This window comes from Carettochelys insculpta, chromosome 1 (genome assembly GCF_033958435.1).
Source record: "Carettochelys insculpta isolate YL-2023 chromosome 1, ASM3395843v1, whole genome shotgun sequence".
Taxonomy (NCBI): Eukaryota; Metazoa; Chordata; order Testudines; family Carettochelyidae; genus Carettochelys; species Carettochelys insculpta.
This window is the reverse complement of record NC_134137.1, coordinates 218,630,961-218,737,776: the sequence shown is the minus strand read 5'-3', so window position 1 is coordinate 218,737,776 and position 106,816 is coordinate 218,630,961. Positions and strand designations below refer to the sequence as shown.

General features: G+C 43.7%; 3 protein-coding genes across 3 annotated transcripts; 2 read left to right on the top strand and 1 right to left on the bottom strand.

The window, feature by feature from the left end:
* Positions 1-4,610: 4,610 nt before the first annotated feature.
* NIT2 (nitrilase family member 2) lies at positions 4,611-27,603 on the top strand. The gene is made up of 10 exons (XM_074999461.1): positions 4,611-4,679; positions 9,638-9,756; positions 12,698-12,818; positions 12,959-13,047; positions 15,186-15,279; positions 18,149-18,223; positions 20,116-20,194; positions 21,290-21,388; positions 23,463-23,518; positions 26,367-27,603. The coding sequence occupies exons 1-10, from the start codon at positions 4,652-4,654 to the stop codon at positions 26,456-26,458; spliced, it is 852 nt and encodes a 283-aa protein (XP_074855562.1). The 5' UTR covers positions 4,611-4,651; the 3' UTR covers positions 26,459-27,603.
* A 1,554-nt stretch (positions 27,604-29,157) lies between these two features.
* On the bottom strand, positions 29,158-64,078 carry TOMM70 (translocase of outer mitochondrial membrane 70). The gene is made up of 12 exons (XM_074999449.1): positions 63,741-64,078; positions 48,796-48,969; positions 47,725-47,851; positions 45,222-45,331; positions 42,616-42,764; positions 41,037-41,244; positions 39,057-39,191; positions 38,087-38,194; positions 37,150-37,266; positions 36,204-36,301; positions 35,483-35,605; positions 29,158-32,499 (listed from the first exon to the last, which is right to left on the bottom strand). Exons 1-12 carry the CDS (start codon positions 64,005-64,007, stop codon positions 32,346-32,348), a joined length of 1,770 nt encoding a protein of 589 aa, XP_074855550.1. The 5' UTR covers positions 64,008-64,078; the 3' UTR covers positions 29,158-32,345.
* Positions 64,079-80,880: 16,802 nt separating this feature from the next.
* On the top strand, positions 80,881-101,977 carry LNP1 (leukemia NUP98 fusion partner 1). The gene is made up of 4 exons (XM_074983538.1): positions 80,881-81,030; positions 87,683-87,928; positions 101,208-101,300; positions 101,879-101,977. Exons 1-4 carry the CDS (start codon positions 80,881-80,883, stop codon positions 101,975-101,977), a joined length of 588 nt encoding a protein of 195 aa, XP_074839639.1.
* The last annotated feature ends 4,839 nt before the right edge of the window (positions 101,978-106,816 follow it).

Below are 106,816 nucleotides of genomic sequence, written 5' to 3'. Positions count from 1 at the left end.
CCACATCGGCACCACTCCAGGGGGAGCCACACTGACCCTATGGCTACCGGTTAGGGCAAAAAACTTCCAGCAACTGGGCATGCACCTGCACACACCCACCCAACTTGGAATGGACATGAGCAACACACCTCAGAGAACCCATTACAGAACAGGCAACTGTCTTTTTTTGAGGGTTTATTGTACAGAGAGTCTATTAAATTGCATAGAGAATTTGCTCTTTGGAAATATAACTGCGGTGTAGTAGCTTGTGCTGCTGGGGAAAAAGTATCCGAAAACCAGTCTTCAGGTCTTGTGATTTCAACTTTTTAAAGACTGTTTTTCCAGGCATTGCAATATTACAAAATTACAAATTACAAAACTTGTATTGAATTTTGGATCTGTCAATGTGACCATTTTTAGTGTTTTTGTAGCAGTCTTCCTATTGGGCTTGTTTATCCTATTACCAAGCTTCCCACTTCTGTCTGCAAAGGCTGTCTCTCCAATATTTCTACCTTGTCTGAGCAGTAACATCAAACTGGGTTGCCAGCTGCCCTAAATTATGGGATGCTTTTATGGGTTGAATAAATGTCACTAGGATGAGACTTACACTATCTCTAAGTTAATAGGGCTTAAAGCCATATTGTACTTTAATATACTGCATGATACACATACCCCTATTCAAATGCATTTTTAGAAGAGGTTTGTAGTTTTTAGAGAAAGTGATAATTATGAGAGTTGAGAAGAGCACTATCCATGCAGAATAAATTTCTTAATATCTACTTGTACACTGCTGGCAATGCTCAATGTATCCTCCAGCCCCCATTTCACCTGTCTAATAGTTGGTTCATGAGAGAAATGTTAGGTAACAGCCACCATTTGAATTGTTTACCATAACTGTAACTTTAACAGCAGTTATCCAGATGGAAGCAAGACTTCTGAAAAACATAGTATTAAGAATGGGAAGTATGGGGTGCAATGGCAGGAATTCTGGAAAATAGTGTTCTGCATGTTAATATTGGCCAAAAATAACATAGTTGGTGGTCTGTACTACAGAACGTTAGAAAACTATGGTAAGGGGAATTCCTCTTCTGCAAAGGAGGAAAAGGTTATGTTTATGGACAACCTGGTCACTAGAATTATGTTGTGTGTATGTGATCACCAAAGAATAGGCTTTAAGCATTCCAGTGCTGTTGACGAGTTGCTGCAAACCTCAAGTCATACTACACTTACTATAAAAGAGCTAAGAGGTCCAAATTCATGGCTACCATGTATGAGGTGACTTTACTAAGTTGTTTTTTTCAGACTGTCGTGCTACATTGTTTATTTTAATAGTAACACAGAGGGAGCCATGCTAGTCTATATACTATCAAAAAAACCCAGTCAAGTAGCACTTTAAAGACTAGCAAAATAATTTATTAGGTGAGCTTTCGTGGGACAGACCCACTTCTTCAGACCACAGCCAGACCAGAACAGACTCAATATTTAAGACACAGAACCAAAAACAGTAATCGAGGACAAATCAGAAAAAAATGATCAAGGTGAGCAAATCAGAGAGTGGAGGGTTGGGGGGCGGGGGGAAGTTCAAGAATTAGATTGAGCCAAGTATGCAGATGAGCCCCTATAGTGACTCAGAAAATTCCCATACCGGTTCAAACCACGTGTTAATCTGCCGAATTTGAATATAAAAGACAGCTCTGCTGCTTTCCTTTGAATAGCAGTGCGAAAATATTTTTTCAGTAACATGCATACTCTTAAGTCATTAACAGAATGTCCCATTCTATTAAAATGTTGACCAACTGGTTTGTGGATCTGGAGTGTTTTGATGTCTGTTTTGTGCCCATTAACCCTTTGTCTAAGGGAGTTAGAAGTCTGTCCAATATACAAAGCATCTGGGCATTGTTGGCACATGATGGCATATATGATGTTAGTAGAGGAACATGAGAAAGTGCCTGTGATTCTGTGAGTAACCTGCTTAGGTCCAGTGATGGTATTTCCAGAGAAGATATGTGGACAAAGCTGGCAGCGGGCTTCGTTGCAAGGAAAGGTTCCAGGACTGGTATTCCTGAGGTATAGACTGTGGCTGTTTGTGAGGATCCTCATAAGGTCGGGAGGTTGTCTGTAGGAGAGAACAGGCATGTCACCCAGGGCCTTCTGGAGTGTGGCATCCTGATTAAGGATAGGTTGTAGGTCTTTAATAATTTGTTGCAGTGGTCTGAGTTGGGGGCTGTAAGTGTTGACCAGTGGTGTTCTGTTCTTGGCTTTTTTGGGCCGATCTTGGAGTAGCTGGTCTCTGGGTATTCATCTGGCCCTGTCGATTTGTTTTTTTACTTCTCCTGGTGGGTAATTCAAGTTTATGAATATTTGGGAAAGATCTTGTAGTTTTTGGTCTCTGTCAGTTGGATCAGAGCAAATGCGATTGTATCTAAGAGCTTGACTGTAAACAATAGATCTAGTTATGTGTGCAGGATGGAAGCTAGAAGGGTGTAGGTAAGTATAGCGATCAGTAGGTTTTCAGTACAGTGTGGTACTGATCAGGCCATCCTGTAGTGTCCAGGAAATGTATCTCTTGCGTGGAGTAATCGAGGCATAAGTTGATGGTGGGGTGTAGATTTGTTAAAGTCTCTGTGGAATTCTTCTAGAGTCTCTATACCATGGGTCCAAATCATAAAGATGTCACCAATGTATCGTAAGTAGAGGAGTGGTAATAGGGGACGAGAGCTGAGGAATCGTTGTTCCAGGTCAGCCATAAATATATTAGCATATTGTGGGACCATGCGGGTGCCCATAGCAGTTGCACTAATCTGGAGGTATAAATTGTCCCCAAATGGGAAATAATAGTGTTTGAGAACAAAGTTACAGAGGTCAGACACCAGACTGGCTGTGGTGACATCAGGGATGGTATTCCTGATTGCTTGTAATCTGTCTTTATGTGGAATATTAGTGTACAGAGCCTCGACATCCATTGTGGCAAGGATGGCGTTATCAGGAACTTTTCCGATGTTTTGTAATTTCCTCAGGAAGTCGGTGGTATCTCAGAGATAGCTGGGAGTGTTGGTGGTATAGGGTTTGAGGAGGGAGTCCACGCAACTGGATAGTCCGGTGGTAAGTGTGCCAATACTCGAAATGATAGGGCATCCAGGGTTTCCAGGTTTGTGGATTTTGGGAAGTAAATAAAATAATCCAGGCTGGGGCTCAGATGGTGTGTCTGAGTGAATGAGGTCCTGAGTAGCAGCAAGGAGTTCCTTAAGTAGTTGTAATTTCCTTTGGAATTCCAAAGGGGGATTAGCGGAGAGAGGTCAGTAAAATGTGGTGGTGGAGAGTTGTCTGGCTGCCTCCTGGTCGTACTCTGACTTATTCATGATGACAACAGCACCCCCTTTGTCAGCTGGTTTGATGATGATGTCTGGGTTATTTTTGAGACTGTGGACAGCATGGCATTCATCATAGTTGAGATTGTGTCTCATTTGGCATTGTTTGTGTATAATGTCAGCCTGAGCACAATTGCGGAAGCATTGTATGTAGAAATCCAGACTTTCACTATGACCCTCAGGGGAGTCAACGTACAGTTCTTCTTTTGTTGTTGGTAGGGGGGGTCAAGGGAGTCAGACTGTTATTTATAGGTGTGCTGGAAAAATTCTTTTAGATGGAGGCAGCGAAAGAAAGCTTCAAGGTCACCACAGGATTGTATTAAGTTCATGGAGGAAGTAGGGCAGAAGGAACGACCCCGGGATAAGCATACTCCTCTGCTGGGCTGAGTTGGTAGCTGGAAAGGTTAACAATATTGTTAGTTGAGCTGCTGTTATTGTGGTTGAAGTATCCTGAGGAATGAAGTAATGTAGAAAATTTATTCTCTTCTCTCTTTTGTAGACAGTGGAAGTGGGTTTTATAAATTTCTTGTCTAGCACTGGTATAGCCTCGTACTATGGGGTCTTGCATGGATGCCTGTTTGCTGTTGATAATTTTGAGTTCAGAGAGTTCATTTTTGATCATCTTTTGTTTATTGTAAAGGATTTTGTTCAAGTGGTTCCTCAGTTTTTTAGAGAGCGTGTTGCATAGATGCTCACTGTAGTCAGTGTAGTACGTTGATTGCAATGGGTTTTTCACTGTCAGTCGCTTGGGTACAATGTCCATTTTCTTGCATGTTGTTTCTCTAGTTGTTCTCTGGTATTTGATTCTGTCCCAACAATGGCATAAGGATTTGAGCTAACAGCCTCAGTGTCTTAAAGTCCCACTGCTCCCACCCAGTCCCTTTCTGTAAAGCCTGGGAGGGCTTTCTGCAATCTAGCTGAAAGATTTCGAATAGGTTGTTACTCCACAGTCAGTGCCTCTTCTATGGTTACTTCCCCTGTGGTCGATTTCATATTTCAAGGTGGAAGTGGGCAGATCCAGACTGGGGATGTGAAACCTCCAGGCGATCAGGGAGGAATGGGCCTGCACTCAGCAGCGTCCTGCCCTGCATTAATTCCCTAGCCCCATGAGACGCACAGCGTATGGCAACTTCACCCTTCGCACCCCTTGCCAGCAATTCATCCCCACTCCGGGGTACATGAAGGCCCCTGTCTTCAACAGAACTACAACTCCCAGCAGCCCTGTGTGGTGTTGCCCCGAGTGCGCATGCGCCGCGCCTACCACCTGGGTCTGTCAGCTGAGGACAGGGTGGCCTAGGGCTGAGATGCTGCCGGCGCGAGGAGCTATGGCCAGTGAGTCGCTTAGTCCCGGGGCAGATCGCGCCGCACCTGAGTGCGCGTGCGCGTGCGCGTGCGCGGGGAGAGGGTCTCCAAGCGCAACTCTCCGCCTGGGGTGCACGGGGTAGGAGGGGCTTCTAGTGTGTGTCTCTAATATCTACTCCCGGAGGCTTGGCTGCCCCTGGGAGGGGAACCCCTGTACGTCTGTCTGCAGCGCCCCCAACCTCCTTCCTCATGGGGCGCTGGCCTGGATTGCTGCCGCCTCTGTCTGCAGCCCCCCAATCTCCTCTCTCCTCCATGGAGCCCCTGCTTCCTTCCCCCCGCCGCCATAGCACCTCCCTCCTCTGTCTTCTGCTCCTCAATCTCCTCCCTCTCCATGGGGCCCCTGCTCCATTCCTCCCGTAGCAGGTCTCCCCTGCCATCCTGCTCCCCAAAGCACCTCCCCTCTCTGCTGCTCCCACCAGGCTCCTGCCCCCCTTGGAGCTCCTGGCTTCCTCCCTCCTATAGCATCTCCCCCCTCTGTCTGGTGTCCTACCATCCATACCCAAATAGCAACTCCTGACTGCCTGCTGTCCCCTCCTGCACCTCCACACCATAAACTGCCTGATTTCCTGCTCCAGTAGGCCTGCCAGCAGGGTAGTGCAAAGGGGGCAATTGCCCCTGGGCCCAGCTTTTCAAAGGGGCCTGGAGCTCCAGTTGCCACTGCTGCTACTTTGGCCTCTTGGATTTGCCACGGCAGTGCTGTTCCAGTTGTGTGAGGTGGTGAAAGAGTGGGTGGGGGGCCCAGTAGTGAAGACTGCCCTTGGCCTCCCCGCTTCCTTTCTCAGCTAGTTCTTACTTTTTGCTTATGTTGTATGGGATGTTGTATGCTGTCAGCTGCAGGATCCCAAACTCCATCATGTGAAAAACTTATCATGAGTGTTAAATCTTGATCAGGTGTGTTATATTTCAAGCCTTCAAACAATTTCACATGCTGTTCCTTCAAGGAATGTTATTAAAGGCACACTGGATTAAGTAGGCTTGTGCATTCTGCTCTTCGCATCAGAGCAATAGAAAGTTATAGTGCTGTATATTATTAGTTCTGAACATTATAGTGTTTTTTCCAAAAACTTGGTCTCAAGTTTGTTTAGCTTCTTGTCTTTCATAAAGCAGGAGGATGCTTTGTAATACAAACATAAAAGCACTGTTTGTATGTTTGCATTTGCTGTCAGATGAGCAGTCTGCATGCCTGGAGACCTGACTTGCTCCCTAATAATTTCTTGCAGTGTATTTTCTGTAGCTGCCAGGACATACTAGTAGCAGACCTAGAAAATTAACATAATTGTCTCTACTCTTATTATTCTTCTTGCTAAAGATCTCAGTGTACTGAAGTAGATTAATTTAGGAAGGCTCATAAAACCTGTGAGTGATGTGGATAATCTTTTTTATCCCCCTTTCACAAACTGAAGGCACTGAGAGGTTAAGACAAGTGACATGCATTTCACAGTTTGGCATGCCAGCCTGTTCCGTTTCTGCACTGTGCACTTGCGTTGTTCTGTCTGAATAATGGAGGTTATGTTGAGATAAAAGTTTGGTTTTTGTTTCAGTGAGCAAATTTTCTAAAACAGTTCTCTGAATTTTTAGGGGAAGAGAGAGGACTTTAGAACACTACACATTCTTGCCAGTTGTTAGTTGCTGAAGTCAGAAGCTTTCTTGTCTGTTTAAAATTTCACTGAGGTTTTATTTACGCAGTAAACCAAATATTAAAACAATAAGGAGTGTGAACTGTGGCACAGTGAGGACTGAGGATTGTGTCGTTTGCTTGACCTTTAGCATTTATGATCTTGGTCACTTAATTAGTAACTAAAAGTAGTAGAAGGTCTTTGCAGTTATGTTACATTAGAAGCAGCACAGCTGCAGCGATGCTTTGTTAGTGTAAATGCTTGCTGCAGTGTCAGGGTTTTTCTGTCACTGTAGTAAACCCACCCCTTCAAGAAGTGATAGCAAGGTCAATGGAAGAATTCTTTCGTTGGTCTAAATGTGGGTATGTGTGTATTACAAGTGCTTCAGCAGCAGCACTGTGGTACAGACGCTCACTGTAGAAACCAAAACAGGCTTTTCCATTGCTGTAACAAACCCACCTTTGCAGCAGACAGGTCAATGGAAGAATTCTTTCATCAACATAGCTGTGTCTTAGTTTGACCTAAGGCCATGTCTTCACTTACAATCTTATAGGGGTACCAATACAGCTGTGCTGCTGTAAGAGCACTTGTGTAGGTGTGTTATCCTGACCTGTGAGAGTGCTCCCATTGACATAGTAATACCAGCTCAAGTAGAGTGTCTCCCACCACCAGTGTAATGCCAAAGGGCAGAACTGAACGTGGGACCTTAGTGCTTGAGCCTTTACCGCTTGGGTTTAGAGCCAGCTGGCTCTCAGCCTAGGCTGTAGAGCAGAGACTTAACTCTCCCTTCTCAGTGGTCTCAGTTATGTACTTCCCTCAGCTGGGGAAGTCCATCCCAAGCTACTGAAACCTTCCAACTGTTCATCCCAGATGAGCCCCCACTTTTAGCTGTGGACAGGCAAACTTCAGCCTGGGACCTCTGGAGCTTAGTGCGTGAGCCTCTACAGTCTGAGCTAGAAGCCAGCTATATCAGCTAAGGGGGAGACTCAGTCTTTCTCTCTGTAACTGGTCCAGGTGCCACTCCATGGGACAGTGAACCACACCCCATAGGGGTGTGGGTTAAAATAGCATGGTGCAGGTGAGCACTTACGCTGACAAAACTTATGTCACTCACAGGAGTATTATTCACGAGCAACAAAAGTTTTGCCAATATGCGCCATGTCTGCATGAATGCTTTTGTGGTCCAGGGACCTGAGCGCTGTAGCTAGGTCAACCTGAGTTTTAGATATAGAACAGGCCACTATCTCTACCAGGGCATAGGTCAGCTTACGTGTGTCTTTCAGGGGTCTAAATTTTTTGCATCTCTGAGCAATATAGCTAGGGTGACCTAAGTTAGACCAAGCCTGACTCTTCTTGGCCCGGTCCTCTCTCCTCTGGGACCAGTTCTCTCTCTCTCTCTCTCTCCCCGCCCTCTCCTCTTTGTGAAGTGAGGTTAATCGTTGCTCTTTCCTGGCCCTGCTGTTATCTTCGACTGTGCAGGGTGGGTTCTTTGGGGTACTTTTCATCGCTTTGTTTTGCTCTTTTGGATTCTGCTTTGTCACCTTGCAGCGTTCGGGAGCATTTTTATTGACGGTAGGCTGTTTTAAAATTACTTGGGCAAATGTGTTCCTGAATTGTCCTGAGACTCAAGCTACTGGGGGAACGAGTTCTAAAGGAAGCTAATGGACCATGTGTGACACGTGATTAAGGGCTGGCTAGTACACTAGAAAAAAGCAGAAGTCTGATAGCTCAGCAGCTCTCAGCCAAGAATCTGAGGACCCCTGTGTGGCCACAAACGTGTTTCAGTGGCGCCACCAAGAAGGGGTGCTATTAGACTCAGTGGTGCCCATGGCAGAAAGTTGAAATCCATCCACTCCAAGCTCCATCACCTGGGGCTTTGTTTTTGGGGCCCCCAGTGGCATGGGACTCTGGGCAACTGCCCTTTTTGCTACCCACTAACACTGGCCCTGGTTTTTATATGCAGAAAAACAATTGCGGTGGTGGACTTTGGAATTTTTATAACATATTCAGAGGGTCTCAGAAAAAAAAAGTTGAAGAACCCCTGTCTCACCACCATAACTCAGAGGACCCTGCCACAGTTTCATCTAGTAGAGTTCATATAAGTACAGTTCTGCTTGCCCACGCTACACAAAGTAACATTGCTGTGTACCTCCTGGGTCAATCTTTTGTCCTCATAGGGGATAACTGAACTGTAAATGTGTTATCTTTAACATGGAGACACATTTAACAGTACTTTTGCTAGGTCTATTATGGATGAGAGGAGGAAAGAAAGCCATTGATTTTATATAAGACTGTGGTTAGCCCAAAATATGGGCTCAGTGTCGCTGTCTTATGATATGCAATGCAAGTTCAGCTGACATGTTCCAAAAAGGTAATTCTTAAGAAGAAAAGGTAGGAGGTAGTGAGAGGAAAGAACAGATTCAGATGAGACCAGTGGTGGTGAAATGGATAGAAAAGATGAGAACAGCACCCTGATTGGCATCTGACCACCATTAAACTGAAGGATACAAGCTGCGTGAGGTAATATCTTCTATTGGACCAACTTCTGTTGGGGAGAGAGGCAACATCAGGCTATCAGGGTCCTGATTTCTTCAGGTCTAGGAAAGGTACTCAAGCTTGTCACGACTAAAGCCAATATGGAACAGGTTGTTATGCAAAAAGGCATTACACATGTTGCAAGAAGCAATTGCCCATTTCATTTTTTGAATGCTTTCTTGCAGGATGAGTAACTTGCCTATCTGTTAGTCTGTAAGGTACCACAGAACTTCTTGTTGTTGCCTATAAAAAGAGCTCCATTGAGTTTGAAAGCTTGTCTCTTCCACCAGCAGAAGTTGGTCCAACAAAAGGTATTACCTCAGCCACTTGGCCCCTCTCATCCTAGGACAAGCATGGCCACAGGAACACTGCAAACACTGTTAAACTGTCAGTTTTGGGCTTGTACATTTAAAAGTTCCCCATTCCTTATGCAGAGTTTTGCATGAGTGCCAGTGTTTAGTGGATTTCTTTCCTATAGATCTGTCCGTTTTGAATTAGCATTTGAGTTTATGGGTGTTAAACTCCAGAAGACTTCTGCTGTCCTACCTAGTGGAAGGACTGGCTATCACCCCACACATGTACTTCTCTGGTAGAGTGGTAGCTCCAGAGATGACTTTAGGACCCTCCTGGCACTTATTGGCAGTGGTTTGCAAACTAATTAAGGACAGCAGGCTAGTTGCAAATGTTAATATTTGTTCAATTCCTTTTAAAAAGCTCTAATTTAGAAGTGTTTTAGCAAAACTGTGTTGACTAATTATCTGTCTTCTCTGTCTTTAGACTTCCGTCTGGCCCTAATCCAACTTCATGTATCTGCTGTCAAATCAGATAATCTGAACAAAGCTTGTGAACTGGTAAGAAAAGCAGCAACACAAGGAGCAAAAATTGTGGCTTTACCTGTAAGTATTGGCCAAATCACTTCAGCTTACTTAGTCACAGACACCTGCAGAAAATTGTTTCTTCTTGGGCCAAGTCTGCCTTACAAAGTTAGGCCAACAGCTACATTGGTTTGGGGTGTGCCATATCCACCCCCTTGAACAATATAGTTAAGGTGATGTGACCCCCCCCCCCAGCATAAACAGAAGAATTCTTCCGTCGATGTAGCTATAGCTTCAGGGAGATGGATTGACTTCAGCAATAGGAGAACCTCTGCTGTCTCTGTACTGTCCATGCTTAAGTGCTATAGTGGTGCAGCTGCAGCAGCTTAAGTATAAACATAGGCATGTATTGGTCAAGTACTAATTTCTATCTCATTCCTGGTGTGCTAAAGTACTCTGAAGTTACCGAGTTAAATAAAGAGGCACATTAGGTGTTAGTGTCACATCTAAGAAACTTAAGCATACAATGAGAATTTGCTGGAGCTAGCAGGTCTTGTTTCCACGGGTCCAGGTTCTGATTCTCCCTGAAACTGATTTAAATCCAGAGTGATTCCGTTAACCTGAATCAGCTTACTGTGGTTTGATCATGGTGTAATCAGGATCAGGGCCTGGAGATTTTAGTCCTGTTTTTATTGCTGTGGTACTATTTCTGATGGTGATGAACCCACTATGTGCTTCAGCAGCAGCAGAGAATATTTCTGCAAAGGTGGGAGAAAAGGGGGTTCTCATGATTCTGTGCCATGTTCCCTTTTTCCTCCAAAGGCATGCGCAGAATGAAGAAGTGAAACAAAACGAATTCAGATCTTTCCGGTGGCTCCTTAGTTGCAGAATTGTCTGGTCCTGAGATTTGTATAAAAATGCCTTTATAAATGTGAGAGCTGGGTTTGATCTCAGAAGAATATAAAGTTGAAAATAGGTTTAGAGAGTTGCATCCCGCTAGTGAAGTGTGTTCTGGTCCAGATGTTTCACCTTACCATCCTTGAACTCTTCTTTCTTACTGATCTCCGTGAGGAGGGGTGACGATTTCCTCAAAACTTGCTAATGGCTGCAGCTCTTTCTAACTTTTATCCTCCTACCCATTCTTTTGTCTCTGTCTGAGGCCATGTCTATATATAGAGCACTGCAGCAGCAAAGTGTACCAATATAGCTGCATTTCTGTAACATGTCTGGTAAAGATGCTCTATGCCAGGGGATCTGCAACCTGTGGCTCTGGAGCCACATGTGGCTTGTTAAGGACGACTTTGTGGTTCCTGATGCTATCATGGCAAAGTTTACAAAAAAAATCCTGATTACTTTTAATAAACAGTGAACGTGTAAAAGCCCCAAAGTGAACAACTCGTGTCTAAATAGGAAATTATACGAAATCACAAAACGTTGAATAACTCCCCTAGCATCCTCCAGAGAGAGAGAAGGATCAGCATTTAATGTAATAATGGGCCACATCCTCTGTGGCTGAACAGATCTTGTCAACTCTGGCTCTCCCCTTGACTGAGACCCCACTCTTTAAACCTTCCTCCTGGAACCCCCCATTCATGCATCTGACGAAGCGGGTCTTTGCCTGAGAAAGCTCCAAAATATGTTAGTCTATAAGGTGCCACAGGACTTCTTTAGTTTTGTGGATACAGGCCAATTCAGCTACCCCTCTGATACTTGTCAACAATACAAAGTCCTTGGAAGAGTGAACTCTAAATCTAGCTCTTTAATTGGAAAACTCTGGCTCTTTGACAATTGGGAGAGGAAGTGTTATAGGCAAATCTCCTACTCAGTTCTGCCAATGCAGCTCTCCCATAACAAATATGACCTTTGATTTTGCTGCGTTTGGTCTCCTTCACTGAGATTCCCAATTGTTTGCTAGTTCTGTGTGTGAACGAATGTGGAGCCCATCCGACAAATTTCTTTAAAATGAAATTAGAGAGCGCAGTTCCCTACAGCGCTATATGTAAAGATGCTGCTACGTGGCAGGGAGAGCTGCTGTCAACATACTTAATCCAGCTTCCCAAGAGACCGTAGCTATGCTGATGGGAGGTGCTGCCTGCAGAGGGTGTTATGTCAGTATAACTGTGTTGCTGAGGAGTATGGATTTTTCACCTGGCCTTATTGCTCCTCATGCGCATATGACACGCTTAAAGTACTATACAAACGTCCTTGAATGAAGCCTCACAGCAACACTGGAAAATAGGCAAAAAGTATTATTCCCTCACCATTAAAAAAAAAAAAAAAAAAAAAAAAGGCAGGGCAGGCGGGGGAGAAGTTCATACACAGAGAACTGAAGGGACAGTCTCAGGTTCACACAAGTCCTGAGGCAAAGCCAGGCCCGGAACTGATGGCTGACTCCCAGTCCCATGGTTACACTGCCAGACGGTGTTCAGCAGTCCTACACCCTTCTGAGAACCTTACTGCTGTATTGGGCTGTTTGCCACATAACATACAGTGTTTGACTTTGTGAGGAGAAAAGCACTGTTCTTGTTCGATATTTACTGCTTGTTAACGTTCTTTTCCTTTCAGCCCTGAACAAAGGAATGTCAAGGCCAAAATGAAGTAGTAATGCTAGTAAATAAACATTAACACTTCATTTTTGTCAGGGATAAGGGGCTGTCGACAAGGAGGGGTTTTGGTGAACAGACCCTTATCTATATGGCTTGTTTTTTGGCAACTGAAGCCTCTGCCGGGACAGCAATCACAGGAGTATGCAAATAAGGTGTGCAAATGAGCACTTCATATGTGCTGTCAGCCACCCTCATTGCATGACCCTGCCAGCAGCAGCACTCTGTATAAATGTAGCCTAGCAGAGTTGGTACCAATTGCTAGTCTTTCTCTGGCCTGTCTGTTAGCCTTTGAGTAACTTCACAGGTGTTTAGGTACTACAGTGCTGAGGGCTATTTAAGTACCTAGATAGAGGTTTCAGAGGCCCCACCAGTGATGATTTCAGATTTTAATTTGTCTCTGTGTTTTCTGCTTCCAGGAATGCTTTAACTCTCCCTATGGTGCTAGATATTTTCGTGAGTATGCAGAGAAAATCCCTGGAGAATCCACGCAGAAGCTCTCAGAAGTTGCTAAGGAGTGTGGCATCTATCTCATTGGAGGTAGAAACTTCTCCTTAGTGTGTGTCTTCCAAGTTTAAATTTGGTTCTTTGGTAGAAGTGCAAGTATTGTTGGCTAATTTGTGTAGCTGGATTGTCACTATGTGTAATAGTCAGAAATCCGTTTTCTCTTTTTAATAAAGGATCCATTCCAGAGGAGGATGCTGGGAAATTATATAACACATGTGCTGTTTTTGGACCTGATGGTGCTATGGTGGCCAAGCACAGAAAGGTGAGAAAAGAGAAACATTTTGCTATCATTCACTTTCTCTTGATGTGGCTGTGTCTGATAGATAGCTGTCTTGTAAGGCAGTGACAGAGTGCATGCTTTTTAAGTCTACATCTTGATTTCTAATAGGAACCTAACATCCACAGACTTCACAAATGAATGAGGAACAAAGGAGGGAGTAGTTATGAGACTATGTTGTGCTATAGTTTTGTTATTGTATGTAGTGTATTTTTCATCTGAGGATCCAAATGAACTTTTAAAAGGGAGCAATATATTTATTTTATAGCTGATGTAGCTTAGGTATAAAGAGGTTAATTAGTTTTCCCATTATGACATGGCAAATCAGCAACAGAACTGGTAAAAGTACCAGGGATTCACACTCAAGTCGTGGCATAATTTCTGTTGATTTCAGTGATTTTTATCTCATGTCGTCTGTCTCTCGTTCCCTTGATCTGTTTACAAGCCCATGCTGTCACGATTTTTGCTGTTACCTTATTTATTTGTTGTAAATAAAGTTTTGGATTACTTTAGCCTTGTTTGTGTTTGTAGAAGTTCTGATTTTCGTATTCACTCTTTGGTGAATAATTACAAGGAGTTTGTCAATAAATGTAATCTGCTGTGTTGTTTATAAGAAGTTTACGTCTTCTTACCTGTTTGTGGTGAGCTATTGGCCGCCCAAGTCATGTTTAAGTATTGTGTCTGCTCCCTGATTGGAGGGTAGACACTTGCTATACAGAACAGTAGCAAACAACAGATCAACACAGGGTCACGTAAGAATGCACACGTGTGTTTGTACATCTGTTGATCAAACACTTGGCTGTAGAATACCTCTTTCTTATACATAGAGAATAATAAAGAGGCACACAGACATTGTGAGATTGAACAATAATTCAGAACTTGATTGAATTAGGCACTGTTCAGCTAGGTTTAGTATTCGGCTGCTCACCCAGTGTGACATAATGATGCAGCTGGGCTACCCCCTTGAACAATGCCTTAAAATTATTTTCTTTTTTTTCACCGTGGGTGTTGGGAATGTTTATACAGTTGAACCTAGGCTGTCAGGAAGGAACTCTGGTACTGGTCCATCATATTTGTATTTTTTCATAATTGTAGACAGTAGCACAAAGAGACCCATGTCAAGGTTGAACCCTTACCCCCTGGCCCCACTCTCACCCCCCACTAACTGCAGGAAAAGATGATGTAGGTTGTAAGCTCTTTGGAGCAAAAGCCCCAGTCCTGCTATTGCTTGTACATGCAATTAGTTAGATTGAAGTCAGTGGAACTCTGTGACTGGAAGGTAACTTGCCTGGTTAAGTTTTGCAGACCTAGCACTGAAACCATGTTATCAGAAAGATAATTGTCTTTATCTTGTCATAAGTTCTCATATTTTACTTCAAATGTCAGGATAATTTAAGTGTCTTTTAATATGAAAGGTAGCTCATCTAGTTTGGTACATGTAAATGAGGACAAAAACAAGTAAGAATAGTTAAATAGTCAAATAGTTTGCTTAGAGGAATCAAAGAATCCCCATCTTTGAAGATTTTTGAAGAGCAAGTTAAAGAAACACCTTTTAGGGAAGGTCTAGGCATACGCAATTGTGTCTCAGCATGGAAGGGGGGACTAGATGGCCTCTTGAAGGCCCTTCTAGTACTCCATTTCTGTGATGACCAGAGTGTAAAAAATTCTGCTGCTATTTCTGAATGGCTCATTTCATGAAGTTTGAAAAACCCAACAGTAGTTCTTTATTATTCATTAGGTTTTTAGGTAGTTTGACATCATTTCTATTACTTCCTCACACTAAAGACTTCTTATTTTATCTACTAGCACTATAAAACATTGTCATATGGATTAACTGATATCGGTTGTATAAAAGGAACAGATATTTTCTCAAATAGTTTAGTAAATTGTAAAGCAAAGCCAGGACAGGTTTTTGTGCTAAAAAAGTTTGTCATCCTAAAATATTAATTTAAATCTAAAAAATTATTAGGTTGAGATTCTGATAAAACACTTATCTAGGATTATACAATAGGCTAGAGGATCCCTAAGTTTAATATAGCTTCATGCACAGTAGGGAGAAATCCTCATTAAGATTATTGTGCTGAATAATTTGTAAGGAACATCTTGGGTTATTTTTGAAACAGATTCATTTGTTTGACATTAACGTTCCCGGGAAAATCCGGTTCCAAGAGTCAGAAACTCTGAGCCCAGGAGACAGTTTCTCGGTGTTTGATACTCGTGAGTATGAGAGAACCAATTATCTTTTTAAGGGACCCTAGTAAAATGACAACAACCACCACCATCTTGACATTGTGTTTTCCCACCACAGTAATAGTTTTTATGTTAGTTTGCTAGGCATTTGACAGCTGCATAGGAAGATAAATCACATCTTTCTCAAAAGCATCTAAATCCTGTTGTCAAGTGAATTAGATGCTTACGAGTCTATTTTATTGGGAGTCACTGGGACTTAGGTTCCTAAGTCTTGCAGATATTTTTTGAAAAGTTTACCCATTGTCCAAGCTGTGATTTAAAGAGAGAGAGACAAGAGGTGTCGGAAATTAATGCAACTTCCAAAAATAATCTGAGCAATGCCAGACATGTCATGTTGGTTCCATTCACTAATGGTGATGGTTGTAATTGTATAACTAGAAGTCTTACAAGATACTCTTTTGTTTGGCTATATTACATTTTTGTAGGGCTGGTTTGGAGTGTTACACACACCATGCTGTGCATGCATAAATAATAGCAATATCTCATAGGAGGGATGTTGGTTTTGTCCAGTTCTGGCTTTGCTCTTGTGGTTTGGACTTACGTTTCCATAATTCCCAGGTGCCTGTTTACAGATATTGTCTGGACTAGGGTAAGATTTCCTCTCCAACTAGAATTGAAAAAATGGGAAAAGCAGTTATTGAAGTGGCTTTCTCATGAGGGTTCAATATTCCCATAGTACATAATAGGCCGGGGTCTGCCATCTGCAGTATGGAGCCACATGCAGCTCTTTAAGGACTTTCTTTGTGGCTCCTGAGGCTATAATTGTAAAGTTAAAAACCAAACCAAAACAAACAAACAAAAAAAAAACCCCAAACCTCCTGATTACATTTGATAAATAGTGAACGTATAGCAGTCCAACAATTACCTCATATCTAGATAGCAAACAATATGTGATCTTGGATAACTCCCCCTTGCATTGTGCAGTGCATTGTGCGATAGCATATTGTATCTGTGTTTTAATAAAGTCTAGATTTTGAAAAGGAAGCTCGCAGCATTCTTGCTGTGAAGGGGAACACACATTATAAGAAAGAAAACTGAAATTAAACATGAAGTAAAATTGGCACCATTAAAGTGGGTTTGGAATGGCTTCAAAAAAAGAGGGAAATCAAAGATGAAAACAGAGAATTTCAAACTGAATGGATCCAATCCTTCGCATTTATAGCATGTTCAGCTGGGCTGCCTTTATATCTCGTTTGTAATGAGAAATTCACCAACAACACAAAATGCAACCTCGAGAGTCATTTTCTCTAAAAATACACTTCTTCTGCTGAACACTGTCCAGCTGGAGGAGAAGCCAGAAAAGAAGCCCTGGAGCTGCTGCTACACAAAGCAGAGCAAAGTAAAAATACATTCACTAAATGGGTGACATCACCAAGTAACATAACTGTGGCTAGTTTTGTGGCAACTCGAGACTGTGAAACGAGGAAAACCATTCACAGTTGGCGACAATATAAAAGAGCGCTTTATCAAAGTATCAGAGCAGCAGTACAGTGACTTCGAAAACAAAAATGAAATTGTTCAGACTCTAGCATCCTCCAGAGAGAGAGAGAGAGAGGGTTCGGGAGTGTAAGTCAGGAAGACAGTGATACAAACACACATGTATAGTGTATGGAAATAGAATATGTAAAATGTTTGTGACCGTCCTGTATCATGTATTACATGTATCCTGTAACATGTATCACATTACAAATGATTGCGTGTGCTCTGTTCTTAAAATAGGGTTTCAAAAAGTATGATTTGACATTATTTGTTAAGGACTGACTTGTATTCACGTGCATTGTGCCTCTTGGGCTTTGTCTACACTACAAAAATAACTTCGAAGTAAGCAACTTCAAAGTTGAGCATCTACGCACACCCTACTTCGTAGTTAACTTCAAAGTAAGGGGAAAAGTGTGTAGATGCTCTGCTGGCTACTTCAAAGTAGTGTCTAACTTCAAAGTTAGTTCCTAGTGTAGACATAGCCTTGAATCAGTTTTTTTTACCAAATTCAAAAAAGTGGCTCTTCTTGCTATTTTGGGTGCTGACCCCTGTATTAGGTGTTCACAGAATTAGTCTGAAAAACAGTAATTTGAATTAGGTCATTTATATAGACTTCATTACACCTGAAAGTTGGCTTGGAAAACAATAAACAAGTGTTGGACTAGACCTGGCAAATTCCATCCTATGAGGATGGCATGATAGTGGAGATTTGAAATTTTCAACTAATATAACAGAATCCTCCATGTAATTTGTTTTATATCCACTCCCAAGGCAATTTGCTTCCTTAGGTAATATAGGTGACTTTTGCCCTTGCTATAATCCTCACCAAAATTACACTGTCCCGTTATCTGAGCTCTGTCCAGATTCTCAAATATCCCTAGGACTGTGGTCCTCTGCATCTTGCAGCACATTTTGAATGGCCATGTATGGGAGAAATCTCTTAGCAACAATTGTGTTATTATCTTGGAGCATATACTTTATGGTTTTTCTTTCCTGGATGTATGCTTCATTGAGAAGTTGGTCGACACTTTTTGAAAAGATACATATAAAACCAGACAAAGACCTAACATGACTAATTTTGAGTGTGTATAGCTGTTTGATAAAATAACTAACAACATCTAATTTTTGAAAAAGAAAATTCTCAGCCTGGTGCACTTTTTGTTAGCAGGTGCTGAAATTCACTGCAGGTACAATGATTGTGGAAAACAAAGCACAAATCTAAAATCGGAGCTTGTTTCTTGTAGTGGAAAGTATCATATGGGAGCTTTCCTGATAGCTGGATGGAAACTTGAAATTGCTTTTCTGCATTCAGCATGACAGTGGTTTCTCCTTTGTGTCTCTTTTATTTTTGGAACAGCATATTGTAAAGTGGGACTGGGGATCTGCTATGACATGCGATTTGCTGAGCTTGCTCAGATCTACACACAGAAAGGTGAGGATGTGTTGCTAATTTCACTTGTCTAGTCTGTACAAGGGTGACTTGCCCTTAATTAAGAGGTGACAGGGTTGCTTCAAAAAAAGTGCTTCTTGCTGATCAAGCCACAACAGCATACTAGGATCAGACCATATGATTATCCGCAATAAGGAACAGAGCTTGTGAGCTTCTGGTCCAAAAATACATATTCTAAGCGGTTATGAAGGCTGAAGTCTTTGAGTAAATACACTCAAAAGGAAAATAACTTTCTCTCCTCACCTTTAATCTCAGTCACCCAGGGTTTTTTGTTTTTTGTTTTTCCCCCCCACCACCCTGCAATGATTGCCAGGCATGCAACACCTGGGGAGGATGGAGAGTTCCTGGCTGAGGGGGAAGCAGGGCAAGTCAGGACTCAGAGGAGGAGCTGGTCCTGTTTTGCCTCCCCCACGCTGCATACCACCCTCCAAAAGCCAGATTGAGAGAGGGGACTGAAAGAAGGGCACGACTCATCACACAAAAGGGGTGATGCAGATAATGGTCTCTCTTCCCTTTTCTCTATGCTTTGAGGGGCAGCGAAATAGACAATAACATTGTCATTTTAAACAATCAGTATTGGATATCAGAATCATCGACCCTGTTGCAACAGATCAGGCAGTTCATGTCGATGGTCTGCCTCTGCACACTGTCGGCAGAGTCCAAGCATCTGATGATAGTTGCTGTGCAGTATTTTTGTTCACAGCCAGAAGGGGAAGAGTCTTGCTTCTTTTTGAGGGAGAGCTTGGATTCTGGAGCTCAAGATGGCAGCTGCGGCAGAAAAATACCAATTCACTCTTCCCTGGCCTGGGTTTTGAAAGCGACAGGGAGGAGACAGGTCATATTAAGAGGTGATGATCAAGAGGAATAGTCTAGAGGTTGCCAGAGATGGGAGGCGCTGAGGTTAGCTGAGAGGGCTCTGTACAGGAGATCTGAAGATGATCATGTCCTGTCCTGGAAGGAAGGCACATCTATTCTAACATCTGGGGATTGTTTCCAATACTATGAAGAGTGAATATGCTTGATGCTTCCTAATTCTCATGTGACTTTTTTTTTTTTTAAAGCTATATGACTTGGCCTGTCCTTAATTAGACTCACGCAACTTACAAACTTCATATAGTGTAGAAGTGAAGGGCCAGTGGCTAACAATACATCACTGCATGATTGCTGCAGGCAATGGAAGAATGTTGGGCCCCATGTTACAGACAGGAGAAACTGGGTCTGTCAACAGATCATGAGAGTGGGATCAGACCTTGTAGTCCACTCTTCTCTGGCACCTGCCCTCAGAGGGTCTCCAAATACTTTCAAAATGTTGATTCGATTTAGCCACACTACATCCCTAAAAGATGTATTGTCTGCAGATGGGTTAACTAAGGGACGCAGATGTTAACTCATCCAGGGTCACACAGGAAGCCTTTAGCTAAGCTACGACTACAGCCCAGATATCTGTCTGTGCAACACTTGTGCAAAATTTATACCCATATCCACAAAAATGGACCATGGATATACACATCTCCATGATATACAGCAGCTAGCTACGGATTTGCCGGGCCTCACAGATTGTGTCACTCGGACCGTCCACCCCTGCCTTTTACTTGACAATAAATATAGCACTGAGCCAGCCACACTGATTCTAAGGGTCTGACACCAGCTGCTGTCTTTTATCCCAGCGTGGGCCGGGTTGTAACTAAGTCTTCGTAAGCTTTGTGGTGTTCAGGCAGTCTGTGCCAGCTGATTCCTAAAGCCGCTGTGCTGTTTGACGCAATTCACCTGACTGACTGTGTGTGTTTCAGCAGTGCAGGCAAACTGCAGCCTTGCTTCCCCAGGACAACTCCCTTGTTATCTTACTACCCTGAGGCATTCTTTTTTTAACCAAGGTTGCCAGCTGTTAGTGTATCCAGGGGCTTTTAATATGACAACTGGACCAGCCCACTGGGAACTGCTGCAAAGAGGACGGTAAGATCTAACAGTCTTTCCTTTCTCCTTAAATGGATTTTACCTTCTTGAGCTGAATTTGTTCGACTGGGGGCTTTAGTGTTACATGAATCTTTCTAGTCCGACGTCCTTATATTATATAAGCCATACACAGCACCAAATAATTCCCACCATCAATAGGGAAACTTATGACTTTAGTCATGATATGAACACCTTTGTGCCAATCTCTCACATGCCAATCTCTGAGAAGCGCTTTTCATCAATAGACCTGGGTGTGCTTTACACAGAGAGGTGACATAGATGGGTAAGCTCAAGGCTCTGAGCCAGAGAAAGGGGTGAAAGCTAAGAGCTGCTCGCTGTGATTTAACCCAAGACCATACTGTGACTCAGTGAAAATTAGAAACTGAACCAGTATCTCCTGATGCCATGTCTAAGCTTCGGGGAAGAGCGACCTGGTCGGGGTCAGTCTTCCAGAGTTGGATTTTCTGCATCTGGTGGAGACAAGTGAAATTGATCTGTCTGGGCTCGGCAGTCGACCCCTGTAGTCCTTGCTAGCACTAGAAGTAAGGGAGGTCGATGAGAGAGACTCTTCTGTCCACCTCACTTAGTGAGGACAGACCTTAGTCGATTGCAGAAACATCGAATCAATTGCCATAGCTAGAATTGTGTATCTGCAGTCCACTTTCAGGCCTAGTGGCTCTAACCCAGCACAGCTTCGTCACTTAGTTGGCATGTTAGCTTCTGTGTGGTATGTTACTGTCTACATCCTGGAATGTTTGCAGTGCTTGGGATTCTAAGTGCAATTCAACCAGCCAGCCCTATTGAGCAAAGGACTTAAACTGGTATTAAAGGGAGCTTAAATGCTTCGGGCTATTAAATCAGGTCCACTGGGCATATGGTGATTTCTCCCCTCCTGATTCTCTGGATTTTTGCCTTGCTGACCTTGATGTTATGTATGGTTTTGGCTGTTCTCCATCTCCTAAAATGCAGTAAGAGGGAAAATCCAGATAATCTCATTGGCTTAATTTTTCCTTCACTTCTGTTTCTCAAACAGAGCTAATCCGCAGTGCATAAAGATGTGAACGGTAAATTTTTTTTGTCCTTCTTTGAATGCAGAGCCGTTGATAACCAAGTCTACGTGGCTACTGCATCTCCTGCTAGGGATGAGAAGGCATCATACGTTGCCTGGGGACACAGCACTGTAGTAAACCCTTGGTAAGTGCAGAATAATAACAGAATTTTTCTAACCAAACATTAAAAAAATGTTACACTTCTGTCTGAAAATGTTTCTACCTTTTCTTAAAAGTATCACCTAAGATCCATTTAGTTACAAATGACACACGCTTCTCTATTTTTACAATTAACTTAAATTTGCATCGGACAACACCATGGCTATGTCTACACTAGCTCCCACCTTTTGAAAGGGGGATGCTAATGAGGTGCTGCAGTGAATATGCAGCACCTCATTAGCATAATAGCAACCGCAGCACTTTGACAGTGCCACTTTCAATCGCATGGAGCTCATCTACACACTTTGAAATCCCCTTATTCCTATAAATGTATTTCAAAGTGTGCAGGGTCCTTTCAAAAATGACCCCATGTAGGTGAGCCACGTGCGATCAAAAGAGGTACTTTCAAAGTGCCATGGCCACCATTATGCTAATGAGGTGCTGCATATTCATTGCAGTGCCTCATTAGTATCCCCCTTTTGAAAGAGGGAGGCTAGTGTAGACATAGCCCTTATGTGTAGTCACTTTGCTGTTTGTGTGGGTTTTTCGTGTAGAATACATAGAATGGAATACAAAGCTTCAAGGAAGTGTGCTTATAAAAACAAAAAATAAAACCAAGGTGATCTTTGAGACAGAATTAGCAGGGTACAGACCAGATAGGTCAGACTGTATTCAATGAGCAGCAGTAATTTTCATCTGTGATCCTGCGTAGATTTGGGTAAATCGGGATAAATGTGTAACCAAGAACCTTCCTAAGCAATAATTACCATTTTTACTTCCTAATAATTAACTCCATTCGTGTTACTCATCTGCCAGAAAACTGCCATCTTGTGTAAAATTGAAACCTTCTTATCTGATGGTGCCTCACCACTTTCACTTGGCTGCAGTGGCATTACCTTTTCTTTTTTTTTTTTAGCCAACAGCAGAGATGGTGGAAAAACTGCCAAGAATGTATCATGTTTGGTTGTTTGTCAGTCCTGATTTTAACAAAGACCCTTCTGTGCCTGCCCAGTTCCTTGAATTTGAACCTTTTGAAATGTGAATTCTTTGTCTTCAGATGAAGCGGGGCAATGTGCCATGCTAGCCATCCTCGTTCAGTGCAGTACTTGCACGCATCCATCCACGTTACTGTTGCCATTGTGCGTTCTTCTAAGTAACCTGCAGCTCCTTAAAGCGGTGGTTTGTGGTATGCTTGAAATGTTGTGCCCCATGTCCAGGAGGCTTCTGGGAGAGGGAGATCAAAACCCTGCCATCTGTTGTTCTGTCCCATTACAGTGTTAGAGCAAGGTGAGGAACGCAGCAGGGTGAGACCTACTCATTGCGCGTGTCATCATCACAATCCTGTTACAGGGAACTCTGAGGGGTAATCATAAAGCAGTGCAATTCTGGGCTGACTTACATCATTTGTACAGGTTGGACCCCTCTCATCCAGCAGTATCTGTCATCTGGTGTGATTTTAGATAGCTGGCAACCACTTTACATGGATGTGGCCAAATTTCCCGGGGGGTCCCATAAAGTTTGTTTCCAGCCACCAGTCCTGGCAATCAGTGTTCTGTGCTGTTATTTAGCAGTAATTTACCCCTAAATGTCTCCTAAGAGCCCAGTAAGCAGTGGAAATATTGGTAATGTGCTAGACAATATTGACCTCCTGCAGTCCAGCAAGTTCTCTTTTTCTGCACCGGTTAGGGTGCTGGACTAGCAAGATTCAACCGGTGTTATGCTTGCTGATATTTTTTTTCAGATTCTTCTTACTCAAGTTTTCAATCTTACAACACACATATAAAATGTGTCTCGGTTAAAACCAAGCACCTGTGATATGCTGGACTCTGAAAGTGCTGCACATTGTGACAAACATTCTACTTTTTCACACTCCATCAGTCCCAAGAGAACTTGTGGATGTGACCATAACCTTGTGCATACGTTAGCTTAGATTGAATACTCGCCAGGACAGGGACCATCTTTTTGTTCTGTGGTGTACACCATCCACCACAACTGGGTTTGGTTCCCTGAGGGGCTCGTAGGTGCTATTGCCATAGAATAAATGTTGTTTGATTTTTTAGGGGGGAAGTCATCGCTAAAGCTGGCACTGAAGAAACAGTTGTCTACACAGATATTGGTAAGCCACGAGTTTTTGTTCTCTCTTCTCCCACCATAAACCTGTAAATAAATGGGAAAGATAAACTGAAGTCAGTGAGGCTAAGCCAGAGCTCTCAAACTGTGGGGTGTCTCCCTTCAGGGGGTGCAGATGGAACCTGGGGCAGCTGCCACAGAGGGCAGAGTGGAAGTGTCCCTGGCTGGTGGCCCTGCACCCACAGTGCCAGTTGCTGCCCCCAGCCTTGGCCCCCTTACTTCAATTCACCTCCCACCTTACCCTGAAAGTAGGGGTGTGTGTGGACATGGTAAAGGGGGACAAGAGGTAAAAAGTTTGGGGACCACTGGCCTAAGCAGACCAGGACCCTCTGTAAACTGAACATCCTTGGGCTCATCTGACCACTTGCACTTAGCTGGGTTATGTTTGTTTTATTTGCCTGTTTTTAAAGACATTCTGGTGAAAGGTGACAGCCTGGTGGGCAGCCCTCACCTTCAAAAACTGAAGGCTTCTAGCCATTCACAGAAACTGGTATAACACACTTGGCAGCAATGCCAGAGCCTCCTAATCTGCCTCAACAGGGACCTGGGACGCTCTCCTCAAGGGGCACAAAGAGTTCAGTCTCCAAGGGCCATTCAGTCCACAACTTGACAGGCTGAGCACACCTAACCAGGCCCCACTGTCTATCTGCAAGTTGTGGACAGCCCCCCCCGGCTCTCCAGTTGTCTCCTTGTAGCATGCAGCCATGTTCCATTGAACACTCACTTCCAAAGAAGCAGGGCAGCCCAACTTACCAGTTACACCTCGTGTCGCTGCTCCCCTTAGCACTTGGCACTTCCGATTATACTGAAAACAAGTCACAAGCTTATTTAACAAAGTATAGCGCTGAGCACAACGATTCAAGTGGTAGAAAGTAGAAGGATTGAAACAAACAGTTTTGTAGAAAATCACAACAGATTCTAGATCCTAGACTTACTTAACTCAAGACATTCCTGTTGAAGAGAGAGCACAGCTCAGCCAAAGTCCTTCCTGCATGCTACAGGATGAGTGGGTTCTGATCTTACGTTCATGGTACAAATCAGACCGACATCTTGGGGAAAGATCCAGCGTGTCTGTCTGAACTCCAGACAGATCAGAACAATTTACTGCCCTTACTGGAAAATAGGATCTCCACACACTCCGCACCCCCACAACATATTTTGTCGATTTCTTTCCTTGAAGATTTCATGATCTCTTGATTAGCCTTTGGCTCAGTGTGCAAACAGGCATCCAGCGTGAGATGTGGTACTCAATACATATTTGATCAACAGGAGGGACTAGCGCTAATTTTCCCTGCTTGAAAGGAACCTGTGCTAGATATGCCACTGCTTATCTGCCTTACAATCATCATCATTATCTGTACGTGCATTCTGCAGTGATCAATGGCTACTGGTTCTGAGTGGAAACCTCACAGAGCATCCTTTATATATTGCATATATTTGACCCCAGGGATTCCTGTGAAACATCAGCCCATGTCTGCTGCCAGATTGCACTGCAGGATTTTTGGGTCACAGTGCCAAATGTGGCAATTGCTTTTTGCGACTTGGCCATTGACCAGCCACAGAAATGCACAGGCCCAGATTTGTCAAATCCATTCAGATAAGTTCCCCTTCACTTGGCATAACAAGCAGGGTTCCGCAGGGATCTGTTTTGGGACCAGTTCTATTAAATATCTTCATCAACGATTTAGCTATTGGCATAGAGAGTAAGCTCATTAAGTTTGCAGACCAAACCAAACTGGGAGGGGTCGCAACTGCTTTGGAGGATAGGTTCATAATTCAAAATGATCTGGACAAACTGGAGAAATGGTCTGAGGTAAACAAGATGAAGTTTAATAAGGACAAGTGCAAAGTACTCCACTTAGGAAGAAACAATCCTCTTCATGCATATAGAATGGAAAGCGACTGTCTAGGAAGGAGTACTGCGGAAAGGGACTTAGGGGTCATAATGGAACACAAGCTAAACAGGAATCAACAGTCTGATGCTGTTGCAAAAAAAGCAAATATGATTTTGGGATGCATGAACAGGACTGTTGAGAGTAAGACACAGGAAGTCATTCTTCCTCTCTACTCAATGCTTATTAGGCCTCAGTTGGAGTATTGTGTCCAGTTCTGGGTGCGACATTTCAAGAACGATGTGGAGAAATTGGAGAGGGTCCAAAGAAGAGCAACAAGAATGATTAAAGGGCTGGAGAACATGAGCTGTGAGGGAAGACTGAAATAACTGGGCTTGTTTAATTTAGAAAAGAGAAGACTTAGAGGGGACATGATAGCGATTTTCAAGTGCCTGAAAGAAGGTTACAAGGAAGAGGGAGAAAAATTGTTCTCCTTGGCCTCTGAGGATAGGACAGGGAGCAATGGGCTTAAACCGCAGCAAAGGAGGCTTAGGTAGGAAGTTTTTCCTAATGTCCAAACTGACAGAGTGGTTAAACATTGGAATAAACTAATTAGGGAGGCTGTGGAATCTCCATCACTGGAAATATTTAAGAGCAGGTTTGATAGATACCTATCGGGGATGATCTAGACGGTGTTTGTTCCTGTCAAGAGGGCAGGAAACTGGACTCAATGGCCTCTTGAGGTCCCCTCCGGTTCTATTGTTCTATGATTCTGTACAAGTCAGATCCCAGACACATCTCTTGCCTTAATAAGCATCAGGCTCTGTGTTCATGGATGCAAGTCAGGTACACACGTGTGCAAGTCTGAAAATCTAATCTTTTTTCCATTTCTCCAGCTTTGTAAAGACTGTCATAAATCTCTGCATACAAAGTGGTGCACGTGCTTTTTCCTAAATAGCAGCCGGAGTCTGTCTAATCTGTTTAACTTTTCATTTTTCACAGACCTGAAGAAACTTGCAGAAGTCCGCCAGCAAATCCCGCTTCATACTCAGAAGCGCACAGATCTTTACAGCATAGAAGCAAAGAGAGACTGAGGCTCCAATGCGTCTCCATGCCCTTCAAAACGCAGCTTGAGAGGAGCTCTTTTGATCTTTTAGATCTTCAGACAGAAGGAGCCAGTAGAGCAATCATTTTCACAAATGACAGCTGATCTTGCAACCAGCACCGTGCAATTAAACAAAAAAAAAGCACATGCTGGTGTATTTTTTAAATGAACTCTGTAAGTGAAGTAGAATATACGTGCCTTATGCTCTTTTCATAGATTGGATATTTCATGACACTTTACAGAACAATGAGTTACATGCTAGAGCAGGGACTGGTGACAGACTAGGCTACCATTTTGAACACTGAAGCTTGTCTGACTGAGAAGGAATGCTGGCCAGGGCCCTGTGCTTTCTGAAAAGTGCCATGAGACTTTTAGTTTCTCCCCAAATAATTATTGACATTTAGATTTTGTTGGACAGGAGTGATTCCTGCTGCATGGCTTGACCCCACTGCTTTGTGGTCTAGAGGTGAGGTCCGGCTAGCACTGCCAGTCTGAGACATACCAGTTACGTTTTCTATATGTACGATGAAAGGTGCTTCTACTGTGCCTCCTGTCGTCATATCTAGGCATCAAATTAATGACTGATCACTTCTGCCTTGTGCAGAGACTGTATTCCTGCTCCCATTCGCTGCTCCTTGCAGTTCTCTAGCACCTACAGCTGTTTTTCTGCCTCAGATTCCCACAGCAGCCCATTGCTACCAGCCCTTTACACACCTGCACAGAAGTAGAAGTTGGTTAACAGCATTTTATGTTCAGCATCACTGTCTTCCCAGTTAATTTTTTGTACTGATCTTTGTGTTAAACACCCTCTTATTCTTAATATGGTGCTTATGTTTAATACAACAAGAGGAACTGGTCTGGATTCTTTTGCTAGCTATTATCTGGTTGTGTAGCATCCTTGTAAGAAAATCCAGCCACCCAGAACTGTTACTCGAGAGAGCTCATGAAAAATGTGACTACCTTACAATGTAGGTGTGATACATAGATGTGATCTTGACATCTCTGCACATGTGGAAATCCCCCTTTGGGGTGGGGGAAGGAGAGTCGCATGATTGAGCTTGTTTTAAACTGCACCTAATTAAAGCAAAACTAATAGGTGACCAAGTGTCCGGGTCGTAATTCTGGTAAATAGGACCAGCAGAAAATAACTCCCCTCAAGAATGTGAGCCACAGCTTCCCCCTTATACTTGCCTTATTATCCTAACCTTCTGAAGTTCTCCAGGCAGTCTAGACCTATTCCCTTGTTACTTTTTAATAGCTCCAGCTTAAAATTTTGGAAGCAAGTTTCCATGCCTCCTTTTAGTTAAGCTTTTTAAAATGTTGTACATCAGTCTGTCACCAGGTGCTCACTTAACAACCAGCTCCTCTTCCTCTTAACTTGCTCTTGGCATTTACACAAGTCATTCAGTTCACCTTCTAAAGGAGACCTGAGTTAGTTTTGTAAGTAAAGCTAAAGTCCATACCGAGTAAAGATAAGAAAGGCAAGGGGCCAAATTCTGCCCTGTGATGCAAAGGAACGGGCATTACAAAGAAGACCTGCAATGGAACGATTCCCGATTTGGAGGAAGTTCAAGGCAGGTTTTACGCCACTCTGTCTTGCATGTGTGGTGTACTGATGGTGCAGTTCCTGGCTCTGACAGGTGGTGGTGCAAATGTAATGATGTGAAATACCTTTCCTTTGTGTCCCACGATGCAATGTGCACAGACTTCAAACTAGGATACTAGAAGTGCCTTTTTTCCCCCAATTTTTCACTTCTCTCTTTTTTTTTTTTTTTTTTTTTTAAACTGAGTAACTCCCAAGTGGCAGAAGTGGTTAGAAAGGTATCTTCTGCTGAGGAGCTTTTGAAAACAGGCCTGTTATTCACTGTTCCTCTTATTGAACTGAGATGACAAATTACAGCAACATGCTCCATTACGACAAACTGGCACTTGAAGTAGTTCAAGTATCTTTGTAGTAAAACAATATTTCTACTATCAGAGCTGAGACTAAGACGGAGCGTCTTCTGACTGCCATGGATTACAATACCTGCTCTGTCAATATAGCACCCTAACAGTGGCTATGCTTTACAGGACCTGTCTCCTACCAATCACAGCAGCTTGCATATCAAATATAAAGTAGCTACACCTTGTTTTCATTAGTATACATAAGAATTTTCAAAAACCACTAAGGTGAAATGGAGATTTATTAGTTGAAAAATATAAAAGATTTTGCAAACAATGTACCATTTTGAGTCTAGTTTCATATAAATTTCTCCAAGGAGCCATGCGCTGATCCTTTCCTTAAATTGCTGTTTGCCACCCTCAGTATGAGCCCCAGTCAAAATCTATCCCTTAACCACATCAGCTATTTGTTACATTAAGCTACTGTCTGATAGTAGGATGGATACTTTTTGTTTTTCATGCAGCAAAACAAACTAAAGTTTATTTTTCACCTTTGGTAGGTTATACAAGCAAGCCTCCGTAAAGTGCAATCTACAGCTGGTGGTAGAAAGAAAATTCACAATCTTTTTTCTTCTCATGCCTAATTGACATACCATTTCTCAGTTTGATTGGTCACAAAATGGTCATAGCAGAGGCTCAACTACAGCCCTGCTAGCACAATAGCAACCTTCTTTCATCTGCTTTTTTTAATGAGGCTCAGTGCAGCCGCCCCCCCCCGCCCCAAAAAGAGCTCAGTGTAATGTAGTGTTGTTTTTTTTTGGTTTATTCATGTACAATCAACAACAACTTTACACAAATTCTTATGCTACTTACTAGTTAAGGCGCGCATTAATGGTTCCTGTGCTGATGGAAGACAGGCACTTTATTAAACAGCTATTTACATATGCATCAGACTCCTATAAATATAGAAAAGCACCAGTCACCACCAGCACTATACTAGCAACAGCATATCCCCCAAAGTTCAGGTGCAAGGAAAAAGTAGTTTTAAGAATGACAGAAAACAGGGCCATATCTTGCATTTATAAAGAATGCAGAAGGGCTGGTATGAGCACTGTTGAAAAGTCTGGGCAGAGCTATCTCTACTGATTCAGCTGTGCTCACTCAATAGTCAATATAAGATGTAGACCAGTTACTGAATAATTACATTTTAGTTTCAGGCAGCTAGTTTCTGCCCTAATTATTCACCCTTTGAACCTGGGTTCAAATCATGTTGGCTTAAGTCACGAAGCATGAGCTCATCCTCATCTATTTGACATGCTTTTCTAAGACACTTTGTGCATGAACTAGACTAGTGGGGATTTTACAAGATCAGGATTAAGCTGTATGGCAGAAACCCAGGAATCCAGCTTCTCCCAGTACCATGTGTACCAAGCCTGTATCAAGATCTGCAGTATCTGTTCACTTTTCCTAGATTATTTTAAACCAGCTATGGACAACATAGGAATTAAAAGCTGCATTACACTTGTGGCTTTAAAGGCCATCCTTGGAAGCCAAGGCATTGGCTCAAGAGTCATTCCTACAGCAGGCTAATCCTGGGATGCTGAGCAGCAACTGCACCGTAGAGGGGTATAACTGCATCCACGTAAATGGAATGCAAACTGCTCAGTTTCCTCTCTAGGGATATGCTGGTGGAGGGCTTTTCCCTCGGGTTAAGTTCTTAACATCGCGCTTAGCAAACAACAGGAAGCACACTTTGTGTTCTTTACTCCCTACTTCACTCTACCCCTTTTTTGGAGGAGAAATGGAGAGAGAACAAAAAGGAGTTCTGACTATTCATTACTTAGAATCTGTTCCTCCTAGGTCACAGAAACCTCATTCAGACAGACTAGGATTATAGCTTTGCAGTTTCCACTTAGCAGGAAAGTAATTTTCCACCAAAACCTCGCCTTATGTAAAAGAGAGAGATTTGAAAGTAGTATTTATTTGGTGACTTTACAGGTGATAAGTCATTTACAAAAAAAATTACAGACAAATGCATCTTTCAGTGCAGATTCAGCTATCTGAAAAACAGGCAACAGTCCGTGATGTGGAATGGTAGTAATTACGCAGCACATGCTTTTTTTTCCTTAATCTTTTGGAGGAGGAGGAGGAGTTAAAACAAACGTCAGCTGTAGATAAGGCCATGCAAATAAAAACCCTGCTGGAAAACAGGATACAGTCAACTTTAGGAGTAGTTTCAGAGAATTTGAGCATCTTGTTATTCTCAATAGAAGTACAGATTGAAAATGTCATAAGCAGCCCACTGCTTTTCTTTCATACAGTTTCCTTTAAGACTGCTTGCATCTTCAAAATCTCTTTCATTCCATACCACCATCTCTGGTTCAGGAGTAAATAACTTCTTGACTCATACGTAAATGGGAGGATTAAGCCGCTCTGTCTACTAGCCGTCCTCCACCTCATTGTTCAGAGCAACTGTTGGGCAGGGGTAAGGGGTAGAGGGAAGCTGAGGTTAAAATACAACTTGATCTATTAGATGGTAGAAGTAGCAGCTACTGCCTGATACCTGCTTAGCTCATTCCTTTAAGTGACACAATAGATTGGAACTTCAGTACAGTTCTGCACATATTTCAGTGAAGGTAAGACCCAAAATTAAGGAGTTGAAGTTTGAAGAGAGGCAAAATAAACATCTGCGAGATACTAAGAGCCCCTCATACCCCAAAAAGCTAGTGGGAGGCTGCCATGGACTCACTTTGGTTCCAAAGAATAATGAGCAGTATCTAAAATCCCCTTTAGATACCTAACCATAGAAACACTTTGTTTATACTATACTAGTGTTTTAAGAAAAAGTCAAATCAGAAGAAATGTGCTGTTCACTGAACAACTGTGTTCTTAATATAGAATATTTGTAGTTTTAACAAAAATGGGCTCTGAGTACTAAGAAAAGAGTCCAAATCCATTATCGGGCTATCGGATTCAGTTTTATTCATGTTCTCATCCAATCCTGTAATGGGTATTTACAAGGACTTGGTTAGAACAAGGATGTAGCCACTTCCTGAGTTGAAATTTAAACACTGCATTATCTGTTACATCCAGGCCAAAAGTCTGAACTGTCCCAAGTTTGAACTCAGTCACAACCATACCTGGGCAGTTCCATGCCAAGTCTCAGCAGTATATTCAGTTTCTTGAAAAATTCTCACAAGCATGGGAAACTTGTGAACAATTTCCATTAGCATTAGAGTGAGAACAACTGTAGAAGGAAACATATTTTCCTTTTCAGTTTAACTTCTGCTTTACCCAGAAAACTTTTAATATTGTTCTTGTTACAGTACACAAGTGCTTTTTGGGGAGAGGGAAAGGACACCAAATAACTTCTTTATAGCTGCCACAGGACCATTTCTAAATAGTTATGCAGAGGCTGGAAGAGGTCATAAGGGAATATTGTGCATGCCTGGATGTATTTACAGGGTTTGTCTTCACATCTGTTGGCTTTTAAAAATATCCCAACTATTAAATACTTTTGTATATTAACCCTTGTTTTTGCAAAACTAAAATCAACCCATAGAAATTAATCGCATATAAAAGAAAACTATTTTACAGCACTATTATTAACTATAAAATCAACAGGAAAACATGCTGTAAAATTCTGAATATGCTGATAAAGCAAAATTCACCCATAACAACATCACCCAAGTATTAAAGTTTTTATTTGCATGGCCAAAATATCCTTTGTTCCCTTGAAATTTTGTTTTATTTCCCTTAACAGGTGGCAAGGTTTCCACTGCATCGGGAACAAGGGCAGCACAGCTTACTTCCCTGAACAAGCACTCTCACAACGCCTAAACATTTAACAGAGGCAACAAATGACAACACCACAAACAGGAAAAAACTAAGTTCCACCATTCAGCATGGTTTGCAACAGTGTCTTCAAGGCTAGGTTGAAGTGGGCAACTTTACTTTTGAAAGATCACTCTCTCTCCCCCTCCCCCCTTTCTTTTTTACAATGTTGGTGGCTTCAGTCCGTATTTCTTTGCAACTTCTGTCTGGGCATAGGCAGCATCACAGAGTGAGTAGAGGTGGGCCATCTCCATTTCAGATTTGGCCAGGTTAATAGCTTTGTTGAACATTTCAATGGCTTTGTCCAGATTGCCTCTGAAATAAACCAGATTATCAAAATAAGACAAAATAATACCTTACATTTCTATAGCACCTTTATTCCCAGAGAGTTTACCGGTATTGCCCCAGTGAAACACAGCAGTAAGTTTGCACCAAAGGCACCACGAGAAAGGAATGGTCTTACAGGTCATATTTTGATGTTTTCAGGTAAGAACTTTCCACAACTGATGCAAAATAGCACAGCTGTAACTAGCTTTGTTATTACTCAACTACATCAGCTGGAGGAACAGCTTTCAGTGGACTCTGACATTCCAAAAGGGAAAGTTTTGAGGTTACACAGACAAAATGGGGAGCCACAGAGCTTTCAACGTATATTTTTCAGGAAACATGCCCTGGCTCCCATAAAAGCACGTATGCTGATTTTGTAATGATGTAGTTTAGTAGTGACCTCCCAGTCAAGAAGATAGCTTGACTAATGCAAGTTTATTATTCTGACAAGCTGCCTGCAAATTCTTCCTTAAAAAAAGTACAACTGTCTGCTTTTCCAAAGCCTAAGTATATTATGGACTTGATTGGAATCTACACTGAACAAAACATGCCAACCAGTTACTCTTTTGTCTTTTTCAAGCCAGGTTTTCAAGCCTGTAAGAATTGCAAGGGGAAAACAAACTCACATAGTTGGAAGAGCAACGAAGGGTCCTGTGGCACCTTATAGACTAACAGAAAAGTTTTGAGCATGAGCTTTCGTGAGCACAGACTCACTTCATCAGATCATAGTTGGAAGAAGGGGTACCAGGTAAATTACTGCAAGAGGCCTGAGCCAGTTGCCAGTTCACTGTCCTAGTCCACAACAACAGCAAAAAACTGTTTCACATTGGCTGTGGCCATGCTAATGGCCATTCTGAAGATTACTAATGAGGCGCTAAAGTGAATATTCAGCACCTTATTAGCATTAGGACGCTTCCGGCTGCTGCACTTCAAGAGCCCCGCTTTCAAATGCCCGTGGCTTGGCGTGGCTACACAGGGGTCCTTTCGAAAGGACCCCTCACACTTTGAAATCCCCCTGTTCCCTTCAGCTGACAGGAATAAGGGGATTTTGAAATGTGCAGGGTCCTTTCAAAAAAGACCCACATGTAGCCTCGCTGAGCCGTGGGCGTTCGAAAGCGGTGCTTTCGAAGCGCCACAGCCAGAAGCGTGCTAATGCTAATAAGGCGCTGAATATTCAGTTCAGCGCCTCATTAGTAATTTTTGAAATGGCCATTAGCATGGCTATTTCGAAGATTTGTACCAGTGTAGACATGGCCATTGTGTTAAATGTTTTCCAGCATAACACATTTTCAGTTGTAGTAATAGTTCTTGAACAACACTTTCTATCAGCAGATATCAAAGTACTTTACAAAGGAGGTTAATATAATTATTCCCATTTTACATATGGGGAAACTGAGGCACAGAGCCAGCAGAACTTGCCCATGATCACCCAACAGATCAACAGGGACTAGAACGCAGACCTCCTGACTCTCAGTACAGAGCTCTTACAACTAAGACACACTGATTCTTAGACAAGACTTAAAAGTGAAGACAAGGCGGAGGGAAAAAAATGGGCAGAGGATGAGACTGGTATGTGTGGTGAGAGGGAAGAAAAGGACTCTTCACTGAAACTAAATCAAACAGATCCCATGAGTATCTGGCTTAGCTGCCAAGGTTATGACTAGATATTCCACAAGTGGTTTCAACCTGATTGCTCAGTATTGTTGACTACTTTGAAATTTCATGCAAATAGTCCCAGAGAAGAGAAACAACACTATCTCTAAGAGTAAGTTTAGGCTAGGGTGGCTGGAGCCTAGTCTGCTCAAGCTTCTTGGGATAAAGGGACAGGATCAAGGAGCCCTCTCTCATCAAGAGATATTACTTGCACAACTGTGGTTTAAACAGATACACAAGAAATGCCAGTTTGTCATAGATGTGAAATGCGTTTAAAGAGCAAGAAGGGACATACAGAAAAGTATTTAGTCTACCCTAGAAGTGTTTTTGGTTTTTTTTTTTCTTTTTATAGTTAGGTGTGGATAGTTTGAAGGTCACACCAAGGGTATTTGGATAGTTTATTTTTAAGCAACAACTTTCATCAAATAAATACTCACCTAATTGACAAAACCCTGTCACCTGAATCTGATCTAGCAGCCCTTCAAATACTGTATAAAAAGGCCCCATATATTTAACCTGCTTCTCCTGCACTTAGCATGGAAGCGTTAAAGGCTGAATCATGACGTGAAAGCAATTTCTTGAACAAAGGTGAAATGTGCATGATACCAATTACAGAAAAAGGGGTTATTCTGCAAACTCCTGGCAACTTGGGGAATTTATGGGGTCACTAGAACTTTACAGTAAGGCTGCCACTACACAGAGCAGTGCTGCCTGAAGCATTATGCAAAGGAGAGCTTGTAAATGCAATGTCATTTGCATATTCATGTGACTAATTGAGATTGCCCTGCTGGCAGAAAACAAAACATGGTTCTGCCAGCAAAACCCCACTTTGCTGGCAGCCCCTTATGCCTGATTTTTTTTCCCCAGCATAAAGAGCTGCAAGATATTAAGAGCCCCTTATGCCCCAAAAAGCTTGTAGGAGGCTGCCATGGACTCACTTTGGTTCCAAAGAATAATGACCAGCATCTACAATCCCCTTTAAGATACCTAAACATAGAAAAAGAGTGTTTTCACCAGCAGAAGCCTCTGCCAGCAGGACAGTCTCATGTGACTATGCAAATGAACTACATGACTATACAAATGAGCACATATTTGCATTTTCAAGACCCCTCCTTTGCATCATGTTGCCAGCAGCTCGGCTCCGTGAAGACGCAGCCTAAGCAAGTCAGGACTCTTGAGTCCTGCCCTACAGCTTCCATTGTTGAGACTTCTCTCCAGTACAAAGTAGTGAGTGATGAAGAAACCTACTGGACTGCTGTTAATTCCAAAGGTAACTTAACGTCATTTGTCTCCATAAATGAAAATTGGAAAATGTTACCTTTGCACTTCAATGGTTCCCATTGTTTCATATGCAAAATCACATTTGTTATCAATTTCAATGGCCTTGCTTATGAGCTCCAAGCCTTTGTCTAGATCCTGCTTCCACTGAAGCTGAAGTAAACTGCAAAAAGACATATTGGTTAGAAGACCAGGCTTAGTTCTGTATATTCCACACATAGTCCTGTCTAAGTTAGACAAAGTGAATATCCCCTATAAAAACATAGTTAAGTTCCTTATGCAGGGTGGGTAATAATTTTTAGTTTATATCTGAAAAGAAGATAATGTCAAATATAATTTAAACACGCTGTCAGCAGTTACAGAATAACAAAGACAAATTACATCCTCCTTCAAGTGTAACTGTTTCCATTAGGAGGATCAATGCCAAATTGTTTTTGTAAGTGTTAAAACTGAGAGCATAAAGCTGTATTCTAGAGTGGTTATCTATTACATAGAGAAATTTTAAGGTTCTTACAGTGATATCCAGTAGCTATGCCTTTTGGAATGCATGCCAATGAAAACATACTGAAATTTCAGTCTGATTTACATTTTAGTTGGAAAAAAAAAAAGCAATTATAATACTATTTTTACAACTGTAAAGTACTAGAGCTATTAGTCTTGGGTTGACCTTTTCAGACAAATATACGTAATCAGGTGATGACACCTGAAAATCAGCAACTTATTAAGAAATGCAGAAACATTAGTGATTCAATAACACATACCCTTTATGCACATAAGTAGTAGCATTGTCTGGCTCAAGGTCAATACATTTATCATACATTTCATCAGCCTTCCCAAATTGCTGCTGATCTGTTAATGCCTGCATGAGAAGAATCAGAGGGGTAACCATGTTAGTCTGTATCCACCAAAAACACGGGAAGCCCTGTGGCGCCTTATAGACTAACAGATATTTTGAAGCATAAGCTTTTGGGGGAAAGACGAATTCACACTACATTGCATCTGATGAAGCACGCCTTTGCCCACGAAAGCTTATGCTTCAAAAATATCTATTAGTCTGTAAGGTGCCACAGGACTTCTTGTTGTTTTTGCATGAGAAGAGGCACTCTTAAAATACGAAAAACCAACACACTGAGTAAATCTAGAACTACTCAAAACTGTATCAGTGCCACTCTCTCCCAACTTGGCTCTCTCCTGACACACACGGGCAGGCACATGCACAAGTTAATCACCATAGTTAATTTTTAAAAAAAAATCAGAATTTTTGAACGTTTGGTTCATCAACCCTTTTAGAAACATGCTGTGGATTACATAGATCAGTGTTCATAATACGCATAATGGCAGGATCACAACTGACTTTTGGTAATTATACTGCATGTGAGGAACCATAAACTAGTGCGCACAACTCCCAAGTTGTTAGCTATACTGTATCCTTAAGAATTCTTGTCTTCAGCAACTTCTGCTGCTGAACACACATACACATGGGACTCTATACTGGTCCCTATTGCATTACCCATCTGAAGTCAGAACACTAACAAATGCATTCAGATAAATTAAAGCCGACTGACTGTTCACTCCATTCATCCTTTCTTACAATGGAAACTATATAAATAAGTGTAGTTCATACAGCTATGCCAAAATCTACCTGCTTAGACTTAGTTGTTTATATGTGAATAAAACAATTTGTAACACAGATAAGATCAAACACACCTGAGCATAGAGTGCATAGCCTTCAGCACACCTTGGAAATGCTTTAATGACATCCTCAAAGCCTTTCATGGCTGCCTGAACTTGTGAAGGATTATTTCCAGTATAGGCTTGGCGATACTATTAAAGAACAGAGCGTAAACATAAGAAACCAAAATGAGTAAATAAGGCAGGAAATCAGCCTCCCGAGAGAGAGAGTTAAATGAAAATTAATACCCTCGCCAAAAAACTAGACAAAGTGGCATGTGTGCCTACATTCTGCTAAGTCAGTGTCTGCAGCAGTTGGCCACACTTCCAACCATCCACTAGCATGGAGTTTGGCCAAGACAGGGAGGCCTGGTAGTTACCAGCAGCTGGCCTCCCTCTCTCCAGAAGGTTTGGATCTCTGACTGCTCCTATTATGGCAGCTCTCCCTTGCAAAGTCTCCAATACTGGTGGAGTAGTGTAGCCAGGCCGTGGGTGAGAGTGCTAGGAGCTGTCTGCTCTAACAGTAAAAAAACTGGGTTGTTTAGAACCCAGGGGAGTACCTCACCACACATTACCTGGCCACCGGCTAACAAGTAGTCACTTGCTTAAAATAGATACTTCTAGAAGACATCTTAGTTTTTCCAGTTGCATTAGTAAAGTACTGCTGCATTTGCTATGATGAAGAAAAAACAGTATATTGCTTTGTTACAGGATGTTAATAAATAGCTACTTTTAAAAGTATCAATACAAAGTATTTGTCTAAACACATAAAAGTGGTAAGAATTTGCCAAATGAACAAAAGGCTAAATAAATTTTCCTTCATTATTTCTTGAATTTGATATGAAAGGATTACAAAATATACTGATGCATGATTTTTCTGTTAATTTAAGATGAAAATGGAAAAACAAACATCAAAATAAAGCTGGATACATTCAGTGGAAAAAAAAAAAAAGAAAAACGATACATCACTTACCAATGCAAAACATTTCTGTGCTTGTGCCAAGGCAGAATCCGGTCGTAATCGAATACATTCATCAAAATCTTCCACAGCTTCTTCAACATGGTCAAGTAGGATTTTTAGCTAAGGAAAGAAAATAAATCCTAATTCTGCATTTAATCTGTGTTTTTAAATGCTTAAGCAGGACCTCTATGTTATAATAGTTAGTTATGTGAAGAGATTGTTTTTCAGTCTTACAACTGTAGCATAAACCCTTCAGAGAAATCTCTGCCACTGAGTATACAAAACTGCTGTTAAAGAAATTGAATTTTGGTTTCATTCACAGCTGGTAGTGTTCAAATATAAGCACATAGCTTATAGGTCTGCACCTCCTTTTTCTTATTTCTGGTGCTGGTTGTCTGCTTTAATTCTTTTGCACAGATTTTGTGGATTTTCACATTGCACATTCTCTGTGCTTTGTTTTCCAAAGCCACTTGACTTCATTTGATGCAAATGGATTATCTGGAGGTTAACAATATAATCTTAAATTCTCTAGAATTTGTGTTTTAAAATATCTTCTAATATAAACTTAACAAAGTTCATATTCTTCCTTTTCATTTGACAGGCGTTTATTTTATGTTTTCCAAGGCAAGATGTACAGAAGTTTTATTCTTCTCTTAAGTAATTAACAGCTGGGTTATTTGTTTAGTATAATCTTATTTCCACATTCCGTATTAAACAAACAAAAAGTTATTTAATTTGTGAACTGAACCATTTATTTAGTCTCAGTCAGTTTTGCCTATGCATTTAACTACTACCATATAGTCTACTCGACTTAATGTTATGGTCGTCAGATTACTACTGGTAGAATTTGCAATTTTTGCAATGCACTATATCAAGCATGTATAGCAATTTACTGATCTTTTCTCTGTATTCGTCCCTTAGTTCTAGCTAACCCAATATTTAAACTTAAAAGAATTAGAACTCTGTGCAATGCAGCTCTTACCTGTCCTCTATGGTGGTAAACATCTGCATTCTGAGGATCAATATCAGCAGCCATGTTAAAATCCTGAGTAGACAGCATAGGCTGTTGCTGCTGCATATACATACTGCCTCGTTTGATCAGGGCATTAGCACGGAGCTATAAAAAAAAAAAAAGTCCAAACATTTTTATTTTTAAATTACTTTTATAAATAATTTAATTTTTATTTTTAAATAATTTCTGTTGCTACTTCTCTCACTGGTCTTAAGACCACTCACAGTCAATCTTGCAGGGTTTGATTTTGTGTGCACGTGAAACCAAGCTCTCAGGGGGTCAAAGTTGACCCCTGTGATCCTCATGAGACGCCAGGAATAAGGAAGGTCGAAGAGAGAAACGCTCCTGTCGACCTTCCCCTGTTAAGACATACAAGTTGGCCAAGTGCAGATACGTTGATTTTAGCTATGCAATTGGCATAGCTAAAATTGTGTATCTGCATTCGACTTCCATGTCTAATAGAGACATATCCTTAGTTGCTGTAATGTAACAGACAACTTTTCATTTAATTGGTTTCTCCCATGACAAAAGTTTGACATTCATTTTAAGTAGCAACAGTAAAAAGGTAGTAAAATGTGTTACATAAAGTTTAAAAGCATTAATACAATTATGTACAAGGGTCATTTTATACCATGTCAACCCATGCTTCTGCTTTTACTTAAGTTTAATTGTTTTTTGGGATGTCTTGTAAGGGACATATCTACCAAAACCAGAAGCTATTTTCTTAGCAATTTAGTGTGCAAAGAAAAAAAAAAAAAAAATCAAACCGAGCATTTGTCTTACTTATGAATTAAGTTGTTCGCAACTAACAGGCACCTTAACTTACTGACTTCAAATCCTATCTGCTCTCTAAGTTTTATCATTAAGCTGAGGCAAACCTGTCTTGTTTCTTCTTTATTTTCTAAATGGATATTCTCTCTATTAGTCATTCTCCATACGATATTAGAGATTCACCAATCTGAGCTTCCTATTCTATGACCACTTTTTTCTTCTCACTTGTAAAGGGTCAGCAATTAGGAAGTGATTTAACAATCATGTCAATTATTTGCTATATTTATATTATAATATCACCTATTGTTTACAAACAAATTAAGATAAGCACAAATACACATAAGATGAGGCAGTGAACACTTTTGGACCCATACCAGAGAACCATGATTTGCTTTTATTTAGAGGCAGCCCAACAGGACCATTTCATAAGTTACTCGCCCCGTGGATAACACACGTGAAGAAAAAGGCCTTTCCAATATAACTGCTACTTAGCTTTCTCAGGCAATGTTTGCATGGCCATACTGGTCTACACACCACACTGCTGGCAATAGCACAAAGTGTACCTGGAACTGCAGCCACACTGCAGTGCATAATTACACGTTAGTGAAAGGTTCTGACAGAGGGGGAGGCAACAGGGAAAGGCTTCAGCAGCTCTCCACTGCCAGAGCCTTTCACCACTGTAGGGAAGAGCAGCAACAAGTAGCATGCAGAGCCCAGCCTCGCTGGTCAGTCTCTTTACCTGCAGTGGTGAAGGGCTTCAACAGTGAGAAAATACACTGCTAAAAATAGCAGTGTAGATGTGGAGGCATAGCTTCTGTGAGTGGAGAGCTGTGTCAGGGTACATCCTGTGGTATATACGCTCTCCTCCAGTCATGTCTCTACTTTTCTCATCATGTACGCTGCTGTTTATACCTGTACTTTGGAAGCTACCTGAATATGTACCGTACAAGCCACCAAAAAAAACTTTGCCATACAGTTGTACCTCTAAGCCTGCCAGTCACACTGAGATGAAAATATCCACTCAGTGATGATTAGCACAAACCAGGAATAATGAGACAAAGTAGTGAAAAAAGAGCTAACTGCCAGGGAATTTGAAAATAGCAAACTGTTTTGCAAGCATTAACATTTTTTCAGTAGAATCAGTGCAAAGTAAACTCTGGCTATTTTAAGATTTCTTACCTTTACATTAGCATCTTCCATACTGATGACCTGATCTAAATCAGGTTTGGCAGCATTTGCATTGCCAATAAGCAGATAGAAAGTGGCTCGCAGCAGCAAAGCCTCTGCCATATATTTGCCTTTAACGTCAATTTCTTTTGTGCTCTCACTGATAATTTTGTCATAGTTTTCTTCTTCCATATACTGCTTTGCTTTTAAATACCCAGAGCTGCAAATTAAGTACAGAACAGTTAAATATGTATAAAACAAATGCACTGTGAATGTTTTACTAGGAATTCATATTTCTCAATCATAACAAATAGCAAGTTTGCTACACTGTTACTTCTAACACTTAAAGTAACACCATGAGTAAAATTACAAACATCCTTAAAATATTCCCTTGATCAGGGACTCTGTAAGTAAAGTAGTTTGGAAAAAAGTGCACAGGTTGTGGAGTGAAAGAATCCACTCCAGCCCTAAAACTTCACTTCTTTAGAAATGATAGGTTAGTCACAAGGGTATGACCTTTGATCAAGGAACAGCAGTCTCTACATTAGGACTCCAGCCATGGTGCTATTCTGAAGTCTTTGCTTATGTCCTCGGGGCAATAATAACCTCTTCCAGAACTCTGGGGGAGTAGGCCAGGTTTATCAATCACAGAATAAAATATTAAAAGTAGGGCTTTATAACTAATGTTTTTAAAACCTCAGTAAAATTAACACATCAGTTTTTACATTCTGAATAGGACTTGAGGGAAAGAATCGTACTTTAAACAGCAATGTGTGCACAACTGTGTGCCTCTGAATCAGAATATTTTCACACAGGTAAAAAAAAAATCTATTGATTGGTTTGCCCCAACTTGCTCTAGGGAGCTTATAATGTTGCTTGCAAATGTTTCCATATAGCACGTGAGGATGTTATCAAATAATAACCCTAATGCAAAACAGGAAAGTAAGCAAGCACCCTCATTACACTGAATATGCAAAATAGGAGTGCTCAGCAAGAGTTTTTCTTAGTAAACACATATTTTATTTTGGTACTTTTAGGTATTAACATTCTCAGTGATATCAGATGGCGTTTATTACATTTTTTACAACTTTAGGTCTTTCAGCCTCCACTGTTTTAGTTTCAAGTTGCTGCTCTGAAAGGTACTAGTGTGTCAAGCACATTCTTTCCCATCTTCTCCCCACAGCATTGTTATAGACATCACCAAAGGGAGGAAGGGAAACATTCCTATAATCCAGAATCCCCCTTCTTCCAACAACATTGTTGCAGCTCTCCACTTCCCCCTGGCCACCAAACTTAACTTCAGCAATGTTGATCTTCAGTGTCCCTTCTCACTGCGTCAGCTACCCATTACTGCTGTTCACTAAAAAAATGCTAAAAGAGCAGATACTTAAAAGGTAAAATCAAAGCCATCCAAAGTTTTGAACTAATATAATCCGATCTAATTAAAATTTCATTTTGTTTTAAAAAGTTCCCAACATTTCCTATTATGAAATTTTGCTACCTTAACACTATGCTATAATATACACATAAAATAAAATGATGTAGAGTATCTGAGGTTGTGACAAGTTTTACCAATAATCCCCATACTCACTTTTCTTTAACTTCTGAAGCCTCCCCCTCCTTGTCTTTATCTTCATCAGATTTCTCACCCTTAAGCAGAGGTTGGGAGATGATGTCATCTGTGAAAGAGCTGAAGTAAGATTTGATGAACTGCGGTGAGGGCATCAAAGGCTCACGGTTCTGAAACAGGACAAAAAAATTGTAACATTCATGTTTTAATTACTGAGATCAAGTGGTAAATGAGGATGTGGATTCCTTTTGCTAGTGAAAACAAATCTGTTCTCAACTATTCCATTCTTTCTGAGGGTGAAAGAATGTATTTTTTGCACAAAGTATTTTTTGTAATCCTGTTAACAGGCAGAAGGGTTGGGGTCAGTACTTACATACAATACAGTAGGGTCTCACAATTAGCAAACTTAATGTTTGCGAATTTAATTATTCACAAGCAGCTGCTTCCCCCGGGGCCCTGGCCATGGAGCGCTGGCAGCCGCCACTTCCCCTAGGACCCTGGGCACTCCCCATATTTGCGAAAAATCAACACTTGCAAGGGTTCTGGACATGGAACCCTCACAAATGTTGAGACCCTACTGTACTCTAATTTATACAAGCAGATGCATTTCCCCATCAAAAGAGGAAACGGAAGCAAACATTAAACGGAGAAAGAAAGAGGATATTTTTTCATAGGGTAGGAAATAGGGATCTCTTTAATCCCGATTGCTCTTGAATAGATGTACATCTCTTCCTTGTCTCTCCCACCACTGAAGTTTGTTTATACCTATGATGCGAACTGTCTCCTGCCAGGGAATGACTCCCTCTACCTAGAGCTCTGCTCAGACATAGCTCATTTCACCTTAGATCTAAAAACTACCAACCGATGAGTTGCTTTGTATGGCTGTACATAGTATCTTGGAGCAGGTCTACACTTAAGGAGAAAGTCGACTTAAGATACGCAACTCCAGGTATGGGAATAGCGTAACTGGAGTTGACGTACCTTAAGCAGAACTTCTGCAGTGTCCCCACAGCAGGAGGTCAACAGGAGACACTCTCCTGTCCACTTCCCTTAATCCTTGCAACCCGGTGGATTACCGGGATCTCCAGGAGAGCAATCAGCAGTCAGGTTAGTGTATCACTACTAAAGCTGCTACATCAACCCTTGGGAGACCACTGTCCAGCACATCCATCTCCAGTTATGTGCAAACAAGCCCAAGTTCAAAGTGAGGCTAATACACAACAGCTACAGTTCACACCTTCCTGATGTAACATCTTGAATGCATTCGCCCTAACTTCCCAAATCCTAATTAGCACCCAAAATAGTTCTGTCCATTTCAAACAGCTCTAAACAAGGACAGATAACCCTGTTCAAGATTATTCACTTACTCATTATCTAGGCTTCTTAGTTACAAAACTGTAAAATCTGAAACTTTAACAGCCCTCCCCCGTCCACAGCCTCCCTTCCCCACAAGAATGGACATATGTCTTTCCAACACTGAAACAAACCACAAAATATGCAATCTGACTTAGATGTTTCTCACTCTTCTACCCTATCTCCATGTTTCTCTTGCTACAGGCTACAGACATGGATCCACAATCACAGTTTGTATCTAAACATCTCACAACCACTAGTACAATAATAAATAGGGTTATGCTCACAACACCCCATTACTAGCCCCATTTACGGATGGGGAAGAGAAGCCAAGAATAAGTAATTAGCTCAAAGTCCATGCAGGCAGTCTATGGTGGGTTGAGAACAAATCCTAGATCTCCTGACACAGAGTGCAATTCCCTAATAATAAAGCCACACTTCCTACCTCATTCCTTTTCCTCTTGCAGCTCTCTGCTGTTTTTAAACTAGATAATACTTCTTTAGTCTTTAAAAAAAACAAACAAACAAAAAAACCTCTGACCCATGTTTCCCCTTATTTTGCCCGGACGGCATGGAAAGATTTCAGTTTCTACTTTCTGTGTCTATTAAAAATAATCTGGAACATGTACAAAATACCTTGCCAATGCCCTTTTGCATTTCACATCCATTATTACATCGAGAACAGAACAACTGATCACAACCACTCTTCATCCCTCCAATTACCACTGACTGCCTTGCCTAACTTGACAAGCAATATAATTAATTGATAGCCTGTAGTCTACCTGCACATTTGGCTGCTGGAACAACCGCGGAGAAATAGCCTGCGGTGACACTTACTGAAACCATCCAAAGTAGTTCTCATCATTCCTTAATTCTACTAAAGCCCTAATTGAGACTGGACATCAGCCTAGTCGGGGTATCACCTGTGCATAATAATAAATTAGCCTGGATTGCACAGGTTCCTGTCTAAGATGAAACCACCAAAATATGCTGCTCAAATCCACAAGACATGAAAAGATGTACTCTAGAAGTTAAAATGACATATTTCCCTTTTATACAGGCTTTTTAAATAAAAGCCTATAACAGAGCTCTGTAAACAGCATCATTACAACAGCAGCTAAAGATGACAGAGTGTGTAGCTCAACCTTTATATTTTAGCTGATTAAAACAGTAATTTATAATCATTGACTTAGAATCTGAATCATCAGTGCTTTTGTAATCCAAGCAACATATCAGATTGTAGCAAAACCTTTAAGCTTGTATTCTCGTCATACCTTGTATTTCTCTTTGGCCTTTTCTTTTCCAAGTAGTTTAAGAACTTTATCAGCTAATAACATGCTTTGCTGGTTTTGGAAACCTTCTAAAATACACACCGCAGTGACATCTGGGAAAAACAACACAAAGGCAGGACTGTTAGTAATTAACAATACAGTCGTCTTTAAAGTTAATGAGGAAACAAAGTAATCCATTACATTACATGGTTTTCACATGAAGTTTCATACGTTGTCCAGAATATCAAATTGTTTTAAAGACACGAGGCTGTTTATTTTTTCCAGAGACCTTTAATGAAGACGAATGTCTGTAATTTTGTTGTATATACACCCAAATAGCCTCAAACCACTGCATTCAGAAATCTGATTATCCATTGTTCATACAAACACTTGGAAGCTTATAAGGGACAATAATCTGCTGTTTGGCAGATTTGTTTCCTGTTTGGTGACTGGGTCTCCCTTAATTCTATTAAAACCCTGATTAAGACTGGACATCAGCTTAGTCAGAGGTGTCACCTATACATAATAATAAAGTAGGCTGAACTGTACAGGTTACCGTCTGAGATGAAACAACCAAAGTGTTTTGCTTAAATCCACAAGGCATAAAATGATGTATTCTAGAAGTTAAAACAGCATCTTTCCCCCTTTACAGATTTTTTTTTTTAAATAAAAGCCTGTAACAGAGCTCAGTCAACAGCATCAGTAAAACAGCAGCTCAGGGTGACAGAGTGCGCAGCTCAATTTTTATTAATATCATTCCCCAAGATCTCTAATTTTCTACCTTTTCATGCTCCTACCCGATTTCCAGCCCTTCCCATTTTAATCAGTGTTCTTCACAAGCTCCAACTCAAACTACACAGCCTTCACTTATGCCTTGTTAAGAAGGCAAATTTAAAAGAAAATCCCATCACTGTGCTACATCCTTACCAGAGTTAGGTCCACATTGTATTATTTCCAGCCATGCGTGATGTTATCTCAAAACTCAGGCTTTGTCTACATTATAGCATAAAGTCAATTTTAAGGCACTTAGCTTGATTTTACAATGTGACTGTCTTCACTGCAAATACCATGAGGTCAATTTTAAGGGGTACTAAGGTTTACTTTCTCACCCCGCCCCCCCCCCCAGGTGGTGTAACAGCAAGTTTGATTTTAAGAGGTTGAATTAATGCTAGTGTGGAAACAGGGTTAATTTGATTTTATTGGCCTCCAGAGGTATCCCACAATGCCCTGAATGTGTCTGTTCTGGCCACTTTCACCTCCGTTGCTCTCCAGGTGTGCATGAAATAGGTAACAGGAAGCCTGGCAACTTTAATTCATTTTCTTTCTGGCCAGTGTGGCGATAACATCTAGAAATGATTTCTCAGGGTTGCAAAAGAGCCGGAGCCATCTGGAGATGCAGGATCTCATTTCTGTGTGGGTGGATGAATCCATGCTGAGTGAACACCAGGGATGATCAGCAGTGTTGGGTGAAAAATCAAGTTCCTTCACATACCACATGGCTGCCCAGCTGTGCAAGCCATGCCTGCATATAGTGATGTGCCCTGTCTTGCACAGGGTTTCACTGCTTGAGAGGGCTTCTTCCCTGCATAGAATTAAGCAGAAAAGGCCGAGAAACTTGTTTTCTCCACTTCACATTTTACGGGACTGTTTGTTTTCAATGGCATGGGGGAAATGAAAGCAATGCAGTCTGGGAAGATGACATCACACACCCATTTTTTTCCTCCCAGCCAGAAAGAAAAAAAAAAAAGAATGCAATGGGGCTGAAGAAACTGAGAGACAGGTGCCCACAATGCAATGCACTGCTGTAACAGTCAAACTTTGGTGATATGGGGACACTCTAAGTTGACTTTGTGAGCTGGCGTGGACACAACTTTGACTTTATAAAATCTAGTGGTAAAAAGCTGACTATTAAATTGACTTTATTTCATAGTATAGACATAGCCCAAGAGTGGCATAGTAGGAGAATCACTGTTCCAATGCTGCAGTGTAGACAGTCTAATATAACTGTGTGGGCGCTTACCGTATTCGGAGTTGACTGGATCTAAAAATCAACTTTTCCCACAGTCCCTCAAAAGATGGGAGACAAATTAAGAGGACAATTTAAAAAAAAAAAAGTATAACACATGCATGCAATATTGACATAGGTTTTCCCATATTACGGTACTTCTACTCAAATGCCTTCTTCATTCAAACAGACATAGTGGGATGAAAAAGAGTAAAATGTTGCACTGTAACATGAATATAAACATCTGCAGGAGGAACAACTAATTTCTCAGATCTAAACTAATTAAGTGCTCATAGACTCAAAGATGCACTTAAGGTTAGAGAAACTTAACTGAAGAAAAATTTTACATACAGTAGTGCTGAATTTTTAAAGGTGCCACTGTGTGTTGCACCACACATGCAGAAATAGAACCAAGAGTTATAGAATGTGTTCCAAAATTTCACTCTCTTGAAATGAAGTAAATAGGTTAATATTAAAATACATACACAGAAGAGTACCCACCTTCTAAACACTCCTTCTTATTATCTAGTTTCTCATGTGCTTTTGCACGTCTGAAGAGAGCTTTCACATATTTAGGATTAAGTTCAACTGCTTTTGTGCAATCTTGTGCCACCTCTTTCCATTTTTGCTGCAAGTACAAGAACAGCCTAGTTGAAAAAGATCATCAAAAAGGTCATCAAAGAGCACTATAATAATAGCCAATTTCTCTCAATTTCAGAGCCCCAGTCGAGCGGTATAGCTGTAATTCTCAGGACGCTCCTCCTCCTGGCTTTCAGTTATTTCTGCATGCTTTTCAATTAGTCATATAGGATCAGAAACTGTGGGAGCAACTAATAAAAGAGAAGAAAGAATATGGGAAGGGAATTTCCAAGGACGAAGGGAACCAGGTAGATAGGCAGCACATGTAGGAGAAGACAATGAAATGGCAGAAAAGCATGTGCAAAGGAGCAGAGGACTAGAACACAACAGACGAGAGGGAAAGATGAAATCGTGAGCAAAAGCACACCACAAGATTAAATTTTTGCACAGGTTACTGTCTGAGATGAAACCACTACCCACCCACCCTATGGCATTACTTCACAGGGATGTTGTGAAATAGCACAGGAATAAAGGAGGTCAACAAGCTCTATTAAGGTGTGATCTATATTATAAAAAATGAGAAACCATGAAAGGGGTCTCATTATTACCACTTATAATAATAGTATTAAACTAACATTGATGCTTTAAAATAATCAGAAAAGAGGAAACTCTCCCATAACCAGTCACTGGGGTTCATAAAAATGTTTCTGAAATGAAATTCCTGTATAATTACAGAGTCAAACTAGAGGTGTTTAGAATACACATATTTATTCATTCTCTTTCACTTTCACATCAAACTCCCTCCCTCCTGGCCTTAACGTCTATGAATTGGAGGCTAGTGAATATTGAAGGAACATGGTAATCTCATTTTGTTTTCCACATGCAAGAAGGAAAGCAGTGCTATTCTGGCAGGTGCTGGAGCCGGGGAGACCAAAGGAAGAAGCAGCAGCACTTTTTGGAGTACAAACCCACTTTAAAACTCAAGCTTCATACCAGTTGTTCATATGCAGCAGCTCTGTTTTGGTAGAAAGTAGAAAGGTCAAAGTTTTTATCCGGAGGGCACAAACTGATGGCCTCTGTGTAGCACTGAATGGCTTGCTCATATTTTCCTGCTTTAAAATACTTGTTGCCTTTGTTCTTTGCTGCTTGGGCTCTATCAAGGGGGCTCTGAAAAAGAAAAAAAGAAAAAGACTGGTCAGCCCCACTTAGCCCTCTGCGTACAAAGAAAAAGAGCCACAGGTTGAGTAATAAATACTGGGGGGGTGAGGGGCTGACTTCCAGTTGTGTCTGTGAACACCCTCCTCCGTAGTTTTCAGACAGGGCGTAACACAGCCACCTTTTGCAAGGGCATAAGATGGCATAACAGCTTTTAAAGAGATTCTCTGACACACCATTAACAAACAGCATGTTTTTTCTTGGTAAAGGTAGGCAGTTTGGGAGGGAGGACAGAAGGGTTTAGGCCTCATGACTGACGAGCTACAGAAAAATGACACTGGTTTGTAAAATGTATTTCTGTAGTTTAAATGATAGCACCATTGTGAAAACACAGAACAGACTCAAAACGACTCTCACTGGAAATCTGTTCCCGTACTAAAGTGCATGCATTTCATTCCCCTGTGCTGAATCAGTGCTACCTGAAACATGTTGACAAAGAATATGCCGTGAGAAGTTCTGCTGATCAGGAGAAGCAAAACCTGTTTCAGAAAGCAAAGCTTAATTGCTTTTTGCATAAAGGGACAAGCTATTAACCTTTGGGAGACTTTAGGTGACCTGTTCATCCACCATTAAGCTGAAAGTGAGAACTGGCCTACCACCCTCTTCTGTTTACAGGAGAAGAAAGTGAGATGGCTTTCCCAAGGTAGGCTGTTTCCTTATTATATTCCTCCTCTGTCTGGGCTCTGCCTGCTGAATCAAACACATTTTGTGGAAACACCATATGGACAATTAGATATGTGATCTCTCTGAAATACAGAATATGGTGCACCTGCCAGCACCATTCCATCCTCACAAGGAGCCCAAGAGGGAGGTCAGTCTTTGTTTTCAATCACAGATCATACGTGCTCAGATCAACAAGCCCAGAATTTGTTAACACTTAAAAAGTCAGCATCAACAGCTCATACTTCTGATTCTCACCCTTGCCTGTCGTTACAATAAATACTTAAATCTGATCTACTCTTAAATTTAGAAACACCACGAAGTCCTGTGGCACATTATAGACTAACAGATATTTTGGAGCATATGCTTTCGTGGGCAAAGACCCGCTTCATCAGATGTATGAGACTTCGTCATGCATCTGATGAAGCGGGTCTTCGTCCACAAAAGCTTATGCTCCAAATATCTGTTAGCCTATAAAGTGCCACAGGACTTTGTGTTGTTTTTGGAGATACAGACTAACATGGCTACCTCTCTGATACTTGTCTTAAATTTAGGCTAACACAACTGCAGCATTTAGGGCTGTGAAAAACTGCCACCCCTAAGCAGCTATCTATGTCACTCACTGGAGTAGAAACCTGCAGACTGGTGGAACAACGCTTTTGTCAACCTAAATACTGTTGTATGCGGGTAGAGTTCCTACAACAGCACGGAAACCCCTTCCGATGCTATAGTCTGTGTGTACACTGTAGGGTTTCATTGGTATAGCTACGTTGCTGTACTGCTCAAAGTGTGGACGTGGCCTTACGCGACTTTAACAGGCTAAAATGAGAGACATATTTCATTTTAATACTCAGGCAAGAGTCTAAGCTACTAATTCCCCTTGTTGTTTGTGTATATCTTTCAAACACAAATACAAAAATAATTTCAGTAATGGAAAACATTTGTAAAACTGAAAAAATGGCCATAAAAAACTGGTAAAACTGTTACCTGTTGCTACTCTAAACTTTTTTTAAAAAAACTGACTAAATCCCAAAATGACAGCGCACACAGATTAATAAGTGGAATAAAACACATAGATTAAGAAACATATCACAGCTTTTTTAGTTTAATATTCTTTTTTCTTCTAAATATATAAGGTTTGAGATCCTCTGACAAGTCATCTTAATTTACTTTCATACTGTAAGGAAGAGAACTCTGAATTTCCCAGTTTTGTTTTGAAAAGACAGATTTAAGTCCCAGTGTAATACTGTTTTGATCTGCCTATGGAAATATTTAATTATAGGCACATGCATATATGCAAGTATACTTTTCTGCTAGCATTAAAAAAAAAAAAAAAAAGAGTTCTCCATATTCATATCTATTTGGTTAGTCTGAAACAAAAAGAACTTCAGCCTAATTTTTTACAGATATGAGGGTGAACTTCCTTTTTTTAGGTTTACCTCTGCTCAAACTGAGAGACAGAATTTTTTTAAACTGGAAGTACATCAAAATTAAGAAAATAACAAAAACAGAACAATATCATGTGCTTAGTCTATAAAACGAGCAAACAGAATGAGCAGGACAAAAGCCTACCTTAAGAGTACCTTAATATTTGTCTACAGAATTTACCACTTTATTATAAAGTAAATAGAAGCTAGATTGTTAAATAAGGCTGTATCTAGACTTACCTTGAAGGTCAACTATTGCTACATGATTTTTGGTATGTCAATTGTGTACCAAAAATCAACTTTGCAGCCATCGACCTCTGTGCCTGTCTTCACGGCAGAAGGTCGATGGGAGGACCTTGTGGCTCAGGAGGAGTTCCAGGCTCGACATTGACCCTAAAATGCGCCGTTTTGACGGCACCCTGGAAGAGCGACCCAGAGCGGTTGATCTTCTTTGGTAAGTATAGATGTAGTCTAAGAGAGAACTTTGGAAACATCTGCCAAATAGTATATTTTTGGGCACATATTTTAATGAGTTCTGTGCACATACTACAGAAAGGATGGCTTACATATTAATATCTCATCCCAAAGTCTTTCATATATTATGCATGACTGGCAGCACAGCCTATAACAGAGGTTCTCAAACTTCATTTCACCATGACCTCCTTCTGACAACAATTACAACACAAGCCCAGAAGGATTAAGCTCTTCAACCCCAGGTGTGTCGAAAAAGGGAAGAGGGCGGAGGCAGAGATGAAGCCTGAGCCTGCCCCCCTGGAAGTGGGTAGCTGAAGCTTAAGATCTTTCATCCAAAGTAGGTGAAGGCTCTAACCAGAGCCCTTCTACTCACAGCTGAAGTCCTCAAGCTTCAGATTCCACCCAGGATAGAAGGGTTCAGATGTGTGGCTCCAGACCCAGCAAGTCTAACATCAGCCCTGATGACCCCAATGAAACAGGATCACAACCCACTTCCTGTACACATTTTTTTTCATATTCAGACAGTGTAACTATTTTATGTATGTAGTTATTTTGCTTTAGGTTTGTAGAAAGACCCCTAGAAGAGCTGATTATAATGCTAATTGGGTTTGGGGTAGAGAGGGGAAGCCTAAGTAGTAAGAAGCAATTATAAAACTAATCTTCCAGATGGGACAGCGGCCAAAACCAATTTGTGTTTAAACCCAGAGAATTATTAAATGTATTGTGTTATTAACTATTAAAGTACTGTGTTCCACAGAGTTGCTCCTCAATAGCAATGAAATAGCACAGATCACTGGTGGTTCTTTGGAAGCTGTGCTAGACGTAGCCATGGCAAATAGATTTGCCAGACAAATAAAATATCACTCATATTTACATAACCACAGTACAGTAAACTCTCATATCTGGCATTCTATCACCTGGAACTCTCAAATAACCGGCATTTTAACCACAAGTAAATTTTAGTTACATTTTCCGTAAGTACAGTACAGTGAAAGGAAATACAAATAAATACAGCAACTATAGCATAAGGTCACAGTATACAATTATATTGTTAATGGTAAATGAAGTACTCTGCGTGCATTTTCATTTGTTTCTTAATATCTAATCTGTCTTGTTTTTCTTTAGTGTTATGCACTGGTAGGTATACCTATCTATTATTCAAAATATTTGAATATCCAGCAACCTCCGGGTCCTGGGGCTGCCAGATATGAAAAGAGTTTACTGTAAAAAAGCAAGCAAGATATCTGAATCCTACTGGATAGGTAATTTTCATTGCGCAAGGCTGACATAGCACGTATCATCTGTGAAACTTCACATCCAGTAAATTCTTCTTATCTCTCAATATTAAAATTTCTATATGCTTCCTAGGCTTAGAATTCTCATATTTTCAAATGCAGTTCTCTCTCTGAATTCTCAATCACCAAAGTGAGTTTCAAAGAACTTCTTTGAAATCATCTGTACTGTCCTTTGATACATGGATAATTTCTGAAGAAAATATTTGTTCACTTGTAATTGACTGAAAGCGTAATGTCTTAAAATTTACCTTTAATTCTATTTGCTGGGAAATATTTGTTTGCATTTCCTCAAATCTTATTATGTAACTCCACGAATATTTAATTCCTTTAAAACCATAGTTAAGCATTTTTTAAGCATAGCTGAGAAAAGATTAAACACTACATTCTCTAATCACATAATCGAGACATCTTATGGAGTACATTTTTAATGGTTAAATGCAATCTTGATTAATCTTTTTTAATGGAATATTCTGAAATTGTACACAAAAGGTACACTGAAATAAAATCTATTCAGACTAACTTAAGCCCAAATTTTAAATAGCAGATGAGGAAGTCTGGCAGTTAATCAGAACCAATACAGCTTGAACTTCTCTAGTTCAGCACCCTCGGGATCTGATCGGGGATGGATCAAAGTATTTGCTGGACTACAGCAGGTCACTATTGTCAAGCAGCATTACCACCACTTCTGGTGCGTACTGGGCTCTCAGAAGATATTTAGATGTAAATTACAGCTAAATAACAGCATAGAATACTGAGAGCCAGGACTGGTGGCTGGAAACAAACTGTATGGGACCACAGGAAACTTGGCCACACCCATGATAAGTGGTCCTTTGGGTGCTTAAAATCATGCCAGAATACAGATGTTGCTAAACGAGAGTGCTGTATCAATCATTTTTCCACAATGAACACTGCCATCAGGGAAGCTCATGAAGAAAAAGTGAACTGTACATGCGAATGTGCATTTACAAGGTGTCCAGAAACTTATTACGGTAGAGTCTCATGATTTGTGAACTTAATGTTTGCAAATTCCATTATTCGCAAGCAGCTAAGCGGCCACTTCCCTGTGGTCCTGAGCAGGAGCGCAAGCAGCCACCGCTTCCCCTGGGGCCCTGGGCACTCCCCGTATTTGCGAAAAATCAACATCTGCGAGGGCTGTAAGTGCGGAACCCTTGCGAACGCTGAGACCCTACTGTACTGGTGTTAACATTTTTTAAACAGCTTGCTACATAATTTTGGTATTATAATTACATGAAATAGAGTAGTGCCATTCCTGTAAAAGGAAAGAAAGATTAAAGTTTTAGTGAATGCAAAGTATTTAAATACTATGCTGTTAACTGTTAGAGGAATGCTTATAAAATTGTATCACTTAATATAAGGAGTCTACAATGAAGTTGTTCTGATGCAAGAAAAAATTTAACTATTTCAGCATGTTAGGGTCCAAATGTGCACCAATTCAAAGCAATTTTGACCTTTGCGACCAATTATGTTACTGATTAATCTGCACTGAAACTTACCCAGATTCTAAGAAAAGCAATGACAACTGCAAGAATATACAGAATAAGAATGAGCCTTACATAGCTGATTTTCAAAGTAACGTGTCAGAAGAGAAAAGGGAACTTCCAAGCAGCACAGCAGACTAAGTCCAGTCTATTTTAGGAAAGTAGGCTGGTGTAACTACATTGCTCAGGAGTCTGAAAAACCTTCCCATCAACCTAGCTACCACCTCTCCAGGAATGGATTACCTCCACGGATGGGACTACCTTGTTTTGCACTACCTGTTTGTCCTTTAGTTAAAAGAGCATTATGTTCTAATAAGAGTATGTTGATACTTAAACTGCTGCACTGCTGTAAGCACCTCAGTGTAGACACTACCAGTTCTGGCTGGAAGGATTCTTTCATCAGTGTAGATAAACCATCTCCCCAGGAGGCAGCAGAGAGGTTGACTGAAGTATTCTTTAGTCTATCTCGCACTGTCTATGCCAGACACTAGGCTGCCATAGCTATGTCGCAGAAGAGTGTGCAATTATACACCCCTAAGAGCTTGACCTATGCCAATATAAGTTCCCAATATAGACCTTCCCTAAAGCAGGGCAGAAACCAGCCATGCACAGGTGTTTACAAGAAATGAGACAGCACTTTAGAAAATACTATCTATGGTTTTCAACTGAACAAAAAAAGCAAGATAAAAATACAATACAGAAGAATGTATGAAATAGGTCTGACAGATCAGTGCTTCGCAAGATGCAGAGGTCTTCTAGGGGAGGGGTGAGGCCCCTTCAGGCCCCACTTTTTGGTCCTGCGATTAGCTGGAGCCCTCCCCACCTGTGGAAGGACCACAGGAAAATATGTGGCGGGGGGGGGCACTCAGGAAGGGGTTGCTAGGGGACTACAGAGCATGCCTCAAAGATGGAGGGGTGCTCAGGAAGAGGATCCCAGAAGAATATGAAGAAGGGACCCCAGGTGGATACCTTACCAAGCCAGGAACTCGATGGCTGCCCCCGTCACTTGACTCATGGGCTCTGTACATTCTGATTGGCCCTGCAGATGGCGGGAGGTGTGGGGTTCCCTTGGCAACAGCAGCAGCAGAGGCTGCACTGGAAAAAGCAGAGGGTTGGCAAGGCAGCAGAAGCCACATGAGGGACGAGCCGATCACACTGTGTGCCCCCCCTTACAAAATGTCATGCCCCCCACTTTGCACACCCATCCTAGGGGATATATGAACTCACCTAGATATTTGCCTAATTTTACAACAGGCTACAGAAAAAGCGCAAGCCAAGTCAGTACAAACTGAAATTCCATGTAATGAGTTGTACATACTACTGTATATATTACACACCAAAATGTGAGTACAATATTTATATTCCAATTGATTTATTTTATATACAGTAAAAATGAGAAAGCAAGCAATTTTTCAGTAATAGTGTGCTGTGACACTTTTATATTTTCCATGTCTGATTTTTTAAGCAAGTAGTTTTTAAGTAAGGCAAAACTTGGGGTACGCAAAACAAATCAAGACTCTTGAAAGAGGTACAGCAGTCTGGAAAAGTTTGAGAGCTGCTAATCTAGATTACACATACACAGGTTGAACCCCTCTTGTCCGGCACCCTTGGGAGCTGACCGGTGCCAGACGAGAGAATTTGCTGGACAACAGGAGGTCAATATTGTCTAGCAAATTACCAATACTTTCAGTGCTTACTGGGTGCTTAGGGGTAAATTACAGCTGAATGACTGCACAGAACACAGAGCCAAGACAGGTGGCTGTAAATAAAATTTTGGGGACCACAGAAAACTTGGCCACACCCATGATAAGTGGTCGTCCAGCTAATTAAAATCACGCTGGATTAGAGATTGCCAGACCAGAGAGTTTTGGATTAGAGAGGTTCATCTTGTATTTATATAATAAGCTTCTGCTACCCATAGACAGTCTATTTCTACTGTATAAATAACTACAGATTTTAACTTGTACATTTGGAATTAAACCTGGACTGATTTAAAGAAAAAAGCCAAGATACAAGAACAGTGCATTACAGTAATTCCAATAATCACTAATTTTTCAGTGAAATTAAAAGATTATACATCTCAAGCTTTTTAAATGAATATACTTCCTCAAATGGTGATTGTCACCCTGCACAATTCAATACTGCAAGAGGATAGCAAGTAAAATACTATGCTGGCTGCGAGTAAAAATAATATTGCCCATTTTATTACAGAAATATGTACAGCCAGCAAATTAAGTGTAGTAAAACCTTATGCTTTCATGAGCTATTTTTCCACCATGATCTTGGAAGAAATTCCTCCCCTAATATACTGTACATAGCATTCAAGAAAAGCACTAATTAAGGCCAGTCTATTGCTGGCACTGTTCTGCATGTTGATGGACTATGCTCTTATCTGGGTAGGACAAATCTGATAATTTTGGTCTATTCCTTCAGCAAATTTACCAACTGGATTCAGTTTTTCAGAATCTTTCCCCATTACTCCGCAAGGACACTATTCAATAAACTATGTTTCATGTAATTTATATTAAAAAAAAAATAAAATGAGCACAGTTCTACCAGTATGAAATTTCTTCAACGCAAGTATCTGTAAAAGTTTTAAATTGTAAAGAGAATCTAATGCCTGCAAATTGCAAAATGACCAGCAATTTCATATGGTTAGAAGGTACCATAACGGTCATTTTATCTAACCTTCATAATCCCGCATTATTTTCATACAAAAAAGATTTAACTCCTATGTCAACTAAGAGTCAACAACAGCTCCAGAGCCATTGTAGGCTCTCCACATTTAAATGACAATTGGATTTGAAAACACTTTTAGGCTACATCCACACTATGAGTTAAATTCGAATTAAGGCAGTTAGCTCGGTATTACCATGCCCTTGTCTTCACTGTAAATACTAAAAGCTCGATTTAGAAAGCACTAATATCAATATCACAATATTGTCGGTACCTGCTGGGTGTATCATCAAGTTTGCATTTACAAGTTCAAATAAAGGCCAGTGTTAAAGCACCACGCCTTAAAATCAAATTTATTAGCTTACAGAGGCGTCTCATATGTAACTCACAATCTCCCTCAGTGCTCTGCTCTGGCCGCTGTTCTCCAGGTGCGTGGGAATTAGGCAACATGAAGGCCATGAATTTCAAATTGGGACTAACAAGCCTCTGGCTGTGGGGTCATGTTTGTATGAGAGCCCGAGAAACGTCTTTCTTTCTTTGCTTTTACCACTGTGAGTGCATTAACCCATTACAAATAGCCCCAGAACGCAGTTCATGATTCTGTCTTTATACTTGGTATTTTTTTCTGCACTGCCTGATGCCAGCCACTGCTCCACCGCATCACATGGCATCAAAGTTGCTGTGGGGGTTGTGCTTGCATAAGAAGCTGAGAAACTTCTCGGCGGTTTACATTGGTGTGCACCCCACCTCCCAACCCCACAGGTGTCATGCAGTTTGGGTCTTTCCCTTGCTCAGCCACATCACATGGGTAGCCCCAGACCCCATAAAAGGACATGTCTGGCACTCGGTGCTGACCATGCTGCCAGGCAGCACCATGTCCTGGCTTGTGCATGGCTAAGGCTTCAAGGGTGTGAAAGAATTTTGGGGGCTTGCACCCTTCAAGACAAAGTTTCCCTCAGTGGCTAAGATTTTCAGGGCCTTTCTGCCACACAGGGGGACTACTTCAACTGGCCCCTCACGCCCCAACAAGGACCCAAGGACCAGCTGCCACCAGAGTGGAAATCTCCCTCAGTGGCCGTGTCTACACTAGCCCCAAACTTTGAAATGGCCACGCAAATAGCCATTTTGAAGTTTATTAATGAAGCGCTGAAATGCATATTCAGCGCTTCATTAGCATGCGGGCGGCCGCGGCACTTCGAAATTGCTGTGGCTCGCTGCCGCGTGGCTCGTCCCAACAGGGCTCCTTTTCGAAATGAAGCCCCGTCGGGATGAGCCGGGCAGCAGCGAGCCACAGCAATTTCGAAGTGCCGCAGCCGCCCGCATGCTCATGAAGCGCTGAATATGCATTTCATCGCTTCATTAGTAAACTTCGAAATGGCTATTTGTGTGGCCATTTCACAGTTTGAGGCTAGTGTAGACGTAGCCAGTGACCAAGATTTGAGGCGTTGCTGCCATCCCTTGTGCTGGCAATGTCTGCGTAGTGAAGAGGGTAGACAAAAATATTTTTCTTAGCTTTTTCTACCCTCTTTCTTCTAACTTCACACCCCTTCAAGCAGAGAAGAGTGGGTGGAGAGCCAGTTGAGAATACAGACTGTGCACAGAAGCTGTATAATGAACTGGGAATCCAAACACCCCCCCCTCACCAACTTTCTTTTTTCAAAAACTTTACTAGCACCTCTTTCTTCAAGCTTTTCATTGTCCCTGTGTTATTTTCAGGGATCAAATGCAATCACAGGAGAGGGGACAGTCAGTGGATGCCCAGTTGAGAAGAAACACTTGCTGATTTTTATAAAATCCTTGAAAAACAACAAAGAAGTCCTGTGGCACCTTATAAACTAACAGATATTTTGGAGCATAAGCTTTCACGGGCAAAGACCCGCTTCATCAGATGCATGAGTTGGGGGGTTTCAGAGGAGGGTTTAAAGAGAGAGTCTCAGTCAAGGGGAGGTCCAGAGCTGACAAGGTCTCTTCAGTCACAGAGGATGTGGCCCATTATCAACAGTTAATGTGGAGTTGTGAACATCAAGAAAGGAGAAATCAAGTCAGTTCAGTCAGGGAGGATGTGGCCCATTATCAGTAGCTAAGGTGGAAGTATGAACATTAAGAGCGGAGAAACTGCTTTTGTAATGGGTCAACCAGTTCCAGTCTCTGTTCAATCCTTGAATGATGGTATCAAATTTGCAAATTAACTGTAGCTCTGACGTTTCTCTTTGGAGTTTATTTTGAAGGTTTTTTTATTTTGTTGTTGTTGTTGTAGTAGGACTGCTACTTTTAAATCTGTTCCTGAGTGTCCAGGGAGACTGAAGTGTTCTCCTACAGGTTCTTCTATGTTACCGTTCCTGATATCTGATGTATGTCCATTTATTCTTTTACATAGAGATTGTGCAGTTTGGCCAATATAAATTGCAGTGAGGCATTGCTGGCACATGATGACATATACTATATTAGCAGATGTGCAGGTGAGAGAGTCCCTGATCCTGTGGTTGATGTGATTAGGTCCTGTGATGATATCGCTGATGTAAATATGAGAGCAGAAGTTTGCTGCAGGGATTGATAATTCAGTTACAGAAGAAAGAGATTTCTGTTAACTTTGCCATCTTTGTTGATGCCCGGCTACTTGTCCTTCCTTCCAACTGGAAAAATGGACATTTGCTTACCACAGGAGGGGAATGAGGGCAATGCAATGTGGGAAGATGATGTCTAAATAAATAAATATATGGAGATATACATCTCATAGAACTGGAAGGGACCTCAGTAGGTCATTGAGTCCAGTCCCCTGCTCTCTTGACAGGACCAAGCACCAGCCCACTTTTCTTTTTCCCTTCCCTATTTTGCCCCATATCCCTAAATGGCCCCCTCAAGGATTGAACTCACAACCCTGCATTTATAGCAGGGCAATGCTCAAACCACAGAGCTATCCTGCCCCTGCCCCACCAGTGAACATACCCAGAATGCTATGGGGGTAAAGGAATTGTGAGATAGGCTCCCACAATGCACTATTGCAGCACTCAGTGTTTGCCAATTGAGTGTGGCAGCAAAAAGTCAGCTCTGTGAGGAGCATATGGGGAGGTGAAGATAGTCAAATTCAAATTTATAAAATCTAGCACTACAAAATTGATATTAATAACTTTCAATTTATCTCGTAGTGTAGACATAGTCTTAGACAGCAAAACTTGGATTCATGGTATCTGTGCTCATCAAGTGCATTTCTTATTTAAAGTTTTGACTTTAAATGATTAAATACACAGTAGGGTCTCAACATTTGCAAGTGCCACATTCGCAAATTCAATTATTTGCAAATGGCCTCACTTCCCTGTGGCTCTGGGGCTGGGAGTACCAGTGGCTGCCGTAGCTTCCCCAAGGTTCTGGGGCTGGGAGCAAAAGCAGCTGCCACAGTTTGCCCATGGCTCCTTGGTTGGGAGCGGAAGCAGCCGCCACCTCTTCCCCGGCGCCAGCCGCCACTTCCCTGGGGCCAGTGTGCCGGTGGCCACTGCTATCCCATGGCTCCAGGGCAGGAAGGGCCCACACCTACTGCTTCCCGGGGCTCTGAGGCCCCCCCCCCCCCACATTCATGAAAATCAACATTCGCAAGGATTCTGAACATAGCACCCACGCAAACGCTTAGACCCTACTGTATTTGTCAGTTTTATCATCAAATCAGTAATCAGAAGGATCTACAGACAAACACTGCGGCAAATGCATCTGCCAATTAGACTGACGTTTCTGCTGAAGCTGTCAGCAGGGAAATAGCTCTCATGTAACTAAAATCTAAGAATGGGTATGACAACCCAATAAGATAATGGGGCAATTCACAACACAAAAGTATTGGTCCACTGTGAGCACTGAGAAGAGCAAAGGTGTCTTGGTTTCAATGTTGCTATTTTGATATTTTTTTTCCACAAAGGCCATGTCTACACGTGCTCCAAACTTCGAAATGGCCACGCAAATGGCCATTTCGAAGTTTACTAATGAAGCGCTGAAATGCATATTCAGCGCTTCATTAGCATGCGGGCGGCAGCGGCGCTTCGAAATTGATGCGGCTTGCCGCCGCGCGTCTCGTCCAGACGGGGCTCCTTTTCAAAAGGACCCCGCCTACTTCGAAGTCCCCTTATGGGGAAGCACGTGTAGACGTAGCCAAGGAGAGCTAGAAATAATTTTAAATGAAGGCTTAAGAGCTACATTAGGGGAACTTTTATAATACCACTCCACCTATACTGGTGATTTCATCAGAGTAACTATGTCAGAGAAAACTCTGCATTATTAACCAACATAGATATCCTTTCCAGTGCAGCCCTACCATCAGATACTGTAGAATCCTTTTGATGATTAACATATTGTGCAACAATCAGAATGTAAACAAAAAGTTATGGGTATTATAAACAAATCAAAATTTAAATACCAATATTACAAAGTGGTCCACATTTTACTTTTGCTATAATTTAAAAGTCAATTTTCAAACGTCAAAATTCAAGAATTTTCTCAAGAAATAAAAATGTGCAACTGAAAAAAAATGATCCCAACCAACCAATTAATTGATTTTAAAATTCTCAACATTAATTTTAAGTTTGGAGGGTCTACCAACAGATATATGGATTTAGTCCCTATTTTAATGCAAATATCAATAACTGACTATGGATCGATTTTGCTCACTTTGGCTATGTCTACACTAGCCCCCTGCCCTTTTGAAAGGGGGATGCTAATGAGACACTTCAGGATATTCTAAATGAGGCACTGCAATGAATATGCAGCACCTCATTAGCATAATGACATCTGCTGCACTTTGGAAGTGCTGCTTTCGATTGCACGCAGCTCATTCACATGGGGTCCTTTTCAAAAGGACCCCACACGCTTTGAAATCCTCTTATTCCTATGAAGAGTCTCATTAGCATCCCCCTTTCACAAAGAGGGGACTAGTGTAGACATTGCCTTTATATTTAAAGAAAATAAGGTTTATTTTGTTTATACAAGTCTACTAATCCTATGCTCATTTCTACGAGGTTCCACCAAGCACTTCAGACTAAGATCAGTCTGCAAAGCAGAGCCAACTACAATTGCCTTTTGCATCTCAGAAGCAATCTGCTTGCATATTATTGTTTTAGAAATGAGATACATTTATGAAGCAATAATGTATTTCCAGATCCAATTACTTGTAGGTAATGCATATTGCATGATGGGATGTTCCTAATCATACACATATTCCTTCTCAAAGCTGATTTATCAGAACTGGGAAGCAGTCAAATTAGCATTACATAGCAAGCCGCTCAAAAGGAAACACGAATAACTAAACAAGCAAAACAAAGCAGCAGAAATGTAGCACCTTAAAGACTAACAAAATGACTTTGGTGATGAGCTTTCATTGGACAGACCCACTTCTTCAGGGTCTGTCCCACAAAAGCTCATCACGGAATAAATCCTTTTGGTAGTCTTTAAAGTGCTGCATTTCTGCTGCTTTGTTTTGCTGGAGTACGGACCAACAAGGCTACCTCTCTGTTACTATTAATCAAATAAAGGGGTCCTGAAAAATAAATGCTGAGCATTTAAGCTTAAAAAACCCCACTCCTGCTCTTAGGTACCATAACCATGTTAAGTCAGAATGATACAGACTAGTTATGCCTATTTCAAAACCATTTATACCCTCCCCCTTTCGAGGCACAAACATAAAGACCACCATACTAGACTTGACAGAGTGGTCCACACCTCTCATTTCACCACAAACCCACCACTTTTCAGCAAGTTACAATGCACTGACACCAGCTGGAGTGAGACTGTCCACACTACAAATTACATTAGCATAAGTTACATCATCCAGGGGAGTGAATATCTACACCCCCTGAGCAATGCAAGTTATACTAAGCACCAGTTTAGACAGTACTATGTTGGTAAGAGAGCTTCTCCCACCAACACAGCCACCACCTCTTGCAGAGGCAGGAGCTGCTGCAGCTACACAGTCCGCTGATTGCGGAAAGGATGCTCGAAGACAACAGGAGGCTTAATAACACTTGCCTCTGTTAGAACTACAACACTATTCTGGCACTTTGTTCTTCTGTGTAACTTACCTCACACAGGGGTATGGATTATTCACATCCCTGAACAAGGTAAACCATACCAAAATAACCTGTAAGTGAAGACAAAGTCTAAACTAATGGAATAGCTCTCTACCACACACTTCGGGTATGTCTACCTTATTGCAGACCACCAATCAATACAATAGAGATCAATGTATTAAAGCCAGTACAGATGTCATAAACTGACTGCTGATTGCTCTAGCATCCACTCCAGTACTCCACCTCAACAAGAAGCACAAGGGGAGTCGATGGCACACCACAGTGAAGACACTATGGTAAGCACAGCTGAAGACTTCGGTTTGGGTTGTGTTATTCACATAACTGAAGTTGCACAACTTAGATCAATTTTCCCCTCCCTAGCCCCAGGGTAAAGGCGTCTGGCTGCGCAGGGGCAGTACCCACAGACAGGCGGCCTCGCCCATCCGCCCCTTCAGGCCACGCGCTTTGCCACGCTTTAAAAAACCGCACGGGTAAAATCAGGTCACAGGAGCGAGGCCAATTCCCCGGGCGGCTTGTCGCCTCGACCCTGCCCAGGCTGCTCGGCGGGGAGCGGGACTCGGAGCGCGGGGGGAACCCGGGCTGCGACCCGGGGCCCGAGACTTCCCCCGCCGCGGCCGGGCCCCTCACCATCTCCTCGTGCCCGAGCCCGTCAGGCTGGCTGTCCCCGTGGGCGGCGGGGCCCGGGCTGGCCCTTCCCTCCGGTGTCTTCCTTTCGCTGGGACCCTTCCCGCGCGCCGGGCGCCGCCGCCGGCCCCACAAGTAGAGGGCGCCGGCCCCGAGCAGCAGCGGCGCCCCCAGCGCCAGGGCCACCTGCCAGCGCGGCAGCCCCGAGCCGCCGCCGCCGCCGTCTCCCCCCGCTACCGCTGCGGCTTCCACGGGTTTGGAGGCGGCCATAATCCCCGCTCCGCTCGCCGCGCCAGCCGGGGACGGGATGGAAGGGGAGCAGAGAGAGGGGTCACCGGAAACCCGCGGCATGCCGGGAAGGGGTCAGGGGAGCACTTCCGTGCGCCGCGCGCGCGAGCCGACTCTTGGCAGACCAGGGGAGGCGGCGCCCCCTGCCGGCGGAGAGGGGACAGAGCAGGAGCCGCCCCCTCCACCCGCGCGCTTTCGACCCGGGAGTGGCTGTGCCCCCTGCCGGCGGAGAGAGGTGCTGCAGCGGTTCAGAGCAGAGGCGGAGCGGGGAGAAAGAACTCTCCCATCCTAGCCTACTGGGCTGAGTGCGTGAGCATCTGCCCTTCCCGCGAGTCACCGCACCTAGGCACTTGGCCCGGGCTGCATGGGCCAAGGGTTCTGTTGCTCCTCAGAAACCCCTTGATGTGGACAAGAGGAGGGCACCGGCTGCTGGGCAGGGAAGCCGAGGAAGCTGGGCTAGTGCCAAGCTTCAAAACTCAAGAGTCTGGCCCCCAAAGTCAAGAGACTTTTTCTTTAAAACAATGTTGGGTCCTATTGATTTGCCTTCTGTCCTTTGAACCTTTATGGTTTGCATTTTCAAGCTACTGTGCACAACCATGAGCCTGAGAAACTTACCTTTTTTTTTATTTATTTAAATCACAGCACAGGTTCCCCCAGAACAACATGATTCCAGGAGTTGGAGCTTTCCCAAATAGCACACGATGGCTACGTCTACACGTGCACCCAACGTCGAAATAGCTTATTTCGATGTTGCGACATCGAAATAGGCTATTTCGATGAATAACGTCTACACGTCCTCCAGGGCTGGCAACGTCGATGTTCAACTTCGACGTTGCTCAGCCCAACATCGAAATAGGCACAGCGAGGGAACGTCTACACGGCAAAGTAGCACACATCGAAATAAGGGAGCCAGGCACAGCTGCAGACAGGGTCACGGGGCGGACTCAACAGCAAGTCGCTCCCTTAAAGGGCCCCTCCCAGACACACTTTCATTAAACAGTGCAAGATACACAGAGCCAACAACTAGTTGCAGACCCTGTATATGCAGCACGGACCCCCAGCTGCAGCAGCAGCAGCCAGAAGCCCTGGGCTAAGGGCTGCTGCCCACGGTGACCACAGAGCCCCGCAAGGGCTGGAGAGAGAGTATCTCTCAACCCCCCAGCTGATGGCCGCCATGGAGGACCCCGCTATTTCGATGTTGTGGGACGCGGATCGTCTACACGTCCCTACTTCGATGTTGAACGTCGAAGTAGGGCGCTATTCCCATCCGCTCATGAGGTTAGCGACTTCGACGTCTCGCCACCTAACGTCGATTTCAACTTCGAAATAGCGCCCAACACGTGTAGACGTGACGGGCGCTATTTCGAAGTTACTGCCGCTACTTCGAAGTAGCGTGCACGTGTAGACGCAGCCGATGTGTGATAAAAGCACAAGAATTGGCAACCTTGAGCACTGAGACTTCAGTTCAACTAGAGTAGATCCTAGAAGGTGCTGAGTGCTTCTTATGCCCATTGAAGGCAAATGGGGCATTTTTCTCATTCTTCTTTTACCTCACATGGGGTGCAGCTACACTAGCAGGCTACTTGGAAGTAGCCAGCAGAACGTCGAAATAGCACGCGTTGCGTCTACATGTGCCGTGCGCTATTTTGACGTTGAAATTGACATTAGGCGGCGAGACGTCGAAATCGCTATTCCTATCAGAGGATAGGAATAGCGCCCTACTTCAATGTTCAATGGCGAAGTAGGGCATGTGTAGAGGATCCATGTCCCACTACTTCAAAATAGTGGGGTCCTCCATGGCAGCAATCAGCTGAGGGGTTGAGACGCTGTGTGCAGCCCATGCGGGGCTGTGTGGTCCCTGCACGCAGCAGCCCTTAAAGCACCACAAACCAGGATTTCCTGTGGCGGGAAGCTGAGAGCATGCAGGCAGCAGAACATGCACGTGCTAGCCCTGCACACCCTACAGAGGCCCTGAACCACCAGCCATGGCACCAAGCCAGCCCCCAGAGCGCCCCCCCCCCAGGACTCCCCCCCGAGGGGACCCAGGCACCCCCGGTAGCCAAAGGGGGGGGCAAAAAGAGGTGGGGGCCCCTCCTGGTTGGAGTCCGAGCTCTGAGACCTGCTGGGCCTCTGGGCTGAGGAGGAGGTGCATCACATGACGGGGAGCAAGCGGCGAAACACAGAAGCGTTCGCCCGACTGGCTGAGGGCCTGGCCACCCAGGGTCACCCTGCCCGCACTCCAGGTCACATCTGGAGCAAGGTCAAGGAGTTGCGGCAGGGTTACGCCCGGGCCCGAGACTCAGCCAGCCAGTCTGGGGCTGCCCCTGCCGCTTGCCCCTATTACAGGGAGCTCAAGGCTATCCTGGGCCCCTGGGACACCTCCTCCCTGCAGGCCACATTGGACACCGCAGCTGAGGAGCCCCAGCAGGCCTCGGAGCTGGAGGCCAGCCCTGAACCCCGGGGCCCACCCGAGGGGCGGCGGAGGAGGGGTCCAGCAGCCGGGGGGGGTGTCCTCATTGACCTCCCCTCCCAGAGCACCAGCTGGGCGTTCGCCCACTGGGGTTCCCCCGACCGTGGCAGTGGATGGTCAGGTACTTACCCCACAAGGCACAGACCCCCGGGACACTGGGCAGGCACACCACACATGACCGGGAGCCCCACACACCCCCAGCAGACCCCGACCCGCAACTGCCCAGCCACAGCATAGTCCCAGGATGGCAGCACGGCCATCAGCGCCTCTCAGCACCCGCACCCATGGACAGCACTGTGCCCTAACCCCAGGAGAGGGGGAACCATGCAATGGGGACACCCAACAGGGACACCTACCCACCAATGGGGGACAGAGACCCAGCACCTCCTGTGGGGGCGGGGGAACAGGCCATGGGCCAGGGCATAGTACTAACAGCCTTTCTTTCCCTCTCCACAGCTGTACCATCTGAGGCTCCAGGCAGCCCGGCACCCTCCATGGTGCCCAGGAGCCTGTCGGAGGTCAGGCATCACCAGCACCTGGGGACACCGTCAAGGGCAGCAGGACGGGCACACCACCACCAGACCCAGGGGATGGCCTCCGTGGGCCCCTAGCTCCTGGCGGCTCTCCGGCGGCAGATGGAGGTGGCTGAGGAGAGGCTGAGGTTTGACTAGGAGGAATCTACCTGGTGCTGGGTGGCGTGGCAGGAATTCATGGGCATATTCCGGGACATAGCTGGGTCGCTCCGGGAGGCTGTCACCTAGTCCCCACCCCCTGCTGCTTCACCCACCGCCCCACCTGCCTCACCGCCTGCCTCGCCACCTGCCTTGGTGCCTGCCGCCCCTCCTGCCACCTGCCGCATTGCCTGCCAGCTCCTCAGGACCAGAGCCCACTGGGGCTGAAGACCAGCCAGTGGAGTCATCCTGGCCATACCTGCCGGTCTTTCCGGCCCCCAGCTGGCTGCACAGGGGACTGTGGACAAGCTGGGGGGCTGTGACCCGTAACCACCAGGGGTCACACCCCTCTACTCCCACCCCAAACTGATGGGCCTACGGCTGAGCCATCCGCTGGCCCCCCATTATATAGTTGTCCCCCTTTGTATATTGGTTCCAGTTTTTATTCTGCACATAACACAGTTTACCGGTATTCAATAATCCAGTTTTATTTTCCAAAGAACCTGAGCCCTGTGTGCTTCTTGGCGGGGAGGGTGTGCGGGCGGTGGGGGCGGTGTGTGGGAGGCCCTCCAGGGAAGGCCAGGGAGGTGCTCAGGGGTCTCTCTGATCAAAATGGGCCCGCAGGGCCTCACGGACCCCTACCCCCTCGCGGTGGGCCTGGCGACTCGGTGCAGCGGCCAGCTGGGGGAAACCCGTGCTGGCGTCGACTGCCCACCCCTGGACAAAAGCCTCCCCCTGCTCTCAACAATGTTGTGGAGTGTGCAGCACGTGCCCACAACCTGGGGTATGTTTTGGAGGCTGACGTCCAGTCGGGCAAGGAGGCACCGCCAGCGGCCCTTCAGGTGGCCGAAGGTCCTCTCCACCACCTGGCAGGTGTGGTTCAGTCGGCTGTTGAACCGCTCCTGTCTGGCAGTGAGGTGGCCGGTGTACGGGCACATGAGCCAGGGCTGGAGGGGGTAGGCCGTGTCCGCCATGAGGCAGAGGGGCACGGTGGTGTCCCTCAGAGGGATCTCTCCCTGAGGGATGTAGGTCCCTGCCTCCAGCCGGCAGCACAGGCCTGAGTTCCTAAAAACGCGGGCATCATGTGTACAGCTGGGCCAGCCAACGTACACATCCTGAAAGCACCCCGACTGTCCACCATGGTCTGCAGGACCATGGAGTGGTAGCCCCTTCAGCTGATGTATCTTCCCCCGCTGTGGTCCGGGGCGTGGATGGGGATGTGGGTCCCGTCCAGGGCCCCAAAGCAGTTTGGGAACCCCATGGCAGCAAACCCGGTGATGGCTGCGTCCAGGTCACCGACTTGGACGACTCTCTGCAGCAGCATGGGATTGAGCGCACGGACCACCTGTGGGGAGGGAACACAAGCGCCCATGAGGGTGTGCAGGGTGCCCCAGGCCCCTCCCCGCTGGGGTCCCCCTCCTGGGCACCTCCCCAGGCACCCCCCCACACACAGCTTCTCCCTCCCTGGCCCCTTCTCACACCCAGCCCCACACTTGGCCCCCTCCCTCCCCCACCCCCCAGTGGGTGCATGCCCAGGCCTCCTTACCTCCATGACAACAGCCCCGACCGTGGCCTTTCCCACTCCAAACTGGTGTCCCATGGAGCGGTAGCTGTCTGGAGTGACCAGCTTCCAGACAGCTATTGCAACCCTCCTCTCGATGGGGAGGGTGCGCTGCATGCAGGCATCCTGGTGCCTCAGTATGGGGGTGAGCCACTGGCAGAGCTCCAGGAAGTTCTGCTGGCGCATGCGGAAGTTCCACAGCCACGTGTCGTCGTCCCACTCCCCCATGACCAGCTGCTCCCACCACTCAGAGCTGGTGGGGTAGCTCCAGAGTCGGGGAAGGAACAGTGGAGCCCGGAGGTCAGGGGTGTCCCCATCTGCCTCCAGGGAGGGCCTCCCCTGCCGGGAGCTGCTGGGCGGCCACCCGTGCAGCACCTAGCAGGGCGCTTGCTCCCTGGGTGACTACCTGGAAGGCTTCCTGGTGCTGTTGCTGCTGCCACTGCTGGGGGTCCATAGCTGCTGTGTGTCGGCCTGCGAGAGTGTGGCTAGTGCTCTGGAGACCTCGTGCTGTGCAGGCTGGGTGTGTCTGGGAGGGGCCCTTTAAAGGAGCAGTTTGCTGTTGCCCTGGAAGGGCTAGTCCAGCCTGTGACCCCGTCTGCAGGCTTTCCTGGCCCCTTATTTCGACAGGGAGCGCTTGTGCATGTGGACGCTCCACGTTTTCTTCTGGGGCGGCTCCTTTCGACGTTCCCCGTTGCTACTTCGACATTGAATGTCGACGGCACCAGTCCCAGAGGATGTGTGGACAATATGCATCAAAGTAGCCTATTTCGATGTTGTTACTTCAAAATAGGCTACTTCAATGTAGTGTCCTAGTGCAGACGTAGCCATGAAGTCAATGGGACTCCTTCGAGGATAAAAGTTAAGCATAAGAGTATTGCCAACCCCAAATATTAAAAGAAAAACCATGATTCAGTCAGGAGATTTCATGAGATTGTCTTAAACAATAATGAATGGAGATGCTATTTGCCTTCTGGTTTTTGAGTCTTTATGGTACACTCTGATTACATTATCAAACTGTTTTCTATAGTCGTTGGCTACGTCTACACGTGCACCCAACTTCGAAATAGTTTATTTCGATGTTGCGACATCGAAATAGGCTATTTCGATGAATAACGTCTACACGTCCTCCAGGGCTGGCAACGTCGATGTTCAACTTCGACGTTGCTCAGCCCAACATCGAAATAGGCACAGCGAGGGAACGTCTACACGCCAAAGTAGCACACATCGAAATAAGGGAGCCAGGCACAGCTGCAGACAGGGTCACGGGGCGGACTCAACAGCAAGCCGCTCCCTTAAAGGGCCCCTCCCAGACACACTTTCATTAAACAGTGCAAGATACACAGAGCCAACAACTAGTTGCAGACCCTGTATATGCAGCACGGACCCCCAGCTGCAGCAGCAGCAGCCAGAAGCCCTGGGCTAAGGGCTGCTGCCCACGGTGACCACAGAGCCCCGCAAGGACTGGAGAGAGAGTATCTCTCAACCCCCCAGCTGATGGCCGCCATGGAGGACCCCGCTATTTCGATGTTGCGGGACGCGGATCGTCTACACGTCCCTACTTCGATGTTGAACGTCGAAGTAGGGCGCTATTCCCATCCGCTCATGGGGTTAGCGACTTCGACGTCTCGCCGCCTAACGTCGATTTCAACTTCGAAATAGCGCCCAACACGTGTAGACGTGACGGGCGCTATTTCGAAGTTACTGCCGCTACTTCGAAGTAGCGTGCACGTGTAGACGCAGCCATAGAAGCTCAAAATGTAACTTTTTCTTTAAATGAGAGCAGTGATTACTTAACTAGTCAGTTCAGCCATAAATTACATCCCTGATGTGAAGTCCATCAAGGATCAGACACCTTGAAGGATTAGATGTATGGGAGCTCTACTCTGCCATGCTCTCTCATGCAATTCCAGCCCTGCCACACCACTCCTCCTACCAGCTATGACATGGGTGACATTTGCGAGTTCTGGCGTTTCCAGCAGATTTACACTGGCAGCCAGTTCTCTAGCTCATGAGAGAATTATTCACTAACCTGGCTAACCATTTTAAGGCCACTTTGCACTACTTACCTAACATAAGTATGTCTTAGAAGGCTAGAGAATCTGCATCCCCGCCACTGTACTCAGAGAAATCACTTATAAGAATTGTTTCTAGCTTTTCAGAAATCCCCTCCTATCTCAAATCAACAGAAAGGCTGTGTCTACATGAACTCCCTACTTCGAAGGGAGCATGGTAAGTAAGGTGTCTGGAGATTACTAATGAAGTGCAGTGCTGCATATGCAGCACTTCATTAAGCTAATTCTCCCCTGTGGTAACTTCGAAGTGTTAAAGTTCAAAGTTGCGGCTCGCATGTAGCTGCAGCTAACCTGCTGGTACTTCGAAGTGCCTGGGCATCTTCCAAGTCCCTTTACTCCTCAGCCAGAGAGAAGGAAAATTAACCACTGCAGCTCGGTTGTTGGTTTGGTTTGGTTTTGGTTTTGGTTTTGCATGGCACCTTGTGTGACATACTCTATCCCTGTACCCATTTATTCAACACTGTAATATGTTTGTACAGAGTATTTTTGTGAGATGTCGTTTGGAAAGTTATAATCCGTTAAGCATTACTATCCTGTTTAAATCCATGTGTTCTCACTGAACATGAAGTTGTGAGAATTTGCTATACATTGGTTAATGAAATACTCTGTGAGTCTGGAAAAGACCCACAGACTAGCTCCTCAGAGATAACAAAAGCATGACTAACGCCCCGGCCAGACATTAAGCAACTATAACCAGCTGTTCTTCAGTAGGAGAGTTGTAAACAAAGACAGCTGCTCAAGCACGTACACTATGGGGTAGCTAAATCCCAGGAGAGAGCAAGGATTTTTCCAGTTCTTAGAGACAAAGTGTAAATGAAGGCAGTGACATCATCGGGGGCCTTTTTCTCATCTTCTCATGATGAGGCTTGGAAGCAAGATTGCTTAGAAAATAGAGAGAATTCTCTTGGAACTGGGGTCAGGGGAAGAGGGATGGACCTGGCTACAAAGCTGTCTCATTAATATTGGGGCCCCCTGGAGCTGGGGCCTTGCCCCCTCCTTTGTCTCTTTTTCTGCCCCAGCCCAGACTAACTGCTTTCCAACTCCCAGTTCCAATTCAAAATCCTCAGGCTCCACCTCCTCTTTTGTCTGCAGTCCAGAGGTGTCACCTGATCACCTAGGTTACGCTCAGCAGGCGCCCCACACCCCCTGTGAGCCACACCTGCATACACACATATCCCCCTACTACATCACATCTATTAACTGTGAACTGAAAGCTGTCTGCAACGTACAGTAGGGTGAGAAAAAATGTTTGATTAAAATCTTGCTCAACTCGATCAAGTTTAGAATGTCCCTGTTACTTTTAATTTCTTATGTAACTACTACTTAAAATCTCTCTCTTTATATTTAATAAACTTATTTGGGAGTTCAATCTAAACCAATGGGTTTGTCTAGAACACTTGGGGGAGCTGGACATATTACAGAGGCTTGGACATGTCACTAACTTTTGAAGGAGTGTTAAACTAATAAATGGGCTTGCATTATTCAAGAAGGTTTTAAGTCGTGTAAATGGACATTTATGGCATATCATGCTGGGGGAATTTGCTGGTGTCTCCCTATATACATTTCAGGGTGGCCTGGGAGACCCTTCATGCAATTTTGCTGGGTGTGCCTCTGCACCCTGAAGATGGCTGAGAGAACAGAACTAGGAGGGGTTTAGTGTTCGCTGGCACAGCAGTGTAAGAGACAACCTGGGTAGGAGAATTCAAGGGGGACACAGGAGTTCTACAGTCTAGGTTTCATTCCTGGACCTGTCACACCTTCCACTGAGAGATATGACATTGGTACTGTCATTAACTTGTCGGAGCACTCACCTGAAAAGAAGAGTTTGCTGGTGCTGTTGATTCTTCACATTCAACGTAAGTGTTCAATGGAGGGAGAAAAGGGGGTTTGATTGTTACTGCTGGTTTCTTGTCTAAAGCACTCAATGGAGGAAGAAAAACCTTTGAGGAAGAGGAGCAGAAAGACGCTTGCTTTTCCAGAGCTCTTAACGGAGGGAGAGGAGCAGTTGCCATTGGTGGTGATGATGCTGGTGATTGCTTGCCAGACACTCTCAGGGGTGGGAGATGACCACTGGTCAGTGATGCTGATGGTACTTTCCTGCTTGGAGGTCTGAGTGGAGGGCGTGGAAAGTTTGCCATCGCTGCATTTGCTTGCTCATCTTGAGGACTCACCTGCAGGCAAATAGGAAAGATTGCTTTGTTTTTATTTTTTGCTCAGCTGCACTAAACCATCTGCACCTTGCAGGTCACTTGGTGGCTTTCTTTACAGGTGGGTGAAAAATGAGATATTTAAAGAACTTCAATCATTAGTCAAAGCAAAAGTGTGAGTGACTGCAAAGATCAAAGACAGTTAGGTCGCGTCTACACTAGCCCCTTCCTTTTGGAAGGGCCATGGTAATGAGTGAGTTGGGAAGATGCTAACAAGGCACTGCTCTGAATATGCAGCACCTCATTAGCATAATGACAGCTGTGCGCGATTCGAAAGTGACGCTTTCGAATCGTGTGCTGCTGGTGTAGACGGGGGCCTTTCGAAAGGACCCCCCTGACTTTGAAAGCCCCTTATTCCTAAATCCAAATATTCATGGCAGTGCCTCAGTAGCATCTTCCCAACTTCCTCATTACCATGACCCTTCTGAAAGGTAGGAGCTAGTGTAGACATAGCCTTGAGGTTGAAAAGGAAACACTTGAAAATCAGGTGTTATCAAAATGAAGAGTGCACATGAAACCATTATTCTGCCCTCTTGTGCTGATGCATTTTGGTGATCGTATCAAAAAGTGTCATGACTACCCCTCTCTATTTTCCCCCTGACGAGGTTGCAATAATCTGTTTCTTTTCTTTCCTACCAAATGTTGGCCAACATACTCCTGGTTTGTTTGTTTTTTTTTCCATTAATGGTTCTATAGACAAGAAAACTGGATGGACTCACTGAAAAAGAGTCAGTTCTTTTCACGTTCAACATAAGTGCTCAATGGAGGGAGAGAAGGGGGTTTGATTGTTACTGCTGGTTTCTTGTCTAAAGCATTCAAGGAGGAAGAAAAACCTTTGAGGAAGAGGAGGAGAAAGACGCTTGCTTTTCCGGAGCTCTTAACGGAGTGAGGGGAGCATAAACCAAATATCAACTGGCAGATAGCCTCAAAGACAATATTAGTTACTACCTCCTGGTGTGCTTGATTGGCTCAGAATTCACCTCTTGCATCCCCACTACCCAGTACATGCAGAGAGAGTCCTCTAGTAGGTACAAAAGGATTTAGTCTGATTTCTGCATCCACATAATGAGAAATGTAGGTGCCCATAGAGATGCCAAGGATTGGCTTCCCTTCATAAAGAAAGATTTACAGCCCCAAAGAGTAAGATTCAAGGTCAAAAAGTGAGACTTTCCATGTAAGACATTGCTTAAGAAAGGGACTCTTACCTTTGGTCTTTTGGTGACATCCAACAGTCTAGGTTTTAAATCAAACCAGTACTTAATAGTTTGTTTTTAAATGTACACAGATATGACCTTGCATATGAAACATTTAATTGTTCTAATTCATACTAAAGTATAGGGCATGTGGGAATTCTATAAGCAGTACCAACCAGTGGATTTTGATAAGAACAATTATTTTTTTGCTAGTTGGAACAAAAGCCTGGATGACTGGACATCCCCAAGAGACCTTAATAACTTCTGGTTTAGACAAACAGTCAGTGGCAAACCAAGGGAAATATTAAAAAACAAACAAACCTGTTTTGATGTAAATCTAACAAAAAAGAAAACTGTTTTATCAATACAATAGGTTTGTTTTGCATGTCATTTCACAATGATCATCCCTTTTGAATGCATTTTATAGTATAAATATTGTTTGGTTTGTATATTACTGGTCCTTCTATATTTACAGAAAATGAAAATAATCAGATTTCAAAATAAATAAATTATATAGGAAGATACATCTGAAAAAGAACCTACTGCAGAAGGTCATACAACAGAAGCTACAGCTATTTGGGCATATCTGCAGAACAAACCATGGGCAAAAAGCCAAGACCCTGGTGTTTGGCATAGTGCACAGTTCAAACAGGAGAGGCAGACCCCACAGAGAATGGGTAGATGATATAATAGATTGGTGCGGAGCTAGTCTACAGAAACTGAGCCACTCCACACTGGACAGGGAAAGATGGAAGGAAATAGTGAGGGAGGCATCAGACACCAACTAGTGCTGAGCCCATGGTTGTTGTTGATGATGGCAAAAAGAAATTAAAACAAAACAAAACATTAAAAGAATGTAAAAATTAAGTCATTAAATTGAATTTAATTAATTGAAGATTATGAACCATAGAAAAAGGACTCCTATTCCTCATTTTTTTAATATCTGATTTGGTTTCACATTTTGTGTGTTTTCTTATACTGCCATGTGGCCCTCTTTGCTATTTTGAAACTTCAAACTTGAAACACAGCTCAACCAGGTGCACTTGGATAATGGATGGTGTCCCTGTAGTCCAAGCTTTCATCTGAAAACTATCTCATTCTTTTGAAGAAGAGTGAACACTCTCTCTCTTCTGCAATTGAGTAGGATAAACTAAAATGTGTGGCAGCCCTTTTAGGGGAACTTGAGAAGACCACTAGGGCTTTTGATATTACTAAGTTATGCCCCATGGTGTCATCTTGTATTGCATAGTTGTGTTATCTATGTCAGTTTGTAGTGTTGTCTCATCCAATTCACACTGAGGAATATCTGATTTCTGCATCGACTGGTAATCAGCAAACTCCTCTTGCAATTTCTCTGTCTCTGGTGAAGAAAGATCAAACATGTGCTGGTATGTGCCATCCAAGTGCCCATCCTGTTAGAAGTAGTCTTCCTCATCAAAATTCACAAATGTGGCCATCTTTAACATTTTTTATTTAAAGGGAGCTTTGCCCATGCATACTTGTTTACACCTGTAGAAAAGAACTTGTGTTTCGCAAAAGAGTTAATATCCTCTTGCTCTTCCAATGTCTGTACAACTTCTTTTGTGAGCAGGGGTCAGCAACCTTTGGCATGCAGTCCATCAGGGTAGCCAGGTAGTGAGACTTTTGTTTACATCGCCCATCTGCAGGTATAACCCACACACCTATCTGTGGTTAACTCCAGCAAAGTCCCCTGCAGCTTCCATTGGTCATTGTTAGCGATTCTCAGACAATGACAGCTGTGGGAAGTGGTGGGCAACATGTCCCTGAGGCCTGCACCAATTCCCACAGCTCCCACTGGCTGGGAACAGCGAATTGCAGCCACTGGGAGCGACAGGGGGCTGTGCCTGCAGATGATCAATGTAAACAAAATGTCTCATGGCCCATCCTGATGGGCTGCATGCTTAAGGTTGACAAAACCTGCTATAAACCATATATCTGGAAGTGTATTGCAGAATTAGCAAAGTCTACCTCTGTTAGTGATGCAGCATTTTTGATTACTTGCACCTTAGTAAACTTTCCTAGTAGTTTTCTCACAAAAGTAGAAATCACTCTATCTACTAGGTAAATAGAAGAATTTTCCCCCCTGCTTTTGAGAGCTGCATACTGCTGCAGCAATATGTTAATAGCTTCTGTCAGGCTATGCCATCAAGCATGACCATGCTTCAAAATCTGTATACCACATAATAGAAATAAAAGGACTCCTCTAAGAATGACTTTTATTTGGTGCTTTTGTCAAAGTGATATTAACAATCAGTACAGACCTCTTCACCATCAGATATAGATACTTTGGAAAGCTAGGAAGTGTAACTGCCATCAGGCTCAAACCTGGGACCTCAGTGCAAATGCCTCTACAGCTTGAGCTAAAGGTCAGCTAACTCTTAGCTTAGGCTGTAGAGGGCACTTATGCTTTCTCTGTGAAGTAGTCTCAGTACCACTACATGGGACTGTTAACCACACATAGGTGTGTGGGTTACAGAAGCACCACCACAGCAGTACTGTAGATAATGTGTGCCCCATAAAATACACACGTGCATTCTTAATTTGAACCAGTATCTTACTTGAATTGTTCTTGCCCATGTTTACACTGGCATTATCTGAGAAAATCCAACACAGTTATCCTGTGGTCTCTCATATGATGTCATTCTCCCATCAATTTTGGAAAAGATTTATTTTGTGGTGACGGTATAAATGTCAGTAATGAGGCATAAGTCAAGTAACTGCTGTCACAAGATCCTCCCTGTCAGTGGATTCATTTTTGTCTAACCCAATATTAAAGCCATCAACAGAAAGAGAACAAGCTTCAATGTTCATTTGCTTCACAAGACACATAAATTCGGAGCAATGGCACAACTTCAAAGTTGAGCATCTACATGCACCCTACTTCGAAGTTAAACTTTGAAGTGGGGCACTGCTCCATTCCTGGGAATGAAGTAAGGACTTTGAAGTTAGGAAAATGTGTGTGGACTCTGCTGGCTACTTCAAAGTAGTGCCTAACTTTGAAGTAAACTTCGAAGTTAGTTCCTAGGGTAGACGTATACCATAATGAGTGGGTTTTTTATGTGATAAAAGCATTGCAAGTTTATATAACTTAGTCTGTGTAACACACTGTAGTCTAATTACCCTGTTGCCTTGGCTAAAGGCATCAGATAAATTAATTAATCAATTTTAACTCTCATCAGGACACAATGAAACTGTACATAAACCAAAATCTTGGCCCCAATAAAAAAACTCAGCTCATAAAAATCTACCTTTCTGAAACAGAATTTCTGACAAAATACTAAGAATAAATAATTGCATTACTAAAAAAAAGACTACAAAAATTGCTTTTGAGGAACTCAAGTGCCATGAAGAGGGTTAATAATTATCATTAATAATAATAAACCAATAGTATTCAATAGCAGTAATCATAGTTTTTAAACATACTCAACTTACTTTATCAGTGAGGGGATTCACTATAGACACAAATGGAATTTGTGACTGTGACAATACTGCTCTGTTGTGTGTGTATTTCACTTTCCAGTTGATGAGTTAAATCTTTTTTCTCCTTAATGGCCACCAGGACAGCTCTCAGAAACACAGCATACATTTAAAAGAAAGAAAGAAAGAAAGAAAGAAATCTTGCCTGTTGCCTGGACAATGAAGGGTCATGAATTTTTCCAGTGTGGTTTAAATCTTGAACTATGTTTTGCAGAACCTGCAAACGTTCAATCAGGTTCTCATTTTAAGGGCAAACATATTTGTTTCCACCTTCTCGTGTTCCCATCTCCAGACTCTACTCTCCTGCATGGAAGGAGGACCTGTATTCTCCATGGGTACCACAGTACAAAAACCCCTGTGCTGAGGCCCTGGATGTATCCTTGTCTCTTTCAACACCTGAGTAAAAATATTTTTCAGTCTTTACGGATTTACACAAAATGAGTGAGATAAGCTTAGGAATGTGGTGTGAGACTGAGACAGTGTGCTCCTGAGTGAGACTTAACATTGTATGCTGAGGTTTAAGGTAGTTTGATTTGGTTTCAATAGCTAATAGGGCTCACCAATAACGGGCCATAAAGCTCTGCAGCCAACTGTTGGTTACATAGGTGCTGACTCCTTGGGTGCCTGAGGGGAAGAATATCAGTGAGAGCTGAGACCCGCCACCAGCCAGTTTCCCTGAAGCAACTCCTGTATGCCAGCAGTCCTATGGATCCACCCCTCCCTTTCCCTCCCAGCAGCTCCTACCTGCAGCAATCAGCTGTTCCATGGTGTGCAAGAGGCTGGGGTGGAGGGGCAGAGGAGAAGCTGGGACGAGGCACACTCAGGGGTAGAACTGGGCAAGAAGAGACAAGGCAGTGTGGGGGCTTACGAGAAGGGGTGGGGTGACTTCCAGGCCTGGGTTGGGGGATGGGACGGGGGAGAGACTGGGCTCTCCCACGGCTTGGGGGAAGCCATTACCTTTGGTTAGTTGCAATCAACAAATGCCTTTGGAACGCTTTGCGTCCATGCAGTGAAGAATCGTAATCTAAAATCCACATTTAGAGGGAGAGGCAGAGATGATGCAAATTCACTCATTCCTCTGGGCCATCAAACTATCTCAGAATACAATGCCTGGTCTTTCTATCTAGAACCATAGAACACTAGAACTGGAAGGGTCCTCAAGAGGTCATCGAGTCCAGTCCCCTGTCCTCATGGCGGGACCAAGCACACTAAGGCCCCCATCAGCACAGTCCTTGAGCACTGACAGTCTCTAGTGAGCTTGTCCCCCAAACACTTCCGTGATGTCGGGAAGAGCCATTATCACCACAGCACAGTACAGACAGGGAAATGAGGCACACACGTTGTCTGTGGTGGAGCAGTGAACTGAATCCAGGTCTCCCAAGTCCCCATTAGCGCCCTAACCAAGTGCACCATCTAGCCCCTCTGCCTGAGAGTCTCACAGCATTCTCTGCCCCTAGTGTCCTATGGGACAATTCCACAGGCCATCTCTAGGGCCTGATTCTCCATTGCCCTGCATCCTGTGCAGCCCTTTACACCAGTGCAAAGTGAGCATAAAATTCTACCAAATCAGAATGGCAGCTTATATTTTAAACCCACCTAATGCTCAGCTTGAATTGCTCTGAATGAATATGCAAGGGCCAGGGCAGTAGCAGAAGCAGGCCCACAGGGTCCAGCAATTCTTCTACCCCCTTTGGGAAGACAGCATTGGACCTCAAACAATTCTGTTTCCTGAGAAATACTGTTAGTAGCACCTGAATTTTTTTGCAGGACTTTATTCCTGTATGCACCTCTAGCACCAGGGCAGATATGCCTACAGCACAGGTTTGCCAGTGACTACAACTCAGCATTTGAAGACAGCCCGCTACCCTCCCAGGTAGAGTGTGACTGTTGTTTTGGGCCCATCTCTCCAAAGAAGGTAAAACTCATCCCATACAGAAGGACCACATGTGATTCTTGCATTACTTGAGCTCCTTAGTAGAAGCCATTTAGAATGGAAGATGTAGTGCTACCGTTTGAGCTAGCTAGGCTCAGTCCCTGCTGTCCAGAAGGTCAGTGAACATTGGGACTGCGTTTAGCCTAGGGCTGAAGTAGGCAGGTTGCACTCTTTTCACCTGTTCCCTTCATCTCTTTGTGCATTGGAGCAGGCCTAGGCCCAGTCTAGCCCAGACTGTGGAAGATGAAGTGGCCACGGTGAAAGGCAATGGGTATGGCCTTAAACTCTAAGGCCATGGATACGTTAGTGAGTTTTAATGACAAAACTGGTGGAATGTCCACACACAAAATGTGTTTTGTTGACAGTTAGTCAAGAAAACTCGGCACTTTCGCTGGCAGCATTCTTCCTCTCATCCATGAGGCATAACACTGCTGTCAGCAGAGTCTGCCAACAAAAAAGTTGTGTGGATGCTGTGCGGGGGGGTGTCTTTGCTCAACAGAATAATGGGCAGCCAAGCGCTCTTCTGATTGGCTCTTGTGTGTGGCTGCACTCTGTCGACAGAAGTTTTGTTGGGAAATCACTTCTGACAGCAAGTCCTATCAACAGAGCTCTGTAGTGTAACTATAGCCCAAGATTCTGCGAACCAATGTTGTTCCAAGTTGGCTGACATTGTTCACCCACAAAAGAGGATGAGGAAGATTCTGGGGAAGATTTGCTTTTCATCAGGCAGGGCATGTTATTAAACACCAGCAGGAAGAGCAGAGTCAAAAATTATTTCACATAGTCAGTTGAGCCTCAATAAACAGCTGTGCCACATTCTGGCCACTGTCAATATATCCATTCTCCTTCTCGAAATTACAAGTCTGTTTTGTATCAGTGTGCACCTCCCAGGCATGTTTTGTGGGCAACTCTCCATCGTTATTGACAGTTGATGCACTCAGAAGCAATGAATATGAATTAGGCCACACGTTTGCCTTGCCATCCTCCAGGCTGTGTGATATAGGGCATCTCTGTAATGGAAAGATTAAAAGAAACCTCATTTAAAATAGATTACTGGCTATTGGCTTATATATAAGCACTGCCTAGGGCTGCATCCAGTTGGATTGGCTTTTTTGTTAATTTGGGATGGAATGTTTGTCCCTATCCTTCTTGTTGTCACAGCAGCAGGGGACCCTCTGTTCGGCAGTTCAGTCTCACATACCTCTGTCCAGTCTGGCTGGGCGCTTCCCTCCAGCTTGGAGTGTCTGTACATGGAATATGAAGAGGATGATGATATTTCCTTTGCAAAATGGATGAGCAGTTTCTGGGGCCACAGCTTGATTGATGAGAAGGAGAAAGGGGGCAGAGGTCACAGAAAACGCCAGACGCGACCCTTTAGTGAAAGGAGAGCCTCCCTTCCAGTAAGAAGTGTGTGTGTGTGTGTGCGAGATGTACACGGGCAGGGACGAGAGAAATAAGTGCCTCATCCGAGCTATGATCCTGACATCCTGGGGCGATGAGTGTGGTCCATGTTGCTGAGCAAATACCATTCCTGTAGGCTACGTTGGGAGGTGTGGGGGCTCACTATCTCTCAGCATCAGGTTCCTGATACCTTTATAATGAAAGAAATCAATCCAGCTCTGTGCCATAAATATAACGAAGATGACTCGAGGCTGGACAAGCAAAATGTTTTCACTCCTTAAAGGCTCAAACTAGAGGAGAAAGTCAGGAGGCATACATGGGCTGTGCTCACAGCACTAGGGAATAGCTGTGCTTTAATTATTTATTGAGTGAGGATGGGTTCTGTGAAAGGGTATGAAGGGAAGTCAAGAGGGGCTTAGGGTTCTGGGAGACAGGAGTAGGTTATCTCAAGACTTTATTATATTTATCTTTTGTTAAGATAGATTTTAATGTAACTTTTTATTTGGAGTGCTAAAGAAATAAAATTACTAATTATTTGTTAGAAAAAGTGCCCCAGGAATGCAGCTAAGGATTAAGCCCATGTAGAAGTTATGGTGGGGAAACGTTTCTACCCAGGAGCCCACTACATCATTGCTTTTTCCTATCCATCTCACGTTCTTGTAGTGACCAGATCAGCTCTCTTGCTTGAACAAAACTTTACTGACTTCAGTGGGAGCCTTGCCTGAATAAGGAGTGCAGAGTTGGACTTACAAAAAAAAAAAGACAGTACTCTCTCACACACTCTAGTATCAATAGTGTGGGCTGAAGCATCTTTGTATAAGGGTGAGCCAGCATAATTACTTATTATAATTATGTAAAATATGTTATCAATTTAAGGCCCTGATTTTGCAAAGATTTAAGCACCCCAGTAACTCTGCACACACGAACAGTTTCACTGACTTCAAAGAGGCTGCTCTTGTGTGTAAAGTGGCATAGGCACCTAACTCTTTGCAGGGTCAAGGTCTAACTCTGTAACTATTCTGAATCAGGCAAGTCTGACCCTGTGATACTTTTTGGCCTTTAAAATCTATGAATCTGTGAAATGAAAGATGCTACGTATAACAAAGCTTCCTATTGTATTGTGCAGATCCAGCTATTTTTGCAAGCAATTTTCTGCCTTGACCCCTTGTGGAAACTATATTACCTTGTTGAATTTCATCCACCCAGGCTATACCCAAGGTTCCTTTTCTGTGGTGTATATTATGTTAAGGGGTTTTTGACTGTTCGAAGGCTTTTGCTTTTTTACAAACACTCTACGCTTGTACTCTTTGCCCTGTTCTGGGCATTTTCAAATTACAAAAATTCATCCCCACAGCTTTTCTGAGTGCAAAACTGTATAATGTGGAACTCAGAAAAAAAAAGAGGATTTTATAGAAATATGTTCGTTTTCCAGAAGACATTGCTACTCTCAGGCTGTGTCTAGACTAGCCCCCAGCTTCGAAGGAAACATGGTAAGTAGGGTGTTGGGAAATTACTAATGAAGTGCTGCGGTGCATATGCATCACTTCATTAGGCTAAATCTTGCCCACGGCAACTTCAAAGTGTGAAACGTTGAAGTGCCGGCTTGCCCATAGCCAGGGGTCAGTCGCAGGTACTTTGAAGTCCCTTCAGAGGAGTGCGGGCATTTCAAAGTATCTGCAGGTAGCAAGCCGGCACTTCGAAGTTTCACACTTCGAAGATGCTGAGGGCGAGATTTAGCCTAATGAAGAGCTGCATATGCACAGCAGCACTTCATTAGTTATCTCCCGACACTCTACTTATCATGCCCCTTGGAAGTTGGGGGCTCATTTATACACAGCCTCAGTGATGAATTTGATAAGCAAACAGGGAAAGAGCTGCATACGTGGCCCACAGTATAGATATGTGGACAAAGCTGGCAGCGGACTCTGTTGCAAGGAAAATTTCCAGGACTGGTGTTCCTGCAATATAGACTGTGGTTGTGGGTGAGAATCCTCATAAGGTTGGGAGGTTGTCTGTTGACCTACGACCTATCCTTGATCAGGATGCCACACTCCAGAAGGCCCTAGATGACAGGCCTGTTCTCTCCTACAGACAACCTCCCAACCTTATGAGGTTTGCCAGCTTTGTCCACATATCTATTCTGGAGATACCATCACTGGACCTAACCGGGTTATTCACAGAATCACAGGCACATTCTCATGTTCCTCAACTAACATCATATATGCCATCATGTGCCAACAATGCCCAGATGCTTTGTATATTGGGCAGACTTCAAACTCTCTTAGACAAAGAGTTAATGGGCACAAAACAGACATAAAAACACTCCTGATCCACAAAACGGTCAGCCAGCATTTTAAAGGAGTGGGCCATTCTGTTAATGACTTAAAAGTTTGCATCTTACTGAAGAGGAATTTTCACAACACTCTTGAAAGAGAGGCAGCTGATCTCTCTTTTATATTCACATTCGACACATTAACACATGGTTTAAACCGGGATGGGAGTTTTCTGCATTATTATAGGGGCTTGTTTGCATACTTGGTTTAATCTAATTCTTGACTCCACCGCCCCCGCTTCCCCTCTACTCTCTGGTTTGCTCACCTTGATAATTTTTCTTCTGATTTGTCCACCTTGACTACTATTTTTCGTTCTCTATGCCTTAAATATTGAGTCTGTTCTGCTACAGCTATGGTCTGAAGAAGTGGGTCTGTCCCACGAAATAAATCACACTGTCCCATATCACCTAATAAATTATTTTGTTAGTCTTTAAAGTGCTGATGGACTACTCTTTTGTTTTGATAGTATATAGACTAGCACGGCTTTCTCTCTGTTACCAATAGTCTGAAGCTTTCACTACCACAACTATATTAAAGAAGAGAAAACCTGACTCTAGGTTCAAACCATTTTCAGGCACTGAATGACTGATTATGAGGTTATTCAAGGGAAAAAAGGAATGGATGGATAGCTTTTGGATTCTGAATAGCTGATATTCTGGAGCCTACATGCTCCAAATCTACTGTGACTGTTAAGTAGACCTCAACAAGCAATCAACAGTAACACTCGTACAGTGAAGAGCAGCTCTGTCTGTAGGAGCTGAGGGAGCTTGGCCCCTCAGAGCATTAATAATTTTCTGTGGCAAAAATCAGTGGTTTATTAAAAAAACAATGCTTTATGTTCTGGGCTATACAGTCAGCATAAAACCTGCCTGTAGTGGCTGGTGCTCACTGGAGGGAACACCTCATGGCCAGGTGGTGAGAACTTTAGTTACCATATCTCCACTCTTTCCCCCAGACCTCCTTTATGCCTGGTATCAATCTGTCTTCTTTGTTTGGGGTAGAGTCAACACTGAAGTCAGAACAGTCATCCCCTACCTCAATGATCTGCACCAAGGCTTAGCCAGAGCTCTTTAACACGGCCTATTCAATGAGCTGCACTGAGTCAGATATGCAGTTTTGAAGAAGACCTTTTCCCTAACTGCAACACTGTTGTCGTGTATAGTATGTGCTTTTCAGTCTGTCTGTCTGCAGAGTTTGTTCTATAATTGCACATTGTGAATGCAAAGTTTTAAAACATAGTAATCAAAAATAGAATATTTTCAAATACTACACCAAAAGAATGATAGAATATAATCCTGTATCTCACAAGTCCTCCTGTTTTTGCCCAAATCTCCCTAGAAGAGACTCTAAGAGATTTTTTCCATCAATTGATACACACTTTCTTATTATTCCTATAGAAACAGGTAGCTTGGGTATCCAGGGAATAATACACGTGCAAGAAATAGACTAGAAAGCTATAGTTTTGTTTATCTTAGCATAGTATGTGTACTTTCCCCCAAGCTTAATTGATTGCATTGATGTACATTTAAATACAACATGACTTAATAAATACAGCCATATCAATCTTTTAGAAACAGTTGTGCTTCAAAGTAAAAATTGTTTGACCAGAATCATTATAGCTTTTCTTAGAGGTGATCGTACTGGTGCTTACTGAAGTAGTAAGTTAAATCTGGAAATGAAGACTGAGACAAATCAGTATGAGATGAATAGTCCTGAGGGCAAGCTGGTTTCATCTGTAGCAAATATGTGTGCAAGAGGCAGAGATTTGCAGAATTCTACTGTCAAATTGGGTTGTACATGGTAACAATTAGTAGGACATTAAGTCACACAAAAACTGTGTAAAACAAGATTCCAAGAATGTCACTCTGTGTATTGCTCTGAAGCCTGTTATACCTATAAAGTCAGTGTGAAATGAGGGAAGCAGCTACAAGCACGGATGAATGTTCTTTTTTGTTCACAGTGTTAGTACCAGGTTTTATGGTCTGTTAGCATCAAATTTTCAAGTTCTCAGCCATTTTCTCACTTAACAAATTCCACTGCGTGGTAGCATATCTATGACATGCCGAGAATCCTAGACCATTGTGATATCAGCAGTAACTCTATCAATCATCACTTTTCCCACTGTTAATTTGCATTCAACAGTTTCATCGGTTATGTGGGAGAAAACTGCACAGCTGATGTATAACATGGTCAAAAAGACACATGTATGGCTAACTGACACAGGCACAATTTAGCACAAATCTCCCAGCAGAAACTCCCAGGCACAAATCAACACAATTATCCACACAACACGCCAAGCATACACAATAATCCTAAACACACAGAACCCCTCACTGCAGCACATATGCCTCCTTTGCCATCTGCACAAATCTACACAACATTCCCTGCACAGCAACACAATCAACACCCACAGTAACCCCAAACATCACTTTGAAACCTGTTTTGGGTCAGTATGAACCAATGGACAGAACTGCACATTGGCTATGTTTACACTACAGAGTTTTGTAGACAAAACTGGGATTTTGTCAACAAAACTCAGAGAGCATCTACACACAAAATGCATTTTGTTGACAGAAACTGTAGACAAAAAAGCTGTGTAGATGCCCTTTTGTTGACAGAGAAGATCAAACCATCAATACGCTTTTATGTTTAGATGCGATCCGTCTCTTCCAACAATAACTTCTGTAAACAGATACTTCTAGCGTAGACACAGCCCTTGAGAACATCACCAGGTTCAATCACTGGGATTGCCAGTCCATTACTATTCAATTTTTAAATTCTCAGCCAGTTTGAGTTTGACACACAATTTTAATAATGACACCTAAGCCACGTCATGGATTTTTAATTATTAAGACATTTGTAATTATTGCAAGTGTGTGTAAAAAGGAACAACCAATTAAAAAGTAAAAATGGATGTATATGAGACTGTTGTATCTTGCTGAAAAATGCATGTCTGTTTTGCTTCAAATATGGCAGCATTAGGGCTGCACAAATGTAAGTGTGATTTATTTATTTTTAGTCCCTTGGAGTCTGAGGCAAGAACACTTCCCATGTCCTTAAAAATCCTCGGAAACTCTTTCATGTCCTGCTGACACTCTTATTCCAGCCACTTATTGCCCCCAAGTGCAGCCATACTGTGCAATATGCTTTCTGTAGTAAGCTTAGATATTTGTCTAGGATTTTTAGGGTGTTGTAGTTTAATTTTCCATTCGTTTTCCCTGCGCTCTGATAGGCCACACCAACATTTTTGGGGTTGATGGATATTTTCTGGTCTCATGTTTGGGACTATTTTGGGATAGTGTGACAGAGTGGCTGCTCCCAGTAGGCTTAGCTTCGCATTACTGCTGGTTATAAAAGATCCCTGAAGACCTTTGCGAATGACAGGACCATTATCAGCGCATCCGGTCCAGAATGCACAATTAACAAATCCAGTGGGGGTGTAAGAAATCAGAGAGGTGAAGCTCACAGATTCTGTCTACCAGGCCACCAAGAGCTAGAGTCACCTTAGGGACAGGAGGAGGAAGTAAATCACATGAGTAGAACTCGCCAGAGGCAGCAGACATCAAGGCCTTGTTTTAAGAGGAACAGAACACCCAGAACATCACCAGATGGGTAGTCAATGGGAGCTGCAGACGCTCAGCTCATAAGAAACTCAGGCTCTGAATGCCTCTGTACATAGGGGAATAGGGAGGAATGAGCTCCACAGGGGCCCCTTTCTAGACTAGAGGTAAGCCACCTAAACCGTGGCTACAGCTACAGAGACATAGGTATGCAAGCTCTCAGCAAGCTAAAGGACTAAAAAGAGTAGTGTGGCCATGGCAGCAGAGGTTCAGACAGGTTTGTATTCAGCGTTGTGCAACCACTGGGCAATGTGGGGTGGGGGCTTTGGTGGAAGGTGAGCCTTCCCCAGCCACCACTCACATGCCTGTATCACACCGTGCAGGGATCCGGTGTAGATGTAAAGGGCTTGGGGTTCTGAACGCTGCCGCTGCTGCTGCCGTGGTAGCGATGGTGACAGCGCAGAGCCCTAGCACCTTTTAAAGTGCCATGTCCCCTTCCCTGCCTATCCGTGGACCCGGTTAGGTTTCTTATTTAAATGTCTGCCTTTAGGTAGCCCCTTTTGGAAAATCAGATTAAAGGGCAAATTTGGCTCTGGTCTCTGGAAAGGGTCTCTTGGAAGGTTAGTTCTGTGGCACAGGGCAGGCAGGATACAAGAGGCTGAACACAGTCATTTACACATTCTGTAGCAGAGTTTGATGTACATAAGGCCTGCTCCTCTTTTATGCTTCACACTGAACTTTGATCTCATCTGTTGCAGGCCAAGCTTTCGTCCATCCATGTGACCAGACTTCATGCATCTACGAAAACCCCATCTTCAGGTCACTTGAGGGGCTGCAAGGAATTTCAAGAGGGCCAAGATGGGAAATGCCACTGTCACATGAAGGCATGCAAAATATCCTCCCCAGAAGGCTCGGGATCAAATAGTAGATCAAACTCCATCCAGGAATTTTCAGAGTCCTTTGAGAAGCAACTGCATTTCAAATGCAAGCGCTCCGTTTCTTTGGTAGGTAACCACCATTACAGGGTGTGTAGTCCACATAAGACACAATGAGCCAATTTGTCCCATTGACTTCAGTGGGGTATACCCCGGATGCATATATCTTAAATTCGGTAGATTGTACAAACAGGCTTATAATGATAATACACTGTTAACCTGAACACTCATAATGTTGTGCAATTATCTATGCCAGTTACTGATGGGATGCCAAAATAAGGTGACTAGCCTAGAATGACAACGGCAGTAAGATATTTTGAATGGGCTCTCCAGCTGTGCCAATGAAACGTTACAATAGAAGATTTAAAACGTTGCTACTTTTTATGGCTGACCAGGTACCTGCTCACCTTAGCAGTGAAACACTGCCCTCATTCTCACAGCTACTGACCTTTTTAACCCTATAGGCTATGGTTACACTGGCGAGTTTTTTCGACAAAACCCTGGCATGTTAACAAAACTTGTGGAGCATGAACACACAAAAGGCGTTTTGTCAACAGTTTGTCGACAAAACTCAGCACTTTCACCGGCAGCGTTCTGCCTCTCAACCATGAGGCATAAAGCTGCTGTCGACAGATTCTGTTGACAAAAAGGCTGTGTGGACACTCTGGGGGGCCTTCTCTCGACAGACACGACATCCAGAACAATGGGCAGCCCTGTCTGCTGTGCTTCCAGGTGCCTGTTTTGTCATGAGAGCATCTGGGCAGTCTGGCCGCTCTGTCGACAGAGTGGAGCTCTCTTGCAATCCACTTTTAGTGTGTGGCCACACTGTCATCAGGAAATCTCTTCCAACAGTGATGTCTGTCAACAGATGGCTGTCATGTAACCATAGCCATAGAGTGTTGCAGTTGGTATGGCCCCTGAAGAAGCATAGGCATTTTCTACCTTTTCATTCTCAATGACACAATCAGGTACAATAGTTTTTGACTTTGCTCTATTTTAGAGCTCAGTTGTCCAGAATTTAATATAAGTTCTTGTTTAGCTATTCATATTAGCATTTTTATCTTCAAGGCCTTTCATAAGTGGAACACTGTCAACTTGAATCACACTGCCTCAGAATGGTTTTACTGCTTGTGACAAGTGAAAACTCAGATTACTAGTACTGAATAATTAGAGGGGACACCATTTCTATTTTATCAGTTTGGTTGCTTTGCATTTCACAATCCCTTGTATAAAGTTATTTCAGCTGTCTGTGGTGGTCTTTTATACAGCAATATGGCAAAGAAAGCCTCCTTTTACAAGAAGGAGATGCGATTGTAAAAACACCAAAAAATTTGTTGGCTGACTGTGGAGCAGACGTAGAAATTGAAATGACTTTTAACTCTTGTGATCTTTTGTTTTGCTAGATTTCAAGTTGATCCTGATTCAGAAAGGCATTTAAACAAGTGTCTTAAGCATGGGACTTCAGTGGGGCTAGTCTCATTCATTACATTCCCTAGGTAAACTCACATAATTCAGGGTTAGACATCTGCTTATATATATGTTGCTGAATTCAGCCCTGAAGAGGAGATTGGCTATGCGATCCCTTTTAAAGACCATAGCTGTTACAAGAACATTTCCAAGTTGTCAACTCTTATGATCCTGGCGGTGGCCCCATGCTGTTCCCGGGCAGGGTCCGGGCCTTTCCCACTTGCCCTCCGTGGTCGTACTCCCTGGCCTGTGGACAGGGCTCGTCTGGCTGCCAGCTGCTGGAGCTGTGTATACAGAAGGGAGCAGAAGAATGGACCATTAATCCTTGAGATGGCCCCTGCATCCCCACCCATTCCCTGCCCTCCCCATCTCAGGGGCCCTGCGATGTCCAGATCCCAGGGTTCCCCTCATGGGTGGCATGGGTACAGGCTCCCCTCTGCCCCTCTGTCCCTCCACAGCTGTGCAGTCCATGGTGCTGTCCTGGCTGCGTGGTGCTGAGTGCTGGGTGCCAGCCCCCTGTGGCCCATGGAGCACAGCCATCCAGGTTCCACATGGACTGGGGCCAGCAGCCGTATGGGTGGGCTGTGGCCACCTTGGGCAGGACCAAGCACCCCCTTCCCGGGTCTCAGGGCAACCAGCATGCATGACACCTACCTGAGGGTCCAGAAACTCAGGCGAGGCATGGGTGGAGGGCACCCGGCTGGATAACCAGGATGTGATGTCGATGACAAGGAACCCCTTGCTTGAGCCCTCGTCATTGCTGATGGTGTCAAGTCACCATACTCTCCATGGGTGCCTGGTGCCGGCCGTGATCCTCACCTTCACTCTCTGTCCCTGTCTCTGTCTTGGTCTCTGGCTCTACTGTGTCCAGGATGATGGCCGGGGGGTCCCACATCCTTGGACCCAAGGAAGTGGTTGAGTTCTTTGAAATAGGGGCAGCTGGTGGGCGCTGCTCCCGACCGTCCGGCCTGTCCCGGGCCTTGCAGTAGCGCTGGTGGAGCACTTTAACTCTCACCGGGTCCAGGGTGCAGGTGGGGTGGCCCCGGCCGGTGAGGCCCTTGGAGAGTTGCTCAAATGCCATGGCATTGTTGCACTGGACCCCCGTTTGATGGAGGACCCTCCTCATCCTCCCATAGGGAGAGGAGGTTCTGGAGCTCGGCCTCCATCCAGGAGGGGCCCAGCACTTCAAGGCCTGCCTCACCTCCTGGGAGGGCTCCCTGCTGTCCTTGAGGGGTCCCTCGGGTGTGCAGGGGTCTGGCTGACTGGCCATGGGGCCAGGGAGTGCGGGGGCTAGCTGGGGAATCACAGCAGGCAGTGGGCTGGAGAGCAGCTTGGGCTCCCTGCTGCCTGCATGTTCTCAGCTTCCTGCCTGAGGGTTGGTGGGAGCCTGAGTCTTTAAACACAGATGGACACTGGAACCATAGAGCTCTGCTTGTGCTGTGAGCAGCACTGCCGCCCGCCAGCTGACCGCCGCCATGGAGGACTCCCTCTTTCAAAAAAGCTGTCTGCAGAGCGTCTAAACTTGCTTTCTTTTGAAAGAGTCTTTTGAAAGGGAGTGCTCTTCCCACCACGGGACCGGAGGACTAACCTCGACAGTCATTAATTTCGAAAGACCGCAGTTCATGTGTTGATGCTCCATGGGGAATTTCGAAAGACGGGCTTCTTTCGATGTTACTTTTGAATGTACTTGCTAGTGTAGATGTGGCCTGGGAGTGTTCCCGGCTCATGAAGATGACAGTTATCGTGAGGATGATAATTATGGCATATAAGATTATTGTTATAGCTTCATATACATCTTTGTAATCTCTTCTCTCCCTTTAGGGACTGCCGAGCTTAGAATTTATTGAATTTTGGACTTTGCATTATCCATCTTTGCTTTTTCTTTAAGTAACCATTCTGGTTTATTTATTCCTTATAAGCATTGCCTAAGGCTATATAGTCAAGTGCCCAACACAGTAGAGACTGGATAAATGTTCTACATGTAATACACAAAGCTCTCACTTCTGACTGTATATTAGAAGGAAACTGAAAGTGTGTAGATAACAAAAGGATCTCCATGTGGGGGGTATACATGGGATATACTTTTCAGGCAATCTGATCCTTCAAGGTGCTGATTACTTCCAAAGCCCCTTGAAGCTGGTGCAAACTGAAGGTGCTCTGCACCATGCAGTATTGGACTTTAGGTGTCAAAAGTATAAGAGAGAGAACTTGGATTTGAGGTTTAGCCATGTGAATTCCTATTTCTTTGAATACTATGAAAGTCTTTGAGGTGCTATTCAATCCATCCCTCATGTTGCAACACAGGAAAGGTACATGAGGAAGAGGTAATCCTATTCAGCCTCATTCTCAGTGTATCTGTTCCTTCTTGAAAGTTGCATGGATGACAGCTAATAACCTACCACACCTGTGTTTGGGGAATCTTCTGAGCCAACAGAGAACATCATCGAGGAATGTGGAGGCTCCATTAAACCCTGGATCTAGTGAGAGAGTAGCCAGAGGCTGGGCTGAATTCCCAGGACTCTTCCTCCCTCAGGGCTGTTCAGATGGGTGATCCCATCCTGTAGGTGTGCAGCATACCAGAGTTATAAGGGAACATTTGTCGCACCTTGCTGACTTTTAGGGTGACTACTCTGGGGCCATGAGTTTGAGCCAGTCATGTTAATGCTGATTTGACAGAGGTAGGTGACCAGCATTTTTATAACAACTTTTTGATCAAATAAATTATGAGTTTTTGTCACCATCTGGGGTCTGGTTTCTAATTTTCTCAATTCTATTTGCCTTTCAGCAACCTGAGGGCATGGAGGAGAGAAGAGAGTGGACAAGGCTGCATATATCCAAGAGCTGGTCTCACAAGAAAGAGAGAGAGAAGAGGGAGCCAAAGAGACAGAGGGAGGAAGAAGAAAGTCCAGAGGCTCCTGCTGGGAAACAAGGCTAATAGCTTCCCTCTTAAACAGGCATTAACAAGGTGTATTTCTTCTGCATAAAAGGTTACAGTGAATTCATGCCTGCCGACGGGCATGTGTGAGGAGGGGGAGGGCAAAGGGAACAGTTGCTCCAGGGCCTGGTGTATCAAAGCGGCCTGGAGCTCCAGCAGCCCATACTGCTACTTTGGCCACAGTGGCAGCCAGAGCTCCAGGTCGCTTTGAAATGCCACAGCAGTGCTGCTTCGCCACTCTGCTCTAAGGCCACGTGGGGCCGGGGTCGTGGGCAGTGCCGCTCTCTACCTCATCACTCTCCACCATGCTCCCAAAGCCAATTCCTCGGCCCTTGAACTAATGCACCCTCCCACTTCTACCTCCATGCCTCACTCACCATCTACCTTAATCTCCCTGGTGCTGGTACCTCCAAACCCATTTACTATCTCACTTCCCCACTCCACACTTCCTGTGAGGCCTCACTGCCTCATTTCTGACCTTGTCTCTCTTGTCTCCCTGTAATCTAATGACTTCCCTGATAAAGCCAGATGGCTTTTCCAACTACCCCTCATCAAGCTGCGTTATTCAGGGAAGGTTGCCCTGAAGAACACAGCTGGGCGAGGGGATGTTGGAAAATAGCAGGAATCTGATCCATCAAAGCAGGAACGTCCAGGGAAAGGGTAGCAACCTCTTCCCCCCTTACCACTCATTCCCATCCATATTCAGGTTTTTACTGAATGAAAGGGTCGCTACCCTTTCCTTAGACATTTTGGTGGGAGTTTCCCCACAGTAGAGGGAAACCTCATCCCTTGGGAGAAGGGGCTTCTCTAGGTTCTTGGCTACAGCACTGCCCTTTGTGATCAGAACCTAGAGAAGCCCCTTCTCCCAAGGGATGAGGTTTCCCCGTACTATGAGGAACCTCCCACCAAATGTGGACAAGATTTCCTTCTGGGCACAGGAAAAATCTACCCAAGTGACCGGGCTTCCTTTAGCAGAGTGGAAAAAGAGAACTAGAGTAGTTCTTGAGATTCATCAGTGCTATTAGCCAGGATGACCAGGGATGGTGGCCTGAGTCTCTGTTTGCTAGAAGCTGGGAATGGACAACAGGAGATGAATCACTTGATAAGTACCTGTTCTGTTCATTCCCTCTTGGCCACTGTTGGAAGACAGGATACTGGGCAAGGTATGGGTGTTCTTATTTTTTTACAAAAGCCTGGCCATTGTGAGAAGGGCTTCCCTAGAACTTGACTATAAAAATGGGGACTGGATAACACTCTTAAGCTACGTCTACACGGGTATGCTACATCGAAATAGCTTATTTTGATGTAGCGAAATTGAAATGAGCTATTTCGATGAATAGCATCTACACGTCCTCCAGGGCTGGTGCCATCGACGTTCAACGTCGACGTTGGGCAGCACTACATCGAAGTAGGTGCTGCAGGGGAGCGTCTACACACCAAAGCGGCCCACATCGAAATAAGGGTGCCAGGAACAGCTGCAGACAGGGTCACAGGGCAGACTAGCACTTCCAGAGCAACAGCAAGCCGCTCCCTTAAAGGGCCCCTCCCAGACACACTTGCACTAAACAGCACAAGATCCACAGAGCCGACAACTGGTTGCAGACCCTGTGCATGCAGCATGGATCCCCAGCTGCAGCAGCAGCAGCCAGAAGCCCTGGGCTAAGGGCTGCTGCACACGGTGACCATAGAGCCCCGCAGGGGCTGGAGAGAGCGTCTCTCAACCCCTCAGCTGATGGCCGCCATGGCGGACCCCGCTATTTCGATGTTGCAGGATGCGGATCGTCTACATGTGCCCTACTTCAACATTCAACGTCGAAGTAGGGCGTTATTCCCATCTCCTGTTGGGGATAACGACTTTGACGTCTCGCCGCCTTACGTCGATTTCAAATTCAAAATAGCGCTTGCCACGTGTAGACGTGGCGGGCGCTATTTCGAAGTTGGCACGGCTACTTCGAAGTAGCCGGCTCGTGTAGACGCGGCTTTAGTGAAGATGGAAGGTTAATGACACTATACACAAGAGTCAATTTTTTTCATTGTCCTGTGATTTTCCACGATTAGCAAATATCTCATTACTTTAAAGCAAAGTAGAGCTTTAAGTTTGAATATCCAATCTTTTAAACGTTTAGGTTTTCCATAAAACTTTTAAAAAACTTAGCTGCATCTTAACTTTTGTTTGGGAGTATAAAAGAGGTGATCTGTAGTTAGTGTTTGTATAATATTCTTCCTTTGTATCAAATGTTATAAAATAATAAATACAAAGATGTGCCCATTTACAGCTGTCATTGATGTGTTCCTTCCATGTTCAAGCTGAATGTTCACAAAGTCCCTCTTTCATGCAGAACTGCCAGCCAGGTGCAATTTTCTTTAACTAAAAGTTGAAAATTACATTACACAATTTAGGACACAAGCTGTTACAGCTACCATGTGCGCTGTACTTTGGACCTTTTGCAATTCCTTTCCAGTATACTCCTCAGGTGGCAGGCTTCACCGCTCTCTGGGGGAAACCTGAAATTCAGCCCTACTTGGACTGGTTTTCTGGGTTACAATCCAGCTGAATCCCAACCATATTGATGATACAGATCCAGCTCAATTTGTCTCCTCAAGAAAATTCCAGTAGCATGAGACCAGTGGCTGATTCAAATTATTCAAAACTGCTTTGTCTTTCAAATGAGTGTAGTGTTTATTTAGCAAAGGACAAACAAAAATCAGGAAAAAAAGGCCTATATACCAGGTCTTACACAAAGCTTAATTATGAATTGCACCTTGAAATAGATATGGGAAGCTGATCTGGAAAAACAAGTCCTGTGTTTTCACAAAATGTTCATTGACAACTCGTATGAATGAAATGAGATAGTTTTAAAACAAAGATGTCTACCCCTAGACCTAAAGGAGAACTAGCTAGCTCTAGCAGGAGGTGTTTTAGCGTCTCTGTGAGTTATTCACTGTGCTATGTGTTAGTTATGTGTGAAAGTGTTCCCTTGTTCCTCAAGAAGCAAGGAATGTCTAAGGAAGACACTCTCCCATCAACCTTCCCGTTAAGACAGACAAGTTAGCCGAACATAGATACGTTAATTTTAGCTAAGCAATTGGTGTAGCTAAAACTGTGTATCTGTGGTTGACTTCTGTGTCTAGTGTTGACATATCCTACGTCTACACTACAAAATAAAATTGAATTATTGAGGTCAACTTTTTATCACTAGATTTTTATAAAGTCAAAGATGTGTCTGCAAATGTCCAGAAGGTTGATGTAGCGTGTCTCCATTGCCTTACCTAAGTTCGAGTGCATCAGCAATGCATTGTGGGTACATGTCTCACAGTGCCTGTTGCCCCATTGCATTCTGGGGTTTTGTGCCAGTGGCTTATGGGAAAACATGTGCCACAAGTACTTGTGGGTGTCTGATGTCATCATTCCAGAGCGCAATGCCCCCATCCCCTACCACTGGAAAACAAACGGACAGCCCAAGGAATTTTGCATAATTTTTCAGGCTGTTTTCCAAAAGCCTGCCCCTGGCTCATGCCACTGCATGGCACTAGCATGGATCCTGAACAGCTCAGAGTTGTTGCACGGTGTGTCATGGCCACTTCCCAAAGTATTCTGCAGTATTTTGTGAGACAAATCCAGGATAAGATGGATGTGGAGGATTTGGATGTTGATAGTGAAGAAGTGAAGAACAGGAATGCAGAGCTGCTGGCTGCCCTGGATGCATTGCTTGCAGTGGAGTGCCCATTCTGGAGACATGAAACCAGCATGCTTGTAGGATCGCATCATTTTGGAAGTCTGGGACAACCAGCAGTGGCTTCAGAACGTCCACATGCACAAGGTCACTTTCATGGAACTTTGTGATTTGCTTTCCTTCACCCTGATGCGCTGTTATACCAAAATGAGACCTGCTTTGACAGTTCACAAGCGAGTGGCAATTGCTCTGTAGAAATTTGCAATGCCCAACATCTCCTGGTCAATGGGAAATCAATTTGGGGTGGGCAGCTCTACAGTGAGGACCACGATGATGCAGCTAGCCAATGAAATCTATGACCATCTAATGCAGAAGACCAGGATTCTGGGAAATGTGCAGCACCTAATGGACGGCTTTCCTGCTATGGGGTTTCCTGACTGCGGTGGGGTAACAGATGAGACACACATCCCCTTCCTGGCCCTGGACCACCGAGCCTCAGAGTACACAAACCACAAGGGGTACTCCTCCATGGTGTTGCAGGCATTGGTGGATCACAAAAGTCATTTCACCGACATCTACTTGGGATGGTCAGTAAAGGTGCATGATGCGTGCAACTTTAAAAATTCTGGTATGCACAGAAAGCTCCAGAATGGGACTTTCTTCCCAGAACAGAAAATCAAGATTGGCAACATGGAGATGCCTGTAGTGATACTGGGTGACCTTGCTTACACTCTGCTCCCTTGGCTCATAAAACCATTCACAGGTACCCTGGATTGCAGCATGGAGCACTTCAACTACAGACTGAGCAGGTGAAGAATGGCAGTGGAATGTGCCTCTGGCCATTTAAAAGTGAGATTCAGGTGCTTTCTGACCCATTTGGACTTTTGCCAAACCATCCCCACCACAGTTGTAGCATGCTGTATTCTACATAACTTTTGCAAATCAAAGGGGGAAAATTTCACACCAGACTGAGTTGCAGAAGTAGATGTTCCGGGCAGTGCTTATGTACAGTTAGACACAATGGCACTCATCAATGCAAATGCAGTAGGAACAGCAATCGGATGGGCTTTGAAAAATACCCTTATGAATGACCAGACAGCCACATGAATCTGCTGCATTTAACTATTGTGATACCACACGCAACTCCCCACAATGATGTGTGCCTGACCTTTACGAAAGTACCTCCAACTTCACGCCACCCCATGTGAACCAATAAATGACACCGTTGTTTTTAGAAAACCATTGTTTGTATTTAGAGGGGGAGGGTTAAGAGGTAGATAGGAAAAAGAAGGGAATCCTGGAACACATGTGGTGAAATGTGAGCTTTTTGCCGTGTGGAGAGGTTCTGTGCATGGAGCAAGAGACTGTCCTTGCCCTCCCCCTCTACTTTTGGGGACCCCGATAGGGGGAGGGTCAAGCCATATCAAGGGGAGGCTAGGCAACAGGGTGTGGAGGCCACATAATGAATCCTGTGGTGGGTGTTCTTCCGTAACTCCAGCACGGAACACAGGCTCTTGGCTTGCTCTCTGCTAGCCATCAGGTGCTCTTCTGAGTCCTTGTTCCTGCACTGGAGCATTGTTTACTGCCACTGCTGGGTCCACCTTCTGCTTTGGCTTGCTCCCTGTCTACCTTTTCAAGTTACTGCAGGATGAGGTACTGTTTGGATCTTTTCTTTCACCCCATTGTAGCAACCTTGTCTCCCACACTCATGCCGCCTGTTTAAGACAGTGAAGGTCAAAATCAATTTTTAAATGTGACACAAAGTGCTTACCTTTAGAGTGAATCGGTCTCTATCTGACCCATTACCCATCATTACAACTTTTGTTTTCCAAAGCCAAAGCCCAGCAGTCATGTGTGGTGGGGTGGAAGGGTTCACACCTACCAGATGCATGGTGGGATGTGTGTGTGGGGGGTGTCTTCCCTGTAAATTGTAAACTGCAGAAAAAAACTTTCTCGATGGCTCCTCATAAATCCTGTGCAGGGGAAAAGCAATTTACTTCAGGGAAAGCCCACGCTGGACATGCTGGTGTCTGCGAGCTCGACCCACACAGCCCTGCAACTGTGTGGCAAGGGTGCGGGTTTGAGCTCACTGGACACAGGGCAGGGTGGGTGAGGTGGGTATTCCTGGTAAACAATAAAGTGCAGAAAAAAAAATCTTTCTCAGTGGCTTCTCATAAATCCTGTGAGGGGAAAAGGCCATTTAAAGGAGGGAAAGCCCATGCTGCACATGCCAGTGTCCAGGAGCAGGGTCCACACAGTCTGGCAGCCGTGTGGCAGGTGGGGAGGGTTTGAACCTGCCAGACACATGGCAGGCTGGGGCAGGGAGTCTTCCCTGTAAACTGTAAAATGCAGGGGAAAAAAACTTTCTCAGCAGCTCGTCATAAATCCTGCGCAGGGGAGAAGCCATTTAAAGTAGTGAAAGCCAATTTTTAAAGCAGTGGGTTTGCAGGGGAGAAGTCCAGGAAAGACTGCCAGCTGCGCAGAGGGGAGAGATGGAGAGCCCACCAGCCATGTGGTGCTGCAGGACAGTCCTGGGAAACGTAAATGGCCAGGGAGCAATGTGAAAACTCTAATGAAACTTCCCGTGCCAATTCTAGGTTGCCAAAAGAGATAACAGCCTCTTAAGACTAACAGAGAGTGAAAAAGAAAATATGTTCATGCTCTGTGAGCACAGGGCTAGAAAATTTGCCAGAATGCTGTGTGGTGCCATGATGCCAGATTACTTATTGGTTGCCTGGTTTGGCAAGGTGTGCTATCATGAAAGCTGCAATAAATCAGGCCTCCCCAAAAACCTCATGAGAAAAATAAAAGGGTATCTGGCTGAGAACTTTATAGAGATCTCCAAAAAGAAGCACTCCATCCTCAGAAATATTAATAAGCCGCTCTAAGGGGCACAGAGCCACCATGCCTGAGCAGCAACCCACTTGTAGCAGTTTAAAAAATGTGCTCCACAGAAGTAAGCCAATAACCCAACCCAGCCACAACCTGCTTGTAGCATTCTAAAAAGTACTCACCAGAAGAGCACTCTGCACCATTGCTGGACCCTGGAGCCTCAGGTGTTGATGAGGGGACTGGGTCAAGGTCAAGGGTGTTGAAGAACACCAGGCTGGCAGGATCAGCTTCATCAAGCTCCCGCTGAATGTCGGTGTCATCCTCTGTATCAGCCTCCTGCTCACCCTCAGCTCCCACTGGAGTCCCGAGGACGGTCTCCTGAATAGTTCTTGTTCACCTTGGAGAGCATAGTCGGGTCCCTCCCAAGCATGGCGTTCAGCTGCTCGTAGTAGTGACGCGTCTTGGGAGAACAGCCAGATCACCCGCTGGCTTCTCTTACTTTGAGATAATTCTGCCTGAGTGCCTTTATTTTGACACAGCACTGCTGAGAGTCGAGGGCATAATCTTTCTCAATCACGCCCCATGAAATCTTCTCCTAAATGTCCATATTTCACTTGCTGACTCGCAGTCTGCGCATCACTGATTCTTCACCCCACATAGAAATGAGATCCAGGATCTCACTGTGGCTCCATGCTGGAGCTCTTTTGCGACCCTGAGATCTCAGGTCAGAAGAACCCTGAGTAGTCATGAGGGCTAGATGGCCAGAAAACCAGTCATTATCACAGAATCTGCAATTACCCTAACATCCACCAATGCCCTGGCAAACAGACAGGACTTGTAGCATGTATTATACACCAAAACTCAAATGGGCTAGGCTGAGAAGCGAATTTTAGTCTCAAGGGACCTTCACAGAGAAGCAGTCCCGTTTCTTTAAAACTGAGACAGCTCCAGCTTACTCTCTATTTAAATAAACCAGGTATTGATCTCAGTCATCACAGCACACATTTATATTTACATTAGGACTGTTCTATATTGGTTTGGTTATTTACATCCAGTTTAAGGCTCTGCTACACTATCAAGTGCTTAATCAGTAAAGAAAGAGGTGCTAAGGCTCAAGTAATTATGTGCTGGGACTAAGGAATTTTTTTTTCTTCCATAATTGAAGCAGAAAGTCCAGAGGTGCCAGGGCTGTGAACTACCAGGCCTAGAGGTGCTGGGGCTCATCTTCAGCACAGATTAAGTAACGACACTGCCAGAGTAGTATAAATTGATTTTTTCAAAAAAGAAGCAGACCAGAAGACTGACCCAGTGTAACAGCCAGTTTGTCTGTCTCTTTCCCTTCTCACTGACCTTCCTTTGCTAGTTTATAGGAGGTTATACCTGCCCTGTGGAGCTGATGATCTGGACTCCACTCTTCATGGGAGGAAGATCACTCTACAATCCAGGTTGCTGCCAATCATAAGCCTAGTATGGCTCCTCCTGAGCTGTCAGTAAACACAGCTTCCCCAGCAGTGTCTTGTTGCCAAAACCATGCAGAGAACAGCCAGGAAGTAGCTGCAAAAGGTGCTCCGTAGCTTTATCCACCACCAGCTCAAATATTTTCAAACATGACTGTCCTTGTCCCTGCTAATGACACAACGGTGCTTAACACTGAGCTGGTTAAATTTGGTTAGTTAACATATTTTCTAAGATGATGCATTTTCCCATGCAGACAAGGCCTTGAAGACAATAAGGAGATGTATTACAATTGTACTCAGCAGCAAGGTTACGGAGATCTTCTAGTCCTTCCTGCATAGCATGCAGGACCTTAAGATGAGTTTATTCTACCCACAGGGCTGAAGTATGAATCAAAGTGGAGTGCTGCTTCTGCTCTGCAGCTTTCAGGGAAGAATTGCTGGATGTCTTTCACCTAGACACTTCATGAATGCCAGGCTAACTTATTCAGGCCGGGTTCTAAGCCCAGAATTTGGTCCTTAGGAGACAAACTGGCTCACAGATCTACCCAGCAAATCTCTGCTGATATTTTGTTTTCCCTGGATGTGCAACATGCCAATAAAAGGGCTTCCACAGCAGCTGTAAACTTGGTGGATCTGGTCCCAGGAGGATCTCTTATATGGAGAGCCCTGGATGGCAGAGAGCAGCCCATAATCTAATGATTTCTACAAGCGGCAGGAGAGACCCAGCTCTATTAAGGGCAGCCACAGGATTGGGACGTTGTGCAAAGCCCATCTTTGTGTCCCTCTCCTCAGCTATGACAAGTGCTATTCATCCATAGTTGGAGACCTAGTCATTTGATTTAATAGATTTCTTTATGTGTGTGGTAAGTTCAACCCCAGGTCAACAGAACTCAGATCTCAGCTGTAAGGTAAGTAGACCTCATATGTAAAGCCACTCTTTGGAGCCATCCTATGACTGACCGTGATTTAATGTTCCTTTGAAGGATGAAGATTCGGATCTATGTGTTATTTGTCATGATGATCTCAAGACCGGCAGTATAATAATACTTCACTGCATGCACAGCTTTCACAAAGAGGTACTGCAAGAAACTTGGGAGGGGGGACCCTATTCCTTGTCATTTAGTTTACCTGGAAGAGGAAGGTTGCATATATGACCGGCCGTGACAGCAGCTAGTCTTTGAGTAAGCCCCTTGTGCTGTTGGTTGAGACAGTTATATGTGTAGAAGCTGCTGCACAACCTGATGCTCTTCCTCCACTGGATGAATTCCCCAGTGTCCAGATAAGAGGCCTCAACAAGAGCTTTGTACAAAAGGAAAATTCAGGGCTGCATCACAGCCCCGTCGATCAGTTGACTGAAAAATAATTATAGAGAAAGGAGGGAGCAGAGGGTGGGGCAGATTGGGATGATGCAAGGGATAAATAGGTTTAACCTCCATGACTCAGGTTCAAATCTGGCCCTGGACAGAAGTGGCCCAATCATTGTTATGAATCTGCTGAGAGTGAAAGAGTTTGCTGGGTTTGGTAGAATCCTGAGTGGACTGATCACGTACGGGAATTTACTGATCATGCCTCTCAAGATTCCTGTTGGATGACTGTTGGTGCAACAAGCCTGGATTGCTAACTTTCTCCTTCTCTTGTTTTTCTCTTCCAACAGTGTATCGAAAAGTGGCTGCTAAAGAAACCCACCTGCCCAACTTGCCGCATCCATGTGCTGGAGTCAAAGCCTGTTTTAGACCTTCATCAGCCGGGATGAAAAGAAAGCTCAGAAGGACTCCATGAGGAATCATTCAAAGCTCCATTTAACTTAGAGAAGAGAAAAACAACAACAACAACAACAACAAAAGAATTTTCATGCCTTAGGTCACAGAGTACAAGCTAGTTATTTTAATGCTAGAAAAAAATTATAATGACCAAAAATGACTTAAATTAAAACTAACTAAATCATTCTGCCTAGATGTGCCACTGCAACACGCCAATGTTCGTGGGAAAAAGAGTGAAAAATATTGCTTTTGCAATTGTACATACAACTGTAAATAAAAATCACACATTTGCTACAAAAAGAAATAATTTAATAGTGACTTTCACTCATTTTCGTTAAGCAGATGGATGATACAATTACAGTAGAACCTCGGTTTACGTATGGGCTGCATTCCCGCACACCCTCGTGTGACTGGAATTTTGCGTAAGTGGAGGAGTGGCTTTTTCCCCTGGCAGAATGCATGTGCTGCAGCTGGGGAAGCCACAGGAGCACTTCTTGAAAGGTAAGTCTGGGAGTGGGGGAGGGTGCAGTTGAGGAGGGTTAAGCCTGGCGGTGGGCTGGGGCAGGAGGATTAATCCTGGGGTGAGTTAGGGATGCAGGGAGGTAGGGGGGTGGAGTTGAGCTGGAGCCACACAGGGTGGGAGGGGGTGAGCCATTGCCACGTGTGGGGGTGGTGAGCCGGAGCCATGCTTGGCTAGTTTGAACTAGGGTGGGGAGGTTAAGCCGGAGCCATGCATGGGGGTGGTGAGCCGGTGGGGGGGCTGAACCGGGGTGTGCAGGGTTGAGCCAGGGCCGGGCAGGGGTTGAGTTGGAGCCTTGCATGAGGGATGGTGAGCCAGAGCCATGTGTGTGTGAGTGAGAGAGAGAGAGAGAGAGAGAGAGAGAGAGCGTGCACCAGAAGTTTGAACCGGGGTGAGGGGGTCAAACCGGGGCTACATGCAGGGGGTGGTGAACTGCAGCCAAAGCTGTGTGCAGGTGGTGAGTGGGGCTGGAGGGGGAATTGAACTGGGACCATGCAGGTCGGGGGTGTTGAGCCAATGCCAGGGGAGCAGGATTTTGAGTTGCACTTAACTTGCATTAATGTGAGTTAAGCGCAACTCAAAATCCTGCATTTTGAGGGTTTACTGTACTGGACAACAGAGGGAACTCTTGTATCCATAGAGAAAATTAAGTGACACACTTGCATGAAGTTAAAAATTAATTACAGTGTCACTGAGGGACTCTGGCTTAACAGCTGTTACAGTGAAAGCAGGGGTAGTGATGCCTACACCCTCCCTACAATATTCTTTTTTAATCTCATTGTCTTAATCTAATTCATCTTTTGGATTCTAGGTTCCCATGTTTGTTATAAAAACCAGTTGACTTGTTGGTTGATCAGGTCACACAGCCCTAAGCCAGTTGAAGGACTTATTTTAAAAACATTGCTTATGTAAAAGTCACTTCTAGAAAACATATCCACAGAATACAAGTCCACTAATAGGCTATGTTTTCAGTGCAGAGCTATTTTGGGATATCTAGGGATCCGAAAATAGTAACTCTGTGTCTAGGAAATGCACCCAGTATTTCGAAACATTTTTAAAAATACCAGGCACACTATTTCAGTATCCCTTTACCCCTTGTTGCGAGAGGGGTAAGGAATGACTCGAAATTGTGCTGTCTTTCAAAATTTGGCACTGTGTAGATGGCACCAAATCCCAAAATAACCTATTTCAAAACTGACTCGAAATAGAAAACACAATTTGAGTAGCACTAACTGTGTATCTTATTTTGTGTTAGAGGCACAGTGCGGACATAGTGATAGTGTTTAAATTATGGCAGATATAGTGATGCAAAATGAGAAAGGAAAGAAAAATATTATAGTTATATGCAATTCAAATCTAAGGCTGCCTCTCGGATCATGTATCCCGTAAAGTCAAATTATGCCCTTGAATATGCATGTAGGATTCTCAGTGGTACGGATGAGAGCAGTACATGGGTCCCAGGAGAGAAGCAGGCCTGTTGCTTAAGGATTGCAGCACACATTGAATTAGTGAGTAGAGGATATCACTGGTATGTCTACAATTGTTCTCCATCAATGTTCACTGATCACTAAATCATTATGGCTGTGTCTACACTTACAAAAAACTTCAAAATGGTCATGCTAATGGCCAAATCGAAGAATACTAATGAGGCGCTGAAATGAATATTCAGAGCCTCATTAGCATGCCACTAGCCATGGGAATTAGAAAGTGCCACGGTTCACTCGCCCACAGCTCATCTACATGAGGGTCCTTTTCGAAAGGACCCTGCCAACACTGAAATCCCCTTATTCCTATCAGCTGATAAAATCTCTGGGGACATCAAATCTCAGACATCAAATCTCAGAGGTCAAATTCTTCCATATCTCACTGATAAACTTGAAATATGACAGTCCTCAAGAATCACTCCTATTTTCCATGTTGTTTAATGCACTGTACTTATTAGATGTTCGGGGAAGATCGGTCCAAATTGCAGAGCAGAACTTCATCAGGAGAATGATAGTACACATCCCCTCCTATTTGGTCTCTCCTCTGAGAGAATCCTTGAAAGAGTGCAGGCATTGTGTTCCATCAGAGAGATTTTATATTGAGAATAGGAAATATTTATTTTTCAAGGTAGTATGTTTTCGTCAATATTCACAGGAGACCCTCAATTTTATGAACAACAGTCGTTTGAAAAGCCAGTTATATGAGCCATTTTTCCTAGCCACAAAAGAAATCACAAAGCAAATATCTTGAAGAAAAAGTCAACTTCCCTTCCCGTGCTCATGCCCCCAGTGCATTAGACATCACTTTGGTGTGGTTTGGAAGACAAGAAGAAAGTGGGATGTGCACTACACTGCAACTTATGCGCCATACTTGTTGTAATCTTAAGATGTTCAATTTTATGAATGTTTTGATTTTGTGAACTCTTCAGTCCCCAATACGTTACTAAAACAGCGTATCTATTGTACATCTTCAGAAGCAGTTGTTTCATAAAGCCACTCACCGTAGCAATGCTTTTGACAAAGAAGAACATTTTCCTACCTGACTATCTAAGTTGAGTATCTGTTGCTTAGTAGATTTATCCATGATTTGTGTGAGATTCTCACAGTTCTTCTTGTCTTAACAGTCAGGTGGATGGACATTTGGTACTCTAATTTCACTCCATTATCATTCACAGAAAAACTGCATTGCTTATGTTCTCTGATCACACATCCTCTCTCTTCATATCTAAACACAATTTCTGTGGTTGTTCTCTAAAAATATAATGGGTGAAAATCAGAAAAGCTCATCATAAATTTCTGTATCTCTCCATTCATGAAAATATAAAGTGAATCTGTTGCTGTTAATATATTCCATAGGAAATTGAGGAGAATTAAGCTATACTGCAGATTAAAACCTTGATTCTGCAAACACTTACACAAATGCTTAACTTTACTACCTAGAGACGTTCCAGTGAATAATTTGTTTTCAGGTTTTGGGGCCTATGCTAATTTTTTTTCTATCAAATAAACTAACAAATCTCTTAAGCAACTTATAGGAGGGAAAGGGCATGAAATACAGTTAACTTTATTAAAAGACATCATTTGAAAAAAATTAGCAAAGTGGAAATCAAAATAAAACAAAAATAGAATAAATTTGATAGTGGATCTTTACTTATTTTAAATGGTTTACAGAAGGATTGCTGCCTGGGAGTTTAAGCCAGGACTGAACATCAGGAGTTAGAGTTTTCATTCCTATCTCTGCCACTGACCGGCTGAATGATTTTGCTCTGGTTTTTTTACCTCTATGTGCCTATTTAGAAAATCCGTACTATGAGTACTAGTTGTTACCTATTATTCCAGGGCATTGCAAGGCTTACGATTCCATCACCAAACTTTTTTGCTAGCCAGAAAACATGCTGAAAAATCTAGGATGTTACAGTACCAGTGATAAAGGTCAGAGGGTGTTGCATCAATTGGATTGTTTTATCATGGGTGATGTCATAAAATAATGAAGTTCATTCTTCTCTGTAGCATGGCTACAAACATTTTTCTCACAGGCTATGTCTATACTGCAGGGTTTTTTGCATATTGTTTTTTTTTTTTTTTTGACAAAACAGCCATTTTGTCAACAAAACCTGGAGGGTGCTGAGATTGCAAAGTGCATTCTGTTGACAGTAAGTCAACAGAACAGAGTGGTTTTGTCAACAGCAGTATCCCTCTCGCAATGAGCAAGAACACTCTGTTGAAAGAGATATGTCAACAAAAGGAGAGTGTGGATGATCCAGGGGAGGGGCCTTCTGTCAACAGAAGAGGCCTCTGGGATGCTACTCAGGTGCCCCAGTGGACACCCTATTCACAACAATCAGTGCTTTATGGTTCTTGCCGCTAGGCCTTTTTTAAAGCCACAAGAAGGCCAGGGAACCCAGTGGCAGGAAGCGGAGAGCACGGGAACAGCCAGGTAGCACACCGCTGCCTCCAATGTGCTCAGAGCTGCACCCGGAGCACAGATGGCAGAGCCACAGGCACCCTAAGACCCTCAAAGGAGCAGCCCCCTCAGTGCTAGGACCCTCCCCAGGGCTCTAAGAGGCATGCCCTTTGTAGTCTGGGGCAGAGATCAAGGGCCTCCAGGATCTATGGGCCAAGGAGGAGACACTGCAAGACCCCAGGGCCAGGCCAAATGTGGCCACCCTCGCCACACCCTTGAGCAGGTCAGGGCCAAGGTAAAAGAACTATGGCAGGGTTACATCTGGGTCCAGGATGCCGTGGGCTGCTGGGGGGCAGAACCAGCCACCTGCCCCTATTTCCGTGAGCTACACTGGATCGTGGAGGGTGGGGGGAACATCACCCCG

Bases quoted from the DNA above. Each gene is read 5' to 3' on its own strand.
- TOMM70 (XM_074999449.1), bottom strand. From the start codon at position 64,007: ATGGCCGCCTCCAAACCCGTGGAAGCCGCAGCGGTAGCGGGGGGAGAC. The intron at 38,195-39,056 runs GTAAGAGCTGCA...TTCTTTCCTTAG, and splicing joins TTTACCACCATAGAGGACAG to CTAAAAATCCTACTTGACCA. The intron at 32,500-35,482 runs GTAACATTTTCC...GGTTTATTTCAG, and splicing joins GGAACCATTGAAGTGCAAAG to AGGCAATCTGGACAAAGCCA.
- NIT2 (XM_074999461.1), top strand. From the start codon at position 4,652: ATGCTGCCGGCGCGAGGAGCTATGGCCA. The intron at 4,680-9,637 runs GTGAGTCGCTTA...CTCTGTCTTTAG, and splicing joins GGCGCGAGGAGCTATGGCCA to ACTTCCGTCTGGCCCTAATC. The intron at 13,048-15,185 runs GTGAGAAAAGAG...TTTTTGAAACAG, and splicing joins TGGTGGCCAAGCACAGAAAG to ATTCATTTGTTTGACATTAA.
- LNP1 (XM_074983538.1), top strand. From the start codon at position 80,881: ATGGAATATGAAGAGGATGATGATATTTCCTTTGCAAAATGGATGAGC. The intron at 81,031-87,682 runs GTAAGAAGTGTG...CATCTGTTGCAG, and splicing joins AAAGGAGAGCCTCCCTTCCA to GCCAAGCTTTCGTCCATCCA. The intron at 87,929-101,207 runs GTAGGTAACCAC...GTTCCTTTGAAG, and splicing joins GCAAGCGCTCCGTTTCTTTG to GATGAAGATTCGGATCTATG.